The following is a 141,918-nucleotide window of genomic DNA, read 5'->3' as shown; positions in this document are numbered from 1 at the left end:
AGGCTGCAGTGGCATTTGCAGCCTCCTGTCTTCTGCTTTGTCCCTGACAGAATGCAGTGGAGAGCACCAAGATCACATGAAGGTGGCATTGCTCAGTGTGGGAAGTACAGGACATCTCTTCAAACAACCTCCCACACATTTGCTTGCAGCCAGCCCTGCTCAGCTTTCCTCTTAGATCCACCTGGACTGGGAGGTCTCAGTTTTCTTGGTGAATTTCACTCAGTTTGCCTTGATTAGGCTGCAGCACTTCAAGATAACAATCAACACTATCAGATTCCTTTTGGCCTGACCCCCTGCCCCACACAAATCAGCTGGTGATGGCTTCCATAGAGCTGTGCTTGAGGGCCTTGGCCAAACTGGACAGCTCTGCATGGGGGGAAAACTCAGGTTTGCAGGGCCAGCTTGAGGCAGGTGGGTTTTGGTAACACACAGGTGCATCATATGTGTAAAATCATCACATTGGTTAGGTTGGAAAAGATCTTTAAGACCATTAAGCCCAACCTTTAATCCAGGGGTTGAAGGAGGAACCTGCTGCCTGTGGCTCCAGCAGGAGCACCATGGGGTGGTAAAAATGGTCTCTCCCTCTCTCTGAGGATATCTTGCATGGCCAGAGTGTTTGTGGGCAGGCCACAATGCTCACCCAACCAAAAGGGCTGTGGAACTGGCAGTGTGCAGAGTTCAAGCAGAAATCAGCTGTGGGGATGCTCTCCTGCAGGGTTCATGGTATTGGCAGGCTGAGGGAGGATGAAAAATGTGAAGGCTTCTTGTGGCTACCTCACCTCCATGCTCAGAAGCTACAGTGTATTTATTGGTGTAATAAATACCACTCCTTTGATCTTTCAAATAATTTTTTTTCAGGCAGCTTCACCATCTAAAATCCTTTTTGAATGAGTGCCATGACCAAGACACCAAGGAAAAATATGGAGGTTTTTTTGCCAAATGCTCCCTTCCTCAAGGGACTTCTTGTGAGATCCTAAGTTTGACCTAATTTTGGATGTTTTTTTGAAGTAATGTGACATCATCTAAGACAATGAACAAACTGAATTTTGTGGACCAACCCCCCTGCTGGATGTGCAAAAATGGCCAAGTGCGCTCTTAAGTGGGGTTGTGATCACATGGAAAGTGCTTTTGGCATAAGGTTAACTCTGTGCCTCAAGTTTTGTTTGGAGAGCTTTCCCAATATTTACACCTAGGAAAGGATGCACAGAGAGAAACACATCCCTCTAGAGAGCAATGCTGGAAGGCAAAATTATTCATGCATTTACTTAACACAGGATCTTTCCTACATTACAGTAATTTTAATATTCTGTCCTGGGGTGACTTTACAAGAAAAAAAATTACCCAAGAAATTTCCTACAAGAAATTTCCCATTAAAAACATCAGGTTCTGTAAAAACTCCATGGTTAATTAAGGGTTGTGCATGCCAGTGTTAATTATGCTTTGTTAGATTATAGTTTAAAAAGGTTTAATTTCAAAAATAATGTAATTAGTGCAATTTAATCTTTGGCGTGACTTCATTAAATCATTATGAATAGGAAAAGGATTTTAAAATTTAAAAAGAATAATATTTTTAATGCTCTTTTGAGGTTCATTGGCTGCCAGTTTTACTTGACTCTGTTTTACCAGAACATATATGTTAGAAAGATTTCAAAATTCCATAAACTTGTAAAAGTGAATTTCTATGTATGATGCAAATTTTACCATCAGCTGTCAATGTAGCCCAAGTCCTTCTGAACCACTGGTATATGTAGATGCTATGAATAAGGCATGCTTTTTTTAATATCATCTAATCACTAAACCAAGAATTTTACCAGTGTTTTTTATATGACAGAACTATCCAATCTATGGCTGAAGAACAGCCTATGCAGACTTTTTGGAAAATGTGACACCTATATTTAATAAAAAATTCCAAATGAAGAATGAGTCTTGTGAAATTTCACTTTGGTCACTGAGGAAAAACTAGGATGAGGTTCTATAATTTTTTAAAAAATTATTTTCTTGAAATAGTTTTCTCCCCTTTTACATTATACAATAAACTCATGATTTTAAGCATAAGCATGCTGCTGAAATGAACCCAAATACATACCTGCCAACAGCTCCTGGTGTAACAGAGAAGGCTGAAGTGCTGCTTTAATCTCAACACTGACTAGTTTTTTTTTCCTGTGGTCATACAGAGTCAATTCATCTTTTATTAGTTCTGCTTTCTTTAGCATATCATGCATTAGTTGTATAACTCCCCATTAACCTTTCTCCAGTACAGAGTGGCTTTCCAGGAATATGGGTCTAGTATGGCTCTTCACACTTCCAAACTTCACCTTTCTATATCTGCCTAAATAAGATCAGCTTTATTCTTCCCCTCTAGCAACTTTCCCATAAAGGCTATTTCCTTTGTTTGCTGACAACTCAGTTTATTCTGAAAGAGACATGTCCATTCATGGCCCCTGCCTGAAATAATACAGAACATATAAGACTTTAGTGGATTTCAGAGTCAGCTTGTGTCACATTTACATTTTCTGAAAAATCCCTTTGCCCCGGATTTTCCTCCTGGGAAGCTGAGAAGCCACCAAGAAAAAGGAAAACAATTTTATCTCATTTGCTTCTCCTCTGTTTTGCTCATGTGGAATGTGTTTGGAGCTTGTTTATCAACAGGTGATTGTTTTATTGGTTTCTGCTGTGGGTTGTTTTCTCTCTTTGGCCAATCAGTGACGAGCTGTGTCGGGACTCTGGAGAGAGTCATGAGTTTTTATTATTATCTTTTTTGCCTATTCTTTAGTATAGTATAGTTTAGTATTCTTTTATATAATATAGTATCATAAAATAATAACTTAGCCTTCTGAGAACATGGAGTCAGATTCATCATTCCTTACTTCCTTCATTGGGGCACCCCACAAATACAATAAGCTTGTACAAAGACAAAGCCCAAGATCTGCTGAAAAGACTGCCCTGTGCTTCATGAACATCTTATGCAGACATGGGGCATACAAAAAAAGAGAGCACAGACCCCTTGTATAATATGTAAAACACCTGCTTTACAGGAATGGTGATTGAATAGCTCAGAATTCAAAGACTGCTCAGATCAGAGCTCTTGCTAAAGCTGAAGCTCAGCCATCCTGTAAACTCGGAGTGTTGCACACCCTGGATGAGCATCATGTAGGGATATGCTTCTGCCAGAAGGAGGGACAGTCCTAGAGACACAGCTTGGGGATCCCAATCCACACAGAGTGGCTGCAGCTGGAAAACACAGCTCTGTGACTCTCATGAGACACCTCAGAGCAGGAGTGGAGAAGAGGCTGGAGAGTGGAGTTTGGGTGTGGGGATCCCAAGGTTCCCCTGCTCCTTCTGCATCATTTCCCTGGCTCAGGAGGTTCTCAGTGCCACATGAGGAAACACCCCTTCCTCTCCTGGATGAATTCGAGGAGGGGCTGCATGGTGGGGATGGATCAAGTTTTGCTTGTGATTAACAGAACTCCAGGCTTGGAAAATGCTAAAATTTTTAAGTTCTGGGTTAAGTTTTATTCTGAAAAGCACAGGGATTTATTTCTGCCAAGTGATGAAAAACTGGCAGTTAAAGGGTTAGCATGGACACCTCTAAGATGTTTCATGACAGAGCTGCCAAGCAGGTGGGAAATGACCCTGGGTTAGCAGTGAATCCTGCAAGCAGAGATGAGGAATCACTTTTCTTGGCTCAGCCCACCCAGAGGTGCTGCAGACCCAGGAACAAAGCAGTTCACCCCCAAGAAGAGACAGATCATATGCAGAGACCCAGCACCACCAGTTGTTAGCTATTTTTAACAGGTTTTTTGTTTGGTTGGTTTTGTTTTGTTGTTGCTGATGTTGTTGGTTTTAGGGTTTTTTTGTTTGGCTGAGTTTTTTTGTGAAACATTAGAATACTTTCACTTTATCTTTTCCCATATTTATTTAGTAATGATGCATTCAAAAAGGAAAGGAAGTATCAGCTGGTGTTCTTTAGCTCAAACAATAAATTTCTTGTAAAACTTCACAAGCAATTCATATCTGATTAAAGTTGGGCAAAACACTTTTTTCCCCTAACTTCAGAACTGCCTTTCTATTATGCTTCTCATGAAGGAAAATGTTTGTTGTGAACAATAAAAGGAAAGTCCCACTTTCCTGTGAATAGCTGTAACATCAAACCTCAGGCTTTCATATAATGGGCTCCTATTCTCTCCCTGGACTGAAGGGGAGCCTAACTGAAACATTCCCAAAAAGGGATGTGGGAAAAAATCCCCTAGAAACAATAAAAAATTTTCCAAAAAACCAAACACTCAGACTTTGTCTTGTGCCAAATCTCTCTGCTTTGCTATTTACCTTATTGTCTGCCAACAACTGCGGATTATCCCAGAGCAAGACAGGATCCTTTTCCCTGCACCACAGCTTTCACAGGGAAAGTAAAGACCAAGCAGATGGGAAAAAAAAGTAGAATTTCTTTGTAAAAAGCAAGAGGACAAAGATGTGCAATATAGGTGTGAAAGAGATGGATGACTCATTGACTAAAAGGGAAGATGCAGCCATTTTTACCATCATGTAAAGATTCATTAAATCATGTTCTGAATGGGGGCACTGATGGGACTCCCTCTGTGCCTCTTCAACTCACTGCACCATTTTGTCTCTTCCTTCCAGGCAGGAAGAAAGAACTTTACCTGCATTGCTGAGCTGTGAGAGATCAGTTAATGATTGAAGAGGATTTTAAAGATGGGAAGTGTGCAGCAATAAAACTGGTAAATACCAGGTGGCTCAAGCTTTGCCCTCAGCTCACAAAGGCAATCAAGAATCTGGACTTTCACATTTTCATTCATTTTGGAACAGGTTCAGTTTGTGCTTTGAATCATGCTTAGACAAATGTTGCAAAATCTACAGTCAAAACTATCAATTATGTTTAAATAAAAACATATTAAACAGTAGAAATAATAAATATCAGAGAAAAACAGTATTATGGAAGCACTTCAGAACTGTCAAAAATACTGTTTCCTGGCTAGTGTGGGAAACATTCAGAAAATTCTCAGAAAATATTTGAATTTGGGTTTATCCAACCTTTGCTAGAGCAGTTGTTTAATCATACAGTTAGATTTCAGGTATTCAAACAGAATAAAATGTGCTTTCAGTGGTCAAATTGTTCCTCTCTTGCATGTCTAGTTATAAAAATGAAAAAATATCATTGCAAAAAAAATCTGTGGTTTTTTAGTTAAAATGTATTTGCTTACTGTTATCTGTCAGAGAAAAGCTAAGCTGCTGCCCTGTGTGGCAGAAGTCCTGAATCAAATGGGTTTGGGCATGATGAATTCCTATGACTACTATAACCATAGGGACAAATATGAAGAACAGAATAAGATACAACCAGAAAATGGAATGAAAAATATGAGGACATTCTCCAAAGATATGAAAGATAAGTTAGTCCAATATATGAAAGGAAAGAAGAAATAATAATGGGTGACAGGTTTAAGGCCTTTTTTTCCTTCAGTAGTCACTTAAAAAAAGGAAGTTTATTTAAAATTGTTAAGTAGCTGTTGCAAGCAGGATGAGATGTTAGTGATCCTCCCTGAGAACAGCGCGGTGAGGACAGATGAGGTTCCAGGGCATGAGAGAAGAGCAATCAGGGTGACTGTTCTCAGAAAAGAAGGAAGGGAGGTGTATTAGAATTGCCACTAATCAACCTGATGGCATTTCCTGAAAAAAGAACAGAACAATGTTTGTAAGATGCAGGAAACATCTCATTAAGTAAAGTCAAGGCAGGTTTGTAGACAATCAGTTGGTTCCACCAGTAAGATGCTGAAATATCCTTGACAGTCTAGATAGCATTGACAAGGCTGCAGATGGAATATATGTCCTTGGTTTGGAAAAAACACTTCAGCAAAGATATAGCCAACTAATCCATTTCTAGAAACTTCTCGACATTTCTAGAAAAGAGAGCAGCTGGAAAAGATTTTAACAATCCTTAAACACAAAATGACTCCTGAAAAGAGGAAAAGAATTGTTCCTCTTGTACACTGTGAAGGGAGATAGAATAATCAAATTACAGATATTACACTTGTACTGATGTTTTGAAGTCCCAAATGAGTGAGCTGTTCCAGCTCGCATTTGCTGCAGTAAATTCTGTCCTCTCTTGCACTGCAAACCAGTCCTGCTCCACAGTAAGTGATTTGTTTACACTAAATGCTCTCCTTTGTGGGAAGTTGGTCTGGCAAAAATCATTATTATATCTCAAACAGTGAGTCACTGAGCTTCCTCTGTAGCAGGACAAATTAAACACTTTTCACCATCAACCAAATAATCCCTGCGGATCATGAGTTCTGATTGTTGGAAATCCTTGCAGACAGTCATTATAAAATTTCCTTCCTCTGTACAGAGGCTCCTTCTGAATAATAAAGAGTACAAGGGAGCTAGAATAACCATATGGTGCTGCTCCTGGTCAAAGAATATCTTATGATCTTTTTTCGTTGAACCTGTGCACAAGAGGGTGTAAGATGCCAGAAACAGGGGCAGTAGTCTGGAAATCTGAAGATCTTTGCTTCCTTTCTACTGCAGGTCCTGAGACAGACCTGCAAGGCAGATGGTACAACAGACAGTTCAGGAGAAGAATTCACAAAGCCAAATTCTCTGTGGGGAAGTTTCCAGACCAATGGATGGTGACCACCAGCAGGATGCTCCCAAGGGTAGGAGCTTCCTGAAGGTCTCTCTTTGCTTTTTGCCAAATTTTGCTTTTTCCTATCCACATAAAAAATCCAGCAGGCAATTCCCTAAGGGGCTCCAGCCCTAAATAAACACCTCCCCAGTCAGGAAAAGGGCTGCATGCCATGGATGTTTGGCCCATAGGGGCCTTCCCTTAACAGAGGTGTAGTCTTTGCTGAGACAATCCTGTTAATTAGAGTACAGTACAGTGAGGATTCAAAGCATTTCAGGAAAAACTGCAGCTGTAATATGAAGTCTTCCTCCTAGACAAGAGCTCTGGGCAGTGGGGTTCCTACAAAAGATAAGCATTGCTCCTGGCTGTGTATGGGGGATCACAACCCTGGCATGCATGTTATACAGCTGGAGTGAACCAGGCCCGTGAGGGTTGCCCAGTTTCTAAATTCTAAGTAGCCATTCTAAGTAGCCCCTGGCTAAAAATTAAGTCCAGAGTGGTTTAATCCAGAGCAGTGCTTACTGTAAAACATGTGAGTAACCCTGGGATTCACATGTACTGCATTCCCACTGAAAATGCCAAAGCTCCAAAGCAGGCTGTGTGCTTCAAATGTCCTCAGTGATAGTGAGGCTCTTGATTTTTTAAGCATCAGAATTTTAACTGATTAAAATTGCTGTGGTATGGAGCTCCTGACAGCTAATTTTAGGTTGTGCTCCTGTGAACAGAATTGTGCCATTCTGATGCAGCATGTGTGCAGTGTAGATATGGGGCATTTTATTGCTGTGGCCTGCTGCCATATCACCTTATTATTATCCCTTGAGAAGGAAACAATGTAGATTTATGTTTTTCTTGAGCTCTTTATTTTGGTTGTTTTTTCCTGCCTGGTTATTTTTAGTGCAAAATTGTTCCAAATTATGTCAAGGACAGGAGAAGTTGAGCTAAAACCACGACTGAAAGTGCTGCTGTCTGTGAGGGATGTTTCTGTGAACAACAAAAGCCAGAGATATGTTCTATTGCACAACTCTAAAGAAATCTGTAGAAAGTGAAGTGCTGCCTCTGTTATCTCCAGACAGGCTCCATTCCAGCTTGTCCTGGTGTGAAGAAGCTGGTTGTCAATTTTAGCAGCTGCAGGATCACATTCTCTGACGTGAAACAGCCACTTTCAAGAAAAAACACTTTCAAGAAAAATCTGTGTAAGGACATGAGCTAGCTGGCACAGTCCCTCCCCTTCCATTGCTTTTGAAGAATACACAATATTCAAACCCTAAAATCACTTGCAGGTTTACATTCTCTGCTCAAGACATTTAACATCTCCCTGGGCTATTTGCTTTTGGAGACAGACCCATGGCGTTTCCCAGAAATTAATGAAAAAATTCCCAACCTCTTTTGCTGGCTTGGGAAACAGCAGCATGGATGAATGCTCCATGGATAAGGTTTGAATGTTGAGTTGTCAGAGGTCAAGGTACCTGACAGCTCTTGAAGATTAATTATGGAGCACAGCTTTCTCTGTTCCTGTCTGCTTGCTCCAAAGAGACAACTGTGTTTCCTTCCCTTTAATGAATGTATGCTGTAATAACAGCTTGCAAATATTTTACCTCTGGAAGCAATTACTGAGTTTGTTTTAAAAGCTGAGCTAACACTGAAGACATGTTTTCTCTCCAAGTAGACACCCTGTATTTGCGCTATTACATTTGTTGCTATTTTTAAACCAGTGTTGTGAATGCAAGTTGCTTCATCTGCTACAGCAAACACCCTAATTTGTTAATAAATTAGCAAAAGGGGAATTGAGGGAGAGGTTTCAAGAGCAAAACAATGTGTTGGAAAATCACCTTCATTCCAAATTAAATTAGAAGTGTGTGATGCTGCCAGATGTTGTGGAAGGCATAATGAGCTGTGTAATGCTCAAAGCCCCTCTGCTCCTCTCCTTGGCGCCTGCAGCTCCTGCTCAAGACATTTTACACTTCCTGGGCTCTTTGCTTGTGTCCATTGCTTTCTTTCTCCTGTGGGAAAACAGTGGCAGCAGCCAGGGACAAGGCAGGGACAATGGTGGCCTCCACTGGCACTTTCTAAATCCTTTCTGTAGCACTGTAAACCTTAATCTCAAACAATCTGTAGAGATTAGGGCCAATCTCCATTAGTCTGCTCTTGGGAGTAGCCTCAGACAGGTTTTCTTCTCAATTAATAATTGCCACAGGCTCTTATGTCAGGGATTACTGATTTAGTGGAGACCACCTTTGGAAGTGACCCCTGGCAGGAGTCTGAATCACAGGCAGAGTCAAATTCAAGGGAAATTGTTTTATTCTGAATGTGAGGGAGTTTAGGAAGATGCAAACTGGACAAGTGAAGTTATTTCCAATTTTTTCTGTGTTATTTTTCCTTCCTTTCCTGGAGGAAAACTTGCTGTCAAAATCCTTCTCTAGCAATTAGGAAATGTAGGCAGAATATCACACATCTTGTGTTCATGGCTCTCTGCATAAGAGCTAATAACACACCTTTGAGAAGAAGGAGGCAGCCTTATAGCCACAATGGGTGACATTGGATTTTGGGAAATGGTATCCCATTTCCCCTCAAAAATACTGTGCTACAACATCAGCACAGTGTGGGAGGCATCAGAGCTACCTCCTCTAGCTCCTCTCTGCCACCACCATGGCACATTCAAGGTTGGGTTGAATGGGGCTTTTAGCAGCATGATGTAATTCAGAATTTCCCTGCTCATTGCAGGGACCATGGACTTCAAAGCTCCCTTACAACTTAAACCCCTCTAATATTTTGTGGTGCTGTTTCAACTCAGTACAGGCCTCTACCCCATCCTTCCTTTGCTCCTTCCCCTTCTACCTCCACTAATCCTTTTTGCTCCATTGCTTGTCTCCTTTTGGCATTTTGGTGAAGAAAGGAAAAAAGGCAACAGATGGAAAATAGGGGGCAGCTCCTCCTGTCCCTAGGAGAAGAAAGCCAGAGCAACACAGCCTTGGTTCTGTTTCCTTCCTACATGGGGGAGTTTTTAGGATTCCATCACACAGTAAAACTACAAAACTGCCTCATTGTCCTAAAAAGCTGTGTAAGAATCTGAAGTAATTTTTTTTGCACAAAGTTGATGAGAGGTCTTCCTAACAAACTCACAAGCAGCAGGACCAAGTCTATACAATTAAAATGGGAGCTGCAACATCAAAGGCAGGAAAAGAAAGGGCACAGCATGAGCTCATGGGATTATTTACTATGCAACTGTGCTCTCCACATTTTTGCTTAGTTTAAAAATGGTTGGTTTTTTCCTTTGAACTCCAGGCAACATGCATGTTTAGGCCCACTAAAATACATTATGTTTTCTAACAAACTACAATGCAGATTAGATCAATTCTTTAATCTCATGTTTTCCTCTTGAACACTGCAATCAACCATTTTATGCTCAATTAGATATAAAATTAACCCAAGCACTTTAGCTTTATTTCAGAACGTTCTGTATTCTAAACTGTCTAATTTTAATGGGAATATGCCACTTTCTTCTCATCCATAAAGGTGAACATAGCACAGATCTAAACAGAAGGTTCACAGCTACTTTACTGTGAAAATACTGGGTGAGGTAGAATCACACAACATTTTGATGGATATTAAAGAGACGCCACAATCACAGGCACTTTTTTCCAGGGAAAATTAACAACATGGAGTATGCTGGTGAATCTAAATAAATAGCTTCTGAAGAAAAAGCAGCTCAAGAAAATATTTTAAAGATCTGAAAATCCCAACAACAAGACCACCACTGACAATGTGAACCATTTACAGTTACTGCTCCAGCTACTCTCTGCCAGTGACTGTCTCCTACAGGCAAGTGTTCTCCTTGAGCACATGGAAAGTGTATGGTAACAGCCAGAGAGCTCTTCTATTATGCTAAAAAAAGGTTTTAAAAGTATTGGGAAGCTTGTGATATCATAAGGTCCTTGTGATACTGGGAGACAGACCTTTATGTAATTTACAGGAAGTGCTTTTAACAACTTTATGACTACAATTTCTATAAATATCTGTTGTAGAAAAAACACAAGGACAAAGGAAGATTTCTCAGAAAAACCACAAACTGTTATAGGCAGATTGCACTTTGCAAAAACTATACTCAGAAGCTTTGGTTTATAATTTGAAGGAGTAACCTGCAGCCTTCCACTCCTACTGGGCTAAAATCTGTTTTTCTAAAATCTGCCTGTTGCTGAATTCCTCTTCTTCCATTAAGTCCTTTTCATTCTCTTCCTGGGCTGGACTAGTACTGTTTTCTTGTACTTCTTGGAATAAAGTTTGATCCTGGGCAGAATTGTGTCCTGTGTCATTTCCCACATTTTGGACTTTTGGGAGCAGGTTTTTTGGGGACAGGTGTTTCACAGTGCTTAATGCAGCTGCAGCCTTTTTCCAACACCCAAGTAAACCATTAAAGTGCTCTCAGCTTTTCTGTAATATTTCTGGAGGGCTCTGGATGGCAGCCATAAGGGCTGGCTTTGATTATCTGTGAAGGATTGTTGTGAAGATTGGTTTGAGCCCCAGCCCAGACACTTGAGAAAATTTCCTTTCCCATCACACTAATGAATCACTGTGTTAAAATGACAGCAACTTGTTAAAGGTGGAAAAGATAAAAAAATAGCATGCAATGACCAGGAGCAATAAACAAACTAAAACGATTTGAAGTCTCCTTCTGTAATTTCAGGGTTTGTGTCTCCAGTACTAACACCCCATGGGGCAGACTCTGAGCCCTGTCTCTCCTCCCAGGATAAAAAAAGCTGATGACTCAATTCTGAACAACCCTTCAGCCAACCCCAGCTCCTTCTCTTTTCTGGCTCCTCTAGTAAGCAGCCCCTTTTTGACCATTATTCCTCTTCTTCAATAATTTCTACCCCAAGACCCACCCCATTTCCCCTGACACTCCTTACTGTGATTCCTTCTCTCTCTTGTTTAATATGTACTTTTATGCCCTAAAGCTGCAAGGTGTGAAAGATCAGACCAGTCACTCCAGGCCTGTTTTGGCTTGGTGAATTGGCTCAGGTTTTTCTTGAGTTATAGTAATTGCATAATTTCCTCCCCTTTCTCATGTCTTTTTACTTTCTTTATTTTTTTAACAGAAATTCTCCAAATATGAAGAACTTAAATGAAAATACAGTATCTTCCAGATGGCTTCCTCAAACACAAAAATTAATCCATTTCCCTAGGTGAAAGGCTTTCGTCTCCAAGGCTCAGCTCAGATCTATGTGATACAAAGCTCTTGTGTGAGGTAAGTTTCCTCTCCAACACTTGTGCTCATTTCCTGGAGAAGGCCTTTGTTTCCCTGGTCTGTGTTTGCTGTGTGGGCTACAAGTCCTTATCAGCCTTTTACTCCCTCTGATCTCCTATCTTTTCAGCTTCTCTGGTTTGCATCTGTGCCTGGGACTCCTTTGCCTTCCCAGATCATGGATTTTCCAGTCTCCTGGTCTGGCATTGCCCCACTGCTGCTGGGATTAAGCTGTGCTCCCACGTGCAGACTGTCTGAAACTAGGGCTAGAGGTTACTTTATGAAAACCAGGTGACTTATAAAATTAGACAGTCAAAATTACAGACATTTATAACACATTTGTGACTGTTATAACACATTTGTGACTGTTACAACTTCTTTGGGGAATGACTTGAGAGGGTTTTTAAGGCGGCAGGCGAATAGCTGGTACTTCAAAGATAAGTATCATCCTGAAACTTATTACAAAAATTATCAGCATTTCCTACAAATGGCAAGATACATAGAACAGACCTCTGGATTAGATACCAACTCTTTTGTAAATGGTTTTACAGAAAGAAATAATAATAGAGACACAATTTAAACAAAAATGAATAGTGAATGTGGAGGTGAGAAGGACAAGCAGAAAAATTGATTGAGCAAAGGGAGATTAAGCTGTTGAAAAAACCCCAAATACACATGAAATACAACACAGCAGAGCAATAGGAGACTGAGGACTGTGTAGGGCAGTGCTGTTGTACTGACAAAAAAAAATAAGTAGAAGGAACAAAATCTCATTTTCTAAGAAAAGAATCACCATGTAAAAATGACACAATGGCTCTTGGTTTTTTTCTCCCTCCCTCCCTGCAAATGCAGTCTAGGAGAATGTGATTACTACATCACATGCATCACATTTTCTCATGGAAGTTACAATGTTGTTAGCGGATACTGCCATGACACTCATCCCACTATGACTTTCTTCAAGGACCTCATAGAGCAAAACTCCAGAGTGTAGTAAAATTAGACATATATTGTCTTTGGTAGGGGTGAAATTCAACCCTGTGCATAGTTTATGTGTCTTGTAATGACACTCACTCATTCACTGCAGAAGAGGCATTCTATTGTCCTCCAGTGACACTTCCTTGGGATGCAGCTGGAAGATGTGTCACTGGGATTTCCCTTTGTTCCCTTGCTCTGAGCTAGACACTTGTGGCAGGTGCTGGATTGGCACCTCACAGAAACAGATACTCTAGGTCACAGCTTGCACAAGTGGAAACAGTTTAAGTGTCTGGCTTGTGGATGGCACTATCACTGCTGCTCGAGCACAGGGGTTAATCAGCAGCTGTCAAACAGCACTGTTCCAGCACTGCACTCCTGGGCTGGGGTGGTAACTCAGTATTGTGGGACGACAGCCAAAGCTGAGAGAAGATTTCAGTTCTTGATTTCAGCCTTTTTTTTTTTTTTTTTTTTTTTACCTTTTAGAGCAGGAGAGAGTTGTAGTCATTACTGCAGGTCTATGCCTCTACTTGCTCCTTTAAGGATGCCCTTCTGGCAATCTGAGGACTGATCTTCCAGGGAAAAAGAAACAGAGGGAAAGTGGGACTGTGATAACCCATTAATAAACCCAGTCTGATGAGGAGCAGCTGAGAGAGCTTGGGGTGTTCAGCCTGGACAGAGGGAGGCTCAGGGGGAACCGTCTCACTCTATGTCTCCCTGACAGGAGATTTTACCAAGTGGGGGGTGCTTTGTCCTCTCAAGTAGAAAGTGACAGGACTAAAGGAAATGGCCTCAGGTTGCACTGGAGAGGTTTAGATTGGATATTATGAAAAAAACTTCTTCCCAAAAAGGTTTTCAAGCATTGGAACAGGCTGCCCAGGGGAGGGGTTGTGTCACCATCCCTGGGGATATTTAAAAGATGAGTAAATGTGGCCCTTGCAGACATGGTTTATTGGTTGTGTGAACTTGGCAGTGCTGAGTGAAAGGTTGGACTTGATGATCTCAGAGGTCTTTTCCAACCTAAACAATTCCACCCTTCCATGCTATGACTTCAGACTGCAGACTGGCTAGCTCGTTGAGATCTTTGCCATGACTGCTGTCACCAGGACTGAGATTTGGCACTGCTAAGCTTGCTCTGGCACCTGTGTGCTGTGTTGGAGTTGCTCCTGCATATTTGGACATCAAAGGCAAAACGGGAATAGTGAAAGCCACGCTGTACTTGTATCAGCCTGTGAAGGAACCGTGCCCTTTGTTTTCCATGGACTGGTAAGAACTTGACCCTTGTGCCCAGGACTTCTAGAAGATGAATAAAGAGCTGTATATATACAGCATACACACACACACACACATCCACGTATGTGTGTATGTTAATACATGGACTAAGTGAACAATAAAACCAAAGTCTTTTTCCTGCTACCAAAGCAAATCACTGAATAATAATCCATTAGCTAGAAGGAACAAGCTTCATCCTGAGAACCATTAATGTCACTTCTCTCCAAACTCCTCTATGAATGTTGTTGCAGAATATCATGGCAGTGCTCTGCCATAATATCTCTTTTCTAATTTCCAGTCTAAGCACATCCACCACCATTTTGTGTCTATTGATTGTGAGCAGTCCTGCTTGTAAGCTTTAGTCATGAGCTAAATCTAACTCTGCATTGTTTTGTTTGCAAGCAAAACAGAAGTTTAGCAGAACCTAAAGGCAAAACTAACACAGAGATGCTGCAAAAGGAATTTGTATGATGGCATTTGCTTTAACCAGCTTTAGTCAAGTCTAAGGTGGTTGTGTGTTTTCCCTCCACAATCATCAGAAAGATGATGTCACCTTTCCAGGGTTTTTATCACTCAGACACTTATTTGAGTATCTGAAGAACCATTTCCCATCAGTGCCTGCTTCTTCCTTTCCATATATTGTCAAGTGAATCTGCATTAGCAGAGTAGCTGAAGCATGCACCTAAAAGCAGATGAAATGAGCCTCTCCTCATTATCTTAAAATCCAAACGAATATTCCAGTCAATGGCACTTGGATTTTTCGCTCTTAAGAAGAAAATGGATCACAGAGAAGTCACCTTGGATGTCAGAGAACTGTTTTAAAGAACTAAACTCCCTAAATCTGGTCTTTATCGACCAGTCATGAGACAAACATAAACACTGAAAGAAAAACATGGAATGTTTAAGCCATTTTTCTTTCCCCAGAAGCAAGTGGCTTTTAGAATATTCATCACACAAATTGCTTTAATTACAAATTGGAACAAGAATAAGTTTTGGAATTCTGATTTCATATTTCTATGGTGAAAAAATTGCTGAAACAGGAAATTTCCTTCCTTCAATAATGTGTTGCTCTCTGCCCTTAGACCAACTCTATCTTCTAGGAGCTCACTCTGAAAAAATATGATCTTTTAGCAGACCACTGTGTTTAAACAAAACTATTATTCTCACTCTTGTTTTTGACAAAAGGTAATGAATGGATACTGGGAGTTCCTGAATACAGCAGGAGCTTTGGAATAACTATTACCATGAATTTCTGAAAAAGAAGGAACTTGATGGGAAAGGCCAAAGCATAAGGACAAATTAGATAGAAGAAGATATGCTGATTTTCCAGTCTGGGCTGGAAATAACACAGATGGAGAAGTGAAAAAGAATAGGAAAGATTGTGTCTGCAAACTGTTCTCTCAATGGGTGTTTTTGGGAGAGTGTCAGCTGAAGGACAACTTTTGGTAGGGTAAGTATGTGTTATCCATGTCCAAATTTGTGGGTAATCAACTCACAAATCAGCTGATGAGTTAGTTAAATGTTACTTCCTTAGAAAAAAACCACTCAGGTTTGCAAATACCCTTGATGATACACTTCTGGCAACTCAGGGACAGGCTGTCACACGTTCCACTTCTCTGTCACACGTTCCCCTCTGCACTTCCCCATGGGCAAATGCCAAGTCCAAAAATGCAACAAACTATTCTGTGTTAATTTCTTTGTGGTGTTTTCCTCTGCAAACAAAAAACTTGCAGTTCTTCGCACACTTATCAGGAGAAGCAGCAATAATCTCAGTTCACCATCCCACTTAGAATGGGAATTCAGAAACATTTTACTTATCAGGCAGCAAATCCAATCTTCTGTTTGTGTCTCTAATTTCATTGGCTCTGAAAGCAAAACAGGAGCTGCATTTCCTCCTTCAGGCTGAGATTTTGGTAACAGTTTAAGTGGGATTACAGAGTCAAAATTTACACTTGTAGCCAATGAGTGAAACAGAAAACTCATATTCTGCTGCTTTTGTGGGAGGGAATACACTGTGGTAAAATGAATAATCCCCAATACTTTAACGTCTTAGGAAGGAAAATACAAGGTAATCAGGTGCTCCTGAAGTGCTCAGTCTGTTGTTTGGCTCAGTTTGCTGCTTCTCTAGAAAACCTGATGTGTATTCTTGGCATCAGGCATCAGTGCCCCAAGGGAGAGGATATACAAGCCTGCAGGAATGTAGATAAACATCTAAGTTCTTACTCTGCATAACAACAACAAAAAATAATCAGTGAAAGCCTTCAAAGTGCTGCCAAGGGGCCCTTCTTCATAGTCACAAGTACCATACTAAGAGGAGAGCTTACACTTCTCATTAAAAATATTTCATATTTAATAGATCCAATCATAATTCTGACTTTTTTTTTTGACAACAGAAAAAACTAATCTATAGGGTTTTATTTTTCTGGGGCCAAGCAGTGGGAATGGCCAAGCATGTGTGTTCTTTCTAGCACTGGGCAAGGTTTTCCTTGTAGTAATGCCTAATGGTTTTGTCAGTTGTTATTTACATAATAACTTTTGAAACAAAAAATGCAGGATACATTATTTTGTAAAATTTAGTAGCTTGCTGGGAATAATTATACACTTCACAGAAGCATCTACTGAAGCATCTACTCTAGAAGCACCCAGAGTTCAGCTGGTATAACTGAAGGTGAGGGTGTGTAATTGTCAGGGGAAATTGTGTTTTATTAGAGAATTTTCTAACAGTGGGTATTTGGTCAACTCTGGCAATTCCACAGAAGTACAGAATGACTGCCCTTTGGGAGTGCTATTTATAAACTCAAAAGTGCCTGAACAACACTCACAAAAAGGCTGCCAGTTTCAAGAAAATTAATGACAATCTGACATTGTTGGAGGATGAAGAGAGAAGAGGCTTTGTGCTGAGCTTAAGGCATGAAGTGTGTTTGCACTGCTTTGTCTTGGCTTCTCTGTGGAAGCCTGGGGTATTGATGGGAGCACCCTGCTCATGGCATTGTCAGCTCAGGCAAATCAATACAGGAAAATGTAAACTGAGAGGTAACTTCACATTCCTTTCTCCTAAAGGTTCCCGAGAGAAAACGGTGTCTTTGTGTCCTGGAGCCTTCAGGGTGTGTCTTTGCTGTACTTCCATTAAAAAACAATCCACAACAAAACCACAAAACCCACCCCACAGACAATCACACCCAAAATAGTTCCCTGAGTGCAAGTAGTTTGTGCAGAGTTTCTTCACCTAATCCAGCCTTTTGCTGATAGACTGGTTTTATTTGGAATTTTTAAAATTCCAGTCAGACATAGTTCAATGACAAGTTCACACTGCTCTAAAGACTAACAATTCCCTGCTTTAAATTTTCCTGCTGGATGTCAAAATTGAACTTACTGTGCATAACCATCAGATGAGCACCAGAACCAGCACAGGAGTGAGAGCCAGAAAGAGAAGTTCATTGTCAAAGAGTGACACATTCCAGTTGCTGTGTCAGTGCCTCTGCTCCCGTTGGCAACCACAGCACAACTTCCAGCACAAAGGGCCTGTACAGGTATCAGTGACTGTCTTTGAATAAAAAAGCACTTTCAGTTGATATCATCATCCTGCCAGTGGCACAGAAATGAAGGCACATATATAATGTGTGTGCATTTACTGTGATGTGAGTATTTATGTATCAAATGTTTTAATAAAACTCACTGGTTTCTGAGGAAACTTTTTATCTTCTGATCACTTTAAGTTGGGCTACATTGCTGTTACCTATGGAGTGAGGGGAAAATCACATTTCTAATGCTGTATGTTTTGTGTGAAGTCATCTCTGCAGAAAAAAGGCTTTGTATCCTGCTCACAGAGCATGTGTGAGAACTGTTACAACAACAACAAGCAGCTTCCCACACTTTTGTTTTGGAAAGACAAAATGGCTGAAGGCCACAGCTGTTGATTTATTCAGATGCCGAAGGAAACCATTAGCCCATTGGACCCTGAAGATGAGATTCCTTTGTGCTAAATGTTAATATAAGGAAATCCCAAATAGGGGCTGCCAAAGGGACATAATACAAATGCAAAACGCCAAATGTACCTAGAAAGGAAGGAGGTAGATGGTTGTTTATTAGAGAAAAAAATTCCAGTGAAAAGCACAGTTTGCTTTTTTCTCCTTCTTCTTAAGTACAGTGTGATTTACAAACTATGAGATGAAAACTCTCCTGTATTCAAACAGAATATGTATTTGAAACACACAGCTACACATATGGTTGAACGTTAACGACTGCATGTCCATGTGAACTGGTTTTTATCAGCGTAATGCAGATGGAGCTGCTCCACACACTCCCTGCTGTTTGCAGCTTTGTTTTAATTAGTTATAATAGCCCAGTATAAATGAATTGCATCCTCAGAAGAGAGGTCAAAGAAAAAACATAATAGCTGTCATCAGGGTAGGCAACTCCTCTTTCAGATTGCTGCTGTAATGACCTCATGGCAGAAACATGATTAATCATTGCCTGTATTTAGCCTAAATTTCACAAATGTCTTCCTCTCCCCCAGCTCTTTTCTTTCAAGATTCAACAGTTACAAGTACTTTATTCCATACCTGTGCAGGAGTGACATTTCTAATACTTCATTCAGAACTTTAAAAATATTTAATACAGGACAAACTGTCATCTACAGCAATGTTTAAATCAACATGGGGTCCTGTTTGAAGAATGTATTTTTATATGTCACAATGAGACCACAGAATTGAAACTTGTCCTGGCTCCCTGTCTTCTTCTCAGCCCAGCAAACTGGAGCTTTTGGCATGTGGCAAAGAAATGACACGAAGAAAATGAACAGTACTCACCAGTCAAGGCTGAACTGATTATAGGAAAGAGAACGTGATTGACTGAGGAGGTTGATAATAGTGGAGGAAATAGACCAAGAGTGGTTGAAACAAAGGACAGAGGAATTTGTTTCTGCTGGCTGATGTTCCTCCACTTTTCCAACTAAGATTTTAACCAATAAAAGACAAACCATATTTGTGGTGTTGTCACAACAGTTTCCAGTTAAATCAAATCAGGATAAACTTTCAGCGTCCAAATAATTTCCCTCATTTTGGTTGGTTGCTTGCCAAATGAGTGAGAATGCAAAATATGGTGGGTTTACAAAGTCATTTGCAGTTATTTGCAGACCACTTCTTATAGAGTTCTTATAGATCTCATTGACCCACATTCCATGGTTTGAAAGATAATGGCACTGGGACATGATTCTTTCAACATCCAGAAAAACGGCCCCACAAATTCCTTAGTATCACTGGCTGTATTCTGGTGGTCCTTGCTGTGTCCAGCTGGTGACAGTTTTTCACCATCCTTTAGCAATCATCTGTCAGACAGACTCTGACCAGAGCTCTTGGCCAGGCTGGAGAGAGCTGTGCTGTACCCAAAGGGTCCAGCCTATGACCCTGTGTAGCTGCTAAGATGTCCCTAATGGAGTGTCTGCAGGGGGAAAGAAGAACAGGAAAAATAAAGTTTGCTTTGCTTCTTTGAATAATGATAGAATCTGAGAATCATTAAAATCAGTAAAGACCCCCAAGATCATTGAGTCCAACCTTTGACTGGACACATCCATGTCAGGTAACCCTAAGCACTGAGTGCCACATCCGGTCTTCCTTCAGGAATTCCAGGGATGGTGACCCCACAACTTTCCTGGTGGCCCCTTCCAGTGCCTGACAACCCTTTCACTGATGAAATTCTTCCTGATGTCAGTCTGAACATCCCCTGGCACAGCTTGAAGCCATTTCCTTTTGTTCTGTCCACCCCCCACCTGGCTGTCCCCTCCTGTCAGGGAGTTGTGGAGAGCCAGAAGGTTCCCCCTGAGCCCCCTTTTCTCAGGCTGAGCCCCTTTCCCAGCTCCCGCAGCTGCTCCTCATCAGACCTGTGCTCCAGCTCCTTCCCCAGCTCTGTTCCCTCCCTGGACACACTCCATGCAACCAGCTCCACAAGAGGTAAAAAAAAAAATAGGTTCAACATTAGTATGCAAGCTTCTTTTTCCCGTTGCTTGAAAATCTGCATTTTGATAAAATTTTTACTTAAAAAAAACCCCTTCTCTGTGGTTTTATATTTTTTTCCTTTCTGTTTTTTTTTTTTCTTAATAAGAGTCCTGCCTCCTTCTGTGGAATAAACAGATTGACTCTTCACTGATTATGCAGTGAAGGGAAAAGTACTGTGTGTGTTGAATGAATATTTTCCCAGTTTGTATGTCTTTAAATGAAATATATCTGCTGCTGCTTCAAACCAGCAGAGGGAGTTTAGTCATACAAATAATTTTTAAACATCTCAACACAATCCTATTTTTTCAGTACTGTTGTTATCTGGCAAGAACTGCGGCTGAAAAGAAAAGGTGAAATTTTACCATCCACACTGTTTAACTCCTTAGTCCTTGAGGCTGCTTGCTTCCAGTCAATTTCTACAGATGTCATTGTGCAAGAAGTTGCTGCTATGAAAAATGCATTAGAGAACTAAAAACAAGAAAAATCAACCCAGCTGGAATGTTTGGGAGCAAACTATTTGGTTAAAGGTGAATGTAGAATTATTGCAGTGCATGTGCCATTCAAAAGTGCATGAAACCACTGTGTGGTAACAGCTGACACACTTTTTTTTTGGGGGGGGGGGGGGGAGGTGAAGTCAGTTCCTTTATTTTTTGCACTCTAGAGAGAAGCTTTGAAAGTTCCTGGTTTAGGTTTCTTTATTTGGAAATACTGGAGTAATTTTAAGATGACCGCACTGGCAAAAAAGGTCAAGTGAAATGTTCACTGTAGCAGTACTAGGGAAAGAGTCTCATAATTACTAGGGGTTTTTTTTGTGAGAGAAAACAAATCAGCTCTAGTAGTGACAAACTGTATAATTCTTATCTTGTGTTATAAACCTGCATAGCAGGAACTATACAATGATTTCTCTTGTAAAATAAAATTGTAGCAGTTACTGATGTTAACAGTGGATATTATCTCAATCTGCAAGTATGTCACAACTCTTCCTCTCTCAAAAGCAGGGTAGAAATTCAGATATTCCATTAAGCTCAATCATAAAACACTTAAAATGCTAATCTTTCATTTTAAAAAGTTTTCTTGAACAAATTTGTGAGACCATTGTGTTATTTTCAGGAACATAATTGGATTTGAAAATACTCTGAAACAAATATGCACTTTTATAATTCCAGAGTCAGAATATCAATTCTCTACACCTGGAACTGAAAGGAAGGTCAGAATAAAAAGCAAGAGACAGTGTTCCCTGTATATCTGTCTGTATATGAGTAAAAATATTTTCAAAGGACTGCATAAATACCAATTATTGACTAATATTCAAGGGAAAATGGCTCATTACAATTTTCAGCTTTTACTGAAGTGGAAAATGAGGAAGGAACTGATTGTAGGTGATTTAGAAGGTAATTTTTGGTAAATAAGCATTTAGCACATGCCACCAGACACAGAGCATAGAGAAAAGAAACGAGGTAGCCACATGATTTAACAGTTGAGTGAAAATAGTCAATAGCCTGGCACAGATGTATTTTCTTTACATGTATTACAATTGCCAACCCATATGAGATTGCTAAATACAGGTCCTGAGTCACACATGAGCAGACTCCTGCACTTTTGCAAACCTCAGTGCCGTGAAGTCTTGTCAGACTCAGCAAAGCATGGGGCAGACACAGCTGCTAGTGCCACACACCTCACAGGGCACAGCCCAGCTCTAGACAGAAATCTGCTCAGGCTGCAGGGCATGGATTCAGCAGCATCACAGGCACTCACCCACAGAGAACGAGACTGGGGCTCAGCAGCCCCCCACAGGGGCTCCCTCAGGAGCCATCCCATTTTTGCCTCACTGGTACTGGAAAGAGAATGGAGGCTGAAGCACAGGACCAGCAGATGCTGGTGCTTTATCACCAGAGCAGATGGCTCAGAATAAAGCTCAGGTTTGGCATTCAGGCTGCTAAGAAGCTTTGAGCCAGACCTGGCCAGAGTTATCAAGGCATGTTGAAATAAAACAGAATTTCACAAAGGTAAGTTACCTGTCCCACAGCATAAGAACCAAGAAACAGGGCTTTGCTCTCCAGCCTGCTCTAGGCTGAAGGGAGGGGCAAAGGCAGCTTTATGTCAGCATGAGTGAATATGAACTGGAATGAGATTTGGCCAGCTTCCAGAAAGAAGCTTCCAGAAAGAAGGCTACATGAAGCTCCCTCAATGCTCTCTAAACATGTACACTATTGACATTTTATTTCTCACCTCTTGTTCATGCACACTTAGCTTTGTGGCAGAGTTTAAAAAAGTAAAAACTGCTACATCAGATAAAATTTATAATTCCTCTTATCCTTTATCCTTCTTTTTTAGCATGTAGCTCTACAAAGGAAGTGGAAAAACGTGGTACATTAGACAGATGAGGATAATTCATTCTCATGGAAATTATTTTCTGAATTTTTATTGGAATAGACTTCAAACTCTAAGGCTGATGTTTCCTTTCTGTCCCAAACATCCTCTTCTTATTAAGTACTTTAAACCTGGGGGTGCAGGAGGGTTGTAGTTTTATAAAAAAATAAATTATCCTTTTAAAGGTAGCATCATGGGGCCATTTATCAGCAAAACACTGCACCTGCTTCAAGGAAATTCTGACTATGACTTGTACATTCTCAGTTCTGCAGTTGAAAAAAAATGGAAGCACCTGCTTCAAAGCATGGTGAAGCAGATAAAATACCATAATAAAATGTGATATATAGTTGTTTATACACTCAGGCTTCATGTTTTGTCTTTAGTGCTCATGATCTGACTCATTTTCCCTTTCTGTGCCATGAGAAAGATGCTAAGCAAAAGCTGACTCCTGGAAATACTTGACATTCTTTTCAGGCTAATTTTGTCCTGAGCTTGGCTGAAACAGCTCATTTGGAACCACTCATAAAAGGATGTCTGTGGCCAAAAAGAGGGAATATTTTCACTTCAGAGAGCCCTGCTGTGTTATATTCCCTGATTTTCATCAAAACCAGACCATGTTTACTTGTCCTTTTGGCCTTAGGGTCAGGGTTTTTCCTTTAAATTTCTTCAGTTCTATGTAGTTTTTTTCACTCATTCCTGAGTTTCCCACAAAAACCTAAACAGTGGCAGCCTGATATAGCTTGGAGCACTTTCCTACATGCATCTGAAGTAAAAAAAAAAAAAAAAAAACACCACCCAACAAAAAGACCCCTACCCCATAAACTCTTCAAAAGCTGTGCATAAGCCCACAGACACATGCATGATGTTAATGACATTGGCCAAGGGGATGGTTAGGTTGGGAAAGTCCTCTCAGACCATCCAGTCCAACCTGTGACCAGACAGCACCAGGTCAGCTGGACCCTGGCACTAAGTGCCACATCCAGTGTTTGCTGAACATCCCTCCAGGGATGAGACTCCACTGCCTCTGAGCTGCCCATTCCAGTGGGTAATCAACCTTTCTGTGAAAGGCTCCAACCTGAGCCCCCTCAGCCTTTCCTCATAAGATTTGTGCTCCAGACCCAGAGGAAGAGGAGGACTTTGTGGTGGGAAGCAGGGCAGGGATGTGGGGTGGCCCCAGCAGTGAAGGCAGTGGTGAGAGGGATGGTGCTGTTCATGAGTCCTTGAGACCAAAATGGTGAAAGGAATCCTGTGTGCATTAGGAAGAACATTGCCAGCACATCAGAGAGGTGATCCTGCACCTCTGCTCAGCCCTGCTGAGGCATATCTAGAGTGCTGTGTCCTGATTTGGGCTTTGTGAGAGACATGGAGCTCCTGGAGTGAGTCCAGTGGAGACTATGGAGATGATGAAGGGAGTGGAACATCTTTCTTACAAGGAAAGGCTTAGGGAGCTGAGGCTGTTCAGCCTTGAGAGGGACCTCATCCCCATCTGTCCCTGTTGCAGGGAGGGTCAGAGCAGGGCCCAGTTTCTGCTCCAGGGGCTGAGCAATGGCACCAGAGGAACGGGCAGGAACTGATCCCAGCAAGTTCCACCAGAACATGAGGCAGAACTTCTTTACTGTACGGTGACCAAGCACTGAACAGATTGCCCAGAGAGAGTGTGGAGTCTCCCTCACTGGAGATACTACAGAACTGTCTGGACACAATCCCATGCCATATGCTCTGGGTAATTCTGATTGAGCAGGGAGGTAGAACCACTATTGACCTATTCTGTGGTTGTGTGAAGGGGGTGATGAGGGTAGTGAAGAGGCTGATGAAGGGGCTGTGAGGGGAGGTGAGTGGGTTATGAGAGGGCTGTGAGGAGGTCATAAGAGAGCTGTGAAGAAGCTGATTGGGGAGTGATGAGCGAGCTGTGAGGGGGTTATGAGGGGGGGGTGGGTGGGTTAATGAGGGCGGTGATGAGACGCCGGACGCGGGGTCCAACGAGGGGGTTGACGAGGGGGACGATGAGGGTGTGACGGGGGCGGTGCCGGGGGCGGTCCCTGCCCTGAGGGGCGGGACTGGGGGCGGAGCGAGTTCCCCGCGCGGGGCAGACCCGCGGCGGTGACGTCATCCCCGCCTGGCAACGGCGTGGGGGCGGTGGCGGCGCGCGGCTCTCGCGGGACTTGGCGCCCCCCGCCGTGGGCGGGGCGGAGCCGCCGGTGCCCGAGCTCGGCTGAGGCGGCGGCAGGAGCGACGGGACGGGACGGGCGAGCGGCGCCTCTGCCCCGGGCCGCCCGCGGCTCGGAGCCGCCCCTTCCACGCCCGTAGTGCCACGGATGGAGCAGCAGTGCCCAGCTTGAGCGTGTCGGCGGGACCCGGAGCCGCTCCGCCGAGCCTGGGCGGGCGGTCGCAGCATGGGTGAGCGCGGCGCGTCGGGACCGGCCCTTCCCGCTTCTTCGGGGGTGCCTTCGCCGCCTTTGTCTGAGGGGAGGGCGCGGACCCGCGGGTCTCGGGCAGCCCCCGAGATGCCCGGGGCGGGAGCGGTGTCGGTACGCGGGGGACGGTGTCGGAGCTGCCGGGCCGGCGAGTGCGGCAGGTGCTCGGTGAGCGCTCCCTCCCGGGAGAGGCCGGGGCCGCCCCGTCCCGCCCGGCCGGTCCCGGGGGCTGCGGAGGGCTCCGGGCTGAGAGGAGGCGCGGGGGGTTCCATGCCTTTCGGTGTGGAGAGCGAGGTGTGCAGCAATGCCTGGTGCTGCTTGGAGGGAGTGGCTTGGTGAGCATAAAAGTTTTTATGGCTAAATCCAGCCCTTTCGCCTTTTTTTTTTTTTTTCCACTCAGCGTCGCCTTCGCCAATTTCTCCACCAAGGCGGAAGCGCTCACTGTATAGTAAAGAGTGTGAGTGTAGAACCCCTGGGAATGTTCCTATGTTCAGGTTCACAATGAGAACAGTCATTTGTGATGGGTCTGGTTTTTATTGTAAGCGTCGACATAGGGGAAGTATCAACGAGTGAACTTAGACACCGCTCTTGAGAGCCGTCTTTGCTTATAGCGACTTCCCCTTTATAGAGATTTCGTACCTCACTGGGGTCCAGAACGGTGCGCGGATCATTTTGTCTGTCTCTCGTACCTCCACCCTGCTCTGCTGTGCTGTGCAGCACCGGTGGACTCGTGGAGGGTGTGTGCAGGGCCGCCGGGCAGTGGCTTCAGTGCCCTGTGTGCTTGTGCTGCTGTGTGCAAACATGCTCCATCAGAACGGGAGTAAAGCTTTTAAAGTGGAAGGGTACCTGGGTTTTGGATAGCTTTTCTGCCTCCCCGTTGTGCATGAAAATGAAGAAGTGCACGGTGTGCAGATCAAGCGTGCAGTTAGTGAAGCGAGAAGCGCTCCTCCTGGCTGGTGTTCTGCTGATTATCAAAATCTGCTTTCAGTATGTTCATCTCAGTGGAAGTTGTCTTACGAGGTCAAAGCACACTTAAAATGAAATCTGAAAATAGAAAATGAAGTTAGTGTTTTAAATTCTGGTTGAAGCCAAGCATCTCACTTTTAGATGCTTTTTGTGATTATTCAGAATAGGTAACACTTGCTCTTAATTTCTTTTCAGGCTGCATTGTTTTATTTGCAAGTGAGAACTGTCTATGAGAAAGGTCATTGTAATGGCCTGCGATGGTAGTTCCTAAAGCATAAAGGCTTAGTGAGCTAATTAAACATATTGAACTGCTGAAATGAGAAATACCTCAGGATTGACCTATGGTAGGTTTGGGTTATTAAAATCCTTAGTATACTCAATTAGTACAGTTAGGAATACTGTATAGGGACTGAGTCCAGTTCATGATTGTATGTGATTATTCTATGACATGGTTTTATGTATTTTTTTCTTTAAGTTTCCTTTTCTAAAGGAAATCCTCTCCTGATGAGCATAATGAGCATGTTATTACTGTTCTAGATATGACTGAACTGAGGGGGTGCACACACTGTGTCGAGTATTGCTGTTGTGTGGGTTATTTATTACCATAACAATTTGTGTGTATGTGCAGTTGCAGAGCAGTTCCTGCCAGGATGGTGACCAGGTTCTAGAAAGGATTGCATAATAATCTCAGAACCTTTTAAACAGATTTTCCTCTGAAGGTGTTGTCCTTTATTCAGATTTCCAGGTATTTTTTTTATTGTGGTCAAAAGGGGTGAGGAATGTACAATAAGACATCACTAAAAATAAGAGTGGAAAAAGAGGTAACTGTAGCTTGCTCTGCACTCACTGTAATTAGTAGTTTCCTCACAATTTACCTTGAGAAGTCATTAGTTGATTATTTTATTACTGGTCTACTGGTGGTAGAGCTGGCTCTTGATAAGAGATTGTCTGTTATGTCAGCTTGTGGAAGGGATTTTACATGTAAGAGGCTGCTTAGAGGAGAGTGTTGAGGTATCTTTGATGAACTCAAGGATTTTTGAGATTTATGGAGAAGTAGGAACAGTCAGTATGACTCTGGAGGAGCCAAAAGGAGAAGCGCAGAAGTACAGAATGCCTTGGAAACAAGTTATTTCATGTTCTTCTGGTTGCTGGAAATTAACGTTTCAAGAGCACGTGTCATTCAGGCATCTGAAGGATGGGGAGGGGGATGTGATCAGAGGTGACACACACAAGACCATATAAAATTATTGGTTATGTCCAGTGCCACCCTTGAGCCTTGTCATTATAATTCTCTACCTTCTGCACTAGAGTAATCCTGTGTCTATGACTCTAGAAACAGCTTGGTAAACAGATTAAAAGGAAAAAATGTATTCAGATGTTCTAGGTAGAAAAAACTTTATTTATTGAATTGTCTTTTGCTGTTTTGGGTTGATATTAACTTGGAGAGATTAGCTTCCAGCTAACTGTCATATAGCTTTATAACTAAGAAGGAAACATTCCAGCAGCAGTTGATAAATTGCCACAGTGGAAAGCTGCAATCCACTGAACATCTGTCAGTATCTTCTTAGCTATATGCATCCCCCCCATCTTTTTTATTTCCAAAAATTTGTGCAATCTTTGATTTGTGGTTCCCATGGTTAGTATATCTGAATTTGCTACCTGTTATCTTCAGAAAAAATTATAATTTTGGGATACTTTAAGAAGCCAGACATACTTCGTTCTGTTGCCAACAGAATAAGTATAAATATATTTGGTCTACAGAGTAAGTTCATTGAATATTAAACTTATGTGAAGCCTTGTGCTAGCTTCATGTTGGCAACAAAAAACAATCTAGAAGGTTTTTGTAAGCAGACTTAATACTTTTGGCATATTGCTATGGGGACAGTGGCAGCTTCAGTATTCCTCAGTAGTATTCCGAGAACCTGTTAGAACATTACTTCAGGATTTGTTCTTCAATTCAAAAAGCAAAACCTCTCACAGAACAATCCCCAACCAAAAATCTACTCCATACACCCTCAAACAAATGGGATAGGATAGATGAAGGGTCCTGCTGCTGCTATTTTTACCAGAAAATATGTAAGGTGGGATGTGCAGTTGAGCTTCAGTCAGACTTTATTGTGGACAAAATTATTATCAGAAGTTCAAGTTATTAAATCCTTCTGTACTCAGGTACTTGATGATCATGACCAGCTGTACTTGTGGTGGTCAGCGAAGTGGTTTCATACTACCATTTTCTTTATTGTAGACAAAACCATAAGGAAGAGTGATGTAAAATTGACTCTGGAACAGACATACCTAAGCTACTGGGAAACCAAATTACAGTAACTGGGAAGAGTTGATGGATCCTGACTTTGGGTGAAGACCGAGCAGAAATCACATCAAAAGGTGCTAGGGATTCTGTCAGCTCAGCTCTTGCCTTTTTTGTTTTCTGGGGTTTTTTCCCCCAAGAATGTAGGAACTGCTGTGCTGAGAGTCCTGACTGTGGAGACTGGTAGGGAGGAAAAGGATATGCAAGGCAGGTTTGTAGTTTCTTTTTTTTTTTTTTAAATAAAAACCCCTAGTCTGACAGTAAGTGATTTATGAACTTTCTCAGAGGTGTTTGTGGTTTCACCAGATCTTTTTTTATACATAGTTCAAGTCCGTTCTTGCCCATCCCTAAGGGGCTCAAAAAAGCCTTGTGGTTTTTGCCAACCACTGTCTGTGACGGTGGGAATCCCTGTTTAGCATATATGGGAATGAGTGAGGGAAATATGACCTTTCAGCGTGAGGGTTTTTTGCCCTGAAACTGCTCCTTGTTCTGCCAGACTTCTTTGTGGTTTTGAGAAATGGTGGGTGATTGTTTGGTGGCTTCATACTGACAAGTCCCTCTACATGTACTTTTATCATGTGCCAGGCATTCCAGGTGCTGGTCACCTTTACTGGATAGTTATTTTAGTATTGATTGTGTTTTCATCTTGTTGAAAAGAGTTTTTCATGTTATTCAAGAGCTAACTTCGTGCAGGGGTGGAATTCTATTACTGTCTTGATTTCTTTTGTTTTTCTAACAGTTCTTAAGAGCTTTATTTTCAGCTAGGTAGGACCTTGCCCTCAAATTACCCTCACCTTCACAGGCTTTCTCCATTGTCTGCCTGTGCTTGGTTTTTTTCCCTTAGTGGGTTTTTGTTGCATAAACACAGGAAATGTGTGGTCGGGCACGCTGTCCTGTCTGGGGCTAAGTGAGGTGGCTGCCTGCTCTGTCCTGCTCCAGCTGTCACAGCTCTGCTCTTCCCAGTTGTTTTGCTTCCTCGAGATGCTGTCACATATGACTGCTGGTCTACTAGTTCCCTAACCTGGCTTGATAAAAATGATTTGTTAGGAAAGAGCAACAATGAAAAAGCTTAAAGTGACTGAAATAATCTTGACAGAAGTGGTGAGTCAATCAGGTGAAATTTGTTGCTAGTGGGTCTGGGATGTAGTGATTTCTATCAGCTGTGATTGCTACCTGGGCACTTAAAATGTGCTCTGGGCCTTGGCAAGGGTTTAACCTTTTTCTTCTGCTCCTTTTAAAGTGGGTATTTGTCTTTTTTTTAAACTGCATCCTGTATTTTGTAAGGTAGCTAAATTCCGTTCTGCTTTTTCTTTCCATAATATTTTTTGTTTCAACTCTGAGTTGTGAATGTGCTAATGATCTGAAATGTTCCCATCCTCAGTGGAGGCGGTGCCTGAGCTTTTGCTGCCCCTTGCTTTGGATGTAGGCCGGTGAGAAACAGATTTCCACAGTGCTGTGGTGGTGGGAGCACAACTCTGCTTGAGCATCACCCATGGCTGTCCTGGTGCACTGGTGACAGCAGGACTGAAGCACTAAAACTGCCTTTTCAGTTGCCTCTTTTCTGGTGTGAACTCTTGCTATGGTAATAAGTGCCCTTTCACCCTAAATTATTCCCTCTTTCCCAGCATAAACTTCAGGCTTCATTTCACCAGCTTGGCTATTTACTTTCTCTGACTAATGCCAGCAAGAGTTTTTGGGTGGGATTGTGTTTTACTTCACTACTTTGATGCAGAATTGACTTTCTTCGTATACAATCCGTATAAAATACTTATTTTTCAGACATCTTGAACAAAGAAAATGATGCATTGTAAATATTTTTGAACAAAAATTTAAGTATTTTCACTGACAGAGTTCTAAATCAGACTGAAGGAAAAATCACAGTATATGTCTATCTGCCAAATGAGTTAAATCTTTCCACTTTGGGGTGTTGTACACTGTAGAGAGTATAATATGAGGTAATTTAGAATATTAAGTTCAGTTTTCTTAAAGGAATATTTATTGCCTATAATATGCTCATGACCCTGAGATTGGCTCAGCTCATCAGAGCCTGGTGCTAAAACCAGCAAGGTTATGAATTTAGTCCCTCTATGGGCCATTTATTTAGGAGTTGGACTCAATGATCCTTGTGAGTCCCTTCCAACTCAGAACATTCTGTGAAATCTGTATTAGGCCAGGACTGCTTTCAGCAGAATAAATTAGAATATAATATTTTGACTAATGAAAAAAATGAAGCATTTTCCTGTAATTTCAGCAGTTTGCACAGTGCTGACCCATGGTGTTACAGGTGAGGGCTGCAGTTGCTCTCCACTTAGTGCTGAAGAACTTTGTGACTGCAAATTGACTTTAAATTTCACATTGTTGTTGAAGAAACTCAAAATTAATGTTATTGCTTTCTAGTTTTAACTAGATAAAGTGTTGCTTTAAATTATTTAAATGGCTTAAGATTGCACTGTTTCTTAACAGTAAATAAATCCCTGTAAACATGGTACATTTTGTCATTAGAGGCAAACGGTTTTGGAATTAAGCAGCGCTAGGCAATCTCATTTTTGCTTCTGCAGCAGTTGTGAATAGGTTTTTGTGGATGGCAGTTATTAATGATTTTTACTTTAATTTAAAATAAGGCAGTTTTGCTAGAGTTCCTGGAAACTTGCCTGACTTACTATTTAAAGAAGACTTTTAAGTCATCAGTTTCTGCCTCCTTGATAAAGTTACTCAGTGGTTGGGCTTTGTTTTTAACTGTGGATAGAGTTTGGTCTTTTTAAGCTGGCACTGAAGTTAAGCCTGAGCCTTTGCTTACCTCTGACCAATGAGCATTGTTCTCTTCCCTTGCTTGTATGAACCAAATAATCTGAAACTTCCCTGTCTTCCTGAATCAGCTTTCAGCCAGGCTGGCTGTCCAAAACCAGACTGAGCTCATGGCTGCAGGAGGAGGATGAACATGCTACTGACACTGATATCAGCTGCAGCATACTTACAGCAGTTGTCAGTTTAGCCCCAACAGAAGATTTTTGTCTTCCAGTTTTGGCTCTTCAGTTCAATTGTGGCTTTATTGGTAACATACCAGTGTAGCTTCATTCCTCTTAGTGTGTTTTTATTTCCCCAAGTTGCATTGTTTCTTCATTTTTCAGGAAAAATATAAAAGTAAACTTGTCAGAATGTTTCAAGTTGTTTCTTCTCAGTGCATCTTTGGCGCTCAGGGAGAAGGGTCTCCCTCTTTGCTGCTTGAAGAAATAAAACCACTAGTTTCATGAAGTGGGGAAGAATCTCATCACTTAACTCTGAACTTGTACCTTGAGCTACAAATAGATTTGTTTTAAGGCTGCTTTGCATATAATCTCCCTTGTCACACTGTGAGTGCAGTTCCAGGCTGTGCTTCAGAGATAACTCCAGGCTGCTGCTGGCCGGGCCTGAGCTCTGCAGTGCCTGTGTCTGGCTCCAGTGGCCATGAGCCCTGCTGGGACCTGATGAGCTGCCTGGTGGGGAGAAACTCCTGAGCCAGCTTTGCCATGTCAGCAAGCTGGATGGCCTCACTGGCTGCAGTCCTTACTTCCTGGGCAAGAGGGTGGATGGGACTGAATTTCAGATGTTAGGGAATGTAGAATGTTTTTCCTTTTCCATTTTAACCTGCAGTTACTTTGCACTAGATCCATGCTATAATTTCATAAGTTTTTTCAGTGTGTCTATATTAATTGTTCTTCCTAAGTGTTGATGATCCACCAAACTGGTTATTTCACAGCATTCTTTTTCTGAATTTTTAAAGGGTTTTTTTAATCCTTCCCAATCCATTTTAAGCCAGCCAAATGTTCCTTTTAAACTGTACCTCTAATTTATAATTTTTTTTATTGATTTAATAATACCTTTAAAGGGAAAATAGATTCTAAACAGCTAAAACCTGTTACTGAGGTGCCTTTTGTATTTCTGTAGGTGTTGGTTTTGGTTGTTCTCAATAATGTGTATGTCTAGAGAAGAGGATTGAGCATAATATGTAAAAGTATGCATCTGTTCTTCTGTATCCTGATTTTTTTGCAGTTGGGCTGGACTTGCAGTGTTCCCATCACTTAAATGCTTTTATGTTGTTTGGCTTTTTTAGCACTATCATAAACCAGTAAATGCAAGATTAAGTACAATAAGCCTGCCTAAAACTTGAGGTAAATCACATTGCTATTTGCACTCATTTTAAAATCTAAATGTTTCTGTCAGGGAAGTTATTAATTGCTAGAACAAACTGCCAGGAGTATGCTAGATCCATCATTTTTTGGTATGGTCAATCCCTGGATAATGCAGATATCAGTGTGTTCTTTAATCTCCCCTTTTGGCAGGTTTAGGGATCATGTGTCCATACAATGATCTAGTCTAAGACACTGGCTAAGGCTGAATCCAGCTGGAAGAGAAACAGCTGCCTGATTTGGCAGCAAACTAGACTGACACACCCTGAAGCAGCGCAACTGTGAGACCAGCACAGGGGAAGAGGTGGTGAAACGAGAATGAGTAGGGAGAGACCATGCAGGGTCACTGCTTTAGCATCAGAATGTTGGAGTCACTGTAAAACTGTGGTCTCTGTAAGTGACTGAAGCAGTCATTCCTGAGAAGCAGAGCCTGTCTGTTTCCCTTTCCAAAGAGGTTAAGTGAAGAATATTCTTTTGTTAAGAGATTTTGGTACAGGACTTGACAAAATTAGCAGGGTTTACAAGCTCCATGAGTGTCTTCAGGGTGGGCCATGGGCTGTTTGTTTGAAACCTGTGTCCCAAAGAACACTTCTTGCTGTGTTCAGCTGAGTTGGTGCTGTTCAGAAACCAGGTGGAATGAGATGCTGTGTTGCAAGTGGGGCAGTGGAAGTGCTGAGGTGAGCAAGGCTTTTGAAGCCATGAAGATAAAAGCAAATATGTTAATCCTATGCTCTCCTGGGTATGGTAGATAAAGAGGCAGCAGATTTTCTTGAGAAGTGCAAACAGCAGAGTGTAGCCTTTTAATTAAGGATAAATTATCATGAACTGTGCTGTTTTGCTCTTGAAAATTAAATATAGGACTTCCTTTGCCTGACCCGCAGGTTACTGAAAATACATCTCATTCTTCAGCACAGGGAAGGAGAGTATCTGTGAAGGGGGAGATTATACTAAAAATCACTACATTGACACATTCACATTATCAGAAGCCTAACAGAGTCTGCTTTTACAGCCTACCAGTATCTGAATAAGGATTTGGGGTCAGGAAGTAGGGGAGTTGGAAATTACCCCAGTTGACACCCTTTGCAGCTTGAGGAGATCTTGAAGGCGTTATATATATATATATATATATATAAATTAACAGGGTGGGGTTGTGGGGTTGTCAAGTAAAAGCAGAATTAATGCTTCCTCTTGTGTTCATATGCTCATCATCTTACTAGATGCTTATTTTGTGGGAAGAGTTTGCTGTTTCAGTGTTAGCACTTCATCCTTACTGAGAGAGAGCTATAAGGTAGATGTATGAAATGTAATGTAAATAGCTTCTAATGTGTAGATTGTAGGAGAAAACCTGCCCTGATAGATAACCAGTAACAGAAAGCCTCAGGCTGGATGAATAAGAGATGAAATAAAGCTGTTTATGAAATAGGAGATGTGCTGTCACTACAATAAGGCACAGCCTGCCATCTCCATGCAGCGAGGAGACTGGACTGATTTCCCATCAACACAGAGCTGCTGGATCCTGCTGTTCACTGCTGTATCCTGGTTTTTCAGTTCTGGGCAGTGAGTGAAGTGGTAGATCCTGACCTTGGTGTTTGAAAAAGCTGAGGTTGTATTGCTGACTCTTCTCTCTTAATTTCACTCTTTTTTGGTATGTAGCTGGGTCCCCAGGATTATGCCTGTACTTGTCAATAAGTGGGTACAATCAAGAGTATTTTCTTTGTGTTCCTGAAATCCAAACTACTCCTTCAAGTGACTGTTGGGAACAACGGAGGTGAGGGTTGACTTTCTGTGAACTTGCCTCAGGTGCTTTGTCTCCTGATGGCAGCAACTGCTATCCCTTGCTTTTCTGCTATCCCAGACTGCTTTTCATGAACTCCTGTAAGGCCTCTGATCCCTTCTCAAATTCTTCAAATACCAATCATGGTGTTACTATCAATTAGCTCTGTGAGACACAGCACATGCTGTAGCTGCTTCCAAGCTGCATATTTGGTGATCAGCCAGCCATCAGGTTAGAAGGGCAAATGTTGGGGCAGTCCTGAAGTCTTTTCCTTGGAAGGACTGAGATTTGAGTGCTTCAGTGCTGACTCTGCAAAAAAACCTAAAAATAAAAAATGTACAGCTCTTACTTTTAGAGATACTGCTCTCTGGCATATTTCAGCCAAATGGGTGTACAGGGGAAGAATTATTGGGAGTGAAGCAGGAGGATGAGCAGGTAGGGGTACTCACATAACACTGATTTCTTCAAATGCTCAAGATTATGACCAGGTACCTAAAAAAACTCCCTGGTGAATGGGGTGGGGGATGATTTGTGTGCTGCAGTAGTAATGAACTACCTTACTGTCTGCCAGGGGGCATGAGGAGGACAATAGCCAGCAGGTCCTGGGAAGTGGTTGTTCCCTGCTCCCTGGCACTCACAGGCAGGCTCTAAAATAGTGTCCAGTTTTGCTCCTCCCTCCCTCCCTCCCCTCAAATGCAGCGGGAATGCCCCTGAACTGGAGAGTTGAGGGTGGTTGGGAGGGTGATGCATATGGTGTGCAAGAAGTAGGTGTAGCCTGGAGAGAACAACCTACTCTCCTTGGAGGCACAGTGAAAAATTATGAACCAATGCCTGCAAGTTATGACAGGGGTAATTCCCACTGAATATAATGTAGAAAAATTATTATGAGAATGCAGTATCAGAAAAGGTGCTTGGGGTAGCTGTTTTTTCTCCATCCTTTCAAGGCTTCTAAAAGATAGCTGGACAAAGCCTTGAGCAACCTGATTTGACTTTGGGATTAACCTTGCTCTGACCAGTTTGGAATAAGTAACCTCCAGAGGTCTTTTCAAACCCTTTTTTCCTGTGATTGGAAGCATTGCAAACCATGCAGATTGAAATAATGATCTTAATAAGAATGACTCAAATCCTTCTAAATTCATGTGGAAATAGATATTTGAAGGACTTGCTCTCTGAACTTTTAGAACATAATTAACATAATTATCTAATGAAACAATTTTGCCTCCTTTAAAACTGTCTGATTGAGATTGTAGGGTGCCCTTGAGCATCTGCTGTTTTGACTGGCTTTTGTAAAATCCATTTCATAGGGATTTCTTTCTGTGCTTTTCCATCAGATGTTCAGTTTATCATCTTGACTAAAATGTCCACATTAAAAAGTAAATGAACTTTATGTCACAATTAGTATGCCCTGACAGCATGGAGTCAGATACAAACACTTGTTCCTGTTGTAATGCTAAGCATATTTTGTGGTTTTGCAAAATTCCAATCTGGGACCATTCAGACTCTTGCATCATGTCTGTTTTTACAGATGAAGGGAACACTTTGTGCATGCTCCGAATAATGCTTTTAAGTTCCTGTAAATTTATTTCAAAGCCAGATTCTTGCCATGTTTGCACAAGTACTAATTGCCATTCAGAATTAGAGATGTGCCAAATTGTAGGCTGTCTGTCAAAGCATTTCTGCATTTCTTTGGAGCATAAAAGGAGTTTTCATTTAAACCCAAAAGGCTTTCAGAGATTTTCTTGTTTTCATAACTCTTGAATTCATAACCTGGGGCTATGATCATGATGTCCTTTTTGGCTAGGAGAATTCTGGAAAAAAAGATCTGCAAGAGAAGCTGAAGCTTTTATACTAGTGTGGAGTCCTGACAGAAGAAAGGAAACTTCAAATACAATTTTTTATTTTTTCATGACTTTGTAAAAAGAGTTCTCAGATAAGCAAAAACTTCAAACATATTTTTGTGAGCTAATTATCTAGTGAAGGCTTTAAGGGAACACATGTAAATACTGTGTTGACCTCAAGGTACTTTCACTACTTATTTGGTGCTTTAGATTTGAACAAAATATAGATGAGATATGATTCTTTTGTTCTTCAGTGCTTTTTTGGCATGGCTTTGTTTTAGCAGAACTTGTAATTTAGTGTTTTGTGACTCACCTTGAATGTTTTGCCAAATAGATGTTATAAAATTAACTTAAGGGAAGGAACAGAGGAAGAGGCATAAATCTATATATGGAACAATGTCTGAGTCATGGCTTCAGAAAATGTGGTGTGTTTTTTTTTTAAATATGTTCCCCTGTGCCCTCAAAGATCCCTGGTTTTCTCTGCAATGTGAATTAGTAGCATTTTTTCACTTCCACTCGCGGAGACATTTGCTGTGTTTCCTGCAGGTGTCAGCTCTCATTTCTGGGCTGGTTTCTTGCTCTGACTGAAGGAAATAACATGCAGCACAAACCATCACTTTCTGCTCCATGTCACTTCCCAGGCAAAATGTTTTGACCTCCTTTATCCTTATAAAGTATTAAATACCTAGAGGTGGTTGAGGTTTTATTCTAATACTTCCCATTTCATGTCTTGTGCTGTAAAGGGAAGAGCCCAGCAATGCTGCTCATAGAAGTGGGGGGGTTAAATTAAATCCACAATTGTAACATTTATTCAATTTATGACTGAATGTAAGACAAGTATTTCTGATAATATTGGAGAAGACATGATGGGGTACTTCTAGAGTTGATAAATCTGGAGTGAGGTATCCCTGAAATATTTTTCTTCCCATCTGGTTGTCAGTGGTGATTTATCATCTACAGCACAGCTGTAAAATTATGAGAGTATGTGTGGAGACAATTTGCTTTAGGTAAGTGAAAATTGGCAAACATTCATTTTTCAGTTGTGTTTTTTCTTATGCAGTGTTAAGCACTATAATGCACTCAGAAAATTATGGGAGCCTGGAGAGGGAAAAGGAGGCATATGTGGTTTGTGTCTTTCAGAGCAGGCTGCTGGGCAGGGTTTCTGCTATACTGTTTAGTGTCCTTCCCAAAGTGTCTTGCTAATTGCACCCGAGCCGGCACAAGAAACTGGTGTTTGAGGTGGTTGCTGTTAGAATGCAATGACTTTCTCATTAGTTGAAATAATTTGGGAGGAAAAGCCTACATTGTAAACTGTTTTCAACTGCTCATTTTCCTAATGATTTCAGGCATTCTTACTGGGCTGTAAAATTCAACACAAACTTTGTATTAAAAATGCCTGGTGAGTCACATCTTGGAGAATGCACCATTGCCTTACTCAATCTAAAAATGCCGGCGGATCCAGGGCGGCTTCCTGATGGACGAGTTCTGTGCTTACAGAACCGAGTCCCCTGGCTTTAGACTGTCTCAAGGGTAGACTGCTATTTTTATTTTATTTTTATTTTCCTTTTTTTTTTTTTTTTCCTAGGGAAGCTATGGATGTAGAGGAATTGTTGCTTTAAGCAGAAAATATTTCTAGGACTGGGTGATGCAGCACAGTGCAAGTTACAAAAGAAGTAAGGAAAAATAGCATATACTGCAGGGTGGACAGAAAGCAAAGAAAAAAGAAACTTTATTCAAGTAGTCTTGTTACAGACTTGAGACACTGTCAGGGTGTGCTCAGAGAAGCTGCAGATGTGTCATCCCTGGAAGTGTTCAAGGCCAGGCTGGATGGGGCTTGCAGCAGCCAGGTCTGGTGGCAGGTGTCCCTGCCCATGGATGCTCTTTAAAGGTCATCCAGGCTATCCTGTGTTTCAGGCACAAATACCTTTTATGATTTTTTTTGTTATAAAACATACAAATAAATTAACAAATTCCCTGCCATTAGCATGTTCTTTTTAAGACGTCCTGTAACTTTCACAGATTTCTTATAATCCATGAGATCTCTCATAATCCATGAGATCTCTTATATCTCTCACTGAAGTTTCTTACTTACACTTTTGATTTTACCTTTACAGCTGACAGGAAATTCTGCAGAAGTTGGCCAAACTGAAATTAGTTTCAGCCACTAAACATTCTCCCAAAAATACCTTCTCACTGCAATGCCGCTGACATCCAAATCATGAACTCTCAGACAGTACAACCCCCAGCCAGCTCCAGGTGCTGTCTCACCACCCTCAGCAGCAGGAGTTCCTTCTTGAGGTCTAATCTGAATTTCTCCTCTGTCAGTTTAAAACCAGTGCCTCTAGTCCTGTCACTACAGACCTTGGGAAAAAGTATATACTGAAAGGATGCAATAAGGTACCTGTTATCACTAGAAAGTAGAAAATGTGGTGAGACCAAAGAGGGAAATTGCAGAAGTGCTGTTGTGCCAGCTTGTTCCTTCCTCTCTTGCAATGGTATTTTTTCCCCTTTAAGCTCATAGCACTTGATCAACATGGGAAGCTGCCAGTAGCTGGGCTGTTGGGGCTCAAGAGTGGGGAGGCAAAGGTGTGCATTAAGTATGGCATATTGTGCGAGTTTCAAGGTTGCTTTGTTGCTATTTTTTGGCTTTCTTGTTGTTGCTGGTTTTCTCCGCAGTGTGTGTTTATTCTGAATTCATTCTTTTTTTCCTAAAAGCTATCTTTATAGCAGTTAAAAATATTGTCAATGTAAGCACTGGAGAGTACTTACTAAGTTTTTAAAAGATTTTGTAAACCACCACATATCCAACAGTTCTGGCTGGGCAGCCCATGTGCTGAGGAAGTGGAAAGGGGCTTGTTGGGAATTTAGCCTGAGTGCAGCAGTGTCTGACTACCCTCACTCATCTAATGCTGTTTTGAACCTGCTGAGCCTTCTGAGATGGAGTGTGTTGAAGAGAGAGTGAAGGATCATACTTACTTCAACATGAAATTACTTCAAACAGAGCAAATCCAGTTGTATCCAAACCGAGTCCCCACTGGGTGACAGCAGGGTGTTAGTGGTGCTTCCAGAGACTGGGTGGACATAGCTGAGCTGGTTTTATGTAGAATCAGCTTGGGTCCAACACTGTGTGTTTGTATGTATTGGAGGCATCTGTAGTGCTTGAAAGGATTGTTTGTTTGCCCAGCAGCCTGAACTAATAAATTTTTTTGTACGTAAATCTGTACAAATAAATTGTACAGATTTACGTTCTCTGTTTTTGAAATAATCCATGACTGGAATAATTAGCTAACAGCAAATTGAGAATTAATTGTGTATGCTTAAAAGAAAATGTACATGAAAATATTTCTATTTTACTGGCATTGTGTTGTATTATTATAAACTAATGAAAGAATTCTCATGGCTCTGGGCATTTTGCTTAAAATAAGACCATAAGTCAATATTTGAATAAATGAGGTCAGCATTATCTTAAACTGCAGAGAACCTCCTCTGCCACATCCCTTCCTTGTGGCAGCAGAGTTTGCTTGGCTGGCACATGGGATCAGAGCTTCAGGAGCAGGTGGAGGTGTGACTGCTTTGGTACAAAGCTGTTTATCTGGACTGGAGCTGGCACAACTGGTGTGGCTCCCTTGGGAGGAGGCACAGGTAGAAATGGCTCTGCCATGTGTCACTGCCGTGTGTCACTGCCACTCCAGGGGCTGTACAGGAGACACCTGACCTCCTTCTGAGCTCCTGTGAAGGTAAAACATCTCATTGGTGATGCTTGATGCTTGAAGTACGCCTTGTGATGCAACTGTTTGTAAGTCCTCCACGTGGAACGTGAATGTGATGTCTCTGCATGGCTCAGCTCAGTGAAATGTCTGCTCTTCTGTGTGGTGTGGCTCAAAACTGGTGACTGTACAGTTCAATATGTGTGGACTGCATGGTTTCCATTAGCTAATTACTCTTTTTCAGTTTCTTAATAGCATGGAACATCCTTACCATCAGACTTGACAGGAATCCAGTGACCTTGTATCAGTGATGTGTTATATTAGGATGTGGTTTCATGGCAGATACTGGCTTTGAGCAAAGCAGCAAGTGCTGAGGGGCAAGATGAGTGGATCTGTAGGGGGAAGTTGCTCATGTGAGAGACCGTATTCAGATTTCAAGTTTTGGACATGTTTATATCATGGTAGTTTTAGTCTTGTCCCATGGACACAATGCCTGTTAAAGATTAATGTGCATTAAGTGTGTTCCTGGGTTTAGTTTCAGTGAAAATTCCAGATTACTTTGTGAGACTGTTCCACACTGAACTGAACCATCACAAATGAGGGTGGTTTAGAGCTTCACTAAGCAGTGTGCTCCTGATCTGGGATGTAACAGGGATGTAGAGGTTGATCTAAAGTGGGTTTGAAGCAGTCCTATGTCTGACCTGGCAGTGAGACATCTTAAGGAGATAAAGTTGCAGAAAGTTCTCACTACAGGCTTTCTCTTGGGCTGTTTTCTTTATCTGATTCACCAGTATTATAAATAACTACTAATTTAAGCGGAGAGCAGGGGAAGGGACCACTGAATGCACACAGAAGAAAGCAGGGGATCACAACATCCTTGGTTCAAGATGTCTTGGAAATACAGCTTTGTGGATTTCCCACTTTGTTGGTGATGTAACTTTATTGGGCACCATGTGAAGGGAAGTAGGAAATACTGAATGTTTCCATCTGTTCAAGGTTCAGTCCCTCAGTTGTTCTCAGTTGGATGGTTATTGGGGTGTGAAGGGAAGGGAAGGACTTTTGCACAAGACCAGTGCTCAGAGTGGTTTCCCTGGTAGTGGGAAATGCGAGGTGCTCCCCTCCTCAGATTGAGGGAGAGCAAACCTATATCTCTACCCCAGAGGAATACTTGGATCTTTGGGGAACTGGTCATTCTGGTCATTTGTAACCAGGAGTGTGAAGCAGATGCAGAGCCTGGAGGGTGCCTGCCGATGCAGAGCAGCGGCAGCTCTTGGCCAGAAGGGATTTGTCTTTGGTTCCTCAAACCCTGATGCTCACCTTGTGCATGTGTCTTTACAGGAGAGCTTTGTAGATAAAGCTCACAATTTTGGGAGCTAGAATTTTAAGGGCAGTGGGAAGTTTGTCAGGCCTTTCTATTTAAGCATCTGAGTTGTCATCAATGACTCAGGTCAGGTTGACAGGAAATTATATGGTATTGAAGTGGAAAGAAAACATTCTTATAATAATGTCTTATGTTTAACACTTACGGAAGTGTTTTCATTGTTCAGCGTTTAGATGCCTGAGTTACTTTTTCAGTGTTAAGGTCTGTCTTAAGTGGCTGAACATATACTATTATATTAGTATTAAACCAGCTGGAATTCCTATAGCTCATAAATAGTAGAAGCATTTTTGTGGGAAAGCAGTTGGAAAGATCATTCTCCTTAAGTTCAGCACCTGATTTTGAAACAGTTGTGAAGAAGAGTATGGTAATGAAAAGGGTAAGATTGTGTCTTCTGTGGTCTTTTGTCTTTAGTCTAAACTTGGTCTGCTATAAAATAAAATATCTTTGTAACTCTATTCATACATAATAACAAAAATGTTAGGCTTTGTTTTATAAGAGACTAAACTTGGCAGGTTTTACTTGATAAATGTAAATTTATCATGTGGAAATAAAAGTACTAATGAAGTTTGTTTTAGACATCTAGCAACTCTGTTGTGATAAATTGGGAAAGCGAAAGCTCAGTTTCTAACATAACTGCAGTTCTGCTGGCAGTGTACTTCTGGAGGTCACAGGACTTTCCGTGGTTGTTCCAATAAATGACTTTGAACTGGCCTGAAACCTGCCTGAAGAGACCTTTATGGAGCACTGCAGCAATTCTTGCTGCTTCACATTGGACTCTGTCTTTCTCCAGGCTTGCAGCAAGTTTCAGCAAGGCTTCCCAGTATATACAAGAATTTCAGTTATCTAATGAATCCCTCTCCCCTCTTTTTAAAAAAATGTATAAGCTATTAAAGTGTGTTTTTAATGGAATTCATTTTAAATCTGGTTTGTCTTTTTTTGTCTACTACAGAAAGGTCACTGGGTTCTGACAACCTTGTAATACCCTAAACAAAGTACCAAGAATGTGAAATTGTGCTCTTTGCTGGATGAGTGCCTATTTCTATTGAAGATACAGGCTTGCTAGAGTTTTGATATATTTTCCACTCTTCCTTGATTTATGTTTGGATTTCTGTTTTAGGGTTACCAGAGGGCCTTAGTTACCTCTTATAGGCAACTTTGGAAAGTGTCTGAATAGCTGAAGGCGTCCTTTGTTGAAAATCAGAGAAGATGGGTATAATGTGGCCATGCTTTTTGGGAAACATGGCCTCTGCCTTGGCACTGGGATGTGGTTGTCAGAAGAGCTGGTTGTGTAAGGTTTGAACAAGTGGGGAGTCCAGCAGTGCCAGCAGTGACTGAATGCCTGGTTGCTGTCTTGGCTGACAGTGGAGCTATTTTGTCAGAGGTATTAGGTAGGACACTTTGTGCTGTAGGGAATAACAGTCTGTAGCTGCTGCTTACTGGGTTTGATGAGTTTGGTGTGTTTTATCACAGAATCAGCCAGGTTGGAAAAGACCTCTGAGATCATGGAATCCAGCCTGTGACCAAACATCATCCAGAACCCTCAGTGCCACATTCAGTCTTCCCTTAAACACCTCCCTGGGCTGTCTGTTCCAATACATGATCACTCTTTTCATCCTTTTGTGAAGAATTTCTTCCTAATGTCCAACCTAATTGTTTCACTCTTGTTAGTGAGGTTGTCATCTTACTAAAAAGCAAGAGCTGAGCAGACCTCTCCCATAGAGCCATCTTCCTCCAAATATGTCCAGTCAATAATTTTTTTTTCTAGCTCTGTTGATTTGAATCAGTCAGTTGCCCCTGAAAATGGGTCAGAACTTTCAAAAAACACCATCTGGAAGGTTTCCTGAGCATATTGGAAAGCTGTCATCGGATGATTGTGTGTTTATATATGTTTAAGTGGCATTTGTTTGTTTTCATTCTGTCCCACTGCCTCTTGTGATTTCATTGGGCACTGCTCCGTCTTTTCCATACCCTGATTGATACGATATCCCTGAGCCTTTTCCCAGTTCTTTCAGCCTTTCCTTGTATGCAGATACTGTAAAAATTCAGGAGCAAGTTGTCTGCCCCTCTCAGGTGAACTTTAGTGTTTCCTGGATGTGCTAGAAAAGCATAGTAAACCTCACAGTGTTCCTGCTTAAGCCTATTTTTCATTTGAGACTTGATCGTTATGGACTTTAAGCTTCAGATAATAGATTTGAGTGAGGTTTGAAAAGGAGAAAGCAGTGTGAAAAGCAGAGGGGAGATAAGATAGAGGGGTTTGATAGCTTGTGCTGCTGAGGAGTTCTGCTGCACCTTCTTCCAGTTGAGAATTTTTAAAACCAGTTTTGACTAGATTATGTTGCTGGAGTCCACCTTACTGCTGACTCATTGCAGTGTATCTGTTCTTGAGTAAAACTTTTAAAAGTGAGAACCTGAAGCATTCAGAACTAGTACAAGCATTAAGAAGTATAATCAGTAAACGAATGTAATTTCTAGTTAGTGTTATTATAAGGAGTTGTGATTCCTTAAAAACATTCTCTGTCATCACTGGACTCTGTTTTTACTTGGGTAAATATAGTACTTAAGTATTTTTCAGAGATTTATTTAATCTGGACTATTTTGGCAGTACAGAGGTTTCTTGCCCATCACCTGGATGATTCAACTAATGCTACTTGCTGATATTGAAAAGCAAAACTTGTAAGTGTTCTTGAGGACCACATGGCAGCAAGACATGGGATGTGTAGCTCCTTGCTGATCCTCTGCCATCATATGAAAAAAATCTATGGGATGAAATATCTTGACATTCCACATGGTACCTTCCACTTCCACAGACGAGGCAACAGAATTCATACCTGTTTTGTCTGTGTATCCATGAGAGCGAGGGTGGCTTTGGGTATCACTCATAAATACAAGAGGAAATTCAGCACCTCAATTTCAAGCGTAAGAAGCTGATGTCTGTTTACTGCTATTTGTCTTTGGATCATAAAGACGTGTGGATGATGACTGGGAGGTTTTTCAGGTTCTCTGTTTGTTGTTGGCATGACCAAGTAGGTGTTTAGGAAGTCACCTGGAAAGGTGATCAAATGAATGTTCTGTGCATTTCAAACACAAATACAGAAACGTTCTCCCAAGGGTATAAATAAGCTTTCAGTAGAATTGGTTCATGTTGACACAGTGTGGGTGTGATTATCTACTGCTGCTGTGGAAAAAGGACCAGGTGTTTGGCTGTTCAAGTCACTGCTGTGAGCATTTGCCATGACTGACACTCTGTTGTGATCCATTTTCCATGTTTAGCTTTGTGAAGCTGTTCCATAGGATATGCTATCTGCTAATGTGCTTCAAAGCAGCGTATCAGGAGAGAAATATGTGACATGGATATTTCTTACATTTTTATACATTTATAGATTTCCAGAATGGCTGGGCTGAGTTGGTTGGAAGATGATTTTCATTTGCAGACTCCTAGGTGATGAATGGCTGTTGTCTTTATGATTTGTCACTGCCAGAATTTCCTGTATGTTTGGCAATATTTTGTCAGCCGCTCAAGAGACAATTGTGTGCAGAAGCAAGACAGAACTACTCTGCTTGCTGCAGGCAGTAATGGGGGAATATGATGCTTTGAAACAAGCTTAAAGAGGACATTTGGCAAAGATAAACATCTACAGTACAAGAAGCATGTGCTAGAAGTTCCAGGTGCATATCATAGGCAGGTAACTCTGGTGATGACTTCTGTTCATAAAGAAGAAAATGATTGTTTTTTGTTAAAGGAAGAAAGTTTAACAATTAAGTCTTCAAATTAACTCTGGCAAAATTAAGTCTTCATGTTGATGTCTACTGGTTCCTTTGTTAAAGGGTGCATTCAGAAAATAGTTTGCCAGACATATCATTCAACCATCTCTTGCATTCATGGCACCATCATGTAGTTCTGTTTTTTACTAAGGCTTTTCTGGCTGTCCATAGGCAGCAGAGGGATAAAGGTTTAATTGCAATCACTGCAGCTGCACTTGTGATTAAAACTGCCCACAGATCAGAATTACACATTGGTTTAATGCAGCTGTGAGTTCAATAACAAGGAAATAATGCTTCTTCCTATTTGATTCCTTTATTTTTTAATTAATTGTTGGGTATTATTATGCACTGATAAAATAGGTTGTTAGAAGGTTTTTTTCCCAGGTTAATCTTTCAGGATTTCTGTCTTTTCACCTTGTGCTCTTGTGCATTGTGATCTGCAGAGGAAAGGGAGGTTTTAGTGAGGACAGTGTTTTAACATTTGGCAGTGCCTGGATATTTGACTGAATTTGAGTGAGAGGGAAGATTATTTCATTGCTGCAGGTTTGTGAAAATTTCAGGCATGAACAGAATTTCTTGATGAACAAATGGGTCTTTATTGCCAAACAAGCCTTAAGCTGCCAGTGAGCAACTCTCATGGATCTTGTGCAACAGATGGAGCAGTGTGTGAATACACTGCTGTGCTCCTCTGAGTAAACTTAATTGTATCAAAAGTAAAGCTCACTTGCTTATTCTACCTCGCACAAACCAAATGACTCTGAAGGAGGGTGCTTTTTTTACATATTTGCCATTTAAGTTGTATGATATTGTCAATCACACATTTTCCGGCTGTATTGAATTTCTTGGATCAAACCTGCAAAAATTCTGTTCGTGCAGCAGTTAGTTTTTTGCAAACATAGTAGCAGGCTCAAGTATGAGGATTAAAGCATTGCAAGTATGTACCATACACACAGTGTCTGATCCTTGGCCCCAAATGGGCACTGAGTCAGAAGCACTTGCCCTGTGGGCAGTGATTCATAATTGGTAAATCTTCAGCTGGAACTTGGTAGGGAAAAAAAAATCATTGCCAGCAATTCCTTCCACCAGACATGAACAAAAACCTACCCACCATCACCAAAATACGCCCTGGTGTCCTCTTCCTAAATTTACTTTATTCTAATAGGTGACTATCCAATTGTTTCTCCCTCTCAAAAATACGTGGGAAGGTCACAGTTCACAAATGAGCATTGCTGTGAGGGAGATGTTTGTTGTTAGCATTCATTGTTAAGTTTGCCTTTGGAACATACATGGCTTTCAAGTTGCATTTCCCAGGCTGGGTTGTATTCATTGTGCATGTTTGTTTGTTTTTTTTTCCTTTTTAGTGGACTATATTGTGGAATATGACTATGATGCAGTGCATGATGATGAGTTAACAATCCGAGTTGGGGAAATCATCAGGAATGTGAAAAAACTGGAAGAAGAAGGATGGTTGGAAGGGGAATTAAATGGCAGAAGGGGCATGTTCCCTGACAATTTTGTGAAGGTGAGTTTTCTGCATTGCTTTGATTTTACTGTGATGGTGTGGCTGGGTCATTGTTACTGAAATAGTTGGAATACACAAAAGTTGTATTTGTAACAGGATGATTTTTTTTTTTTTTTAATGGGAAGACATTCAAGGTGCTAACATTTTTTTATTATGCTTTTGAAGACTTTTTAAAAATTAACTTCTGCTGTCTGTTCTTACTTTTAGCATTTATTTTGGCCTGTATCCTTGCATTATGGGTTCTGTGTCACTCTGACTTCAACCAAGTTGTTTGTAGCCATGGTTACCTGCTTTAGTGGGATGAACTGATTAAAAAAAAACAAGAATATAAAAAACCCCTAAACCTACCCCTACAGAAGACATCCAGCCATGAGAGAGTAGGTAAGGTAGGGTCACGGTTCAGCTCATCTATAATGAAAAACTGCATCCTCAGTTTTGTGAGGATCCACATCCATATCCTCAGGCTGTGCTGATATGGATTCTTCCGCCTGGATCAAGCTGCTTTATTTGAAGGGGCAATTCTGCTTTACCCTGGACTTTGCTGCTGGCACTGCCTTTTTTGTGACTCTGCGAACTCCTTGGTGTAACACTTCCATATAGTCCAAGTGAATGTAGGTATTTCTGCCCTTGTTGAAGTGAAATAAATTCTTTGCAAACCAGAACTATCCAGTATCACTTACTGTGATACTTTCATGTTGTAAAATCTAAGGGGATATTAGTCCAGTGCTATAAACACTTCTTTGCACTTAACTTTAAATTTGATTATTTTTTTGAAAAATTGAAAAAGTGAAATTATTATTTTTTTATTTACTGTAAGATGTTTTAAGATTTTCCTTTTAAAACTGATGGGAACAATCCAGTTGTTCTTAGAGAGGGTCTCCTACCAAGGGAAAGTTTGTACAAATGCTTTTCACCTGTCTAACTTTTTCAAGTTGTTGTTAGTTTAGTTTGAAGTAATTTTTGGGTTTTGGGTCCTGTATAAATAGTAATTTGACCTCAGGTGGTGTTTGATGATCACTCTGCTGATGTTCTTAATTAGCTCTCAAGTGCTGCGTCGGGAGAAAGCATCAGCCTCGGCTCTTTGCTTCTTTGTGGGTCAGCAGCTTGTCCTGGGTCATATGTGACATGTTTCTGTGTTAATTACCATGCTTGTTGGGTCTTTTCTTGCTCTTCAGCTGTGGCTTTTATAAACTTTATTTAAAATTATTTCCATCCTGACATCTTAGCTGCAGGTATTTTTAACTCTCCAGCTGTTTCTATGTGCATGGCATGGTTGCATGTCCTGAATTACAGGGGACAGTTTTCTAGAAGGTGTAGGGTTTGGAGAAGCAGAAGGGAAGTTGTGTAGAAGAAAATTATCACTTTTGTTTCATGACAACCGGGGTAACTTACCTTCTTGGTGCTGGAGCTGAGTGCAGTTATAAGGCTGATCTTGGGAACTTTTCTTTGAGATGGTATGTTTAGGCTGGTATGTTTTGATGTTGTGCAGTGGTGAGATCATGGGAAAGCATTAATTGTTAGGGAGGTGAAAGTTGTGTGTTTGCTTCATGGTCAATTTAATGTCAGGGTTTTTTTTTTAAAGTTAATTTACAGGTAGTGATAATTTGAGAGAATATTTCTGGGAAAACTGTTGCAAAAAAGTGTTTTGGTGGTGTTTTGTTGTTGTTTGCTTGTTGTGCCTCCTCTCAAACCATTCTCATTTGCTGCTGTAGTAGGTTGTTGGATCATGCTGCAGGATCTATGGGATGTTTCTGTGACCAGAGTGCTGCAAGTACCAAGCCTCAGCAGCTGAACTCAAATGCCACTTCTTGGCCTGGTGTGCTGTTAACACCTGCAAGGTGTGGGTGGCCTGCTGGAGGGGGTGGAAATGAGCTCAAGCAGGGCTGGACTTTGGCCCTGTGAATGAGGAAAGTCCCTGGAGAGATGGATTTATTTGTTTGCTGCTGAGAGCAGCCACCACCACTGGGAGTGGTAAGAGCAGTGAGAATGCTGGCAAAAAATGAGTATTGCTGACTTCTCATGACCCACATGAAAGGGAAGGAGCACAAAAGTCTGAAAGAGGACAGAAATGTGACCAGAGAACACAAATTGCTGTGGGCAGTAGTAAGGGTTGCACCAAGTTTTACATATTTGATTGCAGAATTCTGGGGCTGTACTTAAATATTTATCACTTTCTTGAAAGGATCATCTTACTCTCCTGTTATGGGTGTAATTTCATGCATTAAATGAGGATCTGGCCTGAATGCATTATGTGGTTAAATTTGTGGCTTATTGGTGACATATATATACACACTGGTTTGTTAAGAATTGAACTGTGGCCAGGATATAGCCTCTCCATGAATGGTAAATTTTAATTTGTGCTGATCTGGAAAAGATGAAAATTTGAAGCTGAAAATGCATGTGTTATCCACCAGATTTGCCTTCATGTATAAAATTTAAAAACATAATAAATATGACAGATTAAACTGGGTAAAGATAAACATGTTTTCTTTTTCAAATGTTAGATGTTATTAGAAAAGATAAATTATTTTTAAAAAAAGAAATAAAAGCCTTTGATTTTCATCAACTGGAAGAGAACTGGGAGGAAGGTTCTAATTCAAGCTAGTTTGTTTTTGCTAATTTTGTTAGTTTGTCTCTTCTTCATCCTGTGTGAGGGCAGGAAAAGATCTTGTTGCCTTGGTGCCAGCTGCAAACTGTCCTTGTCTGTTGGGCAGTGCAAGGCTGCTTCTTGCCTGTTAGAAGGATAGGCAAAATGTGGACAGGAGGATTATTGCTGCATGCTGCCTGAATATGTTGGATGCCCCAGATTCCGACTCTATCCTCACTGCTAAAGCAGATCAGTCCCCTTCTATTCCCTCCTGGACTCTGCCCATACATTGGATTTACTGCCATTTTATGCCACTTCTCATGCTTTGACACATGCATATTTTCTGTATGAAGTATGACTGAGTGCTGTCAGCTTCATTTTGGGTTGTTAAAGCAGGAAGTAGATTTTTGATTATGTCTTCCTTTTATTTCTCAGGTCTTCTAAATATGCAAAATAATTTTAAGTTGTGGTGGTAGGGTTGTTTCATGCAGTGGTAGCAGTTGGGTCTTTGCTGTAAGAAGTGCAGCAGAGGAAGCTGAGACTGTGTTTTTAATTGGGTTAATTTGTTGTACAGTGTGGGTGTGCTAAGCACAATGTGACTTAGAAACACTCCTGTGGCGCAGGGAATTGATGGAAGCTTCTTGTGGATACTGATGTAGTGCTGATGCTTGGCACCTTGTAACATCATCTGGTAACTTTTTGGTTGGGATTTAATGGCTTCTACCCAAGCCTTTTTCATATTGATGGGGAGATCCTGGAGAATGACCAGAGCTTGGTGATGTCTGGTTCCTGGTGCCAGCTGGGACCAAGATGTTTTCTGTGAGCCCATCACTTGCTGGGTTAATGAGCAGTCTGAGATAGTCTGTCCCGAAAGGTGCAGTTCTTAGTGCTGATGTGCATTGTTTTGCTTTAAAAGAAACAGAACTGGTAGACTCAGCTAAAGGGAACCCCATAAAGCTTCTGAAACATCCTCAGATACTACTGTGCAGTGCCACGGCATGGGGTGGGGAGTGGGAGGTGGTGTAAAAGTTGGCTGTGAACTCTGTGTGTGGGATGTCCAAAGCAGGAGATGGTGGTAAATGTACAGTTGAATACAAGCAGGTTAAAAGAAAAGTGCAGGCAATTCCACTGCCTACTTGTGAAGCTCATTTCCCTGAATTCACTTTTCAGTGCTGCAGCTTCTTAAAGATGTTCTGCCTCTTGCAGAGTTGGGTTTTGGAGTGCACACATTTCCATTGTTATTAACAAAACCTCATCTGAAATTCCTGTTTAAACTGTGTGCATATCCTCTTTGAGTGGGGTTGAATTAGAGTTCTTGTTTCTGACATTGTTATTGCCATTTTTCTGCTTCTTCCTGTATGGGCAATTTAAAATAAACAACTTCATAAATTTCTAAAAGGATTTAGCAATGGCACCTAGCAGACTTTTATTGTTTTCTTTGAGAGCAGCTTTTCCTTTCTAAAATCATCACGGTGAAAAATGTGCACACATTCATTCATTTCCAATGTGATTTAGAGAAGTGTAGTAATGCTGTTAGATGGAATGTGTGAAGTTTTTTGAGATATTAATGTGTGTGGAATGTGGAAGACTTTTTGATTTTATGTTGGGTTTTACCTCTCTTTGCTTCTGGACTTTATATACTATACAGGAACAGTTCTCTGAAAGTAAAGATTGAGAGTCCAGGCCTCCCCTCCTTCAGGAAATCCCCCAGACCTCCCTCTTTTCTCTGGCTCAATGAATCTTAACTCCTTTTTTTGCATTTACTTTGATAAGATGGACTAAGATTCATTTTTGTTGATTTATTTGTTTTGAGTAATTCTGTTCACTCTCCAGACACCTGTTGTCTTGATAACTGAAAGTGATGATTTGGTGTTCATCCTTCTGCTTATTTTCTTAAGGTTTTTGTCTCTACATAGCTGAGAAGTGTTTTTTAAGAACTGAAGTTCCTTGTTTTATTTCATTTATTGCTATCTTAGTTTTGTAAATAGTTGTATTGTGAGTAATAGGCTTTGCATGGTAGTAAAACCAGTTTGCTCATAAGCTCACGGCAGTAACTCGGATGAGGGAGGAGCAGTGGATAGATTAATCAGTAGCTTTCATCGGTTAAGGCATAGAAGTTTGCCAGCAGGCTCTGGGGACGTTCTGGTGAGCGAGCTGGGCACTGCTCTGAGTGAGTTTGGGCCATGCAGCCCCTCAGCCTTGGAGCTGGTGCAGGGACAGCCTCCTGCCTGCACAGGTGTGAGCAGCTGCTGCTGCTCTAGCACCGAGCCTGGATCCTCTCCAGGTTAACACGTGAACTTTGCTCGCTGTGACATTTTTCTTCCTACTCCTAAATAAAAAAAATCTGCCACACTGGGCGTGTTCGAGCAAATATGTCCTTGGAAGTGGTAAGCTTGTTTTATTTTCCATATGTTTTTAACATCAAATGTTGTAAACAGACTTTGTGTTTTGGGGTAGTGAATGGAGACAGCATGAATTTAAAAATTATGCTTGCAATGTGATTTTGAGAGCTTATTTAGTATGTGGTGTAAATTCTTGGTGTTAGAATTGTTTGTGTAATAAAATTACTTGGGGTTGGTTTAGCTCATGTCCCCTTCTGTAGTATAGGGAGAGGCTTACAGATTGCATACAACTACTTTGCTTGCAGAAGGAGATCCTTTCTAAAAGGATGATTTGTTTTTAGTTGATTCTTTCTGTTTAGCTTCCTGGTCTGTGTTCTGCTTTGTGGAAGCAGAACATAGCCCAAGCCTCTTTTCTTCCCTTTTCATCACCCCTAGACAAACACTTTAGAGTAGCACCGCTGACCTACCTTCTTAAGCCTGTGTCTACTGCCTCTGTCCTGTATTATCACTGTTGGAATGCTGTTAAACACAAGTGTGCTGTGAACCAGTGAGAGAAGTTTTGGCTGAAAGCTCCTTCAAGCGTAGCATCTTCCTTAATTCCTTTCAAAAACTGACCTCATCCAGAACTTCAAACAGGAATCATGGAGTTGGGAGGGATTGCAGACAAGACAGTCTCTTCTAGGTTAGTTCTAATCTGGGCATGATTAAAAAGTGTAGTAACATTAGTTAAAAAAGCAGGTGAATAAATAAACTTTTAAGCAATGGGTATAGGTTAAGCTATATGCATATGGCATAAGGCATATGCATTTAGTGTGAAATAAGTAGGATGTATTTAAGGACTAGAATAAAATACCTATTTCCAAAACATTGGCATCTGCCCCTTAAAGTATTCTGTCCAAAATCTTTGCATCCAAGTAAGGCTTGGAGAAAACAAGATTTACAGCAATTTTTCAGTCCTGTTGGTCAAATGACATTTCAGTGTATACAGCCTTTTCCTTTGCTTTATTATTGTTTTGAAGAAACTGTCACCACTAGCAGTGGGTTGTGCAGGGAGGTGACACTGAGTGCTCAGAGCAGCACTGCTTCCCAGGCAGAGTAGGCAGTCCTGATGGTGAGAAGGTGATGTTTGCTTCGAAGCTGGCAGTTCTTGTTTCTCAGAAACAAAGATTACATGCAAGATTGAAAGCCATATTAAGTAATTTCAGTTTCAGTGCTGAGTATATGAGAGAACCACTGAGCTCTTTGTCTTCAGGCAAGGAGTGAAGCTGAGCACTCAGGCTGGTGCTTTAACACCTGTTGCCAATACATATTATGTCAACCCATTGTTCCTGCTGATTCTTCTTCAGGCTTTTAGGGGAAATAGGGCCACTGGAGGATAGTGTCATTTCAGGGGGTACCTTGTGGGTTTGTCTGAGCTGCACCTGCTAATCCCATCCATTGGCACATGCCTGGAATTTGTGAGAATGGTGATAATGATACCTGTGCTTGTGGGGTGGGAGGCAAGTCTGATATCCATCTGTTTTGGCCGGAATAAACAAGGAAACAGGTTTTTTCCAACTGGAATGTTGGTAATTGGCTTGGGTGAGCCTTGCTTAGGATGTGGAAACTATTGTTTCTAAAAATAACAGCAAAGAAAATTAAATCAACTGAAAACATTGACAGGTATAACCAATAGCACTGATATGTCACCATTTTCACTGTCTTTCACAGCTCTCCATGATTTATTCTTACTCCTGTGACTTTTCCAGTTGAGTCACTGGACTGCCTGCCTGGGTTCAGACCACTTGGGTCCCAACCCTGTGGAAGTCCCTTTGTGATGTGACTGTCTCTGGCATGAAGAGGGGAAGTCTGGAGGTGTGTTTGATTTAGCACTGTAGAGCTGCTGTTGCTGACCCAGCTCTGCCCACACAGCCATTTGTGGGCACCTGTGTGTCAGGCTGTCTTTTCAGCTGTCACCACATTCACACAGGAATTTCCTTTGTTGGTGTTGGTTGGGGATGTGTGAATTATTTCATATTCCAAGGCAGTGTGTCTTGTTTAGTAAGAAAGAGCATGCAAGTGAGTTGACTATTTGAAATATTTATCTTTGATGGACTGTTAGATCTGAAGTGTCACAGATACTTTCCTCAAAAGTGAGCTATTTAACTGCAGGAAATTTCTTGAAATGATGTGCCCCTTTGCCTGTCCAAGATGACATGTGCTTTAAGATGTTGAAAAAATCACCTGAGAAAAAGATTTCACTTTGCATTCACAAACTATTGTTTTATTGTAAGAATAAAAATCTGTGGTGTTGTGAAGTCTTCAGTGGCTGAATGTGAACACAGAATAGGGAAAACACTGGTGGTTCTTGTAAATATTTAGTATCTTTTCAAATATGGAATATATATGTGTTGATACTGTGTTGTCAAGAGCATGAGAGAAACGGAAAGAGCTTCTAAGTTTTGGCTCAGTAGCAGCACTGTTATGGAACTTCAGGGAACTTAAGGTTCTGTTCTGAAGGACAGCAGGATAAAGCGTTGATTAATGTGATTAATGACCTGTGTGAATACTGCTTAATATGCTAATCATTCCCTCTGATTTGAGTTTCCAAGTTTGTTGATTGTACCTGTGTCTCTTGCTTTCCTAAATGCCATATCAGCTTGTGATGTTGCTCTGTGGTAACAGCACACTCCCGGATACTCCCAGAGCTGCTCTGCTTGAGTGTGATGGTTTGTGAGGAAGGAGCAGCAGGTTTATACATGTCCTTATTCCTGTAATCACGTGAAGCACTCTGCTCCTTTGTCCATCCTTATTTAGTTGTTACACTTGATTCATGTGTAATTTTATAGCTTTCTCTCCAAGCACAGGAGCAAGGCAACCATTCCCTGCCTGGAGGCTGCAAACAGGGTGTGCTTCATCAGGAGGTGTTTGCAACCATCACTGAGTAAACTGCACAAAGCATTGCTCAGGCAGCAGAGACTGAGTGGGCTTGTGCAGGAACATGACTTTTAAGTTTAGACTTTCCCTGTGTACAGAAGTCTAAAATGCAGCTATAAATATGCACTCTGGAATTAGCATATGTAATAAGACCAAAGAGGTCAGTTATCCAGGTGCTGTTTGCTGTTATGTTTGTTACATCCCAGGAGGCTCTGGCTGCACATTCCAGCCATGTAATTGTAGTCCTTTGCCATATGTCTCATAAATCAACGTGTGTGTACACGCAACACAGTTAATATTAAATCAATTCTTTTGCTTTTTATGAGGTGGAATGAAGTAATCTAAGTGTGAACTTGAAGCTTAAACCTGCACAAGGGTAGCTCATCTCTGTCCTGTCATCTCTTAATATTTGCACCAACTGTGATTTTTTTTTTTGTTTGGTTGCTCATCATTTTGGAGGGAGAAGTTAGGTCTTCTCTACTGTAGTGCTTTCAGTATTGAGTTTCAAATGTATGTGTTCCTTGAACACTGGCTTTATTCAATATTATGAGCTTATTGTGGTAAATATTTTCTAGGTTTAACAAGCTTTTTTGATGCTCTTCACTTTGTAAAAGTAAATTTTGCTGTATGTATGTGAATTCATTAGCTTTGGACTTGTTGTAATAAGCTTTTGAATTCTTAGAAACTGATGGTGATAAGCATGTTACATAGATGCTTTCAAAACAGGAGCAGAAAGCAAGATGCATTTTCAGTTAAAAATGTTAGTTAATGTATGAATCTCTGGTAATGCCTAATCTTTAAACATTTTCTAATATCCACTGAGACTCCAGATTTATATTTTTAGCCCTTATTTGACAATCTCTTAAGCATTTAATTTTGTGCCCTGGGCAAGACTTGTGGAGGGATGTGGATGTGTCAGTGTTTTAACTTGTGGCTACGAGTGAAATGCTGAAGGTTTTATAGGGAATGCAAAGAAATGGTGCCTGGAAAAAGGATGCAGGGAAGAAAGCTGAGTGCAACAGAGGGGAGGCAGAAAGACAGGATGATTGTGAGAAGGAACAAGGGATGTTCTGAGTTGACTATCAAAATGAACCTGTAGTGGTTACTGATCCCACATTTCTCTGGACCAGCAGGAGAGGCAATTAACTGGGAGAAGGGAAAGAAATCTGATAAAACGCATGTGTTGTGGGAGCTGGAGTTCTGTCCTGCCTTCTGCCGCATGTGATTCTTGCTTTCATTGATCTGAAGCACTGTTTTGTGGCTGGTGGTTGACAGGACATTAACTGTTATTCTATAAAACAATTACAAGAAATATAATTAAATTTTCGTATATATGTATTAGCAAATATAATAGAGAAGAAATGCAATCAGCATTTAAAAATGGTTTTATCTGGCTATGAGCATGACAATACCACAAAATATTCTTAAGGTATTATTTTCAGAAGTATTTTAAAATGAACTCTCTTCTTAATTAAATGGTTGGGAAACATTGATGTAAAGATCTGTGCTTCCTCTAGTTACTCCTGTTAATTTAGGATTCCTTGCTCTGCTGTTGGTAGACTTGGTGAGCTGACTGCTGAGCTTTCCTGCATCTGGCTTTTAAGTTTTGCTTGAGGTCTCTTGTATTTTGCCAATATTAACAAGACTTCATGTCAGATTCTGTTTTGACACTTGCTTGGTGCAAAGTTTATACGTATCCAATTCTCCATGACAAAATTGAATTATTTGTATATATAAAAACTATATGCATGTGTTTTTATAATCTGTATCAAAATCTGAAACTTCAAGCCTACTTCTACATTACCTCTATAGAGTGTTCCTTGTGTAGGAAAGTTCAGCTCTTTCTCTGTTCTTGACCTTCAAGTATCAAAATTATTTTAGTCTGTAAATCTGCAGGAATTCAGTTATTTTTTTGATGCTTCCTGGAGATCCCACTTACTCCATATGTTGCATATTATGAGAAAGAAGTGATACCTTGCCTGATTGATGATTGTTTTCCTCCCACACAAGGAGGCAGTATGATTAAAAGATCTATATTTAGCATAGATTATGACACATGTAAAAATGTTGGTAACTTGTTAAACTGTGTTATGTGATGTGGGTGTGGTTTGATAGAAAGCAACAAGTCAGACTGTCAAGAGACAAAGGCAGGGAGTGATGCTTCCTCTGTTGGTTCATCCTGGTGGAGGGTCAGCATTTAAACCCAGTGATTCACTGTTAAACATTCCCTACTTCAACCATAAATTAGCCCCCAAAAATCAACCCATGACACCTGTTACACTCTCCAAGAGGTAAGTTGTCTTGCAAAACAAAGGTTATCTGTCTTGTCTGTTCTTCAGATGGTAGCTGTTTTCATCTTTAGGTGATTTGTTTCTATTTTTAAGAATAATGTCTAATTCTCTGGAGTGTCAGGGGCAGCCTCTGACCTCTCCCAGCCAAGCTCTTCTCTGGGGAGGTGGAACCTGCTCTGGTCTCCTGAATGCTCCAGGGAAGGAGCTCAGCAGCTTCTCAGCTGTTTTGGTCTATCGATTTTCTTGATGTTTCCCTTTAGCTCAGGTAAAGTAATGAGACAGGTAGGAATAGCTGCACATTACTCATCTTTCTTTTGCTGCCTTTATTAAATATTTTGCCTCTGGGCACCAGCATTGAGGATGAGAAATCATGTTTTCTACTCAAGGAAGAGACACAGGCAAAATGAAAGGATGTGGGATATCTAAGATTTAAGTGACTGGAGCTGTTAAGGCTGCAATGTGCCTGCCTGTCTGTTGCTGTTACTAAAACTAGAAATGTGATGCCTAAATAGTAAGTTATGTGAAGGTTTTTGTGCTCCAGGAACTGAGGTTTCATTGCTCTTGAACAGGTTACAGATGACAATCTCTCCTCTGTAGGCAGCTGCACAGATTTTTATATGTATTTATGTACAGTCACATTTGTATGTGTTTTTTTTTCAGGAATGGGATTTTGCATGCTGTGAACTTGTATAAACAGAACTATTGCCTGCTTCCAATTCCTCCCTATCCCCTAAAATGACAGGTTCAATTCCAAGTTACTTACTTATTTTCTACTCAGTAAAATATGAGTAATGGACTTAATTTGTCAGTCCGTGGGTTCTTCATTGCTGTTCTGATGGAGAAGAAAAGAGACGAGATAATTGTATCTGTAGGCTCAGACATTTATCTTTCTATATTCTTTATCTCAGCCTCTTTAGAGATTGAGACCATTATCTGCTGCTTGAGATCTTGCTTTAAAATGTACTCCACTAAGAGCCGCTAAGAGTAATGCACAGCATTTTTGCACAAAGTGATGTTACAGTGGAATTAGTATAAGAAGTCTGAAGATGATTGCTCCTTGGATAATGGCATATATAGGAGGAGATGGCAGCTGACGCCTTAATTTTTGTGCTTGAAGAATCTAGCTAAGGATTTAGATTCGCTGGATAATGAACTTCTCTGTGCCCTGTAATTCAGGAATAGACTTTGTATTTTTAACTCTTGGCCTTTCAGATGCTCTGACCTGCTTTCTGCATCTCCACTGACTGCCTGATTTGAGAGCTCTTGGCTTCTGGCGAGGGAAGTGGGGAGGATCCAGCTGTCCCCGCTGGAGCCGTGGGTGGGCGGGCAGTGCTGGAGGGGAGGCTGCTCCTGCTCGCCTCGGAAGTAGGTCAGGAGTGCCCGCTTGTTCTAACAGCATCATGAGGCTCTGCATGCATTTACATGTGTTGCATTTTTGTCTGCATATAAAGAATAGTTCCTGCATCACACATTGCTGCACTTAAAGGATTTTGAGATTTTTATTTGTAAACATACACATTTCCTTGAGGGATTATTAAACCGTGGCAGGTGCAATTAAAGCAAAAACCACTTTTTTTTTTTTTTTTGCCAGTTAAATTTATATATTTGTTATTTGCCTGTCAGGCTGCAGTGAGTTTGTAAGTGTTGTGAAATAAACATTTAGTGGAGATTATGAAAACTTCAGACCTTTATGACTACTGCTGTAGTTCACAACAGAGCAAGTGGGTGGTTGCTTCCCAGTGGAGTGTGTTTTAGGCCAAGAGACAGTCTGTATTGACCTTGTACTGCCAAGTCATAAATGCATAAAATCTGTGCTACTCATGGAAACACTGACAAGCCTTGAACTGCAATGGACTTTCAGAATAAAAATATTAAAATTTCCAGCTGCAGTTAATGTCATATTTCCATTTTGGTTTTGCTGGCTGGCAGCTGGCAGTGGCCTCACTTCGGAACAAGATGAAGTGTCCTGGAACTTTTTGTTGGTATTGTCACAACACAGACTCTCTCTGATAATTTGGGTATACAAGGCTGGCGTAAAACCCACCGAAAACAAAGAAAGAAAACTACCTTGTGGAACACATGGACAGGAGTCTTGGGCCTGTTCAGGTTGGGTATAGTGGTACCTCAGAGGTGGGACCTGTAGGCAGTGTCATTTTCCAACACTGAAGTTCAAGCAAGCTGTTTGGAAGAGATGTAAGAATTGCAAACTCTTATTAATGTTATTAATGAGGCATGAATTAATGTTTGCATCAATAACTGTCAGTTTTGAGAGATCCAGTCTTTATTTGTGCAGAAATTACTTCTTTGTGAAGGGAATCATAAGGATGACACCCAGGATGAAGATGCTAGCAGGGGTGAGGGGTGTGTATGTCAGAGGATCCTGATGTGTGCTTTTGAAAATGAAGCTTGGAGCACTTCCCTGCTGTTAGAAGATTGATGTGAACTACAGGGTTGTGGTGTAGTGGACCACATGAAGGTGTGGAGACCAGAGATTCCTATATTTGTTTCAGTTTGGTTTAATTTTAATATGATTTATAATGCCCCAAGGAAGGATAATTAATGTCGCAGTTCTTCTTTATCAATGAGAACAAAAAAATGGTTCTTGCTTTACAAGAAGGTTACTAAGGGTAAAGGGTTAAATATGAAAAAAAAAAACCAGTTCCTGGCCCATTTAGTCATTTTTTACTGACACCTTCTGTAGTTCTTTGTCAAAACTAGATTTATGCCTGGCTGCTGTGGCAGAACTCTCTTGTGTAGTTGTTTTTTCTCTCCTTGCTGCAGAGCAGCTCCATGTGATGCTCCTGTGCTGTTTTCTGATACACAAAGTAAAATGTCACAGTCGACTCTGATTCAAACCTGGCTGGTGCCAATCCCGTATCCACATCTGCTCCTTGTAAATCTGAACAGATTTGCAGTCTCTGCTCCTGTTTTTATCACAGTCACCTTGAATTTCTCCTTGCATCCTCTTTACTTTGTGTGTCTTGGATTAGCATGATTTCTCTTAATTGTGTATTGAAGTGTTCCCAGCTTTCCTATCCTGTCTGTGGTAGGAAGGTACAGAGAGTACCTGGTGCTGCCAGGCTCTCCCGTATCTGATTGCTCTTTTTGATGTCTGCTGAGGAAATGCTTCATCAGTAAATCTTCAGCCTTTCAATCAGGCAACAAGATTTTCTGTGTGTAATGACTATACACGGAATTATTTTAGATCCTATTTATTTAGATCCTATTTTTTTAATGTAATTACACTGTACTTTCTGCTAAAATTTGCCATTGTCTTGTGTTAGACCCACAATATTTTCTACCTGTCACTACTTCAGGTGGACACTCAACCCTGGCAAGAAAGTTGCTCAGGCATTCCTCTTTTTGGTTTTGGGTCTTTGGTCTTTTGTAGTAGGCACTGCTTTTGTCTGAAATAATTTCCTTTTATTTATAACCTATCTATTATTTTGCTGCCTTTGATGCTGGACTTAAAATCATATTGTCTGTTTAATTCAAATTACTGATTAAGGTGGTACTTATCTCACAATATTTTCTAGCATTTGGAAGTGGTGTGCATGATGGTTTTTGTTCTTTTTTCATCTAATAAATAAATAAAAAAAAGTCTTTTTTTTGACTAAACTGCTTGTGTGGAGCTTGCCCACTTCCTTTTTGCATCTCTGTGCTTTTTACAAAGCAATTGAAGCAGCTTCTTCTGAAGTCTTTTGCAAAGTGCTGACCTCGGACCTCGAGAAGGAGCCTGGAGCTGACTCCTTGCTGGAAGGTGTTACAATTGAGAAACCTGGGGAAGTACTGGTTCCTGGTGCAGCTTGGAGATTTCAGAGCCTGTATAAATTGCATAGCAAAAAGTAAAAAAAAATTTAAAAATCCAGGGGCAGGCAAAAGCACTCTAGGCAGATTTTCAAGTACCAGTATGTTTTTAAGATGAGCAGAATGGCCTTGTCAGCACGGTAGCTAGAAGGGCATTTTGGAGTAAAAAAAGTAAAAAAAAATTTAAAAATCCAGGGGCAGGCAAAAGCACTCTAGGCAGATTTTCAAGTACCAGTATGTTTTTAAGATGAGCAGAATGGCCTTGTCAGCAAGGCCGCTAGAAGGGCATTTTGGAGGTGACAAACTTTTCAGCTGTAGCCAAATTTAATTGCTTATGGTTTTATCAGACTTCCAAGTAATGGGCAAAAAACCAGCTGTAGGCCTGAGAATGACAAAATCTTTGAAATATGAAATGTCTACTCAAATGGGAGGTAGGCAGGACACTGTGCTATTCAAGAGGAGGTAGTTTTTAGTTTGTTTTGGAGTTTTTTTGAACTTGGAAGATGGGATGGATTTCAGCAGAGCTAAGATCTCTAGGGCAGAAGTCACTGTGGAGGCAGGAGAGTAACAGCAGGAACTACTCGACTGTTTTCTAAAAAGCCTTTTTTATGTAATGGAGATGAGTGGGAGGAAAAATCCTGCTGTCTGTAGTCTTGCTCTGTTCTTTTGAGAAATTGAAAGATGCTTTAGTCTGTTTAACTTGAGGTTCCTAGTACATTTGGAAGCATCAGTGGGTGTTCAGACCTGCTGAGTTTTCCAGCTGGACAGCTACAAGTATGAAAGCTGGGCTGTAATAGTCCAAAAAGCATCAGACAGACAGGTCCTGGGGAATATGTTCCTCATATTTTTGGCATTTTATCAATGTATGGGCTTTGTTGTCTTGAAGCTCATGTTCAAGAGTTCACATGACAAGAGTAAGTGTATACATATGCCTTGCCAATTCTGTTTTCAAGTATTAAATATTTTATTGCAGCTACAGCTGCAATAACTTACGGAGTTGTTAACCAGTGGCTACTGGTGGTTCATGCAAGAATTGTTGTGAAGTGGATCACAAAAAGCAGCAAGTACTTATGGGTGTTTGCATCCCCAGGGGTGCTGTGGAGCAGACAGGACCATGGATGCAGAAAGGGATTCAACAGCTCCAGCTGCAGGCGCAGGAGGAAGGGGAGGTGATCCATCTCCCTGATGGAACCCTTATGGGTGCTCTGGGATTGTGGGAAGATCTGAGCTGCAGGAGCTCTAAAGAGCATCTGGGATTTTGGCTGCTGGAAGCTGTGTTCTGCAATAGATGGGCCATTGATCCGACTTAATGGGTTTGTTCTTGTGCAAAGTGATGGTTTCCTTCTTTCAGAATATCTGTTCTACAGTGGAATCCCATTAAATGAGCTGATGCAGTAGAGTGACTATTGCTGCTTGGCCTTTTTGTCAAGAACTGGTGCTTTCATGTTCATAGGCTTCTCAGTCTTGTATGGCACAATCAATTTCAGTGCTAACATTCTAATTTAGAAAGATTAGGAGAGTGGGAGACATTACCCAGAAAAATATCTGTTATTTTCCTCTTAGATCTCCCTCACTTGCTCCCACTCAGTTTCTTGGAGCTCACTTTCTTTTCTGCTCACATCTTTCAGCAGTGCAGTTGCATCTCTTGTCTGTAAACACCTTGGAGCTTTCTGGGGCAGAGGTGTTCACCTAGTACAGTTTTATGTATGAAAATATTTTAGTACCCTACCCTATGGTCTGTCATTCATTTTTAAGGATATTTATATCCTTAAAAATGTTTTCAAATACGAGCTGTTGCGTAGAAGTTTTAATATGAGACTTCTGGACTCAAAGCTCCTTTTCTGAGATTTAGAGTAGATGGCTAAAAAGCTGCCCCTCTTTCTGATTTTTCTCAGCACGTTACCTATTTGCTAACATAATTGTATGGAAAGATCAAATTTATTGCACTCTTGGGTATGTTTACTTGTAGGATGATGGCCATGATTTTTGAGTATAACATGTCATTATACCCCAAAGGGTAAGTACCTGAAATATGTTAGTCTATGGTACACCTGTTTAAAACCACTGACCTCTTGGGTGATTTAAGTGGCCTCTGAGTCTTTTACATCTCTTGTTTCAGGAAGTTAAGAAGGATGTAGAGCCCAAGGATGATGCTGTGCCACTCAGGAGGGAGAAATCTGGCAATGTAGCCAGCCTTGTGCAGCGAATGAGCAGCTATGGGCTTCCAGCAGGAGGATTTCAGCCTCATCCCCCGTCCAAAGGCTTCAAGAAAAGTATGTGGTCTTTCCAATTCCTTCAGTTGTGCATGCTGCTGATGTGCATTTTAAAAATAAACATGAATTATTTAATGCATGACTTAGTTTTAGGGTTACGTGGAAAACTAGAAACAGAGGAGGAAAAACTGATTCAAAGACAAATTTTGCTCCTGTATGTATAGGCAGAAAGCTTAAATGTAGCTTTTAGGAATTTGGATGAATTTTCCTGTAAACAGGATTTGGACTCCTTCCAGATGTCAGAGAGCTCTGTAACTTTATGTGAGCTCTGTTTGTATTATCAGGTACCTGAATGGAGAGCTGCAGGCCTGTTCATGATAATAAAAGATTTTCCTATGGTCATTTTAAAAGAAAAGTTGAAACATGAAAACATCAAGTTTTGCTACAAATTCAAGGCTTTGACAAGGAAGTGCTGTATAGTTCAGATTCTTCCGGATTGGCTCACTTCTAGTGTGAAATAAGGTGCAGTTCGTGGTGTTAACAAAAAATAGGGTTTTTGTGTGGTGGTTTTTTTTTTTTTTTTTTTTTTTTTTTTTTTTTTTTTTTTTTTTTCTAACAAACAGGATGGAAGGAGTGTAGCACTGGTGCTTCTGTATCTGTGATTTCTTTGTTATAATGCCAGTTTTTATATTAAGGTGACTAAAGCCTGGAGAAGAAAGCTTACCATTCCCTGCACCCAGCAAATGGGCTTGTGATTTGTATTTGGTCATACCAACCTCTTGTAAGATATTGCTTTAAATTACTGTGGCTTCCTCTGTCTTAAAAGATTTAGAAGGCATTTGTGATATAAGCTTGCTTTTTAGAACAAAGTTCAGAACTTACTGGTTCTGGCATGTTTATTCTTTGAGGTTTTGCTTATATTTCACTAGTTGTTTTAAACACTGAAACAGGACCACCACCACCAACCACCTTTACCAATTTTTTGAGACTTTGTTCCAGGAACTAAGGATTTAAAATTACTTTTTAGTGACTCTGATCTGTGTGTGCATGTTGGCCAAAGCATGTAGGTGCCTGTTGGGTGTTTACACAGCAGACTTTGGAAAAATCCAACCTGAAAGATTAATGCTGGTCCTAGGCAAATATAGCCAGGCTCTGAAAGGGAAACCATGTGATCTTATGGGTCCTTCCACCTGGAGATACTGTAGGATTCTGTGAACATGATCTGATACCAGTTCAGCTGTCAGCTATTGTTCTGGTCACCCTAACCCTGCAATGTTCCCATGTTTTCCATGTCACATCCTCATGCTGCTGGCTGTAGCCAGGGTAGAAGGTACAGCTTGGTCTCTTTGCAGGGCTCTGGCTACTCTCATCCTTCTGGAGAAAACGGTGTTCAACATTTCCCTTTAGGCACACAGCTGTTTACCTGCTGCAGTGACAGTCTCTGCATTTCCATTTCACGTGCTGTTCCCTGTTTCCTGGAAGACTGTTTGAACAGCTCCTGCAGATCCTGTTTGCTATGTGCCTGGGCAATTAGTTGCTTTCTAGAACTAAGTTGTCTTTGTGTTTCTGGTTTTTCACTTGCTGAAATGAGGTTTACAATATTAAAAACAGAGTTAAGTTTCTTTCATGCAGCTCTCCCTGAATTCAGGTATTTTTGTGTCAGGTGGGTGGTAAGCTGCAGGCAGAATTCCTATCAGTTAGATGTCTGCCTGTGTGTAGCAGAATGAAAATACAGAAAGTCTGCTAAGTAACAGCAACAAAGAGCTAAATTTGGTTTTCCCTGTACAAAACAAACAAAACCTGAAGCCAGACAAGTTGTTTTGGAAAGGGACAGAATTGCCTGTAGGCTGCCAGCCCAGCAGTCCTGCAGCAGCATGTGAAGCTGGAGTTCTGTTCTCTGAGAGGACAGATTCCCTCCATAGGTTATTCTAGGGATTTTCAGATGTGGGAGGTAGTACTTCCTAAATTGTGTCACTGGAAACAGACCTCGGAGGAAAGGGAGGTTTCTGGATGTGAAATGCATCCATGGGTTCCCCCCCACACTCCCATTTAGATATAATTACACTATGAAAATGAACACTGAGATCAGATTTATGCCAAATGGCAGTGACTTTTAAATTTGCCTTTTTTTTGGTATCAGTTAATCTCCTGGCAAACAGAAGCCTTGAAAGCACTGCAGGAGGCAGTAAAGGCTATTGAACCATTTATTGCAATTACTCTGAACTGAACAATCCCTCTGGGCTTGTGCATGAGTTCCAGTGGAGGTAAAAGCAGGGTATATTATGTGGGCAATTATGTGTTACTAGAAATAACCCATAAAGCTTCATATTTCTGGTTTATTTATTTCTTGCATAGATCATACACCAGCATGTAGAAAATTCTTGATTTGGTGAGCCCTCTCTCAGAATTTTAGATGCTGATTATTACTCTGGTGCCTGGCCTATTTTGTACTGAGAATGCTGGGTGTGGTTTTCTAAATGCCTTGCTCTGGACTTTGATCCTTGTCTTTTTACAGCACTGTTCAATCTTGGAGGCAGTATCTGTGTTTTGAAATGTTGTTACACAGCTAATCTTAATTGCTGAAGCTTGAGTGTGGAAGGAGAACAAAGTATAAGAGAGAGAGCATGGAAATGACACAGCTCCTGTAAGCTTAGGCTTTACAACTTCAAGCTTTTGATTGATATTTTCATTTAAACTGTGGCAGATTTGTTTTTGAGGAGGATAGGGAGCATGCATGGGCCATAGCTCAAGGTGATAATTGTCTTCAAAAGCATGCTGGCTGCTCTGTTGTGGAAGAGGTCTGAAGGCATGGCCTCTTGTTTGAAGGAGAAGTGCATAAACTGTCTGGGTGCAGCAGCAGCAGCAGCACTCCAGGATATGTGCAGAGTAATTAGGCACTGTGGGTTCACACCACTGTGGCTGCAGGGCTTGAGTTCTCAGAAGCCACTTCAATGCTCTCCCCTCTCAGGATGTCGTTTTGCCTTTTTAATGTCTGCAGTACTTTAATGATATGGAGCAAGCAGCTAAAAACTGCACTTGATTTTAATCTTGCCTTTGTCAAAGACTGCTAATTGACAGTTTGAATTACTAGATGCTATACTGTCACTGAGAAAAGGATAGGGTTTATTTTTTAATTCACAGATAAAAATGAGTTCAGATTTTGAAATATGAGCCCAGCAAATGTTGGCATTACCTCAGAGCTGTGGTTAGCAAGGTCCTTGTTAGAGGCCAGAAGGTCTGTAAGCTCTCCAGTGTGGTGCATAACAAAAGTTGTTCCTGCTTTCAGGATTACTTAAGGACTGGAGGCTGAAACTTGCACATTTTCTTCCAAGTAGATATTAACTGGCAGTGATTGCCATTCCTGCAAATTTTGGTTGGGAAATAGCTTGAGAAATCACTGTAGTGGGGATTTACCTGACTTGCTTGTGTCAACATGCTTTTTGTAGCAGGTTGGTAATTGGTATAGTGTTCGTTTATCAGAGCTATGGCTCCCTAGCCTAAGGTGACCCAAGCAAACCACAAAATTAGGAGCAAAAGCAACATTGCTTTTTGGAATGGTTTCTGGGTCTTCAGGAGCAGAGTGTAGGAAGGATGAGTTCTCCTTTATGAGTGTTCTTACTTCTGGTGTTTTCCTTGGGTCAGGGTCCAAGAAGCGGCAGTGCAAAGTGCTCTTCGACTACATCCCGCAGAATGAGGATGAGCTGGAGCTCAAGCTGGGAGATGTGATTGACATCATTGATGAGGTAAGCTGTTCTACAGGGCTGGTCATTCATGTGCTGAGAGTCAAACCACTATTTTGGCTGATTATTTGTATTACAAGTATGTCAGGAAAGTAGCATGGGAAGTAGTGTTTTTGTAGCTAAAGTTAATAATTCTGGAGTTTTTTCTTTCAGGATCTAATACTAAAACTATGAATGCTAGATGTTCAGAAGAAATATTTTATCACAGTAATAAATTGCAATCTGTTACACAGATTCATTTTTTTAAAGGGTTTTGCAGTTTTTTGGCCCCGTCTTTATGATCCTTGGCTTTGGAGTGCTTGTGGTAAAACTGTTGGACCAGTTTCTTTAGGCAGACATACTCCAAATTGGTATAGATGAAAAATGTTATTTGACTTGATTTGCCAGTTTCAAGCTCTCTTGTAAACTCATTGAGTTGGAGTGATGGTTTCTTATCTTTTCTTACCCATGTGCTTCCTTGGTGTCTGTTCCATTCTATAGCTGAGGTGGGAAGCTTGTATGTGTCAGAGGAGTGTCTCTTCCAATCTGTCAGGGAAGCTGTGGAAAAGATCAGAGTGATTGTGGAAGGAACCTTTTTAGAACTCAGTGGAAAACTTCTGCGCAGCAGGCTCTGACCATCTCTTCCTCCCTGAGGCTCTGAGGAGCGAGAGTGAAGCTTTCTTTCTAACCATGTGTTGGTGGTGGTGCTTTTTAAGTGGCTTTATGAGACTGTGTTTTTCATGTGCAGGACCCTCTTTGGAAGAGAGTGCTAACCTGAGTTGCCAGGAAGGACTCTTCCATTTTTCTAGCAAGGAAAAAACTATGTCCTTAGATGCATTTGCACTAATACTTCCAGAATTTAATATCTGAGAGTGAACAGAGCAAGTGACTTGCAAAACCTGCTCAGTAAACTTGCAGTTTCATAAATACCTTTGTGTGGGTGTTTTTAGAGGAGTGTTCCTGGGTAACCTCAGCAGTTTAATTTGTGGATGGTGTTTGCATTGGCAGTTGTGACTGGATGGTCCAGTGTAAGGGTTCATGAGAGAGCACGTGCAGAGAACTGTTGTGGAAACGACTCTTTTGCTTGCACATGTTGGGATCTGGAATTCTTTTCAGAGGGGTGTGTAGTGTCATGTACCAGAGATGACCAGGTAGCCAAAGAGATTAAAAAACACAGAGCATTTCCTCATCTGGTTTCTTAAGAAAGTGTGGATTATATTTTATTATTTAGATTTTTTTTTGTTAGTTGCCATGCTTATTCCTTTTTTAATGATTTGAAAATATGTTTTTGTAGTACTCAGTCTTTGCTACTGCATTGACAAATTTTTAGGGAAATGCTACCTGATAGAAAAATAGTGCAGCTTACTATGGTCACTACACACTGTTTTCATGGTGATGTAGAAGAGACATGACAGGTGTAGACTATGTCTGTCTGCTTCATGAGACTGTACTAATGGGACCAGAAATGTAAAGAATGGTAGAAAATACTGTCCATGGGTTGTGCAATATGCTGGGATAACTTGTCTTACGTAATTTTCCTCACTACTGTAAGATTCTTTATGTTTATATGTAAAAGGTGTTGTTTCTGTACATGCAGATGACTTGTAATTGTTACTTCAAGGAAAAATTGTTTGGTCACCTCTTTCTGTGGGGAAAATAATGAAAAATCATCTCTGTGAGGGGGATTGGCTCTATCAGTTACTTGAGGATAATTCAATATTTAGCCTTTGAGTGCTTTTTGTAAATTGAGTTGATATAAATGACACCACTGATCATGAAATCAAAGGTGAAGGCAGATGGGTTCAGAAATTAAATGGCTGATATTGAAGAGAGCAGAAGTAACTTTCAGGAAGAAAATTGTGCTATGTGCTGGCTGAATCCACAGGGCTTTTGTTTATAGAATGTCACGTGGGTTTTACACATCAAGAACACGCACAGAGTGCACGTGGTGCCAGTCTCATTGCTCTAAAACCTTTGTTTCTCCTTCATAGCTTCCCCTCTTTCCTGTCAGGAGCAGCACTAAATAGCAGATTTATTTTTGTAGTATTATAGTTTTAGTATTTGTATGCTGTTTTTTCATGCAAAATAAAATGTCATATTACATCATTGGGGAAGTTTTTAGGAAAAACAAAAAACAAAAACACTACAGATTGGTAAAGCTTCTTATTTCAGCCTTCTTCCCCATTTTTTCTTTGCGAGTCTGAGTTTTTCGTACAAATAAGTCAATGGGATTCACACTGAAAAAAAAGCTCTGGTGTGTGTACCAGAGCTGTACCTCCCTCTTGTGGAAATTGGATCATATGATAATATTTTGGAATGGAAGAGAAGGGTTATTAAATTGTCATCTGTGTTGCTGCTGCTAACTGATGTGCAGATGTTCTCCACCAAAGCATGGAAATATTCTTTAGCCTGTGTCATAATGTTGATGAAAGAAACCTTTTCTGGCAACGCAGTTTGTGTGTAGTCAGGGGTTTATATGAAGGCAGTATGGTGAGGAGGCTGAGTGAGTGTGCCCAAGAAGTTTTGGGTTTGTTCCTAAGTGCCTCTGAGTTGGCATCACTTTGCTTTGCTGTAAAGTGCTTTGCTGACCACATCTCTTGGCAGAAGAATAAATGGATGCTCAAGTCACTTTCTGTGTTGGAACCATTAAAAGTCCCTTTCTCATGGCTCCTGAGTGAGTGGTGTGGGTGAGTCAAGGCATTTGTATTTTAGTTTTCTGCTGTGCGTTCTGTCAAACCTGAGGTGCCAGAGCCTGGGCAGCACTTGCCAGAAATCTGTGCTTAAAATTTGTTTCAGAGGCCCAGTCTCTGAGTTTGAACCATCCACAACAAAGCTGTATTTTCACACCAGGATGCCTTTAAAAACAACAGTGCTCTTTTCATTGCCTGTGTCTGCAGCTGCCAGGTTCTCCTTGGGCTCTGCTTGCCTGGAGGTGGACTGACATTCAAAAATGGTGCATATGTGTCAGGCACAGTGACCTAAAAAGCCAGGCTATAAAAAGATAATGCAAACAGCTGCTGCTTGGTTTGCTTTTTCCTTTTCCTTTTGCTTTTTATTCTTCAAAACAGCTTTTCAGCCTCAAAACAGGGCAACCTAAATAAAAGATTCTGAAAATTTATTTTAATTATAGTTTTTAACTAGTGCTCATTTTGTAAATAAACTGAATTTATTTAAGACATTTTGAAAACTGTTCATAAATTCAGAGGGCACAATTCTTAGTCCTTTGGCATCATTTTACCCCATCACCTCTTCCTGCCCTGCTTTTACTTGTTCTGCTTTAGACCATGTGGGGTATTCCTGATTAACTTTCCAATATATTGCTAGCCTTAGGACTGCTGTGTGCCACCAGAAAATTCTCGTGGACTTGATGAGATTGGTCAGCTCTGATGGGCAGGTCCCTGCCCTTGTGGTGCATGAAGGGCCAGGCTGTGCTGTTCAGCCTCCTGCTAGATGGAGTGGACAGCTTAATTTTCCGTTTCTCTGATGTCCTTAAGAACTTTTCTCTGTTCTCCCCTACATTACCTGTAGAAATTTAATCTTTGAAACTCATCTTTTGATCAAAATTGTGTGAAGCTGTCCTGTGGATATGAGGAGCAGGACTGGTGGAAACTGGACAAGACAGAGGAAAAGACAGATGGACAGCAAGAGCACATAAAAATTTCCATGGACACACAGACTCAGTTACATCTGTATTTCATGAACAGTTTAATACTTCTTTGTTGTGTTAAATGTGCAGTGCCTCTTATTTTGTCTTGAGAAAGTTGATGAACATTTTGCTGCTTTTTGGGATTAACTGGAGTGGGGCTAATCTCCTGTTAGGATCATTGCTGTAGTGATACAAGCAACATTAAATTGTTTTCTTCCTCTTCTTTTTGTCTAATGCTTCTACATGTTTGGTAGGTTTCTTTCTAAAGAAATCATGATAATTTGAACTTTCTCCAAAGTTGGTTTTAGAGTTTTTATGGAATTGATAGGAAATTCCTTTTACTCCATTGGTAATGTGTAAAATATTTCTATACAGGTAGAAGAAGGTTGGTGGAGTGGAATACTGAATGGAAAGGCAGGGATGTTTCCTTCAAACTTTGTGAAAGAATTGGAATCAACGGATGATGGAGAGACACAGGATGCTCTGGATGACACAGGTAGTGTTCTGTTTGTTGCAAACTCTTAGCAAAGTAATTTTTGATCTCTGGTATAATTTGGGCTGTTATGGTTAAAGTACAACGAAGTTGTAAATAATTCAGTCTTCCTAAGAATAATGTTCCAATTTCTTTCCAGAAGGTGTTAATGCTGAGTTTGAGGATATCTGTCTGCTCCCATCTTCACTCATAATAAAATCACAGTCAAAGTCTTAATCTTGCTCATGTGTGTTATACACTTTATCACTAGAAATTTTGTCATATTCAGAGTTGCTGTTTTTAGACTTGGATATAATTTTTTTTTTTGTTTAGTAGCTTTTTTCAGTCTTATTCTCACAGACATGAGCTCTCTAAAACAGAAAATTCAAGTGTTTAACCAACTCACTTGGGAATCAAAACAGTGTGCAGACCCTCAACTTAAAATGAGTCCAGGGAAGGAGATCTCTGTTCTTAGGCCTTAGATTATGTTTTAATCTAACAATAAGATGTTTTTAAGGCAGGATTTACATTTGGCTGTCCTTTTCCGGCCATGACTGTGTTGCTGGGGCAGAAGCAGATGCTCTGTGGCTGAACAGTAGGTGGGTGGTGCCAGGCTGGTCTGTGCTTCACAGGCAATTATTCTGTTCCCTTGAAAATGCACTTTAGAAACATTTCAGTCTGTGAAGATCATTTTGAAGGGGACTTGTGATATGGTATTGCTGAACATCGTAAGAGGAGTTAATTGATTTTTAAAAGACAGTGGTCTAACATTTGAGAAAAACAGGTTGTTTTTTTTTTACCTTGTGGTAAAGCATCCTCATTTGCATGGTGTCTGGTATTGATTGCTTCAAACAAGGTCTTGCTCAGACATAGGGAAGAGCCTGGCTTGGAATTTGTTTTGGAAATTGTGGAAATCACAGTAGCATAAAATAAGAGTTTGACTTGAGCAGTGCCAGATAGCTCAGTGGCTGTTTCCTTGGAGGTCAGGTTCCCTGAGTTTAGTGGAGTCTGGTGCAGTGAATTTACAGATAGGTATGTGTTAATCTTAATGCCTGAATTCTGAGATCAGTGGCACTGCACATTAATTTGAAGTAATTGTATTTCCTGTCAGTACCTAACAAGTTGGTGTGTTCAGCCCCCCCATCCCCCAGCGGTTGTATTTAATGCTCAGTACTTTCACAGTCAGGGTCTGGAGTACCTTTTGATTCCCTCCTCACTCTTGGGAAACAGTACCTTCCTCTTTCACTCACCTGTGGTCATTCAAAGGTACAGCCTGGACTTTGCTCACCAAAGGGATGTTTAGCTGTCCTATGAGATAGGAGGGGGATATAACTAAATAAAGAGCATCTGGGTGGAGAAAAGGTGAGCAATTGAAGTCAAGAGCAACTTAGCTTCACGGTACCATCAAAATATCTTAAATTTATCAAAGAAGGAAGAGGCTTTAATCTTTTTTGCAGTTCATCGGCTTGCATGTGCTGAAAAGAACTTGACCCAAAGGCTAAAAGATGTGGAGGTCATTTTGACTTTGGTTTAGGAAAGCTGTCTGTTTTCACATGACTGTCTCCTGGAATTCTACATGCAAAAATTGCTTGCCTGTGTGTATTAATTTTTGGGCTTTAACAGATCTAACCATAATTTAAAAACTTTAAAAAAGAAAGTTATAAAGCTCTTAGCCCCAAAATTAGGTTCTTCTCTGAAATACATTTCTGGGTGTGGATAAATGCTGTCTCTTAAAACTGAAAGATTGAAAGAATTGTAAATAGTTGAATTATCCAGCAGTGATTAATTTCCCTCAGCTGTATCTGGTTTGAATGCTTGGAACATTTTGAGCAGTAGAAAAATGTCACTCTGGTTCCTTGAGAGGCATCACTCTGCCACTGAAATACACTGTTTTCCTGTGAAAACAGTTGAAACTTGTTTGGATTCATTATGGACCTTTACTGATCATTGCTTTCTGTGGCTGTAGCTGTTCAAATGAGAAGCTTTTAAATGGACTAAAACGCCATTTTCAGAGAGTGCGTAAGCAGCATTTCATAAAACTCATGGAAAACACTGATGTTAACAGGTTGTGGACCCTGAGTGCTAATTGAAATGACAAAAATTAGTGAGATGTTGACTTAGTTGCCAGAGTAATCAGGGCAAAACTGGTGTGATTTAAGTTGGTCTTACATTAAATATAAAATGAGAACAAGTGTGAGGTTTTACAGCTACAGTGGTGTTCCTTGAAAAGCTCTTTATCAGGAGCAGTGCACGAAGCTGTGCTGCTTCCACTTTTTTCCCAGAAGAGCAAATAAATAATTTCAGCTTTTAAAATAGCTTTTACTTTTTTATTTTATTTTCAGAGCCTGTTTTCAATAGTCCTACCTCACCTGTGACCTCTCCAGGAAATGGGAGTGAACCTGCTTTGGGACCAGCACAGCCAAAGAAAATCCGAGGTGTTGGATTTGGAGATATCTTTAAGGAAGGCTCAGTGAAACTTAAAACAAGATTATCCAGTAATGAATCAGAAGATAAAAAGCAAGATAAGGTTTGTTGTGGTACATATTGTTCTTTTGAGATTTCCTGTAAAAATAATTTAGGAGATCTGGAATCTGACCATTACCCTCTCATAGGGCTCTTGCCTATAAAACAAAACAAATCCCCTTGAATATGTCTCACAGTAATTTGTATTCAATATTGATTCCGAAAGGTCTGTTCAAATGTCTTGGTATTTAAACCATTAGAGACTGAAAGCCAAGCTGATACATAAATTCTCTTTTCAGAGCCACATGGTGGTAGACACAGAGGCATCTCAAATACATCTGCAATATGAGGTCCCTCTGGTTCACCTTGTAACAAACTTTATGTATAGTCTGGGAGAAGATTAAGTCTACAAATATAAGTTAAACTTGTCTTTTAAAACGAGGAATATTTTGGCATTTTTTTGTGTTTTGGCTTATTGGGGTTTTGTTCTCAAATTTTGGCACATGTTGAGATTGCTGTTCTGGGTGTCAGCTGCCATTACCTTCAGTAAGTGCTGCCAAGCTTCATGAATTACTAGCTGTGGAAGCCTGAGAAATGCAGTTCTAGGATTTTGGATTTTCTTTTCCCCATTTTTTTATGTCTGAGTGGGAAAAGGAGCCCTTTTATTCTTTGTTTGAATTTTATTTTGATCTGAATCCCTAGGAAGCACAGCAACAATACTCAGTCCTTTAAATTGAGTTTATTATTCCAAGACCTTATATATGGATTTTCAGCTTTTGGTAAAGTAAAGGCAGCTGAGATAGGCCAGAGTTTCAGTTTTGACTCAGGTGATCAAGAAAGCTTTTAAAGTCTTTGTCTATTTCAATTTTTGTTTGTGGGTCATGGTCATTAATGCTGTCTGGAGAGTGATTTGTTTTCTTCTGCCATGGTAATAATTGTAATGATGTAGGGCAAAAAGTGAGATGAGTCCCTGGGAGAAAGGAGGACCAGAGACTTCCTTGAGTGTGTTTTCCCTCAATAGCAATGCTCAGAGCAATGGCATGGTGTGTGTAGTATTTGTTTCTGGTCTGATCAGAGCATCAGATGATTTGGAAAAGTTGCAAGTGTGTTGCCTTCTGTTTAAAGCTCGGGGAATGTTGCTTCCTAAAGAAAATGTTGTTTAGAAAAGAAGGTCTGTGGCAGACCTTACTGCAACCTTTCAATATAGAGATGGAGAGAGACTTTTTACTGAGGTCTGTAATGAGAGGACATGGGGCAATGGCTTAAAATAGAAGAGGGGAGACTTAGGAAGAAAAGTGGGAGATGCTGAAGATGTTCTTCATGGTGAGAGAGGTGGGGTGCTGGAACAGGTTGTCCACAGGAGTTATGGTTACTACATCTTTGGAATGGTTCAAGGCCAGACTGGATGGGGCTTTGAGCAGCCTGGTTCTGTGGAAGGTGTCCATGCTCATGGCAGGGAGCTGGACTTGGATGGTCACTGAAGGTCCCTTCCAGCTCAGACTTTTCCATGGTTCTGTGAAGTCACATGGATTCTCATCATTCCTCCCCTTTGTCCCTTGATGTGGCAGTCTGTGATCGCTACTGCGATGTTCATGTGAATGCTGTTAGAGTAGGTTTTCAGGACCGAGCTTCCAGTTTGCTTTCTTGTCATGAGATTGATCATTCAAAAGGGTGCTTCCCTACTGTCTGCCTTATCACTTGGGAATATAAAGAGCCTTTCCAAACTCCTGCAATTAATAGGAAGTCTGCTCAGACCTTTTGAATTGTTCTGTTTGACTATGTATATGCAATGAAGAATGCTGGTACTATGCAGTTCTGGTTTGCCTGTCTGGAAAGGTCTGGTAGATCATTTCTCATCAAGAGAGGAAATGAAGTGAGAAAACAGTTTTACATGGCTTAATGTCATAGAAATAAACAATTTAGTTTAGCACTTAATATTCCACTTATACTTGTTGCCAAAGTCATCCCACATGTGGACAGACTTACAGAACAGCATGGGGAGCCCCAGGGAGATCATTCTCATGAAGCTCTTGTAAAAATAGATGGCTTCCTTGGATTTGTGCTTAACTTGCGTTGGGGTTAGCTGATGAAATGCTCGGAGAGCACTGTCAGTCTTTTAAGACAGTAAGAAAAAAAAAAAGAAAGCTGTGTAGAGAAGAGAGGTCTCTTTTCCCTTGGAAATTTCAGGCTGTTCAGCACGGGAAGGCTGAGCACTGATGGATCTGAAGGGCCCAAGAGTGTATATGCTGCTGCAGGAGATCCTTCCTGCTCTCCCAGCATCCCACATGGGCTCAGGCTATTTATACCCTGTCTGCCTAAACTTCCTCTCTTATTCCTAATTGCATCTTATGTTGGAAGGGGGAAATGCAGAGGACTGTTTCCATGTTGGAGGTGTTTAATCTCAGTGGACGGTTATTTTAGTGCTTCCTCCATATACCATTCTGGAGAGAGTTAAATTGCATAGGTGTACTGCAGGAGCATCCCAAGTGACCTTGGCTTCCTCTATGGTATGTCAGAGGCACCAAGCACCAGCCTACAGGCATTGTCTGGCTCTGAGGAGAGTAAATGCAGTTTCTCTGGCAGTAGAAGATCTGCAAAGTTGAACTGTCCATGAAAATGAGCAGAGTAACTAAAGGCAGGGGGATTTTTCATATCAGTAATGCTAGGGCTGCTCAGGTGAGTACTGACTGTAAGATCATATTCTGTGGTTGTAGCTCTGGGTGTGAAGAAGTGGATGCAGCTGAAGGTGTCAGAATCTGCCTGGTAGCTCAGTGAGTTTCTGAGGGGAAAAATGAAATATTCTGTAATTTATTTTAGTTAGATGTTAACTCTGAAACTTGTGGCAGTGCCTCTTTGTTTTTTCATTTAGGAGAAATCTCTGGTGACACTTGAACTGTTCTGTACAAATTGCTGAGAGTGAAAGGAAGCTGGGACAGGGTTTTCATGTTCTCGTTCATTTGTCTGAGTAGTTAAAAACTGCTTGTCTGAGGTGCTGTATGGCTGCTGAGTATCCCTGCCTTATTCCAGTGCAGAGTAAGCATGGCCAGAGAGTTACTGTGAGCAGAGCTGTTAACTGTTAACTGCTTCTGTTATGTGCTGGAGGAGGCAATATTCAGGCTAATGGGAGAGTAACACCTGGAACTGCTGAAATAAAATTGCTAAAGTATATTTGGCCATATCCTGAGATCAGCTTCCAGTTTGAAAGCTGTGCTCTGTCTTTGACCAGTAGACAAACTCTAATTGCAGTGTCTGTAATAAAGTAAATACAGCAAGCCTAGTACTTAGTGGGAAAACTCATTAAATCTCTTGGAGATGGTAATTTTCATCATCTCAGCTAATGAAAAATTCAGTATCTTCTGTAGCCTAATAACAAACAAAACTCGAAAGAATTTTTGTTAACAAAGTTCTTTTCCCTTAATACAGCCATTACCTAACCATCCCCCTGGAACAAAGTTAATTCATTTTCCCAGTACAACAAAAACTGAAAACACACCTGAAATAATAAAACCAGAAGCTGAAAGTAAACCAAAAGGTAAGGCTGATGAATATTTACATCTGTTAGTAGTAGTAGAAAGGTAGTCCTTTCTTATGAACTATTTGGGTATCAATTTGTTTTTTTGGTGTTAAAATCTAAAATGTCTGCATATACTGGAGTTTTGTGTAATGTTCTGTACCTTTGAGGAGTTATGCTAGTGCAAAATAATCTAAATGAATTTTTGCTTTTATTTCTTTAGAAAAAGAATCAAAAACATTTGTAGGGTTGTCTCCCAGAACAAAATAAGGCTGGGATAGGAACTTTTATTGCAACAGTCATTTTGCATTAATTTTCTGTTGACATGTTGTTTACTTTCTGCCTGGTTTGATTCTGATGGGATGCTGGAGACCTATTTCCATGGAACAGTCTCCCAGCACAATTTCTGTCACCAAGTTACACGAGTTCCTTTGTAGGCTCAGGATTTTCTGTGGAGGTGGCAGCATGAATCTGAAAGTTGGTGCTTAGGTTGTATTGAGGTCTCTTCCCTTCATAATCCAGTTCCATTGTGGTTCTGTTTATGCTGTTTTTTTCTTTTTCTTTTTTATCTCTTAAAAATTTATGACTTAATTTAGCTGCCAAATTGCACAGTTTTATCAAGAGAGATATTTAAAAGTCAACCGAAAACATCTTGTGGGACTGCCAATCCCTATGAAAAATTAACTTTGATTATGTGATGTGTAGACTACTCATTTCCCCAGTTCCAGAGCAGACATTTTGTCAACTTCTGTATTGTAATTTTAAGTATATTTTTGTTTTATGTGAAAGTACCTTATTTTGGTGTGATGTTTTCTGTGGAATGCATCATTTGCAGAAATAAGAAAACTCAGGCATCTTGCTTTTAAACCATTCCAGTGCTATTACTCTAAGAACCAGCAAGACAATGTGCAGCCCTGAGCATTGTGAAATTTGACTTGTCTAAAAATATGCATAAAAATTAACTCAACTCTGCCTAGAAAAAAAATTCAAACGTTCAGTGCTGGACACCCAAAACATTCAGTGTTTAGCTCTTTTAATAGTTTCAGATGCATCTCATGCTTAAAGCATGGAAGTTGGTCTGATCCTGTAGCCATGCTGAGTGCCTTTCCCAGAGATGCAAATATATCAGAGAGGAACTTAAATGTGGCGGTAATAGAAGCTGTAGGAGAACATCAGTAGGTGATACCTATAGACACCAGATAAGAACATCTTAAACCTTAGGAAGACAGCTTGCTTTTCTTCCTTACTGTTTTATTTAAATATAGACCATAGTGTAGTCAATGTGTCTCATCCACAGTTTTGAGAGACCAGGTTCTAAGATAAACACAGATCTCTGTAATGTTTAGGCTAGGTTGGCTTATTTTTCAGAGAGGCTCTTCTGGTTTTGGAAGTTTGTTTTGGCCTCCGGTGCAAGTATATAAAAATATTTTCTTTAAAAAGTAAAATAATCACAATTTGACCCCTCTTTCCCCCCAGTTATGTTAGGATACAGTATCTGTATATATTATCTCTTTAAGCTTGGCATACTTTGGCATTTTAACATAATGGTTATTACTCATTTTTATTTGTGAATACAATTTGTGGATTTTTAAACTAAATATGTGTATCTTGATTAAACAAACCACATCAACAGCAAAAAGGTTTGACTGCAACTAATTTCTTCGCTTGCCACCCAGCAAAAGCTGTCATTAAGAATTGCAGATGATTCTGTGGCTTGATGGTGTGCTGCTCTAACTGGAGGGTGAAGCAGCTGCTCATTGTGCTGTCAGTGCCAAACACCTGATCGGTTATGGCAGCACCTAGAGAGTCCTTTTTGTTTGCTTCCTCTTTCTTAGTGTATCAGATATAGAAATACAACTTTTATAGCTGCTAAATTGTTTAAAATGTGTTGGGGTTAAAAAGTCTGTGTTTATGTATTTTGGCCTTTCTCATGGTTGTTTTCGTGCCAGTGTGGGAAAGGAAAACAAATCCTCTTGCCTTTTCAGTTGTTACCACAATTTAAAATGGATTAGTTTTGAGCTGTTCCAAATGCAAAGAAAAGAATTATTCTTTCTGCTTTTGCAGAAGAGGCTGTGGCCGAGAGTTGATGGCTCAGATGAGCTCTGGTTTCAGGTGCTTAGCCAAGGAATGCCTTTTCTTTAGTTACGTGGTTTCACTGCACAATTTCTGAAGTCTGCTGCCTGAAATTTCTGTAGCTGTAGATGTTAATAAAGGATGTCACTTGAAAACAGCTGCCTGTATTTAATTAGGGCTGCAAATTTGAAGTTTAGATCAATTTTGAGAAAATACATAACTCTAATAAGCTTGAAATCATTTTTGTGTAAAGTAGCTCAAAATTGAATAGGTAAATGCTATTGGGGGGGTAGATGTGCTGTTACAATTTTAACTGTTACACTTTTAATGCCTTTTTTCTCCCTCTGAAATCAGAGGGCTTGAATTAAGTTGCTGTTGTGAAAAAAAATGCTTTGGGGCTTATACGTCTAACTTCTCAAAGATCTATTTCCTTTGCTCAATAAGTATAAAATCTTATTTTTCCTTTCATTGAATATTCATAAATCAGTCTTAGGTGACTGGTCTAGAAGGAAAGTGTGATTACGGTGTGAATTTCTCAGCTCTCAGACAGCATAAGTGAGCTCTTATCATGAATGTTACTACCCATGGTATCCAGATTAATTGTGCTCCTCTGTTCCAGCCAAGGAATACTGCAGGACAATATTTTCCTATGATGGCTCAAATGATGAACTTAGCTTTAAAGAAGGCGAGATCATTCAAATAATCAGTAAGGTAAGAAAGTTTGGTCTGCTCTGACCATGTGTATGGCTTTGGTGAATTTTGTACAGGGAGGTTGTGGATAAATTGAGAAGCAGGAGGGTCTGCTGGAGCAGATATTCCTGTAGACTGTTTTCTCTTGTGTGAGAGTCAACTCTTTGCTTCTGCACTTGGTGGAGGTACAGGTGACTTCAAAGGTTGTTCCAGAGTGGGAGGTTATCTTGGGGTCCTCAAAGGCCAGTGGGATCAGTGTACACTCAGTACCAAATGCCTTTTCAGTGAGGAAATGGGAAAAGCTTTGCAAACAGCCCCTTTACCTTCAGAAACAGTTCTTGTTCCCTGGGGATTCAGAATAACCGGACAGAAATTAGTGATACTTTCTGTCTGTAAGAGAAACATGTTTGTTTAGTTGAATGTTCTCATTTGTGTTGAATTCTGAAAGCACCTTTTTGATATATCATTTTGATGCAGAGATGGTTCTAAACCGAAAATAAACCTACCCATAATTAATTTCCCTGAACTATTCTGCAGTCTTTTGTTAGTTTATATGCTTGCCTATATTAAGAAATAATGACTTTCCTAAAAAAGTGGAAAGTTTCCTCTTCAACTTTCACTCAGTTGCAGAAGACTTTACACATTTTTCTTTATTAAGATTTTAATTTTATGGAATTAAATAATTGATATGATGAGCATCATTGATCATAAGTACAGTGGAAAAGAGTAGTTATGGAAGGCCCTTTTGTAAACACAGCAATCCTTGCCCCATCTCCACTCAATGTTTTGCCTCTCTGTCTTTTTAAACCAATTTATGCCAAGCACACTCTGGTCCAAAGTGGAGCTAAGAAGAGTTGTCCAGACAGAGTCCTGCCCATGGCAGGAGGTTTGAACTGGGTGATCCTTCAGGTCCCTTCAACCCAAACCATTGTAGGTTTCTGTGATTTTTTTTGGATCTGAGGCACAGGGGAAAGCTGTTATTTATGCTAGTAGAATATAACAACGTACTTTCTGTTATGGACAGGGGCCTTCATCCAGTAATATCATGTAATGGAGTTCTCTGCCACTGAATTAATTATCCAATACTGTATTTTCTCATAGTGTGGTTATTTTTTCTCTCAGGGAGGTATATTCTTCTGCTTCTTCACCCTTTTCAGACCAGTGGAGCTGATCCATCACATCAGAATCACTTTTATTTAGTAGAATTGTGCGTCATGCCAATAACATTTGGAGTATTTACTGAATAACTTGCTGGTCAAGGAAGCTGAGAAGATCAAATGTTGTTTGTTAGGTCTTAACTGGGTTTATGTACTTGCCTTCCCTTTGCAGATCTTATCCTTACACCCTTATCTTATATGATGTAATATAATTTCATCCTGCATTTTAGAAAACAAACAAAAACTGACCAAACCTGATCCAATCTGTAACTGTTTCCCCTTGTTAAGTTGGCCCATTTCAGAGAAACAATTACTTTGTTGTGAGTAAAAGGAAAGAAGCTGTTGTGTAACTGTATCTGTTCTGGGGAAGAGGTAAATACTGGTTAAAATGACCTCTTGTTTGTTTTAGGACACTGGAGAGCCAGGCTGGTGGAGAGGAGAACTCAATGGTAAAGAAGGAGTCTTCCCAGATAACTTTGCTGTTCAAATACAAGAGTCTGATAAAGACTTCCCTGTAAGTTCTTACACCTATTGTTTAGTATCACAAAAAACTATTAATAAAAATGCAGAGAATAAAAGAGGTCACAGCACTTTATGCTGCTTAAAATATTACATTTGTGGCAGTTTTAACTTTATCTTGACCTAGTTGTATAAAAGAAGAAAGATGAAAAGGTTAATCTTTGTGTTTAACTGGTCCATAAGTATTAAAGGGAGGCCTTTTTTTTTTGAGATTAACTCTAATTAATGAGGATGATCAGCTCATTTAGAAAAGGATGTTGTTCTGATAGTATGGTGTTACATGTTACTGATTACTGAATTAAACCCTTACTGTTTAGAAAGGAGATAAGATGTTGGGTTTTTCCATCTCAAGTCCTTAAGTAACTGTAATTACAAAATGTTGAGTGACCCTTCTGGGTCTGACTGGGATTTTTCGATGTCAAAACTTGCAGTAGGCTGCAGTATACGAAAGATATTTTTTGAGTGGGATTCAGAAATATTTTTTTACCATCTCATGTATTAACTTGTAGAAATTCTTGTTTGTATGTGGTACTCAATGATCTTATAATTTTGGTCCTTGTTTTACAATGTTTTTTTTTTTTTTTTTTTTTTGAGATTAGTGTGATGTTTTTGTTCTGTTACATTTGTGTAGCAAAGATGGTTGTGTTAATGCACAAATGTACATCAGCTCCAGGTGGAATGGGTTCAGCTCCAGACCAGGAGTTATTAATTTATAATTTATTCTGAGTTGCCTCACATACATAGAAACCTACCTACCGCCAGTCAGAATTTTCTTTACAGATGGATTCTCAGCTGTGCAAGAGTGGCATAAATGCCATAAAATACAAGAACAGAGGGTAGGTAGGGTTGCTATTTCACAATACAGAGTTGTTTCCTACAGAGAGGGGTGGAAAACCATTATCTTACCCTAAACAGCATTTCCCTGCTTTGATCCTTTATTCTGCTTTGTGTGCAGTGTCTCAGCACAAGGATTCACCTTGCACTGAGCAGCTTTCAGGTTCAGGGCATTGGATGGCTGGTGATCGTAATCAGCTATTTGATACTGACTTCATGAAAACACAGAGCAGAACTGTATAATGGCAAGTTGATGCTGAACTCTGTTTAATTGTTTTTGGTACAGGCAGCAATGCTGCACAGCTGGATAATGTAGTTACTTTTTTAGGAAGAAAGAAAATAGAATCTTGTTACTTAGGTACACTCGCTTTTGTGTCCTCTGAAACCAGAGAAAGAAACTGAATATGGGTTCTCCTGGTTGCTTAATTACATTTCACATGTTAGAATAAAATCTTGTTGCATTAAAAAGAGCTTATTCAATAGCTGTAGGGGTGCAGAAGTGAAATCCATCCATAGCAACTGTTTGAAAAATTCCCACTGCAGGGTGGTTTTGGAGGGGCTGTGTTAGAGCCTGTATGGTTTCAGCTGTAGCTGTGTAAAGAAAAGTGGTTTTGTAGGCTTTTGTATAATTTTATCAGGGAATCTTGTCCTTAGTACAACCAGAAAGACCCCTCTTCTAAAGCAATTTAATTAATCATATTCCAAGGATGAGTGGTTGGGATCTCTCCAGAGAGGTGCCAGTCTCCTTTCAGCAGGACAGAGATTCAACTTCCACGTGTATCAGAAAGTGATGAATGACTGTTTCAGAATAGTAATTTCAATGTACAAACTGTTACATTGTGATACTTTGTACATTTTAAATTTTAATGGCTGGCATAGTTTGCCCATCTTTTCCACTTAAATATAATGATAAGGGGGCTCAAATCAATGTTTTTGATGTAACTGCAGTCTTTGAGACAAATGCTGCCAGCATCTATTCATTGAAGCCATTCCTCTGATACTTAATTCAGAAATCTGTTTTTAGTGTAAGTGAACATTTTGGTTAAAAAAATTACCTGGTTACCCTTTTAAACTGGCATTGTACTAAGATTGGGGTTTACATATTGAAACCAAAATGAGTGTGATCAGAGCAATTCTTTGGACTACAAGAGATAAAATTACTGGATTTAGGGTTTTTTTCCCTCTGTTTATGCACATTGCTGAAGCACTGATTTAATTTCAATGGACCTGAATTTTGTTCCTGAATTTTTATAACTGGTTGTCTGGGAGATATCAGTAATTGTTCCAGGTCTTTGTGTTTCCTGTCTGAATTGATTTCCTCCTTTGTGAAATACTTTGAAATCAGCTGGTAAACAAGCTCCATGTTACAGTATGCAAAACAAAACACAAATGAGGCTGTCTTAGATACAGAGAATATCTGCTTGCTTGCTTGTTTGACTTTGGTTTTTTTCCTCTTGATTTTGCAGAAGCCAAAGAAACCTCCACCTCCAGTTAAAAGTCCAGGTATGTAGTACATGTCTGGTGATCTGAGAAAATACTAAATTGCAGAAGAAGTGTATGACTTCAAAAGAAAATTTAGAAGTAGCTTTTTATTTCTTATTAATGCAGCCATAGTCACACCTTGTTTACTTTTCATACTTTATATATTTTGCTGTTGCTGTATATTTTTAAAATTGATGGAGCCTACTTTGGAAACATTTTAACAATGGCTCACCGTTTTCTGGGCTCAAGTAAGTGTTTATAAATGGCATTACACTCCTTGCAAAAGAGAAGGCATAACTTGGCATTAGTTTTATTTTTAGTTAGTGACCAAGATAATTAAAGCTCTTTGAAAAATGTCTGTGGTTTGCATTTTCATTCAGCTTCAAGACCTGAATTGCCAGCTGGAGAGAAGAAATTCCTTTCTTTGAGGCCAGAAGAAAAAGGTAAGGACAATTTTCTTCATGGTGACTTGGCTGCTCTGGCAATAGGGTCTCTGTTCAGGAGCCATCATACAAACTCCCTTGACGCCATTTACTGAAGTTGTCCTATCTGTGTTGTTACAAAAAATGTCTTTTGAGTGATTAGTGGAACTGCTACACTCTGTTAAAATGTTTATTTCTTGTTATTACATGACTTTCTGAAGATTGGTTATTATATTGCACAGTAACATAGTTGCTATTAAATTCCTGAAGGTGTAGTTCTGTGACAGTGGCTGCAGTTTTGAGCAGCAGTAGTAAGTAAGGCAAAGCTCAACTGTTGCAAAAATCAGTCTGGTCAAAAGTACTTTGAAAGAGCTACACAGAGCAGGTACAAGACTCCTTAGACAGACGCTACAGTCTCAGAAATAGACATTTCTTATCCTGATATTTCTTGCTATATTCCATAATTTCAAGTTCCACTGAATTTGGAGACATTTGCTACTTTATTCTTGAAATTTAAAGGACACCTTTTTCCAGAGGCAAAGCTACTGTTGTCACCCAAACAGATTCTAAAGGGCTTCTTTCCATGTTTGAAAAAACTTGCCAAGTGAAAATGTTTGATTGTGTTTAAAAGTGAGAAGCTTAAACAAATGTGCTGGTTGGGCCTTGCAGAATAAATCCTGGTGTTCCTGCAGCTTAACCAAATTACAAAACCACTCGGTCCTGTGAATGGAGAACTGTGGCTGACCAGCATTTCTACCAGTGTGGCTCCTGATGGGTTTCTTGGCTTCCTTAGGCAGTTTTTATAACCCCCATTTTAACAAGGCACCCTCTCAGGTATTGAATATGAAAGACACTTGTTAAAGTCAGTTCTGTTTGTTCTGAATGTGAGCAAACAGTAATTTTTATCTGTTGGAGCAGTATCTTCAGGTGTGAATTAAGATCAACTGTATGATTCCAGAAATGTTGATCTCCTGGCTCCTTTTAAATACTTCTAAACTGAAACAAGTTTAATTTTAAACTGGTTCTGTTTGGATTATAGTGTTAATCTTTGCATAGTTGAGCTCAACTGTTCATTCAGGAATATAGGAAAAAATACTGAGTGACACCATTTAAAACACACAGGAATGTGAAGTCTTTTACAAAGTTACATAAGGTAGAGAACTCTTCTTTACTGAGCTACAGGAAATGAAGGAGGAAAAATTTGTTATGGATTCAGTTGCAGATCAGGTCATAGAAATTACTTTTTTAGACAGCGCTAGCATTTTACTGGAAGATATACCCATTTATCAGTGCAGTTGTATTGCACTGATAAAGTAGCCCTGTTAATACTAGTAATTGAACCTATTAAGTATGAAATTGTTCTGTAACAAGTTCTCAGAAAAAAAATATTAATTGAGCTGCTCTAATCAGAAGCTATCAAACCATGTCATTTTTTATGCCTGTTGGGAGTCTAATCTGCCTTTAATTGCAATCAAAAATTGATCAAAAATTCAAAGTAGAGTTTCTATGAGTATTTCTGTATTTACAGTGAAAGACACTTAGTGGTGTCATGTAGAAACTTTCCAGTGTAAATGTCTTCAGATTTGTATCTTTCCTTTCCATTACTAAACTGTTCATTTTTAGCCAACACTCTTTTTCATTGAGGAGCAAAATCCAAAAAAGACATGTCATTTTGTCCCGCAGAAATGCCCAGTTTCTGTGCTCATGGCGAACCTTGGCCTTTGGTATTAACTTATTCCACTTAGCTATAGACATTTTTTATATTCAGATTCTGAGTGGGAGTATTAGAAGGGAGAATTGACAGATGAGAGTTCAGGAGTAGGGTTTGATGACAGCATTTTTTTCTGCCCTGTTTATGAACTCTCTTATTTTTAAAAGCAAAAGGGGTAATTTTCAACTTGTTCTCAGCACAGCTTCAAAAAAGCTGATTGATCTGCAGTTAGTGCTGACTGTTGTTGGGTGTTTAAACTGGCAATGTTGTATATTGGATGTGGAGGCAGGAGTGGCTGGCGCTGCTGATGTGCTGCTTTTCACAGGGCAGGCAGCCCCACCGTGTGGCAAATCCTTCCATTGCTTCAGCATCCTGTGTTCTTAGCTCCATCCTGAGAGACTGCAGGGAAATGGCAGCCAGTTTGTTTTTGCTCATTTCTCCTCCTGATGTTCAAGTGTCCCAAAGCAGGAAGTTCTGCCCCTGAGCAATGCTTTTGGCAGAAGTGTTTCTAGGATCTGTTTGCTTACCAATACTCCTCTGAAAGAACATTGGCTTCTTCCTGTTTTGGGGTTGGAGGGTGCTCAGTGGCTGCAGGACTGGTCCAAAGGAAGTCAGTCCTAGACCTGGCAGTTCAGGCGCTTTGCTGGTATGGAGCTGAAGAAAATATCCAGCCCTGCTCCCAGGTCTGTAGCATATATAAACATTTCCCACCAGATCAATACTTGCTTAAAAGCAAATTGCAGAAGGGGAGGATGGGGAGAATCAAAGCTGAAGGTCAATCTCTCCATCCCAGTGTGCTGATTTACTGCCCTATAAGGGCAGTAACTGTAAAGAACTGTAACCCTTTGCTGTAACCTAACAATTATTCTTTAGAATATTCAGTACTTTGTGTATACTGAACTGTGGCATGGTTTTACAGGGAAAGGTAGAAGGTTTGCTCAGGCTATCCACCAAGGTAGAGTTAGGACACATGGGTTCAAAGGTATTCAACTATTGCTTGTAAAGCAGCTTGAATTTTTCAGTGTCCCATATGTTGTATGCCAGCTCCTCTGTACAGGATTCAATTAGGTCATGTAGTCATTAAACAAATAAATAAACCTTTTTTTTTTTTTTTTTTTTTTTGTATTATCCATACCTAATTTCCATCTCTTTGTAGAAAGGCAGACTTTAGATAAAGTAAATTTAGCTATTCAGATAAAAATTAATTTCTCTCCTCCCCTTCTTCCATAGATAAATTATGCTGCTTGTGTATGTAAGATGTCTAGTTACAACAAAATAAAAACCCCTTCCTCTTTAAAAGAAAATCAAATGAATTTGTAGAAAAGACAAAGCAGTGCATAGATTTTTGGTTCTTAGCTGTCATTTGCAGTGCAATAATGTGAATCCATAATTTGTTACTACTGTTTCGTGTCATAGGAAGATTTATCTTACTCTAAGATAAATCTTTTTGAGCTCAGGTAAGTAGTTTGTGTGTTTTGATAAGGTGTCATTTAAGACACTTGCTTATGTATTTTTCATTTTGATCTTCAGAGAATGATTTCTGACAGCGGGTCCTTTCTAACTGATTAGCAGTGTAAGAATTCTAGACAACCTGAGTTTTTAAAATGTGACTTCCTTTGTCAGATGAAAAAGGAGTTTTGGATCAGAAGCCTTTGAAGCCACAAGCTCCTCAAGTACCACCCAAGAAGCCTATTCCTCCAAGCAAGACCAACAGCCTACTGAGAGCAGGGCTCCTGCACCCAAAACGTCCAGACAAACCTGGTTTGCCATCATCTGCATCCAAGTCAGTATGACTGAAACTGCAGGCACCAAGTATATTCAGTTTGATTTGTTGTTTGATCTTCCCTCATGGATGAATTGGGAAGAAATGTGTGCTTTAAGGGTGAAAAGGATGCAAGGATAAGTTTTGCCTTATACCTACCATTGTCTTAGTTCTCCAAGTCTTTATCAATATGAACTTAGGCCTTTCAAATCCTTTGAGAGATTGAATCCATCTCAGAGTTGGCATTAGAGCATAACTGACCATGGGGCAGATGAAATTGCTGATCTGATGGCTGCTGTAGCTACAGTAACAGGGTGGAGTAAAAGAATGTGGGCATGGCCCTTGAGAATTATTATTGTGTTGAAAAAAAACCCTGAAAATTTGAGCTACCTCAGTGTTCAAGGCTTGAGCACTTTGTATAGGGTAAGATAGATGAAAAGGAAGAATTGAGCACAGGTACCTGTGCAAAAGGTACTCACTGTGGCTCCTGTCTGCTCCTGGGGAAGGAAGCACTTATTACAGAACCACATTCGGATTCTCTACTCTTGAGCCTTCTCACTTGAGTTACTGGATAAAGAGGTACAAATACTTCTTCTAGATCTACTTAATTTTTTTTTTCCTTGTGAGTTTGAAACTTTCACTAAAACTAATTTTGCATCCATACAGTCTCCCACACATAGAATTTTCCTTTTTGTCTCCATTGCAGCAGTTGCTAGGTCCTTACCCAGAAGTGTAAACCAACAGCTGACTGGTAACTGTCCCTTTGGGATGTTCAGTTGGCTTGAAAGAACCATGAGATAGTGAGGTTGTGATACACTTGGCCTTGTGCAAATAAAGCTGCTGCATCGAAGAGCTTGCACCTTAAATAGCTTTTCAGTATAGAATTGTATTATATTCACTTGGTATTTTGGAGGCTTTCCCAAGTAAAGATTATTTTTTTTAAAACCACAAGTCATATTCTTTTCCAGCTTAGAAAATAATTATTGTTCTAAAGGGATGCACATGTGTAGTAATATAGAGGTCTGTAGTAAGCTGTGGTCCTTTAATAATCGAAACCTTTAAATCTTAGAGATATTTAAATGTCTGAAAGTTTTTAGCATTGTTTTAGGGAGATCAGGCTGCTGTCTCTTTTTCTACTGCAATTAAACTTACAGGCTTTGGGAGGTGAATTAATGAAAGGGGCACAGTTTATATATGGCATGTACAGGCCAACCAGATAATCAGGCCTGATCAGCATGGGTTTGTGATGGCAAGAACTGTAAAGGAAAATGTTTCCTATTATTTTTTATTTATTTTGGTCGGGGTTGCACTACTTTGGATTTTTTTTTCATTGTTGTTCTTGGGGTTTTTGTTGTTTGTGAATGATGTGAGCAGATATGGAAGGAATGCATAGTGGAACAAAAGCTACAAGGTGGCTTTTTCCATTTCCAGCAAGAAATAATTTGTTCTTGTCAGCCCTTTTTCCTGTACAGGAAGATTTCTTTAATGTCAAAGAGTCAATTTCTGAATTATTTTAAGAGGTATTAGTGAAAATATTATTCAGCTCACCTGTTGTTTGAAGTGTAATATTTTCAACTGAAATGCCAAAGTGTGTCCTAAAAGTTCTGGATTATTTTCACATGGGTTTTGTGCACATCTGACGACTCTGCAAGAGATGGAACAGAAAAATTGGTATTCATAGGAGCAGAATTATCTCCAGAAGCCTTGATTATAAAACAAGGCTTTAGAAAGTGATAAAATGTACCGTAATTTTTCAGTTTGCTTCTAATTCTTGGTATTTTTCCCTTTTAAACTTTTTCCTCTCTTGACTAGGCAGGTTTTGTTTTTTTTTTTTTTTCTTACCACAGAACTAATGGAGAAGTTGTTACTCTTCGACCAAAATCTGAAGTTGAGCCAGTAGCAAAACCAAAGTTAGACTCTGAACCATTGCCACTCAGACCAAAATCAGTAGAGGTAGATTCACTTGTGGTAAAGAGCTCTAAAGAATCAGGTAAGAAAAGAAATATTCTTTTGGGCCTTTCTGTTTGAATTGCTGTGTTTTACAGGGTTGGAATAAGCTTTTTGAGTGATTTATTCAAAATACCACTGGGTGCATTTATGCCTGTGTATTTTTTTAAAAGCACTGGAGGCAGCTGAAGGTAAGAGTCAGGAGGGGATGAGCAGATGTCAGCGGGGTATTCACAGGTAGCTGCTGAACTCTGTCTTGGAACAGTGGGTAGGAAGGGAGACAGAGATAATGGTTTGTCCTTCTAATTTGAAAGCTTGCTTTTTTTGCTGCCACTTTCATCTTGAGTTTTTATGAAATTGTTTTCTTAATGGCTGGTTCAGTTTGTTCTGCTCTTGCAATTCAGATAACTGCTTTTCTAGCTAACTTCAGAATTCTTGGTAATGCCATTACCTTTGGCCTCCTGTGATTTAGTTCAGAGCTATTCTAGATTTTGACTTTATCATACCTTAAATTGGGGCCTTAAAAAAGCATGGAGCATTCTACATTTAAATACGTGCTTATGGCTTTGCTTAAAGCACCTTGAGCCAAACCTGACATCTCCTTAATTCTAAATATATTCAGTAAAACTCTTGATAGTGGTTAAAGCACCCACATTTAATGATCAGAACCTCTGAACTACTGTGTTGATACCATTAGCCCTAGACTGACAGTGCAACTGATAACAGATCTCTGTGTGTCACTTAGGCAGAGATCAGCTGCTGTGGGTATATTTTTCTAAACTCAAAATAATTTGTATTTTATGATTAACCACTTCAGAAAAAGCTGTAGTGAATTATTCCTGCAATGTTCATCTTGCATATCTCAAATGCAATTTTTTGTCTCAGAAAAGATTTTAGTAATAATAAATTTAAAAGTAGTATAAACACATGTATTTTTAAGGCAAATTACGGTATTCTAGTTGTAGAATAGTTGGTCCAAAGCATAATAAATTCATCTGGAAGATAAAAATAATGCATTGAAAGAACTGAAGCAGTTAAGGAATGGAAAAGAATACTCCTGACTTTTTGTCATTGAGCATGTTAAAATATGTGTAAATTTTTTAAGTGTAAATGCTTTATATGAGGAAAGGTTAATTCATGTATGTTTCTAATACAGAAGTTATACTACTCAGGTTAGATAATAGAAAAAAATTCTTTAATATGAGGGTGGTGAGGCCCTGGCACAGGTTGCCCAGAGAAGCTGTGGTTGCCCCATCCCTGGAAGACTCCAAGGCCAGGTTGCACAGGGCTTGGAGCAGCCTGGAACAGTGGAAGGTAAAGATCTTCAAGTTCCCTTGCAACCCAAGCCATTCTGTGATTATCCCCTTTCTAGCTAGTATAATAAATTCTGTGATTATCTCTAGGGTTGTGTTAGATCTGTTACTGTATAGCATAGTATCACTTAAACTCATGAAAAACTCCTATGAAAACAGCTGGAATATCTTTTTTTTTTCTTTACATTCAGTTACCTTGACATCTTTAATAGCCAGAGTAGCAACATAGTACCTATGCTGTCAGGTGTTCATGTATATACTACAACTCAGAATATTCTGTGATAGAAAAGGAATAATTTTACACAATTTGATTTTGAAGAAATGTTTTTTATTTGCTAACTTCAGTTTTTACAGGCTTCTGGAGAAATCAAAGATTTAAATGCCTAGATGGGGCAGGGCACAGGGGTGCACAATGGGCTCATGAGTGAGGTCTGTTGTGTTTGGTGCACAGCAAGCAGAGGAGGCTCAGGCAGTTCATGTGGGGCTGCAGCGCTGAGAAGGGTCAAGGAGCTGCAGTTGAAGGAAAGTTTCAGAAATCCTCTGTTTTGTCAAAATGACATTCCTTAAAACAATCTGCATAAGTCAGTCCTACTGCTCTTGTGGAAAGGGACTGATCCAAACTCCTGCCAGTAAAATGTAATGAATCTCATGCTATAATTCTCTACATACTGTGCTGCTAAAGACATAATATACCCTGTGCAGCCCAAGGCTATGTTAAAAAAAATAAGATTTTGGGTCCTTATATAAATTTTAAGACAGTTTAACCTTACAATAACTAGAATAGGTATTAATAAAAGATGAAAGAAAATGGATGGCTGGGGCTGGCAACTGCTTTACCAGAGTCTTTTTTTTTTATTTTCCCCCCCACCCCCTTCAGATGATGATCCTGGGGTAGATCAATTTTTAGGAAATCTTTTTTTTTTTTTTTGGTTGGTTGGTTGGTTTTTTTTTTTAATATGGGTCCTGTTTTTTTGCAGCATAGTTTGACCATGAAGTGAGGTTTAGATTGAGCCCCTTTCAGTTTAGCATAAGAAGCTGTTAATATTCTGTTATGAAAAAACCAACCCACCCCATGCCAAAATTATGTCACCATCCATCAGATAAGGACAAATAATCAAAACCATTTAGAAACATTGATCACATTGAAATAACTCCTCTTGAAGTTTTAATTGAAAAATTGCATAAATGTTTTTCTGTTTGATTAGAATCAAGTACTGTAAAAGACTAAAGCTGTAATGCTGGCATGCTGAACATGTAAAGCAATTCTGTTTCTTCTACAAATGTTTCTTTTTCCTGCTTTGTAAAATAATTTTTTTGTTCAGAATCTTTTTCTAGACATTCCTCTCCTTGACTTTTCTTTCCAGATTTTGTTTCCTATCCTGTTTGCCATGTTTCCCTTCTTACGTGTCAGGAAATTACCCTACCCTTCTCCATTTTGGTAAGATAACAATCTCTAAGGAAATCCAAATGCTTTATTCCATACGCATCCTCTTCTTAACATCGTGAGCGTGGTTTTCAGTTGCAGTTATTGGTACTAAAATTTTGGGGGTTCTATTAAAAATGCACTTTTTTTTTTGTTTGTTTGAATGCCTGTTTTTCTTAGCTGTTAAAGAAGTTACTTTAAGTAGGCTTTTCCTTTAGGAACTGGTGGGGACTAAAAGTAAGAAAAAATTTACAGTTTAGCTGTTGATAAGCCAAACTTCGTGTTTGTTTGTAGTGAAATGTGTTCAGTACCTTTAGCACATCTGGTGTATATAGGTTGAATGGCTTTAACATTCTGTACACACAAAGAACACAGTCATGAAGCTTTTGGGCACCGTAAAATATTTTATAGCTTATAGCTGTCCCCTGAATTTTTGGGGAGAGATCTCAGCAGGATTTGTAATATGAGAAAAGGCAGCATCTTTTTACTCCACAGATTAATGTGAGTTCTTACCTTCTAAAATATTGGCTGCATTTCACTTGTATCATGGGTGTTTAAACCCCAGCCACATGAGAATGGTGGAACCATGATTATTTCAGCCACCCTTCAGCTTTGCTTCTTTTTGTGAAGGCTTTTTAAAACAAGCTGCTATGAATACACTTGAAACATTCACAAATCTTAACAAAGCCTCTCATTAATTGTGCCTGTTAAAGCTCCTAACAGCTCTGTGGTAGATCTGTGGTAAGCTTGTGGAAGAGACATTTCTGATAGTCCATGCTATGCAACTTTAGGCTTAGTTCATCTTCTTAGAAAGGTGCTCTTGCTCAGTCATAAAGTCCTTTTTTTTCACCCAGATTATCTCCAGATGTGTGGTATTGCTCTTTTGGCAATCTATGATGGGATTTCCTTTAACAATTGCTAACAGGCTATCTGTAAGAATACTATTTGATAAATCATTTTATTGATTGAAAGGGGTGTAGACTGTGAACTTTCAATGGATTTCATCAGTATCTCTATTAGAGATTTACTGATTTATTGGTTAAATTTTCTCTAAAATAACTAAAAATGCTGTTTAAAAAGAAAAACAATCAAATAAACCCCCTAAGCCTGCAGTAAAACCAATCAACCTCCCACCACCACCACCACCACCACCAAAAAAACCCAAGCCCCAATCTCCACCAACCTGTGTTTTAATTCTTCCCTATATCAAAGCAATAAATTTGAAGAGTAAAAACAAAAATTCAAGTAGAGTCAGAATTCCCTCTGACTGCAATCTGCTGGCAAAATCTTAATGTTGAACAGTTCTCTCAGGTGTAACAAATTACTTTAGAAGATGTTAGAATTATGGAAAAAGTCCTTGGCTTCTGTATCATCCCACCATCTATATTTAAATAGTACACAATTCAGGCTCTAGCAGTCTTCAAGCCTTGTCAAACATTGTGATTTTTTTTTTCAAACTTTACATTTTTCTTAATATATTTTTAATATGCTTGATGTTTACTCTTCATGGACACAGGACTGGCATTACAATCATAATAGCAACTAAATTTATAATTCTTCAATTTCTTGTGAAATGATTTGTTATTTCTGTGGAATGACAAAAGAAGCATCATTTAAAGTCAGAAATTAGTGAGATGAGGGAAAAAGGCATAAAAGTTTTTCTTGTTACCTTTTTAATGATACCTAACTAACATAAATCCTAATTCCCTTTGGCAGCTTGGTCTAGTGGAAGGTGTCCCTGCCCATGGCAGGGGCTCAAATGGGGTGGTCTTAGGGTCCTTCTAGCCCAAACCCCTCTGTGACTCTGAAAGCTTTGTACTCTGGGGTAACTGAGAATTGAATAAAGACCATGCAGATGACCCTGTGGTCACTGTTGCTTGCAGTGTATTAAAGGAAATATTTTATTGGCACAGACTGGAACAGAAATCCCTTTTCATTTATTTCTCCCTCATCCTCTTTTCCGTCAGCCGCTTGCCATTCATCACTCTTCTGTTTCTTCTTTCTTTTTTTTTTCTCCCCTGCTTGTTTAACTGCAGGTGTGATTGCATGTTTGCAAAAGACTGTCCTGACATTCTCTTGAATAGAAGTAAAAAGCAGCAAAACTGATTGGTAATAGTGCTGTAAAGTGATGAAGTTGGTCTGGTCAGGGCTGTCCAAAGGAGCTGAATGTTCTAAGGTCTTCAAGGATATTAATGCAGAGAACAGATTAAAATAAATTAAAAAATTCAGTTGAAAACTTAGTACCTACAGGTGTAAAATAGCTTTGACAATGTGTGAGTAATACTTGGGTTACATCAGATGATTTTTAGACATCCAGACACTGAAGGGGTATGAATGGTCTGGCTCAGTGTACCCAAGGCTTTTTTCTTATGTACCTTTATTGGGAATGCAGGAAAAGAGATATCATAGGTTCTATTTGTTAAATCATAATGTCAAGTAAGAATCAGAGGTCATGAAAAAAAATCAAACCCAAAATCTTGAATGTTTTTTATGCTGCCTGTAGTAAATACTGTGTGGCATTTTAGTTACAGTCTATAGAATAAGTGATGAATTTGGGTTGTAAATGATATATAACTGTAATCGTATGTCAATGCTTAATTAAAAACCACCCCTCAATCTCACTAAACATCTATTGCCAGGTAAGTATATTTATTTTTGTGGTGAAAAGGCCAAGTCCTGTTGTTACTTAGGTGAAATACTTACATTACTCAGACTAGTTGCGGTCAGTTCTTCCTGTTAACTTTTTTCCTGAACTTGCCTGTTCCCAAAGGATGTAAAGCATTTCTGCTGAGCTGAGATAGAGTTTTCCTAGAGGTGTGAGCATAAAGAGCCTAATGAGCAAAGAGATCTGTGTGATTGAATAAAGTATGAGAGTGGAGTTTTGAAGTGTTTTATTAAAGTCTTTATGAAGTTGTATATTATCTTTAGATACTGAACATGAAAAAAACTACCCTGCACAGACATAGATGCAGGTAATACCTTGTTAGCTTTCACCAATGTGGGGAGTACACCAGTATGTAATTTACCATACTGCTTTTATTATTGTCTTAGTCACTAAACTTGCATTTTCATGCTTTTCATGCAAATTCAGTGACAAGAAAATACACTCTCAAGTAGTTGAATATGGCAGTTCTTAGAAAAAGTTATGAACATATTTTCTGCAGATGCTGCCATGTTGCTAGAGCATTTCTTCTGTTCACACAAATTAACTTGAATTTAAGTCCTAGTTGAATTAACTCTTACTTTTTTTCAAGGGGGAAAATACAGTTTCCCAGATATGTCAAAGTCATGCAGTTGTTTCAGATACCTCATGTGTTGTATATGCTGAAAATCCTCAAAACAACAAGAATTCTGATAATTCTTTTTTTGTGTCTCAAGTTAAAGATAAAAAGAACTCAGCAAAACTTTCTGGTCTTGATGGTGGTGTCTGTTTTCCTCTTTTTTTAGATCTGTTAAGCTTTGATGATGTCATAGCTACCTCAGATAATCTGTCACACCCAACTGCAAACCGGCCCAAGATGCCTGGTAGGAGGCTGCCTTCCCGTTTCAATAGCAGTAGTCCTGTGAGTATTTTGGGGGTGATCTCCTAGTAGGGAACTAAAAACTGGCTTCCCAGGAAACAGTCTTCTGAGACATTTATCTGAAGAGCAAAATGCTGCAGGGGTTCAGTTCCTGTAGGTTTTGTGCGCAGGGAGATCCATTCCCAGCAGGGAAGTGAATGTAAGAGAAACAACTGGAACTGTGTTGCAGCTGAAGGAGTGTTTCTGTTTCATGGGTTTTGCTGCAGGAAATGCTCAGCTCTTCTGGCCTCATTGACGGTGCATTAGGTGTTGTACATTCACACAGATCTGAAAGTGTCTTTAGTGACTTTGACAATTGGCCACATAAATTTGTAATTTAATGCTGCTGTAACATGGGGATTGTGATCTTAGTGCTGATGTGAGGTTGGCAGACAGCCTGATTTCAAGGACTCTGCACCACCTGCTTCTCATTTTCTCAGTGGATGTTGCATAGTTATGCCAGTTACCATCTACAGTTACTGCCCATTTGTGTTTTGTGGAAGCACCTACAGGCTCCCAGAAGTGTCACAGACTTAAGTATTGCAAATATGCTTGAAAATCCTGCCCAAGTTCCCTGTGTTTCATTTAAGTTCAGCTCAATGTAGGGAAGGAAAGTTCTGACTGACTGTCAGGGACAGAAAAGTCTGCTAGTGTAGCAATTTAAGTTTTGTTACTTGGTTTTCTCCTTTACTATTTCATTTTTAGAAACATGTGAAAAGCTTTTTTTAAATTTACTTTTAAGTTTTGTTGTTTTTATTTTTAATTCTGAAAAATTTTTCATTCCTTATGAATGGTTTACCAGGCAAATCAAAATGTGGGTCCAGAAAAAATTTTGAAGGTGCAGAAAGAAGAAGAAAGTGCCAAACCAAAGCCAGGTGAAACAAAGAAGGTATGATGCTACCAAGGAGCCAGGAGTGCCAGGCAGCTTGGTGTTCTGTTCATCCTGTTTGCATTTCCAGTACAGGTTCATACAACCATCTGAATGCCAGTGCTTGTAATTAAGGTCAAGTGAGCTCAGTCATTTAGTATAAAATTCATAGTAAGAAATTTAGTGTTGAAGTTCATTTGTACTTACAAAGTGCATGAGTTCTGATAAGAGCTGCTGTATCAGGTGGTATTTCCCAAATAAGTTCCATATCTGCTCAGCCTTCATTCTCCTGACAGACAGAATAACTGAGCAGATCAGCAGAGTGCACAAAAGTTTGTTTATAATTATTCAGTGGAATCCATTAAATCACTTTTTTTTAAGTGAAGAGGACTGAAATGTAAGTACTATTTTTAGTGACTACAGGAACCTCAGGTAAATCCTTAATTAAGGTTGTATAAAGTAACTATCTCATATACTCCAGTAATCCATTCACACTGGACTTTTTTTAACCTTTTAGGTAGAAAATTAAGGGAACTTATGCACATTTAGCTCCCATCCTGGTACAACCTGTGTGCTGTAAGCATTCAGTTCATAAAGATTTCACTTCTTACCTTTCTGCCAATTTATTTTTTAGCCATCTGCGTTCAGCCCACTGATTGCTCCTTCATCTCAGAGACCAAGCTCTGTCATACTCGACTTTTTACCTGGAGACCTCCAACTGAAAGGAGAGACATATGAGGAAAAAATTTCTGTGGAAGAGCTTAGGACTCAGATTAATGATTTAATGGGTTTAGTAGACGCCCTGAAGAAAGAGCATGGGTAAATATTTCCTTTGTCGGTTCTTCAGGGGGTTATATAGACATCTCATAAATGTCTTCAGTGCCAGACTTTAAAATAAGAAAGGTATTCTATGCTAATAACATATTAAAACATAAATTCAGGTGTTTTCTATTCAATTTAGTCCTAATAAATGTCCTAAATATGTACAAATTTGATGTCAGAGTATTTCTGGAATTTGTACACATTTTTTCCCTCCTACTTTGCACTCCTGCATCTATTACATCTTTTTGAAAGTATTTCTTAAACAGTTTGTACTTTCATTGTAAGGAAAAGTAGTTAATTTTTTGTGGTAATGACATAAGTACATGGTGCAGGCCCTGTGTAACACTGCACAAGTACTTGCAGTATTGACATGACTTATATTCTAAGTAATTTATTCTCTTTGTAGAAGTAGCTGTGTTATTTTAGGTTATTTTACCTTGAATTCAACTTTAAGTATTAAATAACTGCACAGACATTTAAGTAGCCTCTTAAAATTGGGATTAAAAATTAGGGAATAGCAGTAGGTAAGAAGTGTTGAGTGGTGGTGGAAACTTGTGGTCCAAGAGATGTGAGTAACAATTCACTGGTGGGCATTTGGATTGTTTTGTGAATCCCACTTGTAAAATTTTAACAAGACCTGTGCATCCTGTCCTCAGTAATGTGAAGTTTGTTTTTCCCCCTTCTGACTTCTGTTTCTATCTTAACTACTATTAGGAGAGAACTGGAAAAACTAAAGAAGGATTTGGAAGAAGAGAAACTGTTGCGAAGCAATCTGGAGGTAATGTTACCACCTTGGGAGGGCATGGGGTGTGTAGGCTTTGTTCTGGGATTTGATATCACAAGAAAGTCTTAACAAACCTGTTCAGTCTCTTTTTGTTTTGCTGTTTTATTTTGTGATTGAATGAATGCCTCATGAGGCATTTGGATGTATAGAGAAGATCCAAGTTCACCTTTCTTTTTCTGGAATATTATTTGTAACAGTCAGTGTGGGGGTTGGGGTGGGAGTTCAGTTTAGTGCTGCTGGATTCTGCTCTTTTCTAGAAATATGTCCAACTGGACAAGTTCCAGGAAAGACACTTAATATTTGCATTTATAAGATTGAAAGACCTCTTTAATTTAAGTAATCTAAAGAAAAACAAAAGTAAACTTCTCTAAATTTTTGATGAATTGTTTAAATATTAAGTACGGATGATTTGCCAAAAGAACAGAATGCATCTGAAAAAATTCCTTATGAATGAATGCTGCTCCTCAGTTTACTGATGAAGAACACTACCTGCAGTGCAATATGATGCCATTAGGTAGTTAATAGGATGAGCTTATTGTAGGAAATTATTTCAGTCTGGTACAAAAGGGCATTTTATTTGTGAAATAGTACATCTTGCTGGCTACAAAGCTACTTGAAACACATGAGAGAAACTTCTGGTGAGTCTCTCTTTAATGTGATTCTAAAGCAATCAATGAAGGTGCCTTAAATGTGCAGTGGAGATGAAAAGGACGTAACTCCAGGTGTCCTCTAAGTCCATATCAAGAAATGCAAATTAATCCAGGCAGTGTTTTGCATGAAAGGCTGTTCTAAGAAGCTACTCTTCTTAGATGGTGCAGCATTACATGGGGACCTGTCAGGTGATTGCAAAACCCAGCTCTGACTTCTTTTTTCAGAGAGAGTTTAGCCAGATAAACTGATTTATCAATCAGATTTTTTTTTAAATTTTAAAAGGATTATACCAGAACTGTAGTCAAATTTTTAATTATTTTAAATTCCTCTTCTTTTAGCAATATAGTGGTACAAAATCAACTTTAAATATTGTACTGTCAAATGCTTCTATGGGTGTAATACTTAAATGTCTTTGAAATGTAAAGGTTATAACTTTGGTGAAAGCTCTGAAGATTTTACAGCTACTTTAATAATGACTTTCTTTTCAAAATGTTTGTTTTTTCAGCTTGAAATAGAAAAATTGAAGAAAGCCGTGATGTCTACATGAGACAGCTATGGACTCAATGTTTTTAACTTGCCATGAATTCAAAGCTGAACACAAGGAGAACTGACTCTTATTTCATTATAATGGATGCTCTGGTGTTCTACAGTCTTAAAGAAAAAATATAATAAAAAAAAAGAATATAGTCTTATATTCAGAGAGATAAGAAAACAAAAAAGAATAATGGTGTAATTTTTTGCCAATATAAAAGAGGCCTTATTTCTTACTGTGCTGGAATTGCAGACCTTATTTTTTCGGTTTGCTTGAAAATACTACTGAATCTGTATAGAAAGGAGAGGGAATTCTTAATAGATTTTTATTGAATGCCTGTAGCTTAATTTTTAAAGAGATCTATACTATAAATAGGGTGATCTGTCTTTGCAACTAATCTGTAAAATAGTCTGTTGGAAGGGATGGAATGACTGTATTGTAATTGTAGTCACTACTTTTCCCCTACATGCAAAAGGGAATATATAATATTTGTATAATTTTGGCAGTCTTACCCAGGGTTATGCTGTTGTGCCTGTCTGCAGTGAGAATACTCAACTTATGAACAGCATAGTGTGAATAATGAGATAGGAATTTGTTAGTGCAATGAAGCAGGTGAAACTCCTATGCAGTGTAGAAAGACTGAATGATCTAATTCCAGTAGTTCAGCAGAACGGTTTGTCACTTGCACTATTGGATTAAAAAGGGATTTAAGACTTCATTGTGAAATCATGACAAAATTAACTGTTAAACCACAAAATGCAAGGAATACAGAAACAAAGCAACAGTCCAGTCTCGCCTGTTTTAGGCCTGTTGTGCCTAAAATATTACAGTGTAGAGCATGAAAGAGTAAACCTTAAGTTACAGCATCTGTACTTCTGTGTTTCTGAAGTCATCAGTCTTTCTAGTGGTTCAAGTATGCATCTTGATTTGTTTTTACAATAGTCAGGTTTTGTTTATAATATATCTCCAAATAAATCCCTTTGGAACTTTGATACTCTCAAAAGCTCTCAATATTTATATATTTATGCCATAAACTTTCTCAGTATATTGTGTACCTCTAAACTTAGTAACATCTTTGTATTTTAATAAGTGATTGGAACAATTGCTTTGACATCATTGTGATGGTGTCTTTATGGAAAAGAAGTTGAGATCTTGTGGATTACCATTATCTTTAACCCCTGGGCTCAAAACTTGCGCCAGAACAATATAGAAATAATATCCAAAGTGATGGGAGAAAATGGTATTTATTGCTTTGTTTGTCTGATTAAAGAATTAAAAAACATACAGCTTTAGAAAGCCAGTCAAATTCATTAGTTCTGTTAATCAGCTCATCTCTTTTAGGTCTGCTATAACTTAAAAGACAAAACATGCCTCATAGTTTGACAGCTTTGCCAATAAAAGAAAGTAATTCAGCTTCTCTTCATGGGAGTAGTCATAAATATAGTAATTATTCAGTATGTCACTGTTCAAGTGATATGGAAGTGTTACTTCTTGAGAGTAATCCTACACCATGGGATTCTTCCACAGTTTGTGTCATAAAATACAAATGTCAAAAAGTTAATTGGGGAGTGTTTGTTCATTACTGATGCAAATAGTTCATGAAATCTCATTGAAATCTGATCAATACACTATGCAGGTATGGAGTAATATTTGCTAGTGAAATGGCTAGTAAGCTGATTCATTCTTAATGCTTTTAACCTTGAATTGCCCAAGTGCATCACAAATGAATTGAGGAATCATGTGTTGTCATCAGACACTCAGCTCTTGCCTGGAATTCATGCCTGTTGAGCAGGTGATGAAAAACAAGAATTGAGCCTAATGGAGGACCCAGTTTTGTTATACAAGCTCTTCACTGATTGGAGCACAAAACAAATCTTGGAAGGGGTTGCTCTGCAGACATTGTGCCTGTGTTTGAGCTTGCACAGGATGAACAGAACAAGACAATCAGTTAAAGCCACAAGTGAGAGGTGTTTGTTATTTAATGGCCTTTGTTCGCGATAGCAATAAATGACCCAAGTGCAATGACTTGATTTAATAAGCCCTCCTTTAAAAGTCGCTGCTATGAGTATTTGTAGCCATAAGGAAGTTGCCCTGATGTGTGTCTGTCTTGTCTTCAGCTAGTGTTACCTACTGGAGTGGAGGGGGAGAGAGTAATGGTTTTGAGACATTCCAGAGTACAAGTTCCTAAGAGCATTGTGCTTCACTGACTTGTCTACCGGTGCTGTAAAATGATGCATGCTATCCAAACTCAGCAAATAAAATGAGTATAAAAACATCTTCAGGCATCTGCTCAGTTCTGTTCAGGATTGTTTTGTATGCCCTTAAATTCTTCCCAAGGAGGAGTGTGGGGAGTGGAAGCAAAGTATTTATAATAGACCCCTTTAGAGTTTTCAGATTTTCATTATCTCACTGGGATGCTCTGGCTCCTGATTATCAGGGTGGCTTAGGATCCAAACAGTTGGAAAGCTCAGTTTGCCTTTGCAAATGTAACTGGGCATTTTTAATTTCTCAAGATCTGTTCATTACCCCCTTTTTTTCTTCTTGGCCCATATTGAACTGACCTTACTGTGCATCTTCAGAGGCTTTATTTAAGATCCCTATTGCCACTCAGTAATGTGGATAAATGCATGTTTGAATCCCTTTTGAAGTATATAGTGAAGAACTGAAAACTGAAGGTATGGCATGTTTAATAGGGATATGGAAGAGGGAATAGGCACATAAAGAATGGAACAGCAGAAGGGCATTTTTAAACTGCCAGGTTTCCATGCTATCTTAAGTTTCTCTAAAAATCTTTTGGTAGTACACAAGGTCTAGTTAAAAAAAAAAGCAAAATTACAGGTGTACTTACTTGATTTTTCTCCACAAAGATGATTTTTTTTCATTAATATTCATGGAAGTGAATTTCTGATGGAAACCTGTGATTATTGCAAGGTTTGAATTGTATAGCAAAGTATCTGTTGAACTTTTAAATAAATACCTTGTATTCATTAAGATAGCACAAGTCTGTTGTTGCCTCTTTCCAAAGGAAATGGTAAACCCAGATTCACACAGCTGCATTTTGACTGCTCTAAAAGTTACCTGAGATGTTTCTGATCTCTGAGAAAGCAGGTGATGAGCACAGCTGGTTGCAGATCTTGGGTCATTGGATTTTGCAAGAGCTGAGAAGACAAACCCCTCCCTGCATGTGGCTGAGGAATGCAAACAACCCCAACCAGCTTGTAAAGCATCAGACTGATGCTGTTGGGGCCAAGGTTTGGAGTGCCTCTTTGTTGGGAGTCATGTTTTCAGTCTCTTTCCAAGCCCCCTGGGAGCCCAGATTGACCCAGCTTCCATCTGGGAGAAGCGTGTGGGTGTCTGAGGGCTGCAGGATGCTGGACTTTGTGTCCTTCAGAGAACTCTTGATGTTGAGGAGGTGTTGAGAACCAAGGGCCTTTCAGTTTTGCCATCACAGTAAAGGTTCAGGGAGTGTGTAGAAGCACAGCTGCAGGTAACATGGGCAAGAAGCCTTCTGAAACATGTCCATACCTTGACATGATATGGTTTTTAGCATTTCTTTCTTTATTTTTTAAATTGATCTCTCTCTGGTATTGTATCAAGTACAATTAATTTCACCTTCCCAGATGGGTTCTGTTGGCTGTGCTTGATTGTGCCTGGCTAAATTCCTACTTGATCCTGATGTGAGGCTGGCTGTATCAAAGCAGAACAGTAAATAATACCTGTCTTTAGGTTAAAACTGCAGACATGCCTGTGACTGAGGACTGGCTGGAGTTGTGACAGCTGACAAAATGACAGGAAACTCCATAAACTCCTGACTAACACACTGCAGGAATGTAGAAAAAATAGTGACCAGAGCTCTTCCAAGTCAGTCCTGTGTGAAGGAGTGTTAGGAATTGCTCTTCTGTAGTGATAAACTACTTGCTGTACATTTCTGGCTATTGGAAATCTGGCTCTTGGAAGTGAGGTGATGTTTAGAGAGCCAGCAGTGACCATGGCACAAGATTCAGCAGATAAAGGGTGACACTTATGATGGGGTAGTCCTGAAGAAAAGCTTTTTATTTACCCATTGAGCTTTTTAGCTTCACCAGGTGCTGTCAGTAGTGTGCTCTGCATTTATGCAGGATAATGCATTAACTTGACCAGATTTTGATCATTAGTGTTTTGAAGTCTTTAGGAGATTGTTCAGAGAAGTTGTGGATGCCCCATCCCTGGAAGTGCTCAAGAACAGGTTGGAGAGGGCTTAAAGCAACCTGGAACAGTGGAAGATGTCCCTGCCCATGGCAGGGGGCTGGAACTGGGTGGTCTTTAAGGTCTCTTCCAACCCAAACCATTCCATGATTCTATGAAATACAGGAGAGCAGAAGCTGCTGCCTGCATCCGAAGGGAGGGCACCAACTCCACAGGTGTGACTCATCCCTGTGGACTCCTGGCAGAGGTGGCAATCTGGCCAATTTGTGGGTGTGTTTGTAAGGTGTTTTGTCATTTTGCAGTGCAATACCTTCATCTGCAGGTTCCTCAGCCTTAATCCAGTCAAGCAAGAAAAGAAGCTGCTGCAGCTGCTGCCCAACATATTTCTTCATGGGAAAACACCAAATGAGTCGGGGCACTCAGGCAGGGCTGGGTGAGACTGACAGTGAGACTGGGGCAGGATGGCAGCAGAGGAGTGGTTAGAGAGTCATATCTGAGACCCTGGGGATCCCTGGCTGGGTTAACTTTGCTCACAGTATTCCTCAGACTTCTGAAAACGGTGAGTACTTCCAGAGAACATCATTATTGCAGAGCTGCTGGAGAATTACCTGTGGTCTGTGAAATTGGTTCATTCATAATCTAAAATGCATTTAATTGCTAAGTCTGTCTTTACTTTCTTCCTTAGTTCTTTCTTTCCTTAGTTTTATGTTGTCTTTACATCTGTGAAAATAATTAGATATTTTAGTTAACCTCTGGTGGGTTTTTTTTTTCTTTTAGTTTTGTAATTGGTCTCTAATCAGTGTTATCACTTTTAAGAAAATTTGGAGTTTTCTTATGGCTATATATAAAGATGATTACTCTCCTCTTAGAACTTGCCTCACTTAAAGCTACACTTTCCAACTATGATTCCTTTAAAAATACAACTGACACCAATCTGAAGAATTAAGAGCTTTACTTTTTATTCTTGGATGACCATGTGAACACTAAAGCCTCCTGCTGCAGCCTTAACTTGCTTGGTAGCACTGGCAGGTTATCATGTTATGGTGGTTTATTGAGTTTTAAGTAAGCCGTGTGGCCGTTCAAGCCCTAAAACCAATAGATTAGGTTCTGTAATAATGGGTTTAATACTTCTGATAAATGTTGAAGTTATGAGTTTGTAGTGTTTGGAAAAATATATTTCTCTAGCAAATTATTGCAAGGTCAGTATAAATCTTAATTTTGTAAAAAGTGTGCTTGTGATTTTTTTGTGCAGGACACCTTTCCCTGTAAACTTAGCTGTAGTTTGTTTTCTGGAGCAGTGCACAGGGGAGAGAGGTGACTGTCCACCCTTTGGTCAGAGACTTTGGGTTCAGCATTGTGGGGGGTGTAAGTCCCATAGTTGTCATTGTTTGGACAGATCCCTTTGTTTGCTGTGTCCATGTGGGGCCAGACTGCTGTGCAGTGCATCCTGCCAGTGGTTAAAATCTGCATTAATATGCTTGGGGTAGAGGAAAGGATAGTTCTGTAGTTTTACGAGATACTTCAATTTTACACCAGCAGGAATCAGAGTAAGGGATTTGAATGTAAGGCTGTGAGAATTAACCAACATAGGGATTACTTTTAAATTCATGATTGGTTGGGTTGTTTTTTTTTTTTTCTGTTTTAAGAGACTCTTTGTTCTCTTGTAACCACTGCCCATCTAGTCTCTCCTTGCTCTTTCCCTTCTGTTGAGGGCTTTGAAATGAACTGCAGAAGGATCATCAGCTGCTGACAATCTCCTGAGCTGGGTGTGGAAGTGTCCCTTTACTAGAAAGTCCTTTTCACCTGAGAGGGTATTGACACCTCAGCTGCTCATGTACCTGTGTCCTGGTACATGGATGGAGCAGAAACCTCTGGAATAGAGGAGTATCATGCTTACAGCTCCTTACAAAGGCAGGGATTATTGGCAGTAGATAGTTTATGATAAGAGATAAATCATCCTCCCTCTGTTTATGCTTTCATGTGGCCCAGTGTCCCTATACCCTTATTTTTTCCTAAAGCAACAGTGACTTGCTGCTGTCTTGTTTGTTTTGCCCTGAGTTTCTCCATGTGCACAGTGGTTGCCTTGGCAGGCTGTTGCAGTGCTGGGACTGGGTGGTTTCCAAGATGAGTCAAACAATGCAGCCGAGCGGGCTCCATGTTGCACTGCTGGCAGGGGCCGGTGTCTTGGTGAGCCCGACGTACTTGGAGATGTCCCAGATTTCTGCCTCACTCAGAGATAACAGCCCTAGGTGGGGTTCCACCTGTGATTAAACACAAAATGAATGTGAATTAATTAGTGGTGAGGCACAATGAGCTCAAGGATTCCGAGCTGTGAAATGGAATTGACAATAAACATTTAATGACTGCAGAAATCAGAAAGCATTTGGTGCAGCCTTTCACCCCAAACCTGTAGGTGTTTCCCAGCCACCTCCCCTTCTTTGGCAATATTGATCCCAATATTCTGCTTTGTTTCTCCTGATCCATTTTATTTCCTTAGAAGAGCTAGTGTCTGCTAGCTTTTAACCCCAAAAACGCTTTTCATATTAACAGCTGAATTCAGAGGCTGGCATGAGATTCTCCTTAAGAGCTACCTTAGAAATTCAGTGCATTAGTTGAACTCTTATATGGTAATTTCATGATTAAGTAATAAACCCTACAGATCTGAAATCATAGCATGGTGGACAAACATCACAGATGAAAGGGGCAGCCAGCTGTGTGCCTGGGCCTTTGATGCTGTCGAATGGGAGAGCCCAGAGCCTCTGGGTGGGAAATCACATCTCTGCTCTCCCAGTGCAGGACCCCTTCTGCTTCTGATCAGCATCTTCTGTGCTGATCCGTATGTGTCAGGGGAAAATTGAGGGCCTCCTCTCAAGGCATGGTAATTTGATGAGGTTTTTCATGTTGCCTTCTCTTGAGATCAAGCTGTCGTCCTGTTTTGTCACTGTGCATTTGCTTCTTGCTTTAGTGGTTTAGCTTACTAACTTTTATGCATTTTTGATTTTTTTAAAAATTAAATTATCTACTTATACTTGTGGTGATAGATTATCAGTGTCGCAATTCTTCTTCAACCCACAGCAGCTGTTGCTTTTGCCTTGGACATTTCTAGCATTCAATAATGAGATTTGATGTATCATGTTGTTTTTGCTTAATTCCCTTTGCTGGATTATTTTTCTCTAACAAATATGCCTGTAACAAGTTGCATCCCAGGATGTTTAGCTTTTATTAAGGATTGTGGGAAACTTCATGGAGAGAACAGAGGTCTGAATCCTCCTGCAAAGGAAATAACTCTTCACTCTGGCTTGTCTATCATATTTTGATTTCTGGGCCCTGAGTGCCCACATTTCCTACTCATGTGGCAGGAACTGCCCAAGGAGAGCAGAGCACTGAACTCTGTGGAGATGAGACTGTCTTAAATCACTTCAAAAGGGACCCACAGGCTGAGTGGCTTTAATAAGCTCTCCAGCTTTCAGCTTACAGCATTGAACAGACTATTTTTTTTTTTTTTTTTTTTTTTGAGAAAGGGTTCACAAGTCACTCTCAGTAAAGGAAATTAATTATGAATGCCTGAAAATCACCTTGCAAGTCCAGTAAGGACAGTCTCTGGCATAGGTTTAGCTGCTTTTTTACTAGTAAATAATCAGACTGTGTTCAAAAAGTGGAAACAGAGATGTCTAAACTTCTTTAACATCTTTATTCCAGGAGGAAATCAATGAGTGGTGATGGATGTGAGGGTGATCTACTGCCTGCTCCTTTGGGCTGCACACTTTTTCCTGGCTGTGCCACACACCACTCCCTGGGTAAGTTTCACTAGACCAGGCTGCTCAAATCCCCATCAAGTGACCTTGAACACTTCCAGGGATGTGTCAGCCATAGCCTGTCAGGACAGCCTGTTCCAGTGTCTCACCAGCCTCATCATAAACAACTTCCTCATCTGAGATCTGAGCATGAGCTCAGAGTGTCACTTCCATAGCAGGGTCCAACTGAAGGCTTCATTTATAGAGGCAGACTTTAAGTAGAGAGTTCTCACTTGGTCTGTATGAGCAAAGGGTCACAAGCTCTGCATTTTGGACCTCAAAAAGACTATTTTCCTCTTGAAACCCTTTCTGGTTTGTGCCAAGGAGTCATCTTTTACTTATTTATGTGAACAGTCACTCTATGTTCCACTTCTTATTTTTCAGGTTCTCAGTAACGAATCAAAGACTGGTTATGAGCAAGGTACAGTGCACTGGTTAATGCTTTGTGAGATGTTATCAGTTAGCAATGCTTCACACCCCTGATGCATCACAGACCATGGTATGCTGTCTTTCACCTTGTAACAGTGTCTGCTTGGTTTATTTTCCAGATGCCTGTATAAATCTCATTCCCTGCCAAGATAATGGAGCAATTTGTATTCAGCCTTGCTCTCCCTCCTTCCATGGGGAGACAAGCTTTGTCTGTGAGGACAGAAAGTGGCAGATGCTGTCAGATGCTTGTGCAAGCCTGGATGTTCAGTCCCTTTTTCAGGTGAGGATGCTGTTGTGCACCTTAGCCTGTGCTTGTAACTTCTTGGGAAGACAGACCCTTCTTCCATGCACTTTCAGTCTTGAGCAAAGGGAGATGGGATCCTAAAACACAGAATACTTTGATAACAGGCTCTGACTTCATGGAATTAAAGAACTGGTTAGGTTAGAAAAAGCCTCTAAGATCATTGAGTGAAACCATTAACCCAGCAGAACCATTTCACTGCTGTACCTCAAGCAACCTCAAGCTGAACCTCAAGGTGACATCCTCAAGTGTCACCTCCACACCTTTTTTGAGCATGTCCAGGAATTGTGATTCCACCACTTTCCTGGGCAGTCAGTTCCAATGCCTGACCACCCTTTCAGAAATTTTTTCCAATATCTAAACCTCTCTTGATGTGCCTGGAGACCATGGCCTCTTGTCCTATCACTTGTTACCTGTGAGAAAGAGCCTGACCCCCACCTCACTATTACCTCATTTCAGGTAGTTGTAAAGAGAGATACAGTCCCCCCTTGAGCCTCCTTTTTCCCAGGCTGAACATTCCCAGATCTCTCAGCCTCTCCTCATCAGACTTTTCTCTAGTTCTTTCACAATCTTAAATCAGGTGATAGGAAATAAATTTGGGAGATGCTTGTGTGGAAACATAATTCAGAAGTGAAGTCGCCTTGTTCACTTGGCTGGTGTTCCTCATGTGGATCTAAACCAAGATAAGAACACAGAAGGATGAAACTCAGGAAAGAACAACACTAAAGTGTGCAATAATCAGATGATTTATGACAAATTCTCCTCTGCTGCAAGATCCTTAATCGAGTCACTTCAAGAATAAGTCACTGCATTTAGTTCTTGCCCCTTCCTTCATGTGTGTAGTATAAGTATGATATTCTTCTCAGGTGAGCTTTGGTCCTGGGTTTCAGTCCATCTGGCACATTCTCTGCACACCCAGCACTGCATCTCTTGCCTAGTTGTAGCTGTGGCTTCATTTTCATTCTTTTCATTAATTGTCTCAAATCTATTTCCTCCCTCCAGAGAATATCCCAAAGTGAACACCCATGCTCTGGAGGACATGGTGGTGGTGCTGGAGAACATCTTCCTTTTGTAGGAGGAGGAAAGCTAGGGCCTGGGAAGCCTGGAGATGGAGCAAAACATTTTGGTGCTGGGAATCATAGCTGCCAAGCTGATTTTTCATGCATCATCCCAGATATCCTGTCTTCACCAGCCATCCCAGGAAACATTGCTGATATAGTGGAATTGCTAAAGAAGATTTCCCTGCTGCTATCAGAGAATGTCACTAGAGGAAAAATGCAGGTATTTACTTTTATTGGCTTTGGGAGGTGCTTCTGAGCTTTATGGAGCATCCACAAGTATTTTGTCCTTAAGGCCACTGTCCAGTGAAGTGGTAGCTGAAAGTCACATGGAGATCACCTGGAAAGAGTTTCCAGAGTGGGATATTTTGTTGTCAGAGAAACTTTTTGACTTATTCACGTGTGATGAAAATATACTGTGGAGTTGAAGTTCTTTAAAAGCAAAGGTTTTCAGGAACTGCTGTTGAAGCCATGGGCTAACAGTACAAGGAAGAATTACTTTTGAAAGTATTACACTGTAGGGAAGGCAGCCTTGTACAACAGCATCTGAGATCTTTCCCTGATTAACTCAGAGAGCAGTGGAAGAAATACAGAGACGGTGGTAAAAAGGGTGTAAAAAGGTGACCCCCTGCACTGTGGGTGAGCATCTGGAATAGAACTAGGGTGTGCTTTTTGCTTTATGTTTACTTCTCTAATCAGTTTTTGATGCAGGATATGAAGAGCATAGGACAATTGTAGTAATGAGATGTTTGGATTTGACTGGGATGGCTCATGGGAATATAAATATTCATTGTCAAAAGGATTATTCCTTTTATAGAAGTCACTCATTAATTAAATTAGCCTTTTTGGAGGAAATGCCAGGAGAATAATATTTGGTTTCTTCTACCATAAAACAAATTCTATTTTGCTTGTTTGTTACAGAGCTACAGCAGGATAGCAAACCATATTCTGAACAGCTCCATCATTTCCAACTGGGCTTTTGTAAAGGACAGAAATGCTGGTTCAATATTACTGGACTCGGTGAATTTATTTGCTGGGAAACTTCTTCTAAGAAATGGGTCAGAAAGTATCCAGGAGCCCTTCATCGCTACCAAAGGCTACAGCATACACAGAAACACTTCAGGAAAGAGTTTTGACTTTTCCATGGAGTTCAACAGCACAGGCAATATTACTGGGCACGTGGTGATTCCAGAGGAAGAGCTGCTGAGGTTACCCAGGGCTTCCAAAGCCATCAGCGTTGCGTTTCCAACGCTCGGAGTCATCCTGGAGACCAACCGGCCAGACCGTGCCGTTGTGAACGGGATGGTGCTGTCGGTGTCGCTGCCAGAGGAGCTCCAGAACATTTTGCTCACCTTTGAGAAGCTGAACAAGCTGGATCAGGTGGGGGCTCAGTGCGTGGGGTGGCACTCGGCCGAGCGGCGCTGGGACCCCCGGGCATGCCAGGTGCGCGCGCACAACGTCAGCGCCGTGGTTTGCATCTGCGCCCACCGGCGCCGCACCTACAGAGCCTTCTCCATCCTGATGGCCCCGGCCGTGCCCCGGAGCTCCCTGCTGGACTACATCACACGGGTGGGCCTGGGCCTGTCCGTTCTCAGCCTGGTCCTCTGCCTCGCCGTCGAGGCCGTGGTCTGGCAGCACGTCACCAAAACTGAAATCACCTACATGCGCCACTTCTGCTTGGTCAACATCGCTGCCTCGCTTCTCGTCGCTGATGTCCTGTTCATCCTGGCAGCCATTGTGCACAATGCAGCCCTAAACTACCAGCTGTGTGTGGCAGCCACTTTTTTCCTTCACTTTTTCTATCTTGCCCTGTTTTTTTGGATGTTTACTCTGGGCCTCTTAATTCTCTATGGATTATTATTAATTTTTTTTAAGATAACAAGGTCTGTATTCTTAGCTGCAGCATTCTCTATTGGATATGGATGTCCCTTGGTCATATCTATCCTCACTGTTGCTATTACTGAACCAAAAAATGGGTATTTAAGGAGTGGAGCTTGCTGGCTCAATTGGTATGAGACAAAAGCCCTTTTGGCTTTTGTTGTACCTGCCCTGAGCATCATTGTGATGAATCTCATTGTGGTGGTCGTGGTTGTGGTGAAGACTGGGAGATCCTCCATCGGAGAAGGCTGCAAGTCACAAGATTTGAGCAGCATGATCCGAGTCAGCAAAAACGTTGCCCTTCTGACACCTCTGCTGGGCCTCACCTGGGGCTTTGGGTTAGCCACAATCATCGACAGCCGCTCTCTGGCCTTCCACGTTGTGTTTGCGCTGCTGAACGCCTTCCAGGTGAGCTCTGGGACACTGGGAGCAGTGTGTGTGCTCAGACCTTGAGCCTGGCATAAAGGTATCAGATCAAAGAGGGGCTGGCAGCAGGTGTGTGTGAAAAGTGGGATCTCAGCTCTCTCTTCCACTGGTGCTCTCCCATGGCACGCGCACGAGGCACCCCGGGCTGGTGTTTCAGGTGCAGATGGGTCATGGGACATACTGGTCTGATTGGAAGTGGGATGAAGAAATAACCCCATGATTAATTTATGTTAGATGTAAAATACACCAGTAAATGTCCATAACTGCAAAGATGTCTAATCCTTATCAATTAACAATTACACAGAAAATTCTCCCTTCCAGGGAAGATGACATTGGCCCAGAGAAGCCGTGGCTGCCCCATCCCTGGCAATGTTCAAGACCAGGCTGGATGGGGCTCTGAGCAACATGGTGTAGTGGAAGGTGTCCCTGCCCATTTCAGGGGGGTGGAGTTGGGTGTCCTTTAAGGTCGATTCCAACCCAAACCATTCAATTCCGTGGTTTTGATTAACTCATCAGCATAAACACCCAGTGTTACCTGATGCACTGCTGCACACCCAGTCTGCCTTAGCTCTTCTGGGTTCAGGCTGCACTGAGTGGGCTGAGAACGTCCTGGTTTGTCACCCATCAGTCCATCTCACAGTCAGGATTAACACAGGTTATATCCATCCCTGCTGTTCCCAGAGAGCCTGCATACCCTGGGTGGATAGATCCATTTTATGCTTTGCTGTTACCTGCATCATAGGTGATGAGTTCTCTCCTTAATGAAAAGACAATTAAAAACACTTAAGAGATATCATGTGGTTATGCTGGTTTTGTTAACTGATTTTGCAATTTCTTAGGGATTCTTCATCCTGTTGTTTGGGACACTTCTGGACAGAAAGGTACTTATTCTGGATTATATGAACATTCACTACACCTTGAGAAACTGGTCTCTTTAATATTATTTATTTAAATCTGCAGACAAGAGAAGCCTTAAGGATGAACTGCTTTTCATCAAGGCGGAAGTGGGGTCTAGAAAAGGTAGAGTTTATTTATTTTCCTGTTAATGGCTAATTTACCAATTTACAAACCTGATTTGTATGTTGGAGTAATGGAACCATCCACTACATCTTACACCATATGACATTTTTCAAATGTACATTCTTGCTGAAGGACATACAGGTGTCTCAAAAGTCTGCTCAGGATATTAAGTTTCTAAATATCAGAAGTGGCAATTGATAGATTTTTGTGACTCTTGCATAACCTGCTGCTGTGGTTACAAGTTAAAAGGGGTATTTTTAACCAATCTCTTCACCTGCAGATGTCAAAGCCCTTTTGGTAGACAGTCCCAGTAACTTTTTTTCCTCATATTAGATTTACTTTAAGGACACTGAATAAGGAAGGAATGGAATTAGGAATCAGAAATCCCAATATAATGATCTGTTTGCTGCCTTCACAAAAATATGGATCTGTGTGCCAGCAGGGCTGCTTTAGGATGTCAGAGGATTGTTCTGCTTTCATCTGAGGGATGAAAGCAGAACACTCAACCACTCAGAGCCCAGCCAGTGTCTTTGGTGCTAATTGATGTGCACTCATGAGAGCCTGAGGTTCTTTCAGATATCAGAACAATTCATAAAAGCAACTCAACCTTAAGGAAACAAACTGTGTTTTAGCAGCTTCCTACAAAACTTTGGCAGAATTGAAGTGTTGGCATCACTGAGCTGGTGTTTCCTACCTCTACAGGAAAACTTTTGTCTGTTGTCCTTAGATTTCTCTTGGTACCAAGGCTTAGTGGTTTCACACAGTATTTATAAAAGGGGATGCCCTTTAGGTGTCTCAAGAATTACCTGCAGTGTTTTTTCTGTCTGCCAAAAGAAACTGTGTCAGTCCAGTCTGGACATGGGAAAAATAATTTATTTTCCTTTTTTCCAGTCTATTACTCAGGTCTGATCCTTGTACTGAAAGCTGCAGAGGGTCTTCCAGTGACTCTGTGTTCAAACGTATTGGGTTATGAGGGGAAAATAGAGGGAACTATTAAGGCAACTATTCCTCCTCTCTGAAATGGGTCCTTTGGGGCAGGAGAGACTGTGCAACTTTGAGATTACAATTCTTTTATAGATCCAGGAAGAGCCTATAAAGATTTTTCACATCTTGTCGGGCGTTAGATGAGGATTGAAAGTTTGAAAGTTAAAATTCTCTCTAAACACCATCAATATAATGGTCTGGAAGCAACAGATGGAAATGTTGCTAATCCCATGACTCAGCAACATTTTATAAAAATATTGAGTGATCTCACAGGGCAAAACTTGATGTGGAAACTATGGCTGTGTGTGCCTGGGAATTTGGGTTGATGTTGTCACTCACCTGGGTGGAAGAAACCACGTGTAGGTGTTTACTGTGGCATAACAGAGGGGAAAGGTGTGAGTCATCCACTTTTGTAAACTTGGGTGTAAACATGGAGTTTGACTCATTACAGCTGGAGAAGCTTGTCACACCTGAGGTGATTGTTTCAAAAAAAAAAAAGTATTGTTTCAAAGAGCTTCAGAATCATGGGATTGTTTAGGTTGGAAAAGACCTCTGAGGTCGAGTCCAACTGTGAACCCAGCACTGCCAAACCCACCACTAAACCATGTCCCCAAGGGTCACATGCATGTGACTTTTAAATACCTCCAGGGATCTCATGGTGACTCCCCCACTGCCCTGGGCAGCCTCTTCCAATGGATGACTACTCTTTTGGTGAGGGAATTGTCCCTAATATCCAATCTAAATCCCCTTGGCACAAGTTGAGGCCATTTCCTTTCGTCCTGTTGCTTGTTACATGAGAAAAGAACCCAACCCCCACCTGGCTGTCCCCTCCTGTCAGGGAGCTGTGCAGAGCCAGAAGGTCCCTCCTGAGCCTCCTTTTCTCAGGCTGATCCCCTTTCCCAGCTCCCTCAGCTGCTCCTCCTCAGACCTGTGCTCCAGACCCTTCCCCAGCTCCATTCCCTTCCCGGGACATGCTCCAGCCCCTCAATGTCCTTCCTGAGCTGAAGGGCCCAAAGTGGGACAGTGCACTGGGGGGTTCAGTGGTCACTGTAAAACACTGGAAGGGTGATGCAGACTCTGCCTTCAGCGACGTCTCTGAGTTTCCCCAGACCTGCAGGAGCCTTTCCTGTGGGTCACATTTTAAGGTGATCATCTTGTGCTGTTTCTCACAGGATGCTGAGGCACCTTCTGTTTGAAATGGACCTTCCACCTCCACAGATGATACTTGTAATCTGACCTGATTGTTTTCCCTCCTAGTCCTAGCAGTGGGCTCTTGTCTTCGGTGGATTTGAGCAGCGAGAAGAAAAGGAGCACTTCTTGCAGAGAGATGCTGGTTTGAGGGGAGCTGAAGAGCCCCACCAGCTCAGAGCATGGACAGCCCTGTCTGTCTGGGAGCACAACCACAGGAAGCATCATGAAAACCAGAAGAGAAAAGGCCCTGAACCTGCTGTCAGGAGCAGGAAACCATCAGTGCTCCTGCAGCCCTTGGAGGAAACAGGCTGAAACACAAAGCTTGTTTCTCACCTTTGTGAAAACTGCTGTGAGGAGAGTTTGTCCTCGTTTGCCATTTCAGTGCTTCAATTCTTTCTTCTTTTCTTCTTTTCTTGGTTTTTTTTTGTTTTGTTTTGTATTTTTTGTTTTGTTTTGGGTTTTTTTTGGTTTTTTTTTGTTTGGCAGTGCAATAAGGAGCTGTATAGTATGTGGAGCTGTTCTAAAATTATTTAATTTTTCATGTGATGTACAAATGTTGAGCATCATCTAGCTGATTTTGGTTGTCTTTTGGGCAAAGCTGATTCTATTTGTTGCTACTGTATTCATCATTTCCATTTATCCTCCCAGACTGATGGACAACTCTGTTTCTTCATTGCAGACATTGTTCTCTCCATCTCAATACTTGTACTTGTGTGTCAGAAGAATTGTACAAAGCCCTTTTCTGATCTGTCAGGACAGAATTTTCATTCTTTTTCCTATCCTGCAGGACAATGACAGAGATGAACACGAAAGAGGACTCTGCAAATAATCAGTTTCCCCCTTTAGAGGTGGGAAAGCAAGCAGAGCTGAATCAAATGGATGGAGATCTCCTGTGCGATGTCCTAACAAAGGAGATTATTTCTTCAAGTGAGATAGGGTGTCTGGTTTAATTAGAAAAATCTGTCCTTGTTCAGAGAAACCCTTTCTTATGAAGGCCTTGATAGAAGAATTATTGACTCCTGTTAGAATAAATTGATGGTTTCAAATGAAAATAAAGTTGAAATTTTGTCATTGTTTCTAACAAGTGGTACTTATCCTTCTCTACCAAAAATGTGGATAAATGCCCTGTAGTATTACCTCAAGTCAGAAATCACTTAAACCCACATGATTTCACATACATTTGAAATATGGAAGATTTAAGCACAATAACACAGTTTAATGTCATCAACAAGCCTCTATTGAAGAGGGAGAAAAATGCCCTGGCATGGAAAACCCACAGGCAGATGTTCTGGTGGGAGAAGCTGAGGAGGGTCTGGAGGGCAGAGCTGTGCCTGGGCCATGGGGCATTTCTCATCCTTAGAACTCTGCTGCTTCCTCTCCTCTTTTCTTTCCTTGTAGACTGATTTTGTTACAGGAGTCCATCCCTGCTCCTTTCACTCAGCCCATCTGCACGTTGGAGAGCTTTATTCAAATAGAGGTAAAATTGAGTCTGTTTGCTGCTGTAACAAATGTAAAAGACCATTACCCCAAGGTCTGCTTCTTGGTGTCATTTTATTAATGAAATTATTGGATTTTTTTTCTAGCACCTGAAAATTTTCAGCTAATTTAGCACAGCCCAGCACCTGCCCTCCTCTCACATGTGTGCGTGTTAAACCAGTCTGTTAAACAGTGGAATTTATAGATGGTCTTGGGTAAGGCTTCCTTCATTATACAGATCCCTTCCAGAATCCAGGAAATTCAGCAGGAGTCTGCCCAGCAAAAGCACCATGAAAGGAATCTGTTTCATCTGCTGTTTATCTAAGGGTGTTTGAAGCATGGTCCTTATTTTCAGCACCTGGCACATATCAGTATTTTCCCCTGTGTTTTATGGTCATTTAGGTATTTAAAAGTAACAGGGGTGGGGGAGCTTTACAGAGAACCAGTTCATGGTCCAGGATGAGGAGGAGCACTGAACCTCTATTTTTAATTTTTAAAACTGTGCAGGAGCATTTAATGAATTAATATATTTGAGGGGTGAAAGCTGTAGCTGTCCTTTGTGGGCTGTAAACTGGTGTTTTTCTGAATGCCATGGGCTGACAGCCCAGCTTTAATTGCAGCTGAGGAGAGGGAACCACCAGAGCTGGAATTCTGCCAGTTTCACAAATTACCCGTATAGCAACAGCTTAATAATGTCAGTGTTGTGTCCTCATCAGTTGGACTCCTTGATGTGCAGGAGCTTGGTTGGAGCTGTTCCACCCTGGCTGCCAAAGTGGTGAGCCCTGAAATCCCCCGGTGCCCTCCCTGCCAGGGTGTCCCAGTTCACTGCACATCCCATTTCTTTCTATAGCTCACAGCACTGGCAGTGTGGTCACACAAACAGGGTCTACAGGGCCACATCCTGCCAAAGTTAAGTCTCATTTCAGGGGGAAAGTTTGGGACCTGCAGCACTACTTCACCTCCTGCCCCACAGGGAGGATGCTCCTAAAATTCCTGGTGGATGTGCTCCCAGGAAAGGGCCCCTTGGTAGCACTGCCTCCTTCTCTGGCTCATTTCAGTGGTTTTGTTTAGGCCAACAGCATGATGGGAATCTATTTTTGGCACAGAAATCTGTGAATGCCATCAGGTGAAAATTCTAAATTCACCAGTGTTCCCCTTCCCTGCCCCCCAGGTCAGATGTCCCATTTGTATCCTACAGGGAGGGTAATGCTGATTATGTAGTTTACAGTTTCTAACATATTCTGTATTATGAAGCAGATTATTTTTGTTTTCATTCTCTCAAGGGGGCACAATCAATATCAAATTGATACTGGTGCACGAGGAGTTCCAGCTGAACTTGGGGGAGAACTTTGCTGTGCAGTGAGTGAGCAATGAACAGATTGTTCAGAGAGTGTGTGGAGTGTCCCTCACTGGAGATATTCCAGAACCATCTGGACACAATCCTGTGCAATGTCCTCTGGGATGATGCTTGAGTAGGAATTTTGGGCCAGATGACTCCAATGTGGTCCCATCCAACCTGACCCATTCTGTGATTCTGTAAAACGCCATTGGAGTTGTTTAGAATTTTAACTTCCCTGTTAGATTTTAATGTAATGAAATCTTTCCGTGGTTTTTCCCTGAACGCTGTGGTTGGAGATGTTTTTCTTCAGTAGCTTCCACCTGGACACAGCAGAGAAACCTTTCCAATGGTGTAAAGCTTGTGGACATGTTTACTTGCCATCTGGCTTTCAGATCAGATGTGGCTGGACACTGGGTGTTCCTTCAGGCCCCTCAGTTCCCCTTGCATCCAAAACCCAGCCTGGCTTCAGTGACACCCTGGGGCTGCCTCAGACTTTGGGAGAAGGTGCATGTCCCTTCTGATCTGACAAAAATAGTTCATCTGTCACTAATTACTGCAGCCATGTGCTAAGGCCATTCTTTTTCACAGCTGGAAAACATAATCTGAGGTCTATTTATTTACTAAACTGCAGCCAGTCGGTGGAATGGCACTTTTATTTGCTCAGCAGTGCTAAGCTTTAAAAGCCCTGTTCTCTCTTGCTTACTTAAGCATCAGTCTTTAATTACATCTCTTGAACCCACATGTAAGATGTATGTGTACCCTTTGGGTACTTTTGTTTCGGGTGGAGACCGGTAATAAATCATCTCTTTGGGCTGTTTGAGGATTAAGTGTTGACCAATGGATTGATTAGCAAGATCATTCCAAGCCTTGGGCAGAGCAAGTTGAGTTTTTTCATGTAATTCCTATTCATGCTGCAGCACCTCTGCACAGGGAACAGGCAGGCTGTTGCAATTACTGGGCTGTTGGAAGATGGAGCTATATTTAGCTTGAGTTTGGCTTTAAATATGCTTATTTAAGAAGGGTAAGTTAATAGAGGAGTGAGTGCTTTGAGAAGCAGTGAGTTTTCCTTACCCTGGTGCTGCTAAACAAGTTTCAGTAAACACCAGTTCCTGGCTCTGTGCAGTGGTGTGAAGGCAGATCCCCAGCCTGTGGAATGGCCCCTGGTGGTCTCAACACTTGATCCCTGTCCCAGGCTGCCCTTCCCACTGCAGTATTGATATCAGCAGCCAAATGGGAATTTCTGGGGTTACAGTGGCCATCTCCAGGCAGAGCTCTCTGGAAAAGGAAGCTGGGGCCCTTCTTTCAGTATACCTGCATCCATGCCAACCCTTTCAATACTCCCTGCTGCCCATTAGTAGTACCTTTACATCCTTGCTCTCAAAGTGTTTATCTTCCAGAAATGCCCCATTGACGTCAATATTTCATCCTGACTTTTTGTGTTGCAAAGGAGCAAAACTGGGCTGGGGTACCCCTGGCCTGTTTAAATCCTATCAGACTCCTCACCCTGCTCTGTGCCTTTCTGCTGTTCCCACAATAAATGATCCATTTTTTCCTGGGTAATGACAGTTACTCATGCAATCCTTGTTTCTGTCGTGCCGCAGCTGAAAATCTCCCACATTGCTAAGATGGTTGGGTTGGGAGCCCTGGGACAGCCTGGATTTCTCCTGCATTATTACAAAATGTTATCTTAATCCCTGCTCATTGCAGAGAGCCTGGGGGATTCATCTGTGCAGCTGGAGAGGTGCAGCAGAAATCCCCTGGTTATCTGCTGTGCCTCAAGCGCAGAGCAGGGATGGGGCACTGGAACAGAGGATTGTGACTTCTTTATCAATAAGCTGTAAAGCTCCTGGAGTGTAATGTGTGTCAGGCTCTGTCAAAAAATCTATTGAAGACAAGACTTGAAGGCTGACTTTGAAGTGTGCTGATTAGCACTAAAATTTCCTTTAAAACGAACTGCCAAGCTCTAAGTGTCTTGAAAATGTCTGCTTTGGGGAAAAGGCTCACTGATACTTTTTTTAAGCTTTTATATTTTAACCAGAAGTAAGCACTGAGATTAACCAGAGGCTTCTCTTGTCTTATGTGATCAAACCACCTTTCAAGTTTCTTTTGAAAGATGGACCTGTCTTTTCCCTTTCAGAAGAGGAGCTGTCGTATTGAATTTGTATTGATTTCCATTTTTGGTAGCAGACAGAACAATCAATTTAGTACAAAAATGCACCCATCAGGTTGCAAGCTGTTTTAAAGTAATAGGAATTTGGGTCTTCTTCCTGTAGTGAATGTGTGTGAAAACCTGCAAGGAAAAAGGAGCTCTCCCAGGTGATCTGGAGTGCTGCAGTTTGGCAACAGCAGAAGGCAGCCCCTGTGGAGGATGCTTCACTCTGGGGTGTTTATGAGGAATAAACATGCAAAATGTGATGCTCCTCATGAATATGTGCTTCCTTTTTTCTGAAGGAATGCTTCCTGTATTGCTGGTTAAAATATTAAATTAGGATCACAGAATGGTTTGGATTGGAAAGGACCTTAAAGATCATTTAATTCCAAACCCCTGCCATGGGCTGGGTCACCTTCCACGATCCCAGGTTGCTCCAAGCCCTGTCCAACCTGGCCTGGAACACTTCCAGGGATGGAGCAGCCACAGCTTCTCTGGACAGCCACTTTCTGTATGTCAGCACCCTCACAATAAATAATTTCTTTCTAATACCCATTCTAAATTTTCCCTCTTTCAGTTTGTACCCATTACTCCTTGTCTTGACACTGCAGTTCCTGAAAAAGAGGTTTCCACACAACCTTCTCTTCTTGCAGAATTATTGTTAGTTAACAATTTTGTGTCATTATGGTTGCGTTGCTTCTGGTGAAAGGTGACTGAAAGACACCAATTCTGAGTTTTGAAGAAGCTTTTGCCTCTGAAATATCCTGGGGAGGGTCAGTCTGACTCAGGTTGCACAGTTTGTAGCAGCTTTTGGATGAAGTTCATGATTTTGTTTTCTCTAACAACATGTTTCTCAGTGTATTACTTTGATTTTTTTTTTTTTTTTTAGTAAGGAGTTGTGAAGTTTGAAAGGGGTAGATTTGTTCTTTGGCTTTATTACCAGACTTAAAGGGGTGTGTAGGTATGCACAGGTATCAAAATTCACTGCACAGCCTTTGTGAAGTAAAAAAAAATACATCTCCTCGTGCAGTTTCAATGGAGGCTGTGCCTGGAATAATTTATTTTTGCTAATGTCTTTATATGGCTTTGGATATGTAGAGCCATTTAAAATAAATCACTGAATCAATTAAGCAAAATACCTTTGATAGGATTAAAATTTCCCAACTTGTGGCCAGCAGCAAAGGTGTGGTATCTGTTGGAGCTTGTGTGGCTGGGGCCCCAGAGCAATGCAATTGTTTGTTGCCTGCACTCATCTAAGGAAAATGAGGAAAAACAAATTAATTTTCTTCTGTGTGTGTCTTCAAAGATAGAGGCAGTAGATCCTCAGAGAGGCTGAAGGAAAGGCAAAAAGTTTTTCCCCAAAGGGAGACTGAAGGATTTTAGAGGTGGAAATTATGTGGAAAATATGGAAATATGAAAACAATATGGAATAGAATAAAAGTCCTTTTGCTTACAAAGGAGTCATAACTTTTGGTTAAAAAAACTTACTCAATGTTCTAGAGATTTGTTCTTTTGTTATCAGCAAAAAAGGAATTTTCTGGGAGGAGCAGAAGGATCCTTTGCCCCCTTCAAAATGGTCCAGCAAAAGAATTGGAAGCAATCACACGATGAAGAGTCAGTGAAAACAATTTTTTTTTGTATCTTTTGACAGTGCTGAATTTGAGATGAAAATCTGGTTTTGAGTCCTTGTTCAATATTTCCTGGCTGTAGTGTGGACCCAACCCTGGCTGTTCTTACCCTTTTGTTTGCTAATTTCTGTCAGGAGCTCTGTGGTAGATTTTCAGATGTGCTGTGGCTTTAGGTTCTTCTCAGTTCTCAGCTTGTTTACTTGATGTGCTCAGTGCAGAGCTGAAAGCCATCCCTGGAACACTTTTTGTTTTGCTCAGTGTGAGCTGAGCACCTTTGGAAACAGGTGGCCTGACTCTCTGTCATGGGGAAAACACCGTGTGCTCTTCAGCCTTGTGTAGTCCCATGTGAAGCCAAGGAGGAGCCAGGACAGGCTGAGCATCCCCAGCCAGGCTGAGTGGTCAGGGAGCAGCACCCAGGTAAAACTTTGGGCTCCTTGCGTGACCTGGGTAAAAGCATTTTTTAAAAGTCAAAGTCATCTTGCTCAGCACATTCACACTTTCTTTCTCCTGACAAGACAGACTCTGAAGGTGCAAATCTAATGGAATCTGTCATTTTAATGTCATAGATTTTCACCCTCTCATCAGTGTGGGCACAGGCCTGCAGGGAATTTGCAGTGTGAGCTCTGAGATCTCCATCCTGTGAAGAACCTCATTTATTAACCAGAGCCAGCTGCACAAAGCAAATCCAAAAGGCAGTGGTTTTTCAAACACCAAATTACATATTTGAAGGAATAACACCCACAAACTTGTTCTCTTTATTGACCTAATCCAAAACCAAATAACAGGTTTTTCACCCCTGAGACTGTGGCATAATTAAATATTTTTTTCAGATATTAACAATTTTGAAGATGAATTAGAGATCTGTATAGCCTCAGATCTTACAGAAGTCTGTAAGAAAAATACAGGGAGTGTGTAAAACAATTCTCCATCTCCCAGAGCCCAACTCCTCACAGGGGTCGTGTAGCAGAAAGCATGCATGAGATTGTTAAACACTGCCCATTTTCACTAATTTATAATCACTTCCTGTCTCTCTGTGTGCAGGGAAATAATCCATGCTCACTGCTAAGCACCTCCTACGCTACCCAAATATATCAGGAGTCATGCCAGCAAGAACCAGCCCTTTCTATGATTCCATGATGCTGTTGGTGGGAAAAGTGTTGTAAATTCAGCTATGCTTTACTGGGAACTTTCAGAAATTTCAGGCAACTGCATCTGGCTTTGTATTTCCTGTAAATATTGACCTAACTATTTAGAGCAAATGTGATGAGGCGAAGACCTTTAGTCACTCAGGCGAAAAATTCACCCAGCCTTCAACCTGCACCTTACCATCCTGTCCCTGGGACTCTCAAACAGGTTATTGCCTTTTCCCACAGGGAAATTTTGAGGAAATTGAGTAATTTGCATTTGCAGCTGAATGCTTTCCTCAGCTTCTGTCCTTCCCTCAGCTTTGAGACAGACTGTGCAGCATTCCATTAGAAAAGTGAAATTGCCCTGGGAAAAAAAAATCCATGTCTGTCTTTTCCTCCTGGAGGGGTGAGGCAGGAAAAGCTCCAGAGCATCACTGCAGGTGTGGGCACTGTGAGGATCTGCTGGGGCCATGGGTGGGTCAGAGATGGGCAGGGAGGAGGAAGAGAAAGGAGTTCCTGCATCATCTGCACAAGAAACTACATGGCTTGTACATGTGGATTTAGTAATTTTTGGTGTGAGTGTTGTCCAGGATGAGTCTTCTTTCTGCATCTATCTGTACCTTTCTGTATCTTTCTGTGTCCTGAATAAAACTTCCAAAAATGACAGAACAACAAGTGGATAAAAGTGGAATTCTATGCTCAATTTTGTTGTACCCATATTTTATGGAAAAAGTTGGGGTTCTTTCAAATTCATGAACATTTGGTTAAGCACTTTATGAGAACTGTGAGCCAGCATTCTCCCTGTAGAATCTTTCATTTCCAGATTTACTTGCTACCAGAACTTGGCTCGTGCACAGTTGTACCACAGACTGTAAATACAACACAAATAACAAATGCCATCTCCAGTTCTGCTTCCTGTGTTATGGGCAAGCATGAGCAGATGTTTTGGAAGGCCAGTTCATCCTCTCTCACTTCATTTTCTTCCCCAACCCCTGTATTTGTTCCAGGCTCTTTCCACATGGACTGACTGATACCAGTTTGGTACCTGTCTGACTGGAGGTTTAACTGAAATTTAGCAAAGGTGTGTCTAATCTAAAAAATGCCCAAGACACACATTAGAATTAATTCACAAACCTCCCCCTTCCTCCATGCCTGACACATTTGTCTCTTTTTGTTAATATTAAAATACAGTTCTGCTGATTTGCCTCTGTGACTAAATGTACTCTCAGAAAACTCTCTTTTCTTAATCAGTTCTCTAGATTTTTCTGTGCTATTTGGGATTTTTTAAAATACTCTGTCATTGGAGCTGCCTGTTGCATTCTAAGATGTAATCACAGCTAGAAAAAGGTTGAAAGAATTCTCTAGGCAAAATAATGGAAACATCTTTTTGTCTTGGCAAGTTAATGCACAGTTTCACCTTTGCATGTACAATGGCTACAGCAGCTGAACATTTTGTGCTGTTGGTACTTGTTTTCGTTAGAAATGTGAGGTGATGTGACTTCTCCTATTATTATCTGATTTTTCTTTAGGGGAAAATGTCAGTGTGACCTGATTAAATTAACATTCTTAAGGCAATTTCTGGCTGTGAACTTTTCTCAGAAAAAAAAAAAATCACTCATATGTGCTGATCATCTTGAACTTTAGCATGAATTAGGCATGCACTAATTCTGCTGGCAAATTGTTAATTAAGAAAAACCCTAAATTATGCCTTGAAAAGCTGTTAAAAGCCAATCACAAAGGTATAGACAAATATCTCTTTATTTTAGGGTTCCCTACAATGACTTGTGAACAGTTATCTTAGAAATAGTTTAGTTATTTCAGGATTTCAAAAATCTCAAGAAGATTGAATGGATGGTATAATAGATACAGAAAATCACTAGTTAGCTAATTTTAAAATTGATTTGGGGTATAAAGAGAAACATTGCTGTGAAATATCTGGGACCCCTTCATCAAATTCTGTGGGAGCAAGAAAGAAAAACTTACCTGTAGATTTCTGCTTAAGAGTAGTCATTACAGGTTTACAATCCGAAGTAAGAAACAAGGATTATGATGTCATAAAGTGTTCAGAAGAAAATAAGAGTACACAATCTCCACCTCATGTAGTTGGCAGACTGTAGATTTCAGCCAGAAAACCTTTCCAAGCTTGAACAGACTCGATTTTACTGGGAGTTTACAGGACCACAATGCAGTAATGAATCAAAATTAAATTATTAGACGTCTCTCAACTGTGCACATAAAGGCAGGTCGTGGTGGATGTGTTTCCAGGGATGGTGTCTTGGTTTGAAAAGACAGGTGTCTGCTAAGGAAGGCAGGAGCCTCCCTTGTAATAGGAAATATAAACTCCCTCCCTCTGACTAATTATAATTTAGAAATTAAGGGGCTCTCAGGAAAAGATATGGGAATAGGAATAACAGTTCTTTACTAAGAAAATTATAAATACAAATGGAATGGTACAAAAAAAACTACTCACAGAGTCAGAACAGGAGCTGACACCTTGTGGGTCAGGGTGGTGGCAGCAGCCTGATTGAATGGTGGCTGCAGCCCTCCTGCAGTGACAGGTGTGGTTCTGTTGAAGCAGTGATCCTGTAGAAGGGTGGAGTTTTCCTCTGAAGGTGCAGTGGTGATGTAGATGGGCCTGGGCTTCCTCTGGGAATCCAGTGGGAAAGGCTGGCTGTGGTACTCCAAATCTCAGATTATATCCAGGTAGGAATGCTTGGCTCCTACCCCTGGGTGGAACATCTCCCAGTGGGATGATGTAATTTTATCAGCCATGCAGTGACACTCAATGGCCCATTAACAGAAGATCTGTCCTCTGAGGGAAGATTAGTCTTGGCAGAGATAAAGAAAACTGTCTCACCTGGATTTAACAGGTGGCCCAATTAACAGAAGAAAACTGCCCCACCTCTAACAGATGGCAATAGAATACACACCCCCAGCCACATCTTGCATTTCCAACCCAAGGCAGATGCCCTGCAGGCTGTGGCTCTCAGGGCTGGTGTGGAGCTCCCAGGCAGAGTTAAACACGTTATCCTTGCAGAAATGGTTTAATGGCTGATCTGTGTTAGGCTGTGACAAAGCAAAGGTAAATCTGTTTTCTTCTCATGGCATAGATGGACAAGGGACCTCATCAAAACGAAGATCAGAATTTAGTGAAGTATCTATAAATATTCATTGTTTTATGAATGACTGTCTCCTATATAATGGTTTGAATTCCCTTTAAGTTCTTGGGAATGAAGGAAGAGCACTGAATGCTTCACTCACACCTGCATTTTTTCCCTAGAGTTAGGTTCCAAAGTAGCTCTGTACTTCACTTTTGTTACTATTACTCAGGAAAAAAAAAAAAAAAGCTGGATAGAAGTAGAAAACTTTTCTGTTCTTATTGCTAAAAGAAACTGCCAGTGTGATGCTTCAGTTTGATCTGTGCTTCCTGGTTTTGGTCAGGTTGAAATAATTAATTAAATCATGGCTCCTTTATTTTTCTCTACAGAAATTAATTAAACTCTTTTTCCTAGACAAAAGCTCAGGGACCTTGGAAATATGCATTACACCAGCTCCTACCAGCACATTTGTGTGCAAATGTGCAGCTTATGTATAAATTATGTGGATGCCCTTGGATAATCTGAGCATGTTCAGCAGTGGCTAGTTAGTGTGTAATTCTCTGTCATGATATGCCTGAGTCTTTTTTTGGACATCATTTACCAGTCCTCAAGGGTTTGCTCTCAAAGTTCTAAAAATTCCAGCTTTCATTCCAGTAATTATCTTTTATCCTTCCTTCTGAGCCTTCCAGGGGACATTATTTTCAAATGCCGTGTTTGCACTTCTAATGTAGTTATTTATTAAATCATTTTCTTCTTCTTGGATAGACTTTTTCTCAAGTTCCAGTCTGTGTTATAAGATCCAGCCTCTGGCTAGGAGCTCTCAGTATCCCAGCAGAGATCCTAACACTGGTGTGCCATCTTTTAGAGAGAGAGATTTCAAAGAGCAAGGGTCTCAAAATAAACAAATAGATCCCTCCCGAACATTTGGAATGGCTGAGGTGAAGACTTATCCACCATCATGGGTTTGCATGTTTTCAAATCTCTTATTCCTTTAGGAGGAAAATGTTTTTAGAGGGTAACACTTAAGGTTGCACATTTTTGGCTGGGACTTTACTCAGTTGCCATGTGGGACATTAGGCTCTTGGAATGTGAAGGTTCTAAAATTAATCCTTGGAGTATAGAGGGCTCTTACACAGCATTTTCTCCATGGTGCTGATGGTATGATTTATTCTGCAGTAAAAACATCATGAAAGAGTGGTTTAGAAAAAAAATTGGGTCTGTTCTCATTGACCTGTGCAAGACTGAGCCAGGCTCATCTGATTACCATGGCCATGAGTTCCAACCTCACCTCTCTGTGCTGGGGTCACTCAGTGCTCCACCTCTCCTTTGGTCTCTGTCTCTCAGTGAATATAATCTGTTAGGACTAATTTAAGTAATTTCAGTGCTTCATTTGGGTTTTCTCACAATTTAGTTCTTACTCTGCTCATTTTATCATCTCCCAATTAATCTACTTTGGTCTCAGAATATCAACCATCTTGTTAAAAATATACTATCATAGTAAATAAGATAAACACATGATAAATTTACTTACATTAAACATATACTTAATATTTTGGATATATAATTAGAAAATAAATTCCCTGCTTCTTTGCATGTTGAAATAATGAAAACCCCACCTTGAGCCAAAGTCTGATTCATATAAAAGCTTTTTGCATTTAATGATAGTTCACAATTTGGGGACAATGACAGCATTAGCTTTGCAACACTTGGTGTAGTGTGAACAAGAATTAGTCATTAAGAGGTGATTAGTTTGCTTGTGGAGAAAAAGTACCAACAATACAATGCCTGTTTCAAGAATTAGGTAACACTTTTTGTTGTTATCAGGACATATTTTGTATAGAAGCAGAGGTACTTTTGTTTCCTCTCATATTAATGATCGAAAAACCCTTAAACCCTAATTTGTCCTAATTCAGAACACTTAGACTGCCTTTTTTTTTTTTTTTTAATATTGCAAACATTCTTGGTTCTGCTTCCCTTACTAAGAAATGAAGAAGTAGCTCTTTTATTAGAAATGCATTGAGAGAATCATAGAATCATTAAAATTGGAAAAGACCTTTAAGATTATCAAGGCCAACCATCAACCCAGCACAATGACTAGTCAAAAAAGGAGATTTTATTTGCAGGACTTGCTTTTACTACCTTTAGCACCTGTGTAATATTGCAATGGGATGACACAAAAATGCCTCTCAGGATAATTGGAGGACATTATTTTAATAGCTATCTTAAAAGAAATTTAAAAAGAATTCAATCTCTTCTTGACTTTAATATTTAAAAGGACAAAGTGCTCATAAACCCCATAGACCAGGAAATTAAAATGTCAATATTTTCTCAGAAAATGAGGTACTTCTAAATTTGTAGTTCCATATAGTCACATCTAACTGTCACAGAGACAAAAAAACATCCTTAGTCCAAAGGCAAATATTGCTTTTGACTGATTTAAGCTGCCAGGAATACACCAGGTCTGTACCTGTCCCTGCTGCCCATCAGGAGAAGATTAAATCAGCACAGGCAGGGTGACTTGGCAGTAGGAGCATTATCAGGGTCACAGCAGCTCTTTGGCCCTGGTGCCAGCCAGGATTTCCATTCTATGAACAAACTCTGGTCTCCAAAACCATGTAGCTACACCCAAGCCCTCTTTTGGCAACATTTCCTGGCCCAGAGTTGGGATTTCTTGGTGGGTGCTGGTTTGTCATGGCCAGCTGTGTGGTGAAAAGTTCAGCTTTAGTGCAGGTGACGGGGAAGGATTTCCCAGCAGTGATGTGGTCAATGAAACCTGAGTCATCCTGAAGTCTGAAATAAGTGGAAATGGGGTGAGGTAGATAATGTGCAAGGACAAGGGAGGCAATTAGGAAATAATGTGAGGAACTGCTCTTAGGTTTTTTCCTGGGCTCAGCTTATCTTGACATGAAAGATTCTTCCCAACATAACAACACAACCAATGGTCTCAACACATCCCTTATCCCACTGTTGTCAAAAAGCTGGATGGTCTCCTATGTTTTATCACAGAAATCTTTCAAAAACACAGAGAAAATGAATCACTCAGGTATGGGATATAAATACAAATAAAATATATTAAAATTATATAAAATTATAGAAAATATATAAAATATACAAAATATAAACCCTGGGTGTAGTGTCTCACACCTATTACAATTCATATTCAAGAGAAATAGGAACACTTACTTTGTACTATTTGCCAGAACAGATAATTATTTTAAGGCAATAATCTTCTGCTGTGATTAAATATATATATATATATGTATAATTTTTTTGTTTTTTACTAACTACACCTTTAGTTTTTAATCCACTAGAAATGGATCAATGATGAAAGCTCCACAAGCTGATATTTCTCATCTCCAAGAACATCTCCAATGCCTTCTAGGTGACTTGAGAAACCTACAGTTTTTCTTGGTGGCATTGAAGGAAATTCTGTTTAGGCTGGGTTTTTTTGGTGGTAAAATTGTTAATTTGATGGTAGAACCTTCTTAGCCCTGTGCTGCCTGCAGAGACTTGCCTGCCCCCACACCTGCTCTTACCCAGCTGGGACAATCCATGTTGGCAATGAACTGTGGGCATAACCCAGAACAGGTAAAACAGTCTCCAAAACACCTCACCTCTCCTTGGTTTTCCTTCCAAGCAAATAAATTCCAGCCTGGTCCAAGGACTAAAATGTGTAACATGCACAGGGAAGCAACAGTGTCTGGGAAGAGAGCAGGGAGAGAGGGGAAAAGGGAAGTGATAGACAGAGCTGAGGTGTGGAATTGCACAGGGAGCTGAAAAGAGGAGATGTCCCTACCCTGAAGGGGATTTTGGGGATCGTTGCATCATAGAAGACACAGTTTAAATGAATGAGGACCTATTTTCAGAAACTCTCCTTTTTTCTTTTAGTCCTTTGAGCTTCTTTCATCTTCCAACCCATTTTATTTCAAGGCTTTTCTCTCTTGCTTTTACCAGGTTGAAGACATTTCTTTTTTTCCCTACCTTCTACTTCTATTGCTGCATATCCTTCATTTATTTTCCTTTTCCTCCCTTTTGCAACCTCCTCTCCTCTCCCTCCCCTCTCTGTTTGTTGTGCCCAAAGTGTAGCCAGAGTAAAGAATTACTTGAAAATACAATTTACACATGTAGTTGCCATTGGACATCTCAGCTGGTGGCCTCAGCTGAGTCATCCTTGTGTTAAACTGCCTGATGTGGCTGCTGCAGCTCCTTGATCTCTGCTCCTTGTTGGAGGTCATGCAGGCAACAATCAAACCTTCTCACTGTGGTGAATAAACCAGTGGCTCCAGGGAAGACTCATGTGACATCCTGGGAATCAGGTATTACCAAATTTTGCTTTTAAATGAACATGTATAGTAGAGCATGAGTCAACAGAGGTGGATAAAAAAAAACCTCCATCTGTTTCTTTTCCCTCTTTTTCCCAGGAGAAAGGAGCTGAAAAAAGCCTGGAGCCATAGGAAAAGACAGAACATTACTTGAAGGATATGGAGTCCATAAAAAAATTCAACTTTTCATGGAATCACAGAATCATTTAGGTTGGAAAAGACTGGGTTGGAAGGTGAATACCATCAGGTCCAGCCATTAACCCAGAACTGCAACCTACCAATAAACCAGGTCCCTCAATGCCACACCCACACATCTCTTAAATACCTCCAGGAATGGTGATTCCATCACTTCCCTGGGAAGCTTGTTCTGGTGCTTGACAACCCTTTTGGTGAAGAAATCTTTCAGATCACATTCATTAAATTAAAAAAAACCAAAAATCAAACCAAAACCAAACCCTGATTAATTTCATACCTTCTGCCAAGTTCTGCAAACAGTTTGTATTTCTTTGGGATGTGATACCAAAACAGTCTCAATTCTCTCTGCTGCTGACTCCAAAGGGTGTAGCCAGACCAGGCTGCCAGTATGTTCAGAAACTGAATAAACAGGATGGTGAAATAAGAACCACAAAGTTAAAATCATTATTATCTCTAAAGGATTGTGTTGGAGCAGTGGTGACTCCACAAGTGGAGTCATTTCTCCCAAATAGGAGAAACAGTTTGGGTGCAATCTTTTCACAACCCCTTGCTAAACCAACTGGCATAAGTTGGATTACTTTAACAAAACTTGCACAAATAGCAGGGAGGTTTGCAGCTGAAAGAATGGCAGGTACAAACACAAGCACATCTCTTCAGACAAAGATGGACAAGGGAAGGGATTTGCTATCAAAGAAGGGATTTGCTGCTCCAAAAAGTGAGTTTGGTGGTTCTCCTTGTTTTGCCTATGGTTCTGCATCTCCTTTTTCTGTTTTTGCTGTTTTTATAAAACATTAAAAGAGATATAATTAGAGATTTCCACTAGTTTCTGTTTTTGAGGGAATCGACAAGTTCAAAAGTTATTGGAGAAACTGTGGACAGTGTAATTGTGTAGTCCTCATTCCCCTAAGAAACTGAGAAGCAAGTAAACTGCTTAGCTTTCATTCAGTTTTCAGAATTAATATATATTTTCAGGGATGAAGAAATGAAAAATTAGTTTAGGAAGTATCTAACATCAGAAATTTTAATTTCAGTTTTTTAATCAAACTATATTTTCCCACTTCTTTTTAACCAATTTTCTCTTTTGAATGATTCCATGATAAAAGTGGTTTCTGGTTTTGTTTTTTGTTTTGTTTGTTTGTTTGTTTGTGGGTTTTTTTTTTGTTTTTGGTTTTTTTTTCCCTCATGCTTAAAGATAAAAAGCTGACAGATATTTAAATTTTGATGTTTCACATTTCACCAACTCCCATTAGGTGGGATGGATTTTAGTTTGCACATAAATTATCTTTATATGGCATAGCATAACCTCTGGAATTCTGCTCACCTGCACTTCACTGGCTGTTTCTTTGCTCTGTGCCATCCCTGTCCCCCCTCTCAGGACTCTGGGGACCAGTGGCTGAAAGCAGAGGGTCCCAAGGTGTCCTCAGTGCTGGAGAAAGGCCTTGTTTGAAGTGAGATGTACCCAGATGGCCTGAGAGAACTGTCAGCAGGTGGCCTAGTTTGAAGTTGTCTTTGGCAGGTTCTGCACACCCAGAGGACAGAATTAGTGGCTTGATTGATCACACAGATTTTATATGCCTTAGTAAGAGAAATGCAGTGCTCCGTGCAGGCGTGCTGGAGGAGAGATTGCCTACGTTGGCAGTGGAGGTTGGTGCAAGGTGTTTTGGAGGGATGTGTGAGCAAAAGTTGGTTAGTTAGCAGTTAATTTTAGACCTAGTTCTCCAGTTTCTAGAAAACTTGGCATTTTTAGAGGGCAATTCACTTGGCTACTCTCAGCTCTTCGTTCTTAGTGAGATGAAATGGCCTCTGTGGTTACATCTTTAAGAAGGAAGGAAAAAAGCCTCTCTGCTGGAGTGAGAATGTGTGAGAGGAGCAGCTCTGCAGACACCAAGGTCAGCTCAGAAGGAGAGGCAGGAGCTGCTCCAGGGGCTGGAGCTGAGGTTCCCTGGCACCCCCTGGTGAGGACCATGGAGAGGCAGCTGCAGCCCCTGGGGGTCCCTGGGAGCAGAGATCCACCTGCAGCCCCTGGATGTCCCTGGGAGCAGAGATCCATCTCCAGCCTCTGGGGGTCCCTGGGATCAGAGATCCACCTGCAGCCCCTGGATGTCCCTGGGAGCAGAGATCCACCTGCAGCCCCTGGGGGTCCCTGGGAGCAGAGATCCACCTCCAGCCCCTGGGGGTCCTTGAGGCAGAGATCCACCTCCAGCCCCTGGATGTCCCTGGGAGCAGAGATCCACCTGCAGCCCCTGGGGGTCCCTGGGAGCAGAGATCCACCTGCAGCCCCTGGGGGTCCCTGGGATCAGAGATCCACCTCCAGCCAGGGAGGAGCCCACAGCAGAGCCGGGGATGCCCAAAGCAGGCTGTGGTCCTGCAGGGAGCCTGTGCTGGAGCAGGGTCCTGGCAGGACATGGAGCCCCATGGAGAGACAGGAGCCCAGGCTGGAGCAGCATTTCTGGCAGGATTTGGGAACCCCACTGGAGCAGCCCATTCCTGAGGACCTGCAGCCCATGGGAGGGATCCACACCAGAGCAGTTCATGCAGAACTCAGCTCGTGGGAAGGACTCACACTGGAGCAGTTCATCCTGGGATCTGGATCTGTCTCCTGGAAGATGAAGCCCACACAGGAACAGGGGAAGAGTGTGAGGAGTCCTCCCTCTGAGGTGGAAGGAGCAGCAGAAGCACCATGTGATGAACTGACCACAGCCCCCTTTCCTGTGCCCCTGCTGAGGGCAGGAGGGCCAGAAAATCCGGGGTGAAGCTGAGCCCTAGAAGAAGGGAGGGGTGGGGGAAAGGTGTTTTTGAGATTTTATTTTGGTTATTACCCTACACATTTGCTGAGCAAGCTATCTCCCTTCCAGAGGCTGGGCACTGTGGAGAAAGGCTCAGGGTGAGGGCAGTGGAGCTCCTCCAGTGTCATGCCAACAGGGAAGACCTGGGCATGACCACCAGTGCTCCACTTGGCAAATCCTGTCCCTGCAGGGATATTAAAAATATCATTCAGAATGGAGTGAGTAGACCCAGCAGAGTCCATGGCTCAGTTAACACGTCCTGGCAGAGAGAAGATGAGCCCCCAGGGGAGGATGGCACCCACCTCACCCAGCTCTTCTGTGCCTCAGGCTTTGCACTGGCATGGTGTTAATTGGCTGTGTCACATGCTGCAGGGTATGACAGGGAGGTTTGCACAGCCTGGCCCCCTTGTGAGTCCTGGCATCTATTTCTCAGTGAGACAATAACAGGAATAGGAACAGTTTTGTTGGACACGTCCAGACGGATGAAGCCTTGCACTCAAATCCTTCCTTCATTCCAGTTCTTGTAGCTGAGGATGAAATCCTGTAAGCAGAGCAGGGAGTTAATTTTTATCTCAGCTGACTAGTGTGACATTAAGCATCAAGCCACAGTTATTATTTTTTTAATAACCATGTGAGCAAATGCACTGAGCATTTCAGACACCCTGCCCTTGGCACAAGCCCACGTTTGCCCTGCACTGGTGTTCTTTGTGCTGCACCAGGATTTCCCCACAGTGCTGAGCAGTGAGCATGGAGCTTGGCTGTGCTTCATGGGGTGTGCTGAAAAGACACCTTGCAGGGCTGTGGTGTATCACTAATGGAAATGCTTCCATTCCAATTTATTCTTTATTTCCTGTTGCATTAAATCAATATTTTTTAAAAAAAGCTGCTTTAAAAATAGATAGAATAATTGAATGGATGAACTGGTAGGCTGGAAGATATTTTTCTCTGTACCTTTCTTTTTTCTTGTATATATTTTTTATTTCTAAACAATCAATAAAGTATTCAATTTTCTGTTCTTGCAAGCATGTTCAATATTGTTTTTTATTTCTCTGTTTCTCATAGTACGTGCCACTTGTGTTCATGCAAGCTCAGGGAGACCAGCAGCTTCTTAGTTTTCTTCAATCAGTGAAACATTTTCCAAACTGTGGGGTTTTTCCTCTGAGATTCCTGAGAAATTTGTTCAGCAACTTGAATCCTTGAGTGTCACCTCTTCACTAAGCCTGAACTAGCTCATGAGACAGTCACAATGTTCAACTACATCCTCAGGCTGGCCTTGCACAGCCAAAATCTTCTAAAATTCCTCAGTTTTGTGGTTTGCCTGGGGATATTTTTGTACTATTTTTGTTAGTGAACTTTTCCAGCCATCTGTGAACCCTTGCTGTGCCAAGATTTTCACTCACATGTGTTTTTTTGCTGGGATTTTGCCATATGTAGTAAGACTGAACCTTACCAAATATGAGCAAGTCCAAGGTTTAAAGCTACTGGACAAGGACTGTGATTAAAAAAATAACCCTCTCACCACCTTTCTTATTTTGCTGTTAAGGTTTTAGTGCCCGGGCTACTTTGATGGTGAGGAAGGAAAGCAAGTCAGGACCAGTCAGTAAGACCAGTTAGGATGAGAGATAAGATGAGGACAACATCATTGATCTGCTACTAACAGTGGCAATGTCACCGCCTGCAATGAACTGGGGAATAAACTCAATTTCCTCCCATTGCCATCTTTCATGAGTTGCCAGCCATGACTTCTGCAAACTCTTTCCTAGAGATAAGTGACATACCCCAGAAGGACTTTGATTTACATTTCACATTTACTGGTTTCTGACTCTGTAGCAACTATCAAAGTCCTCTTTCAAGCAACTACTGTTTGGAGAAGAACCCATGTTCCTGCTCTCTCCTAGTGCCAAGGGCTCTGGATGGTGCTCTAAATTACACCCATCTCTTCCTTCTCTTCCACCCATGCCTTTTCCAAGTCCTGCCCATCCTGAGTTATGCTGCTTTCTTTAGCCCTCACTAAGTGCTGCTGTTTATTGCTCTGCTCCATGCTGATGTGAAGGCCTGGAGGTGAAAAGGACACCAGGTGTCCCCTGCCCTCAGGGCTTACCCTACAAAGCAGGCAGTGACCTTGGGCTCCTCCCCAGGCTTGTGGGGCAGCAGCACAGGGGTGGTTTTGGGGGGCTCAGACCTCCACATCCCAGGAGCTTTCTGGTGTCTGCAGCTGTTTTGGAAACACTGGCAGTTTGGAAGGCTGCAGTTCTTACCTAGAGGGAATTTTGTCTTTGGAAAATCATGTACTTTTCACCTTTCCCTGCCAGGGCTCTTCACCCCTTGAATAAAACATGGCATTAAGGATGAGAGTGTTCTGCAGGGCAGCCTCCAACCAACTGAGCACAAAGCTCTGTGCTCCTGTCAGTCCTGCAGGGAACTGGCCTCACGTCCCTGGCCACACAGGGTCTCTTATGGTGCACCCTGGATTTTGGGTCAGTTAGAAAGTGCCTTTCTGGAGTTTCATGATTCCTCCCTTTACATGCAGTGCTTTTGGGCTGAAGGAACTGAGAGCGCCAAGGAAGGAAGGGTGAACTGACTGGAGCCAGTCTGTACCCAAAAACTGGCCTGCTCCCAGTTCTTTCATAAGGAAATAAGTAAACAAGTTGCTTTTCTTTTTTATGTAACCATCAGAGAGTGGTATCCAACCTTGCTGTGAGACTCTGCCCTGGCTCAGAGGAATCTCAATATTTCTGGAAATCATTTGCTGCCTCTTATCATCTTTTACCATTTTAGGAGAGAATCCTTTTTTTGTCTTTTACTTCTAGAACACAATCCTTCCACCTTTGGCAAGCAAAGACACCCATGAAGTCATGACAATATTTTTCAAAATGAAACCAAAAATTGTCATCATCTCTATTTATCTTTAATACTAAAATGTGAAGTAATTTATTAAAATCTTTCAGTGACTTCTGCAGCCTCTTAATTCCTAGCCCCTGCCAGAAAGGTGATAGGGTAAGTATTGAGTTAGAAAACATCTAAAAATGTTTGCTGTAATATTCTTTCTGGATTCAAGACTGGATTCAGTTTGCTGTGTTACCTAGGAAAGTGATTCTTGACCAGAGCTGATGAAAGAGACCTGACTCTGAGGTTCAGCTGTACAGATTCAGAAATCTGCCTCAGTGAAGAAAATCAAGGATCAGTCCCTCTATTTCATCTGTGCAAATTTCTTTTGCAGGCTTCAGATTTTATTTTGCTGCAGTGTAGATTGAAAGAGCTCCACTTAATGTAAAAATTTTCTGAGTTTCTGAGAGGTAGTGATGATGATTTACACACACACCTTCTTACCATCCAGCCCAGTCTTATAAGTGCCTGGTGGTGCTGGGGAAGAAAAGTGAAATGCAATACTGAAAGAAGCTTTTATTACCTCTGTGAAAGCAACTTTTAGTACTGCAGATCTTTTTAACTTGATGAGAAAAAGCACCTTCAAGTTTAAAAGGTGGTGGGGGGATGATGCACAGGATTCCAGCAGTGCTGGCAGGAGGGACCCAGCAGCGTGTGCCATGTGCTGTGACAGACTTTGCCTGGCTCTGGCTGAGCCCCCTCTGCCTGCTGCACTCCCTCTGAGGAGCCCCTGCCCCTTGGGAAGCTGCCTGGCACAGGCAGAGGGGCAGGATGCTCCAGAGAGGGAATTTCACGGGGTGAGATGGATGATGGACAGCAGCACCACCGGGGAGAGAGAGAGAGGGGGAGGAACAGCCCAGAATCCACGGTCGGGGAGCCCGGGATGGGAAGGGGGAGAAGGAAGGAGATTGGCTCGTACTGAGGAACAGAATGATTTTCCCCTCTCCCTCTTGAACTCTAAAACTTGAAACACCAAGAGCACTGTGGATTTATGCTTTTACAGATCGCTGTGGTCCAGACTTTGAAACAAAAGCAGCTGCAGAGCTCTAGGGGGGATGCTCTATGCAGAGTTCATTAATAAGGTAAGTCCTTTTTCTCCTCCTGTTCTGGTAAGATGCAGAAAGTCTGCGAATTTACCAAACAGATAAACAGCAGGGTGCTTCCCTTACCTATTTTCACTGTATTCTTAATTTAGGGCTATTTTCTTATTATCTTTGCCCAGTCTTAGTTTCTCAAGAATTCTTTTGATTGCTATTCTATTTTTCTTCTCCTTCCTGTGGAAAAAAAATGTTTAATCACAGGAATGAAGATGTCAGGGTGCAGCCTTCTGAAATGTACCTAAGAAATTCAGAAAAAAAATCCTGAAAGTTTGGGTATTGCATGGTGTCCTTTATTCTTTTCTCTCCTCCCCTTCTGAAGCCATTGGAGTCTCCAGGCATGTGTGATATAACCAGGGATGATTTCTTGATGTATCAGGACTGGCCAGTTTAATGCAGTTCTGATAAATATTGTCCTTTTTGGACTGCTATTTCCATTAGTCTTTCTGAAATTCTGTCCAATCTGGCACTGTCTTAATTACAGAATGAATTTGGAGAACTTATCATTTGTGTCTTTGGGCAGTACCAGGAGCCTAAAACATTACTAACCAAAACAAACTGATTATATTATTGGTATTGATTTTATGCTGATCATTAGTTAATTTCAAAGTAAGAAATTAAAATTAGTATCCCAAAACATTCCCTTACAACAAGAAAGTATTTGCAGAAACTTTGCTCTCAGACAGAAGGGAACTGCCTGGAGTTGTATGACTGTAGGTCAGCACAGGGTTGTGATGGCATTTTGCACCAAAGAAAATGCAGTTCTTTGTATCTAGCAGAACCCTAAGCTTCATTTAATAATAAAATAGCATTGAAGTAGTTCCCTGAGAATCAGGCACCAGCAATCTTGTATTTACATGCATTTGGAGGATGTTTCTTTGTGAGCTGGATGCGGACACCTGCTCTGTGTGCCTGCCTGCACCTCAACTGGCAGTGCTGAACTTGCTCAATAGTAAACAGGCAGCAAAAGGACAATTTTAATATCAGGGTCAGCCTGTACCAAGAAGAGAGAGACCCAGCAGAGAGAGAAAGTTGCATTCCCAGCCCCTGACTCGTGGTTACATGACTGCACGTAGATGACTAAGCCGCTCTAATTAAGTTTATGAGCTGGAAAATAGTTGTGCATTTGGTTACTCCAAGCCTTATGTTTTACATGAGAAAGGATCAGATGAGATTTCATGTGCTGGTCTGCCAGGAGTCACTTGTTTGTCCCTGGGACAGAGCCAGGTGTTTGTGTGCCTCCAGGACGCTTGTTAAGCGAACAAATGGGAGTGATTACAAAGCAGAGTGACAGGATTTCCTCTGCAATAGGAAAATTCTATGGAAAAGTGCTCCAGGAGCCTAAACCAAAATTTCAGGTGCTGTATCTTGTGATCTGGCACTGCCTTTCTGTTCTTCATCTGGTCTTGTTTTAATGGCTTTTCCTTACTGTTTGTTCTCCAGTGGTGCTACAATTGGGGTACAGTTTTCTCTTGGTTAAAACGCCACTTGCTGGGTTACTGAGACCATTTTTTGTACCTCTGTGAATGATGCTTGGCTGTGACTGCTTTCCATTTTCTTCTGCTGATCATGTAGCTCCCACATTTGAGTGACACATGCTTTTTTCACAAGTCAGCCTCAGGGAAGAAAGAGTGTGAAATGCTGTGCTGTCACTACCATAGAAAGATTCAATAAAACCTTTACAGCCTCTCCAGATGCTGTGAAATGTCTGCCTCTCTTTTCTTAAGATTTCTTTTGGCTCAGGTCCTCAGAGACAGCCAGGTTCCCTCTGCAAGAGGGTAGGGCCAGATATTTGTTGTGTTACTTTGCTGTAGCAGGTTCACAGCGTTGACCTGGTGACTGCCAGGACTCCCAGGACAAATATTGCCAGGAAATGTGGCCCTTTCTGCCCCAGACAAGAGCAGAGGTGGGTGCCATGAAATTCATTATCAAAGTGAGCTCAAACACAGGTGAAAGGAAATTCTACTGTGGCAGAGGGATCCCTGGGAATACAGAGGGAACAGACATCTCCTCCTAATAGGCAGGCTATCACCACTGAGGAAAAAAGGGATCAGAATTTGTTGCAGGGTTGTTGCCTAAGATGCTTTGCAGTTAGGTTGGGTTTATGGCCTAAAGCAGCAGTAAATCTCTATTGTTGTTTATCAAACTTTTACCTTTACATGGTTCTTAATTTTAATATCCCACATTGAGTTGTTTTCAGTGCTTCTATTCACCAGAAAAAATAATTGGGTTTGAATTCAGGTTTCTGTGAGTTTATCTTACTGCTTTCCACTCACCTTCCTGTACTTAGACCTCTTGCAATTCATGCATATTTGTGGTATATTATAATGGTGAATTGAAATTTTTTTGAAGTCATTAAAAGCACTTTTGATACCCCAAGTCAATATTCTCCTACTCTTCTCCATGTGTGTTACCTGTTCAAGGCTCTTGAATTTCCCTTTGTTGCACACAGCCCTGTTCATAATCCATTTTGCATTACAAGGCTTTTATCAAGGCTGAATTCAGCAGATTATTGCATCTGCAATAATTATACCCCTAAAATACTGACATGAATCCCCAACATTATACTTCCCCAAAAGGACCTACCTATACCAAGGATTTGGGAGGAAAATTAGGCTCTCTGACCTAATGAAATAAGTTGTTTAAGAAGTGTGTGATCTCAAGTTTCTTTCTTTGAAAATTTTGATTAAACTCAGGAGGCTGTGAAATTTCCATTATTAGGAACAGACTGGACACTCATCTGTAACAACAAAACCAGGATTTAACCTGCTGTGAAATCAGATAAATATATATATATATAAATATAAATATAAATATAAATATATATATATATATATATATATATATATATATATATATATATAAGGCCATTTTCAGGGATATTTGAAGGGCAGAGAGCATTATTTGTTGTTTTATTGAGCTATGGGAAAACAAACCCGCAAATAAATGGAATAATTTGGATGACTTCAGGCTTGTGGATGTTGTTAGGTGTCCTCTGGATATTGAGAACTAACTGTATGGATTTTGAAAACAACAATGCTTTTGGTTTTTCACATCAAACATTAAAAACATATCAGGCTGGTGAGACTAATATGAAATTTCAGTTTTGATCTCTTTGTAGTAAATAAATCAGTTTTCTTCTGAAGATGCTGCCCTGGGGAAAAAAAAGCCCACAGCTTCAGATCTCAGAGTACATCTGCAAAATGTTAGTCTGTTAGTGCTAAGAACTTCACTTGTACTTCATGGTACCTCCCCATCCCTTAGGACACCTTGTGGTTCACAATGATTTTCCAAACCAGGAGAACACATTATTCTTGCTTGGATCACTGACTTGGGAGCCATTGCACCAGAACACATCAATCCATTGGTCCACCCTCCCCTGTGGATGCAAATTCCCTCTGTTCTTCTTTGGGGGGAAGAGGTTTAGCAATTTGCTGCAAATTCCACATCAAGCAGAAGAAGGGAAGAGACTTGGCAGGACCCAGGAGTTGCTCTGTGCTTGGTCCTCCAGACCTTTCTGCTCCCTCAGAAAATTAGGGGACTGTAAGAATTTCTTTCAGAAGATGGGAAAACAGGATGGAAATGTGAGAGAGCCAAAATCTTGGTGTCTGATGAAATATAAATGGACAAAAGCCCAGCCAGGACAGGCTGTGTCAGTGGTTTAGAGCTGCTGAGGCAGCAATTACCCTGAAGTTCCCACCTTCTCCAGGTGATGCTGTAGAGGGATGTGGGTCCCAAAGGCCTTACAGGCTGGAGTTTGTTTGGGGCATGGAAAATCTGGGGCTGGGCCTGCAGTGGTCCAGCCACTGAGGGGTCTGCAAAACCCTGAAACCAAACATCAGTGCCAGATAAATAATGGAAATAAACCAACTGGGGCAGGGCTTGATTGGCTATCAGGAAGGAATTCTTTAATGGGAGGGTGGTGAGACCCTGGCACAGGCTGCCCAGAGAAGCTGTGGCTGCCCCATCCCTGGAAATGTCCCAGTCTGGGTTGGATGCATCTCTGAGCAACCTGGGCTAGTGGAAGGTGTCCCTGCCCCATGGCAGGGGGTGGAACAAGAGGCTCTCTAAGCTCCCTTCCAACCCAAACCACTCTATTCTGTTAATCTGTGATAAATGACAGGTAACACTCAGGTCCTTTTGGTTGCTGTCACTCATCTCCTGCAAAACATCATGCTTTTGGCAACTCTGTGTGAAAATTCCCTAATTGCCTAAACCTTAGGAAAAACATCAGGTGTTTTGTAGCAACAACCAAGATTTTCCCTCCCTCCTTCTGTGCCCTCCCTAGAGGAGGAAGAGGTTAGGAAGGTAACCATTGATATGTGGTGACTTCTGTCCTGAAGGAGGTGGGGATGGGGTGTCCTGGCCCTTGTCAGGGTGAGAACAGCCTGGCCAAGCCATGAAGAACACGTTGGAACACCCCCAGGGAGATGAGGAGAGAGCAGGGAACAAAACTGATGTAGGGCTGGCAAAGCTGCATTGATTAGGCCAAACAAGAAACCTCAAATCACTTTTTTTTTTTTCTTTAATCTCAGAAGTTTTGAGGCTTGATATTGAAATTTTATAGTGTCTGAGTCGGGAGTTTGTTTCTCTTGAGGTTTGCTGTAGTGGAACTGTTCCATTTTAAAGAATATATTATTTAAAAGTGGAATTGTTTGTGTATTAATTAAAGATGAGTGTCTGCAGCACTGATACAAGCCTGAACCCATTTCTAATAATCAGAGTGAGCTGGTTTCTTTTGTTGTGGTTTTAAATCTGTTTTCACAGGCACTGAGGTCCTGCCAGCACAGAATGTGCTGGAAAGAGGGTCAGCAGATGGGCTGGATGGCAGCCTGGGGGCTGTGCTCTCTGCCCCAGCTTTGGACAGCAGAAACAGACCAGTGTGGGATCTTTTGGTCTTCTGAGGCAGCAAAGCCAAAAACAAACCAGTCCTTGATAACTGGATTATTTCCCAAGGCTTGTCCAAGTGTTCCTACCACACTGCATGAAGCACTTAAGTCACAAAATACCTTTTGGGAGCCTGGGTTTTCATCTATGGTTATTAACCAGAATCAAGGAATCAGTTATAAACAAGGTTATAATTTTATTTTTTCTTTTTGTTTTTCTATTGTCTTTTTAGTCTTGAAAAGTGTACAGCCTTGGTAAAATGAAGGTCCTCAACAGCAGCTGTTTTGCTCTGCAGATCCACTGCTGTGGGTCTGCATTGCCTAGGAAAGTGAAAGAAGCTGCAGACTCTAAGTTATTATTTTTAGAAATTATTGCATGTTTTTCAAAGCCCAGTAATAAGTCTTACTGCATAGTCTTGAAACTGAAAAGAAATAGAAGCACCTAACCAGGGCTTTATTTAAAATAGCTGAGTGTTTAGCCTGAGATGGGGACCACATACACAGAGGGCAGTGAGGACCTGGTTTCTGGAGAAGTTGTGGCTGCCCCATCCTTGGAAGTGTTCAAGGCCAGGTTGGACAGAGCTTGGAGTGATCTGGGATAGTGGAAAGTGTCCCTGCCCATGGCAGGGGTTTGGAATGGAGTAATCTTTGAAGGTCCCTTCCCACCCAAGCCATTCTGTGATCTGGGTGTAGCTTTCCTCTCCCCCCTGCCCTTGCAGTGCTCCTGTGGGATGTTGCATTAGTTTGTTTGGGCAGATCTTCTGTGACAGGAAGGCATGAAGTGTTTTCCTGGTATCAACAGACCAAAAGCTGTTTCAAAAGCTC

At 40.8% G+C, this 141,918-nt stretch overlaps 2 protein-coding genes across 4 annotated transcripts; both read left to right on the top strand.

Annotated features, from left to right (window-relative positions):
- Positions 1-24,672: 24,672 nt before the first annotated feature.
- On the top strand, positions 24,673-101,113 carry CD2AP (CD2 associated protein). Of its 3 annotated transcripts, XM_059843001.1 has the most exons (18): positions 24,674-24,880; positions 46,161-46,321; positions 62,384-62,537; positions 66,120-66,220; positions 70,218-70,338; positions 72,657-72,841; positions 76,201-76,309; positions 78,981-79,072; positions 80,618-80,722; positions 83,028-83,064; positions 83,424-83,486; positions 86,800-86,959; positions 88,786-88,928; positions 95,069-95,184; positions 95,984-96,070; positions 96,684-96,868; positions 97,586-97,649; positions 98,812-101,113. In XM_059843001.1, exons 1-18 carry the CDS (start codon positions 24,877-24,879, stop codon positions 98,851-98,853), a joined length of 1,929 nt encoding a protein of 642 aa, XP_059698984.1. In that variant the 5' UTR covers positions 24,674-24,876; the 3' UTR covers positions 98,854-101,113. The 3 variants fall into 3 exon arrangements, with proteins under 3 accessions (XP_059698985.1, XP_059698984.1, XP_059698987.1); XM_059843002.1 differs by lacking the exon at positions 95,984-96,070 and having other exon boundaries at positions 24,673-24,880; XM_059843004.1 differs by lacking the exons at positions 24,674-24,880; positions 46,161-46,321 and adding an exon at positions 51,065-51,295.
- A 1,913-nt stretch (positions 101,114-103,026) lies between these two features.
- On the top strand, positions 103,027-115,188 carry ADGRF4 (adhesion G protein-coupled receptor F4). Its single transcript, XM_059843000.1, has 9 exons — positions 103,027-103,582; positions 106,723-106,820; positions 107,202-107,238; positions 107,366-107,526; positions 108,550-108,828; positions 109,527-110,891; positions 111,749-111,790; positions 111,870-111,929; positions 114,171-115,188. The coding sequence occupies exons 2-9, from the start codon at positions 106,743-106,745 to the stop codon at positions 114,174-114,176; spliced, it is 2,028 nt and encodes a 675-aa protein (XP_059698983.1). The 5' UTR covers positions 103,027-103,582; positions 106,723-106,742; the 3' UTR covers positions 114,177-115,188.
- Positions 115,189-141,918: the final 26,730 nt, after the last annotated feature.

Source organism: Haemorhous mexicanus, chromosome 3, assembly GCF_027477595.1.
Source record: "Haemorhous mexicanus isolate bHaeMex1 chromosome 3, bHaeMex1.pri, whole genome shotgun sequence".
Taxonomy (NCBI): domain Eukaryota; kingdom Metazoa; phylum Chordata; class Aves; order Passeriformes; family Fringillidae; genus Haemorhous; species Haemorhous mexicanus.
The sequence above is the reverse complement of the archived record's forward strand: the minus strand, read 5'-3'. Positions and strand labels throughout refer to the sequence as shown.

What these genes read in the sequence shown, in the direction of transcription:
- CD2AP (XM_059843001.1), top strand. An exon ending in TGATTGACATCATTGATGAG is followed by an intron (nt 66,221 to 70,217) that starts GTAAGCTGTTCT and finishes ATTTCTATACAG; the next exon opens with GTAGAAGAAGGTTGGTGGAG. An exon ending in TGTTGCGAAGCAATCTGGAG is followed by an intron (nt 97,650 to 98,811) that starts GTAATGTTACCA and finishes TTGTTTTTTCAG; the next exon opens with CTTGAAATAGAAAAATTGAA.
- ADGRF4 (XM_059843000.1), top strand. Translation starts at nt 106,743, where the DNA reads ATGGATGTGAGGGTGATCTACTGCCTGCTCCTTTGGGCTGCACACTTT. An exon ending in TCACTAGAGGAAAAATGCAG is followed by an intron (nt 108,829 to 109,526) that starts GTATTTACTTTT and finishes TGTTTGTTACAG; the next exon opens with AGCTACAGCAGGATAGCAAA. An exon ending in GGACACTTCTGGACAGAAAG is followed by an intron (nt 111,791 to 111,869) that starts GTACTTATTCTG and finishes TTAAATCTGCAG; the next exon opens with ACAAGAGAAGCCTTAAGGAT.